This window comes from Vicia villosa, unplaced genomic scaffold, assembly GCF_029867415.1.
Source record: "Vicia villosa cultivar HV-30 ecotype Madison, WI unplaced genomic scaffold, Vvil1.0 ctg.000421F_1_1_1, whole genome shotgun sequence".
In the NCBI taxonomy this organism is placed as follows: Eukaryota; Viridiplantae; Streptophyta; class Magnoliopsida; order Fabales; family Fabaceae; genus Vicia; species Vicia villosa.
This window is the reverse complement of record NW_026705197.1, coordinates 225,970-370,148: the sequence shown is the minus strand read 5'-3', so window position 1 is coordinate 370,148 and position 144,179 is coordinate 225,970. Positions and strand designations below refer to the sequence as shown.

General features: G+C 34.5%; 5 protein-coding genes and 3 long non-coding RNA genes across 9 annotated transcripts; 1 reads left to right on the top strand and 7 right to left on the bottom strand.

The window, feature by feature from the left end:
- Window positions 1-2,458: 2,458 nt before the first annotated feature.
- LOC131628020 (protein LATERAL ORGAN BOUNDARIES-like) lies at window positions 2,459-4,519 on the bottom strand. Its single transcript, XM_058898886.1, has 2 exons — window positions 4,319-4,519; window positions 2,459-3,207 (listed from the first exon to the last, which is right to left on the bottom strand). The coding sequence occupies exon 2, from the start codon at window positions 3,186-3,188 to the stop codon at window positions 2,655-2,657; it is 534 nt and encodes a 177-aa protein (XP_058754869.1). The 5' UTR covers window positions 3,189-3,207; window positions 4,319-4,519; the 3' UTR covers window positions 2,459-2,654.
- A 26,259-nt stretch (window positions 4,520-30,778) lies between these two features.
- LOC131628019 (uncharacterized) lies at window positions 30,779-32,062 on the bottom strand. Its single transcript, XM_058898885.1, has one exon. The coding sequence runs from the start codon at window positions 31,984-31,986 to the stop codon at window positions 31,015-31,017; it is 972 nt and encodes a 323-aa protein (XP_058754868.1). The 5' UTR covers window positions 31,987-32,062; the 3' UTR covers window positions 30,779-31,014.
- A 23,957-nt stretch (window positions 32,063-56,019) lies between these two features.
- Window positions 56,020-60,439, bottom strand: LOC131628028 (uncharacterized). Its single transcript, XM_058898894.1, has 3 exons — window positions 60,115-60,439; window positions 56,417-56,542; window positions 56,020-56,285 (listed from the first exon to the last, which is right to left on the bottom strand). Exons 1-3 carry the CDS (start codon window positions 60,199-60,201, stop codon window positions 56,241-56,243), a joined length of 258 nt encoding a protein of 85 aa, XP_058754877.1. The 5' UTR covers window positions 60,202-60,439; the 3' UTR covers window positions 56,020-56,240.
- On the bottom strand, window positions 57,218-59,624 carry LOC131628029 (uncharacterized). Of its 2 annotated transcripts, XR_009291661.1 has the most exons (4): window positions 58,747-59,624; window positions 58,134-58,219; window positions 57,809-57,998; window positions 57,218-57,425 (listed from the first exon to the last, which is right to left on the bottom strand). It is a non-coding gene; the product is annotated as an uncharacterized LOC131628029 (long non-coding RNA). The 2 variants fall into 2 exon arrangements; XR_009291660.1 differs by having other exon boundaries at window positions 57,809-58,219.
- A 26,560-nt stretch (window positions 60,440-86,999) lies between the features above and the next one.
- On the bottom strand, window positions 87,000-87,607 carry LOC131628018 (uncharacterized). Its single transcript, XR_009291655.1, has 3 exons — window positions 87,485-87,607; window positions 87,266-87,315; window positions 87,000-87,185 (listed from the first exon to the last, which is right to left on the bottom strand). It is a non-coding gene; the product is annotated as an uncharacterized LOC131628018 (long non-coding RNA).
- A 1,602-nt stretch (window positions 87,608-89,209) lies between these two features.
- LOC131628025 (uncharacterized) lies at window positions 89,210-90,430 on the top strand. Its single transcript, XM_058898891.1, has 3 exons — window positions 89,210-89,273; window positions 89,431-90,074; window positions 90,272-90,430. Exons 1-3 carry the CDS (start codon window positions 89,210-89,212, stop codon window positions 90,428-90,430), a joined length of 867 nt encoding a protein of 288 aa, XP_058754874.1.
- Window positions 90,431-90,548: 118 nt separating this feature from the next.
- LOC131628024 (protein MAIN-LIKE 1-like) lies at window positions 90,549-92,339 on the bottom strand. The gene is made up of 3 exons (XM_058898890.1): window positions 92,184-92,339; window positions 91,429-92,106; window positions 90,549-91,317 (listed from the first exon to the last, which is right to left on the bottom strand). Exons 1-3 carry the CDS (start codon window positions 92,337-92,339, stop codon window positions 90,598-90,600), a joined length of 1,554 nt encoding a protein of 517 aa, XP_058754873.1. The 3' UTR covers window positions 90,549-90,597.
- A 3,170-nt stretch (window positions 92,340-95,509) lies between these two features.
- LOC131628017 (uncharacterized) lies at window positions 95,510-96,471 on the bottom strand. Its single transcript, XR_009291654.1, has 3 exons — window positions 96,376-96,471; window positions 95,862-96,281; window positions 95,510-95,709 (listed from the first exon to the last, which is right to left on the bottom strand). It is a non-coding gene; the product is annotated as an uncharacterized LOC131628017 (long non-coding RNA).
- Window positions 96,472-144,179: the final 47,708 nt, after the last annotated feature.

Below are 144,179 nucleotides of genomic sequence, written 5' to 3'. Positions count from 1 at the left end.
CCTGCACAAAAAGTGAGAAAAAGTGAGAGAGGGGCGGGGCCGCGGATACAACAATTTTTAAACATGAAAATACAAAAATTTATATTAATGGTTGCACCCGCATAAAAGTATGATGGATTGGGACAATCATATTAGAGGGTGCGGCCCTAAATACTTGACACCGCATTCACGCATGTCGGATAACCCGATAAGGCTAATCTTATCTTATAGTGTTGATAAAATAAGGGTGATGAATTGGAGGAGTACATATGGACGTGACTCTATCAGCAAGGGATTGCTTGTGTAATTTATCCTCATACAAAACAATACCCATATTCTTTTGTGTGTACTGTTGGAAGAGATGGGTTCTGCCTTTTTATTACCGTGAACTCTGATTGTTGCATGTACAGTGTTTGTGCTTTGAGAAGTAGTAAAGTCTCTGACAAACAGAATAGACTTTCAACATTTTCTTCTACATACTTGTTCTGATATTATATTGCAAACACACATGAATACTATTTATGATTGAATAAAAAAGACAAATAAAAAATAAATATTATTGAGTGATTTTCAGACAGATCAATCAAATTTCATAATACTAAAGTGAAATGTGGGGGCCTGTCTCTTCTTTTGAAAGATGAAAGGTTTCAACTCACTGTTACTTTTCTCCAGGGAACTGATCATGGAAAGAAACCCTAACCCTATCCTTATTGTCACTCTGATTAAGAAATATTTTATAATACTGCAACTTGTATGGGATTCTGACTTTACCAGGGTTTGTTTAGAATTTCATCTGTTTACAGTTTTACTGCAAGCGTTTGTCCCAAATACCAAAAACTCAAAAGTCAATTCAATGAGTGTTGGTGGTTGAAGATAATAAGGTTTTTCAGATTCTAAAATAATTGATAGTATTTCACACACAATCATTAATTCTTGTATATGCATGCAAGCTGTGTTCTATGTAGTGCTACAGTCTTAAGAGAGAGGGTCATAGTCACACTATTTGCACTGTATTGGCTAAAGAATGAGTGTTGGTGGTTGAAGATAACAACAGTTTTGAAGGGAAAACTAGGGTACATAATGAAAACCCTAAGATTGAACAACTGTCTAATTTATGTGTTGATTGAGTTGAGGAATCCAACAAGGATACAAACTGTGGCTCACTATTTCAGATATTTTATTTTATGATTAAAGAAAATCTGTGGGGATGAAGATCAGCCTCAGTATTCTCATCACAAGATAATGTTAAACACATACAATCAACTTCCCACCTTTTCTCTGTACATTATAAAAACTATCACAAACATGAGTTCAAAAACACACTCCTTGATTTAACTTGTTAGTTATATTTTGGAGTGATTTTCTTTTTAGAATGAATCAAATATCTTATATGCGTGTAATTGTAGAAACTAATCCGAATTAACACTGACTTTTTTTTTTGGTTCATGCAACGATCTAAACATGATAATTGCTGAACTGCAGCTTAATATCTTTGTCTTTCTGTCGGTAACTATGACACTGTCAGTGACATTATTGAAGTCGTGAGGGAAAAACGGGTAATTAGGGATTGAAAAAACACATAAGATGAAAGTTGAGGGATGGTGATTGGTGGTGGTCCACATAAAAGAAGAAGAGGTAGGAATATGCAGGTTAGGTCTAAAGTAAACCTTAGGTTCAGGCTTTACAAGGAGTAAAGTAATGTAATATATTGTGTTTTTATTCTTAATCATAAACAATGACCGACAAATTTGTCAACTCACCAATCTGCTTTTCACATTGCACATGCATAGATTTTGCACTGAATGAATACACAATATGAGGTCTCTATTAGTAGCCATACATTAATTACTACTATTATGCATGCTCCTCATACCACCTTATTTAGTCTCTTGTTGAAGAGTACATTAGAGTATAAGAAACAACAATGCCTCAATGCTCTAAAATCATATTAATACATATTCTGTGTAGTCGATTTCTATGAATTGAGATACATATGAATATTATTTGCTTCTTATGTTTTTAGAGAGGTTCAAGAGTTTCTGTGTAAGTTAGTAATTGTTTAAGTGTATTAAAATAACGAGGAGTTCTATTTAATTACGGTTTAAAAATGACAATATTTTATGAGATATTATCTATCTACAGTTTAGCCTTTATAAATTTTAGGCCATGTACGATAGTCCATCTTCGAAGACGGTCATGTCTAATATTTTAGGCCATGTACGATAGTCCATCTTCGAAGACAGTCATGTCTAATTTAGATCATGTATGGTGGTAGTGTCCTTCTTGTCTGTCCTCAAAGAAAATCATGTCAAATTTTAGGCCATTTACTGTAATCCTCTTTACACGCCCTCAAAAAGAGTCTCAGTACTGTGAAGTAGGTTTAATGTTCACTCACCTGCTACTAATGCTAACAATTATCTTTTCCCTTAATACTAGCATTTGGCAAGAAAAAACAATACAATATATTGATATAGAAAAGAGAAGCCAACAAATAAACTTTATTAACCATACGGTAGATCTTCAATCACCTAGATAAAAGAGTCCAATAATTAAGGCTACATATTTATAGCCAGAGTCCAGAATAGATTCATATATAATATCATCACGCCATAAGAAAATTGCAAAACATATCTCAAAATGTATAAACCCTAGATGGGTTATATACTAAACTTAACTCACAAATGATTTCCTCCTCCTCCACCCTCACTCATGTCCTCTGATGAATTATCAGTCCAAGGAAGAGAATAAGGAAAAGAAGAATAAGTACTTCCACTAAACTGTCTTTGTGGCATTTGCTGAACTGACACCATGCCCGGTGGCACAGGAAGAGATGACGGCGGTGGAGGTGGAGGGATATCAGTAAGAGAATAGCGAAGAAGATCGGTGTTAGCAGCATCAAGCTCCTTTTGGAGCCTCTGAACTTGTCTTTGAAGAAAAGAGATAGCACCTACACAGCCATAAACTGGATCCCTCACTCGTGCTTCGGCTTCATAGGCAAGTGAGTTCACTGCATCCTCTCTTTGGTGTGGGAGGAGTTCGTTGAGAAGCTTTGTCACATTGCTAGCACCAAATATTTTGTGCACGTTTGCAAATTTTTGTGGCTCTTCTGGTGGAAAGTAAGGTGCAAAAATGCATCCTGGCATGCATTTTCTCCTCAAAAATTTGCAGGCGGCACAAGGTGAATTGTATGAGCTGGATGATGATGCCATTTTTCTTAACTTATATTCACTGCATGTTACAAATAATTAATGGCATGATTAACTGAGATGTTTAGAGTTCAGACATAGGATGAATTTGAATAATTATTTCTATATTCATAATTCATCCTTAATCTTTAACATACAAATATATACATGCAAAGAGAATATGCTAGCTGACTTAATTTGAGAAATATTTTGTACAAATATTTTTATCTTTTGTTTCTTATTTACTTTTCATCAAATGATAAAACTGTACAAGATCATGGCCCTCTTTGATGGTGGACAAGATGGATTATCACACAGGAATTAAAATTTATCACCATTAAATTGTAGCTAAATAAGGCCTTATAAAATATATGTATGTCACTGATAAAACTTAAATAAATAAGGTCTCAATTTAATTTGTCGGAGCTAAACCGCGATTAATCTACGCATGCGACTAATCTACGCAGATTCTCCGGAAAAGACCACTGTGTACAAGATGTGTTAGGTCAAAAAGTAACAGTTTTCCCTTATAATTTCAACAACAATGGCAAAATGGTCATTAGATTTTCTTTAATTATTAATATTATTTTTCTTTACTTTTTTAAAAACATTTCTGAAAAATATTGTTTCTTTCCTCTTTCCCTTTACCAATTTAGATTCATTTGCTAGAGAAAATCAACGAAAGAATTCCTAATTAGTCTCATCTTTCAAACATGAAAGTGCTTGCAAAGGTTTGATATGAATTTGTCTTCAATTATAAGTGTTTGTTTTCATCTTCATTAATTCCAAATTAGGAAACATATATATACAATACCCTACATATATATTTAACAACACTTTGCATTCCCTCTGAGTTGCATGATCAAAAGTACCAAGCTATAATAATTGCCTTCTGAAATTAAATCAGTTTGAGTCAGGGATCTGGCTAATTATAGTTCATTGACTACACCAAAAACTTAAAAAATGGAAAAGCCCTAAAAAGTGTTGTCAATTATCATCTAGAATAATTTATTTGAAAGAAACAAAAACAGAAAAAGAACTATGCATGCATAAGGAAAAGGAAAATAAAAGAAAAAGAAGGAAGACACATGAACATGAATTTACCTGTTTATGATACAGGTTTCTTTGAACAAAATAAACTAAAAGGAAAGTACCTTTTATCCTTCAGAACTCCTTTTTTTTCTCTCCAAGAGAGAAAGTAGTCTAAGCTAAGAGAAGAAACCCTAATTGAAAGAGAGGAAATTAAGATGAGTGAGTGATAGTGAGAGGCATAGAGAGATAGAGATGTGAAAGGTGATATAAGTTAGTGGAAAAAGGTGATAGCTAGTAGAAGGGAAAACAGAAACAACATTGAGTGGATGGAGAAGGAAAGGATGCAAAAGACAAAGGTAATAAATGGAGGTATATAGACTAGAGAGAATAACCTATGATGTTGTTGTTTATAGACTAATAATAATATCAACAATGTGAGGATGTCTTGAATTCTCAATCTTTCTCTAACTATGTACTCAATCAGATTAACCTTACTTTTTCTTAATCGGTTTTGTTAAGCAGGAAATCATGCTCTATAGCTCGTTAGTTAATAATTAGGATTAACTATGGAATTTTGTTGTTGATCTTAGTTTTCTTAGCTATAAGACTACCACTAATAAGGATGGTTGATTTTGCTGTTCAAAATCTTGTAGTCTTTTCTGCCAATAGAAAAATCTTTTAATCATCCAATTTCGTTATTCTAATAATTACATATGAACTGTTAGTCTCACACCGATTATTGATGACGATTTCAAAAACACTGAGAGAATCTACACAAGTCTATTTTTTAATTTTAAACCTATGAAGGAATGATAAATTTAATCCAAACTAATCTTCTAAAGAGATAAGGAGATAAGACTTGCATAACTTTCTTGATAAATATATATTTTTTTCATTTTAATGTTAATTTTGTACGTAACAATAATTTTAAAGGAAACATGGAATTTTTTAGAGCAATTTTGTTTACTAACAAGGCAATTTACTCTTTTATTTAAAGAAAATTTGTCATTTTGAAATTTTCTTAAGGACTAAAGGATTACACCTAGAGTTAATTGAATATAAATTCACTATTTTTTTAATAACAAAATCGAAATTACATATTAATAAAACAAAAAATTACAAAAAGAACAAAAGAAAATAGCAGCAACAATATGCAAGAGTGGCAAACGCGTCAAAAGGACAAAACAAAATACGAAATATTGTTTTGTAGAGAAAGCTTATCGGTTAATCACCGAATATCTAGGATTATTAGCTTGACGTGGAAGTGGATACATGGATTCCCTACCTTACATCTTATTACTATTCTTATTATTACTAACTCTTTTAAGTAAGCATCCATTTGTCTTAAACGAACTTGTTTAAAAAAAATTCATTTGTTTGTGATGAAGATTATACCCACATGCGTCTGAGAGATGTTTTCCGCTTTGGGTATTGGTTTTGAGCAATCAAGGGTAAGTATTTGTTTTTATCGGTATCCACAGGGGCAAGTGCGATATCAATGTCTTTTCAATAGTTACTATGATTTTAAGTAGAAGTTTGCAAGACGTTTGAAAGTTTAAAGTTACAAAATATAAATTGATAAATGATAGATAAAGTTTCAGAGATATGAGAACTTGTTATGATTGAATTTCATCCACATAGAATATGTAATTTACCTATCAATTAAATGCAATCTAAACATTCATTAATATCATCACGTATCGCTCACAACCGAGTTTATGTCTAAACTTCTGATAAGGTTTCAACCTTATTGTGTTTAATTGACGATCTCTTAGCCTATTAAACAATACACACTACTAACAATAAGACATTTGGTTAAGGGATTTTACATCAGGTTTCAAGATATATGATATGAAAAATATTTGTCAAATGATTTTACATCAGATTTCATAACAATTTGAAGTGAAAAATATTTGATTTAGGGATTTTACATCAAACATTTATTTCCACTGATGTGAAAAATAACACGGTGGCAGTTTGGTAAGTAAAATGAAATTTTGTTATAACGGATTTTACATCGAGTTTGGATTTGTACCGATGTGAAAAGTCCACTGATGAAAAATATTACAAGGTGGCAGTTTCGTAAATAACATGAAGTTTTGTTATAACGGATTTCACAACGGGCTTGGATTTGCACCCGATGTGAAACTTGGGCCTTTACATCAGGCCTATTATCAACCGATGTGAAATGTATTCATTTTCACTAAAATTCTAATCTGCCTTACAAACATAAAAAAATCATTTTGTTTTGTTACCTCGCCTACAATAACACTAAAACCCTATGTTCTTTATTTTTCACTGAATCCTCGATGTTCTTCACCAATCTCCCTCTACGGTTTCATTTCCTCGCCGATTTTGCATCAATCTCCCTCCGTCGACCGCCGTTCGCTTGCCCTGTTTGATCTCCCTCCGACGAACCTAGCCGCGATGACAACCTCCATTTGTTCTCCCTCTGACGAATCCTCCTCGTCGTGACCATCACCACCACTCACGCTAGAACATCCCAACCGCCGAGGTAGGTTCGCTCATACTTTTGTTGTTTGTTTCGATTTATTTTCATTCGATTTATTATTCTTTTAAATCAGGTTGGTATCTTCATAACAACAAGTGGCTCTATTCAATCTATTATGCTTTTGATATAAAAATAAAACAAAACAGAACAGAACATTTAGAGTAAGGATCATCCACATTTTTTATGGTCTTTGACAGGTGTGGTCTAAGTTTCGTTAATTTATCTTATTATTCCAGCTATTTTACATAATTTGTTGGGCCTATGATTTCACCATGGATCTTTTTTAAACTTAACAAAATAGCACTAGTTTGATTAAAGTTCCATTAAATTTTTAAATGTTCCAGTAGTATACAAAGAAACTATGTGGTCACTAGTAACTATTTAATTATATATAACGATAGATGATTGACCAAGACTAACTAACAATACACCAAATTTTGATAAGGATGTAAATAAGAGAGGGCCTAATCTACAAAGAAAGCAAGGAATTTAGTAACATATGAAGAAGATTATATTAATTGATATATACGACGTGAATTACTATTATGCAGTGGTGAACTCATGCTTAGTTATCTCATATTACATGCTTAGTGGAAACATAGATATGGATCGTAGTTAATTTGTTATTAACTTTATATGCATTAATTTCAGAACATAGTTATGGATCGTAGTTGGATGAGAGCTAATCGATTAAGTGCTGAGTACGGACATGGAGTGATGGAATTTCTATAGTTTGCTGAAAGTAATGCTAAAAAAAACTTCCTCCTCCTAAAAGTAATGCTGAAAAAAGTCTTCATGTGCTTTTTCTATGTCCATGAGTTCGTTGTGCAAATCAAGAACCAAAACTTAATGAGAAATAAATCAAGGATCATCTAATTTGTGAAGGGATTTGTCAAAGTTATACACAATGGATATGGCACGGTGAAGTAGTAGCAAAGTCAAATGTGTCCCAAAGAGATAATGTTAGTGTAGAAATGGATGATCGTCTCGAAGACATGATGCTTGATATTAGACAAGATTTGTTTAAGAGGACACATGCGTATGTTACTTTATGCAATGACAAGGATAAACCTTTGTACCCGGGATGCACAAATTTTACACGTTTGTCAGCTGTGTTAAAATTGTTTAATTTGAAGGCAAATAATGGGTAGACTAACAAAAGTTTTATTAAATTGCTTGAATTGTTGATATAAATGTTTACATAATGCCAAATCGTTATTACGAGGCCAAGAAATTATTGTGTTCGATGGGTTTGGAGTATAAAAAGATACATGCATGCCCTGATTATTGCATATTATACATAAAAGAGTATGTAAACTGTAATCATTGTTCGAAGTGCATGGCGTCACACTATAAAAATAAAGATGGTGATTCTATCTAGTGATGATGAGGAGGTCAAAAATGGTCCTCCCGAAAAAGTGGTATGGTACCTACCAATAATTTCAAGGTTCAAGAGATTATTCGCTAATGCAAATGACGCAAAGAATCTTAGATGGCATAGAGAAGAAAGAAAATGTGATGGACAAATTCGCCATGTAGCCGATTCTTTGCAATGGAAGAAAATAGATTCTTTGTTTTCAAATTTTGGCAAAGAGTCGAGAAACCTTAGACTTGGACTGGCTACTGATGGAATGAATCAGTTTGGTAATCTAAGTACTAACCATAGTTCTTGGCCTATTCTCCTGGTGATTTACAACCTATCTCCTAGGTTGTGCATGAAGCATAAACATATTATGTTATCGATGATGATTTCGAGACCAAAACAACCAGGAAATTACATAGACGTTTATCTAAGTCCACTGATTGATGATTTAAGAGTGTTGTGGGAGGAAGGGGTGGATGTTCTTGATCTGTATTCTGGTGAACATTTAAACATGTGTGCCATGTTATTTTGCACCATCAACAATTTTCCAACATATGGAAATTTGTCTGGGTATAAAGTTAAAGGGCATAAAGCGTGTTCAATATGTGAAAAAGACATGTGTTACCATCAGCTTGAAAAAGGAAAGAAGACTGTTTATCTCGGGCATCGAAAGTTTCTAAATTGTTATCATCCAAAGCCCTTAACTGGAGAGGAAGTTTATCAACGACAATAGGGCATTAATGTTGTCTTTGGAAATTACCGAAAGCAATCTACTATGAAAAATATATGGAAAATGAGGTATGTTTTCTTCGATCTTCTATATTGATCTAGTCTTGATGTAAGACATTGTATTAATGTGATGCACGTGGAGAAAAATGTATGTGATAGTAATTGGAACACTTCTCAACATTCAAGGCAGGACAAAATATGGTATTTATGCTCGTCTAGATTTCAGTTTGATGGGTATACGAGAAGAGTTAACTCCATAACATACATGTAACAAGATATATTTGCCTCATGCATGCCACACTTTGTCTAAAAAAGAAAAAAAAAGTTTTTGTGAGTGTTTACAAAGTATCAAAGTGCCACATGGTTACTCATCAAATGTCAAGAGGCTTGTATCAGTAAAAGATCTCAAATTAATTAGCTTAAAATCTCATAACTGTCATGTCTTAATGCAACATCTACTACCAGTGGCTATTCATGGGATATTGCCTAACAGTGTTAAGAAGACTATAACTAGGTTGTGCTTATTTTTCAATGCAATTTGTTGTAAAGCCATTGATCCATTAAAGTTATATGATTTGGAAAATCAGGCTGCAAATATCTTGTGCCAATTAGAGATGTATTTTTCTCCCTCATGTTTTGACATTATAGTTCACTTGATTGTTCATCTAGTAAGGGAGATTAGATTATGTGGTCCAATTTATTTACGGTGGATGTATCCAATAAAGCGATACACGAAGATCATAAAAGGGTATACAAAAATCCCACAACGCCCTGAAGCATCTATTATTGAGAGGTACATTGCAGAAGAAGCTATTGAGTTTTGTTCAAACTATTTGTCAGAAGTGGATAGTGTAGGGCTTCCCAAGTCTCGTAATGATGGAAGATGTGACAGTGTGGGTACACAAGGTTTGAAGGTCAAGAGCATGGAATTGAGGTGGTTTTTCAAGCGCATTTGTATATATTGAATAACACGGATGAAGTTCAACCTTACTTATCTGCTCACAAATTATCATAAAGGAAAAGTACCCCAAGATGACTGAAAGAAGGTTTTTAAAAGAGCATAATAAGAGTTTCTCTGAGTGGTTTAAAGAAAAAATTGCTAATAATGATAGTGCTTCTAATACAATTAAGTGGTTGTCCTATGAGCCTAAATGTAACATGATAACTTGGAGTGGATATGTGTCATACCCCAATTTTTGACCCTAAGATCATACATTGGTTGCATCTTAATCATCAATCAAGAGCACCATTTTGAAACTCTATTTTTGATATTGTGATTATCTCTGAGGGGAATCATCAAAGCGCTTCTAGCTTTTAATTTGTTTTATACTAACCAAAATCCAAAAATATGTATTTTGTCTCTTTTTTATTTATATTTTACAGGTAAAAGATCGGGCAAAAAATTAAAACAGTTCAAGAAAATAGATTTTTGAAAATTTCACTATGGAAATCGATTTACCCATATAGGAAATCGATTTCCCTAGACGAAATTTTTAAAAAAAAAAAAAAGAGGGAAGCATGACATCATTTTGGCACCAAACACATTTTCCTTGATTATTCTTTACCATTTACCAATATTCCACCTCACCACAAATTAATTTCCTTCATTAACCTCATTTTAACCCCACTTTATCAAGTTAAACACAAGTTAATTACCAATTGAACAATTACCAAATTGCTCACACCTCTCCCTCCAATTCTATAAATAGAGGCCTTCACCTCTTCATTTTACAAGCTTGAATAGCCAAATAAACTCTTGCAATTTCTCTCCTCATCCCTACCAAATTCACTCAAAGCTCTCTTTCTTTCATAAAGTTAGTGAGTTACATCTTGAACCTCACTAACTTTGAGTTAAACCATCGTCCATCTCTCTTTTTCTTCAATTGTTGCTAGACCAAGACTTGTGTTGGTGTGTTCTTGAAGTGGATCCAAGTTTGTGCAAGATTTGGTAAAATTCTATATCCTTTTCCATAATCAAAGATGTGATCTATTATTGTTTGTGTGTGATGCACCTTTGGTGCTATATTGGTCCCTTTTGGTGAAGAATTGATGGAAAATTCGTGCACATTGATGTATGAGATCATAAGGTGTTTGTGTTTTTGCTTAAACAAGGTTTTATGCTTCGTAATGCTGTTTTTTCGAAAACTGCGCGCATGAAATTGATTTCCTACAAAGGGAAATCGATTTCCACTCTGTTTTTTGTGCCAGATGTGAAAACTGCCCTCGGGAAATCGATCTCCTGCTGAGGTAAATCAATTTCCACACTCAGGAAATTGATTTCCTATAGAGGTAAATCTATTTCTTGGCAGCTTTTTTGTTTTTTTTTGCTTTTTTAAGCTTGTTTTGCCATTCTTCTTCCTCTACTTCATTAATATCATTGGATCTAGGATGTTGATAGGCTTGAAAAGGCTAAATCCATAATATTAGATGAATGATATTAATGATAGTGTGAGTGATTTTATTTTATGCATTTTTATTCTTCTTCTCCTTCTTTTTCTTTTGATTGATGAAAGTCTTAATACCTTGAGAATTCTTATGGATTCTTAGTAAAGACTAGATCGCTACCTATTTTCTTTTCGTTCGGTATTGCATTCGGAGAGTGATCTATATATCGCTTCTCTCGCATGCATTAGCACATAAAGTTTTGACCGGCCTCGTTGTAGGGTGATTTCTACATAAATCACTTGGCGATCTGCTTAACATAGCGCAATATTTCGTGTCCCGAATAAAAAAGGATCAAACATGGAAGAGAATTGTATGCGGTTGATTTAAGACTTATGGAAGTTTATCGTGTAGTCGCTATGATTTTATCAAGCTTCTGATAAATTTCCATTGAATTTAAATCCGAGAACATCTTTCACTCACCATCGATCTTTATTACTAACTTTGATAACATACTTGACAAGTTTCAAGATGGTTATCTTTAACATCTAACAATTGACTTTAATTTCCGCACTTTATTATATTGCTCTTTATTTCTCGCTTTATGCTTTATTTTATCATTTCATCATGTTTATGTTTCCGCCATTTTCTCTTTGTCCATTTGGACATTTATATTCCGCTATTTTCTCTTTGTCCATTTGGACGTATTGTTTATGTTTCCGCTATTTTCCTTTTGTCCACTAGGACCATACTCTATTTTTGTGCTAAAACACTAATAAATAATGAAAATCTAAAAAACACATAAGGCCCTATGGACTATTGGTTACTATCCCGAGCATTTTGGAAGACCTGGACTTTTGGACTTAGTACCTCTGGATCCTACTATTCTGTTATTACTCTGTCGTTATTATGTCTATCTGGCATTGGATTGTTGTCTCTTTGTGTGCAGGTATTTCCTCGAAAGCCCTTGATGGTTAATTCCAAGGCGTCGTGATAAGGATTTTACCCGAAAACAGCTGTTACTCTGTCCGATTTTCGTCAAAATTTTAATGTGCTTAATGCAAAGTGGTGCTAAAGATAATAAGTTCATCTGGATTCCCAAGTGGTAATGTGTTGGCTTAATGTTGATAGTCCAAAGGATGGGAAATCTACCTTGACTCTTAGTGTCAAGTGTTGGCTTCTTTTCGGTTAGATCGTTCTTTCTTTAGCTTTTATTTTATGCACTAGGATAGCCTCTTCATCTCCTCCCCTTCTTAGATTTTCAAAATCTTCTCCCTTTTTCAAAATCTTCTCATGTTTTCAACCTTTTTAAAACCTTTTTTTCTTTAAAAATATCTTTTGCCTTTAGTGGCTTTCTTTCAAAAAACGTTTAGACACGATTAATTGTTGTAGTGAGTTGCGATACCCCACGATTTTGAGATTGATTGATATAATGGAACCTTTTCCACGTGAGAGAGTGATCAGTGGTTTTTACACGTTTATTTACCGTTGATTTTAGTCGTCTTTGCTTTATATTGTCAAGTGCTTTACTTCATTCTTCTACATTTTATGCTATGGTTGTGTATTTTACTGTTTGCAGGCTCAAAGGAATAAATCGAGACAAATCAATGCGAAAAAGTACAAAAAGGAGAGTTTCGAAGGAAGTGAAAAATCAAGCTACATGAGGTCTGACACGACCACCTGTGTCACCTAAAACTGGCCGTATTAGGATGAAGCGTGGCCAAGAAAATGCAAAAGAGATGAAATTCACGGGGCTGACACGGCTCGTGTTAGCAAGTGTGAGATCTAGAAATTTTCAGCATGTTTCTTATCGTGACAGGCGTGTAGTATTTTGATCATAACTGGAGCTTCGTAACTCGGAATGACGCGGTTCCGGTGGCAAAATTTCGCTAACGAAAAGGGCTACAACTTTCATGAAGAACGCAAATCCAAATTCTGAAGTTAAGGACCAACACGGCCCGTGTTACCTAACACGGCCACCCGTGTTAGCAGTGCTGAGTGTGATTTTGAAAAATTAAGTCCAGGAGGCCAACACGGCCACCCGTGTTGCCTGACACGGCCAGTGTTGGCTAAAACGCTGATTTTGCTGATTTTTGTGATTTTTTATTAAGTGTTGACCCAAGGGGCATTTTGGGTACTTCCAACCAACCTAAGTGAGTTTGCACTATTTAGAAGAGTTTTAACGATGAATTAGAGGACTCTTTTGGCCAGGAGAAGACACGATTGAAGATTGGAGAAAACAAGGGTTTGGGAGAGAAGAAGGTTTTCATGAACGGAAGCGATTGAAGATCAACTATCATCTCAATTCTTGTAACGTCTCTATTTTATATTTTGTTTTCTTTGAACGATATGAGTAGCTAATCCCCAATGCTAGGGGGTGTCCCTGATTGGATCATGTAAGACTTTGAATTCTTGATTTCCTCAATTGCATGTTTTATTATTCAATTTGATTATACAATATTTTTATGCTTTCTTTGTCGGACAAACAAGGATTGATTTACGGTTAACAATTTGCTGGACCGCGGTTGTTAAGGTTTTTGTACGATTAGACTATAGTAGATATCACCTAGGACTAGGGATACCCTATAGTTACCGGTTAACTCTTGATAACATAAAGGCTTGATTTCATCATAATTCTCTAAGGACTTAGGATTTAGGATGAATGTTCAAAGGTTTTCCCGCTAAGGAATTAGGGGAAAATATCCTAAAGGGCTAGTAATTGAATAGTATGAACTTGTTGAGGAGATCTAAATCCAAGGTTATTACAGGAACAATCACACACTTTACTCTAGCATAATACTCATATTTGTCAAAAAGCCAATTTACTTTTCTGCTTATTTTAATTATTGTTTAGTCACAATTTGTAAACACAACCCCAACATTAATTTTTGTTTAATTGAACTACAATTTGAACTCGATATTACTACGCAGTCCTTGAGATCGACATTCAGGGAATTTCCCTATTATTACTACAGAGGCAAAATAGTACACTTGCTATTTTACCGATCAGAGAGCTAGTGGCATACTCGTTGATTTTCATCCGAGTTGGAGCCCTTCTTTCATTTGTGATGCAAAGAATCCATTTGTTCTCATGATCAAGATCAATGGCTGAGTATTTTTCCTCCAACGATGATAAAGTGTTTATTCCTTTTAAAAAAACCGTTTTCCCTTTTAAGCGGAACTACATTAGCTCTGACTTCTCCATTGCACCAAGGAGGTATGTAGGCACAAGGCTTAATGTCTTGCCGAGCTTATTTTAAAAATCAAATAAACCTTTTTTAGCACACACGACACATATTTTCAAAAAGGTTCCTGTGGAGTACCACAGATATGAGGGGTGCTTAAAACCTTCCCCTTGTATAATCAACACACGTACCTAAGATCTCTTTTTGTTTTAAAAACAAACTTTGGGTTTTTTTCGTTCTTTTCCCTTTTCCTTTGGAAACAATAAAGTGCAGTGGCGACTTTCACTGAAATATTGAGTCGAGTCAATCTAATGGCTTCGTTCTCAGATTTTCCCCGCTATAATATGATATTAATAAAAATTCATTTTATACAAAGTTAAAAGATGATCGTAGTACCACGTAAAATAGTAGGGTTATGATTGTGGCCGAGTCCCTGCTCTTCTCTAGTTCTAAAGATAACAACTCGGTTATGGCATCTTCACCCTACTTTCGGGTGATTGAAGAGATTTTGGAGGTTGATTATGCTGTGTTTAAAGTTCCTGTATTTAAATGCAAATGGATTGATATCAACAGTGGTGTAAGAATTGATGAATTAGGATTTACACTTGTTGATCATTGCAAGTTAGCTTATGCGAACGAACCTTTCATCATGGCATCTCAAGTAAAACAAGTGTTTTATGTCACAGATCCTTATAATAAAAGGTGGTCAGTGGTTATACAAGGAAAGGTGCACGGTAGTAATGGAAATCAAGATGCGAATCTTGATATTTCTGAAACTCTTTCTTTCTCAATAAATGTGCAAACCTTCATTGAAGAAAATGAAGAGGATGATGTGCATGATATTCACATAGATCATGAAGAAGGGATATGGGATAACTGGTAAAGTTTTTTATAAGTTAATTCAACATTACTTTGATTTCTAATTGTTTTTATTTTGTTCTTAATTTGATGTCTAATTGTTTTTATTTTGTGCTTAATTTGATTTCTAATTATTTTTATTTTGTGTAAACACATACATGGTTGATTCAACCGACAACCCTTTTTCATCCAGTAACCCTAATAAAAGAAAAGTTAGAGGTCCCACTGTGATGACACAAATTGACAAAGTTTATCAAACAAGTGAAAAGATAAAGGTCGAGTTTGATCCAAGAACCTATGATTGTATTGGTGTTGGTAAAAATGCTTCAACTTTTACGAGTTATGTAACATCTCTTGCTCGAAAGAGATGTAGTATTTTGAAAGATGAGTGGAAATACTTACCTAAGGACATAAAAGATGCTATTTGAGTTGATGTTACTAACAACATATGCCATATACTAACACCAAATTCTTTATGTATATATGTAGGCTTATTTCACTATTCTAGAATGTGATGTTCCAAAGAAGGATCCATTGAAGAATGAATGGATTAAATATGCGGGAGAGTGATGAAGACGTTTTAAGATACAATTCACAAAAGAATATATTAGAAAGCCCAAAGAAGGTCGCCCTCCTACATATGCCAGGTATAATTATATTAAAGAAGAAATATGGAAAGAGTTTCTTAAGTCTCAAGATACCCCTGAATTTAAGGTTAGTTGGAGTTATATTTTTTTCCTAACATTTTTATTATGTTTAGTGATTAATAACTTTTTGAGTTTATAGTAGGAAAAAAGTCAAAAGGATAGGGAAAATGTGGTTAGGAATGTATACCCACGCATATTATCTCGTGGAGGGTGTCGCTTGCTTGAGGAGAAAATGAAAAGTGAAAGGATATTATCAAGAGATGACTCCATATTAGATGATAATGATAGTCCATCTCCATCGTCGCGCCATAACATATGGAAGAGAGCACGACAAAAGAAAGGGGGAGAATACACATTAAAGTCTACACAAGCTGTTGCTCAGAAAATAGTAAGTAAATTTTGGAAAATACTTCAAGTATCATTATATTTGTGATTGATAAAAAATATTGAAATTAGTTGTGGCTTTTGCATTTTGTAGGATTCTCAACTTGAAGAAGCTGAAAAAGGGTGCCTTTGTTTCAGATGGACGTAACGATGTCTTAATATCAGCCATTGAAACATCTAAGCATGGCGGTCGTGTTCGTGGTATTGGAAAACACCATAAACAAAACACTTTCTTTTGAAGGTCATCTTCACGTCAGCGACAAGATATAGATGTAAAAGAATAATTTGCACAATTTTCATCTAAATTGGAAGCAAAACTTCGAGCTAATTTTGATCAAAAGTTGGTTGAAGAGCGTAAGGTGTTGCAACAATATTTAATGGAGACACTTAGGTCTATGGGTTTCTCGCAAATCACAGAAAATAATAAATGCATTGAAAAAATGGAAGTTGTCGATGGAAGCGGAAAAGGAAGTTGTTCAACTGCAAAAGCAAGCACAAAAGACATGGAAGTTGACGATGTTCGATTGTTACTCATGGTTCTGAAAATGGGTGATACACATTTGGAAATAGAATTAAGTCATTTGTGAGTGTCATTAATTTTTATATGTCAGCTAAGTGTATCAGAGAGTTGTTTTTGAGTTTTCATTGGCTTGACGTGTTTACTCTACAAGTTTGGTGCATGCAAGTACATTTTATTTTTTTATTACTGTCAATATCTATTAATATGTTATATCTCTCATCACTTTGATTCTAATGTTTATTTTAAAATTATTCAAGTATATTTATCGTGTATGTATTGATAGTTCCACATCAGAAGTATATGGATTTATGTAGCTATGTGTATGTATGTTGATAATGTGCCGAAATCTCAAGAAGATGTTAATAAATACATACAAGATAAGTTATGTGAAGAAAACAGAGTGTGTCACTTACTACCATTTATTCATGGGTAATTTTGTATGAAATTTTGTTTTCTATTTTGTAATTTTGATAACATAGATATTTTATGTGACTTTTGTGTTTCCACACATATGCACGTACATAGATCATTGGCAATTAATAATCATTTGTCTAAGAGACAATATTGTGGTTGTCTTTTGCTCACTTCATCGGGAAATTAATCAAACCATATGTGACTTTTTGTTATAATATATTATATATCATATACAAAAGTAATTTCATATTTTATGTGGCTTTATATGGATATTTTTCCTGAATTAGTGCTTTTGGGGTTCATCAAATGACAACTGGAAATATAAAAAAAAGGCTACATGGCTTCATCCCAATATAAGTGTGGTGTAAATTCTAATTCTATATTTAATTTATGATAAGTATTCACTAATTATGTCATTCATTTGTAGACAAGGCGACAATATAACTCTATAGATTGTAGATACTATGTGATGAAAAATATGTTGGATATTGTCTCTGCAAATATAACCGAGTCCTGGATGCAGGTAATAAAAATAATTTTACTTTGTTATTTACTTTGATTTTCACAACTTCATGTGTTCTTTACTTTGTGTTTTGCAACTTAATGTGTTCTTTACTTTGCGTTTTGCAACTGGATGCAAGTAATAAAAATATGTGTTCTTTACTTTGCGTTTTGCAACTGGATGCAAGTAATAAAAATACGTGTTCTTTACTTTGCGTTTTGCAACTTAATGTGAATTTTCAAAGAATAACTTTATATTGTTATTTACGTATTATAGGTATTTGATGACCACACAGAATTAACACAAGATGATTTGTATGATTTGCGACTCCGTTGGACAACATGTTTCTTTGAGTTATATAAAAATTAAATTTTATATGGTGACTTATATATATATATATATATATATATATATATATATATATATATATATATGATTTGAGTTTCTTGACTTTGGTGTTGTCTGCTGATGTTAATTGGTGTTATTATTTATTGTCAATAAATGTGAGTTTGGTGTTATCTACTTAAGCTACATCTTCTTGTGGATTGCATGTTGGTAATTCAAGTGTGGGAAATGACTTATAAATGATAGGATATTTTTATACGTTTTCACTGGTTTTGTTGTTGTAGTAGTCCACCGTATAAACATACTTATAATTTTGTACACTTTTCCTAGATTAGTACTTTTGCAAATCAACTATTAATTTTGAATAATATGTGCATCCTTCCTATTTGGTGCAATGAAATTAACCGGTTGGTTGGAAAAATATGAAAAATTAGATACCAAATAGCGACTTAAATATGGTCTGTGTGACGTTGGAAAAATATGAAAAATCAGGTACCAAAAAAATACAGGGATTCCACCTCGATTTCGCTAAAATAATAGTCTAACTTTTAAAGAAAGATAACATACATCTTACATCGGACGCGCCTTGAACCCGATGTAAAAACCTACATTTTACACCAGGCCAGAAAGGCAACGGATGTTAAATGTTGCATTAATTTTTGAAAAAATAAAGTTAAACCCATATTTCAAATCAGACGTAACAGTCATCTAATGTGGTAAGAGTATTTTTCACATCGGACTATTGCCCGATGTAAAATGTCTCTGATTTACTACATCGCTTGTCTTTACATTGGATCCAGATCTGATGTAAAATGTGTTTTTCGCCCGATGTAAAAGTCTTTCCTGCACTCGTGACGGTAGCATTAAGAATCAATACTTTTGTGAATGTTAAACTTAATCTATGTCTAGAATTTAGAATCTAACAGATGTTCATCTTAGATCAAGATTCGAACCATATTTCTCAATATCAACTCAAATCTATAAAGTTAAATAGTGAAACAAAGATAATACCGATATCCATTAGTAAATAGATTGCATATAACACCATGATTAATTAAAATACATATTGTTACGGTAAACTACATTCAATCGCAACAAGAAAGGGTTTTAGTTACTCATGGTAGCTTAATACAAAAGAGAAGAATGAAGATTGTTAGTTCCATGGTTTTTGTAATTGGCATAATTTTGCTAAAACATGGTTCTTAACTGATGTTGAGCAAGATGTTGAAACATCCTGTCCTACTGTCATAGCAGGTTTAGCTGTTATGTGTTTTGACAGATGTTATGTCAGATGTTGTGACATCCTACACTAGAACATCGTGACAGTTCAGACTGATTTTTATCATTGAAAGATTTGAATGAAAAATATGAGAATTTGGAATATTCAGTTACTCATTACAGACGCATGCAATCAAGAATGTTTAGGACAAATGCAAATTGGTCTCGGATTTTAGAAAAAGAATCTTTGAGATTTCTTTTAGAAAACTAAGATTTGATTTGATTTGATTTGTTCCTATTACGTGTGAAGATCTTGCAGTTGTTTTGAGAAAGGAGGAGATTGGATTTATTTTAAAGTCCAAGCCCATACTGCAAGAGTCTATAAAAAGGAACTTGGGATACCTAATTTTGCAAGCAATCACATAAGGGAAACCGTGGGTGTATTAAGAGTTGTTGTTTTGGGAGTCTCTCAAGTTCTTCGTGTATTCTATTCTTTGTGTCACTCATGTATCTTCTAATACATTGAGGTGGACGTGTGTTCTCACTCTTGAAGCTTTTAAGCAAGAGAGTTGAGTATTGTTCTTAGTTAAGGTGCTTGACTAAGTATTTTTTTGGAAAGTGTAATCTTTTTATTGAGTTTCCTTGGTCACAGGGTGTGTAACTGTTGTTTATCAATGTGGTAATTGGAGGTGAGATGTCGATTTCTCATATCTAGATGTTGATTTTTAGGTAGAAGTTGCACTGGATAGGGATTGGGAGAGAAGTTGTAAATTGGGACTATTTAAGATTCAAACTAGTACTGCGAATAGTCGATTTCCTTCCTGGCTTGGTAGCCCCCAAATTAGGTGTTGTTGCACTGAACTAGGTTAACAATTATTGTGTTATTTATCCTTCTGCATGCAGTTTTTAGTTTAATAATTGTGTTGTAAGTCAGCAGATGTTATAACATATGTCTTGACATTGTGTGTTGTTAGGACATATGTTGTGTGAGTGCCAGAATTTCAATTGGCACCAGAGCAGACACCCTGTTCTGTTTATAGGGTGAGCTCCAGGGAGAATATTTTATGGTACTATGGATAGAGAATGATGATACAACAACAGACCACCTATGTTGGATGGATCTAATTATGATTGGTGGAAAGTCAAAATAGTGGTTTTTCTAAAATCCGTGGACAACAAAGCTTCGAAGACTGTTTTAAAAGGATGGAAGTGTAACACCCTTCTAAACCCCCGCAGAAATATATAATAAAGATCAGAGTAAATACACAGCAAGGATGCTACAATTAATAAAAGAAATAGAATACCAAGTCGTTTGTCATGCTTTATTAGGAATAATCCAAAAATATCAAAATACATGTTCAACACAGCGGAAACTCATTCAACAATGTTATAAAACATTTCCGATAAAATCAACGGTACATTATACAATAATGGCAAAATAGTGTATCACAAGTAAACTCTAAGACTATCGTCCCCCAGTGTTACAAGATCAGAGCATGATCGACACGACCCAACATAACCGGATAAACTCTATGAGTCATCCTCACTGATTGCTTAGGCCGCTACTTCAATCTGAAATCATTAAAGTAAGGGTGAGACTACATCATAATTAAATATCATGTGAAAATTTTACATAATCACTAAATATTATATTTAATTAAAAGTAGTGTGATCCATTTAGATGTTATGTAACATTATATTAATTCTAATTTCCGCAACAGTAAGAAGTAATTGGTTGACATAGCAGTATGTATTAGTTTGGTAACAGTAACAATAGCCAAGTAGTATTTAACTTCTATGTCCATTATAAGCTCTCTCATATATGCTCCTTGAATCTAGTAACTATGTGTTACCACCACTACCTTATCATAATTACTATAATCATGAGAGTGAGACACATTTTGCTACAGTGTACACCAGAAGTCAAGAACCCCTACGTTCGAATCTTCTTAACACCATATAAATTATTCTATTCCTAAAATTCATTCTTCTATGCATATAATTTCATCATTATAAACTCTTATAATCATAATCCTTTGCTATATAGACAAAACACTAACATGTCAAAATCTAAAATTGAAGAATCAAAATCCCTAAATCATGGTAATCTACCCATTGACCCAATCATACTAACCCATAATAATAAGGATTCTCCCCCTTACCTCTTCAATGTGCTTCAAACCCTAGCTTTTGCCCCTTGTTGTTCTTCCCCTTTCTTCCTCTTCCTCTTCTCCAAAATGAGCCAAAGTTATGATACCTCTACTCTTCCCAAACCCTTACTATATTATTCATATTGGGCTTAACTCATATAATTCCACTTCTTTACAAATTAGGCCCAATTGATAAAATAGAGTAGTTCAAATAAATAATTATGTTCCAACAAATAATATTATTACCCTTAATATTATTTTCCGATTAATCCAATTAAATCCGACTTTGTCTCAAATAAATAAAAAATCCAACAATAATATTATTTCTAATATTATTTCTCTACATATTCCACTTTATTAATTCTTCGATTAACCGAATAAATTCCAACTTCACTTAATAATCCGAACACGTTTCTCAATAACACCGACGATCCAATTAATTATCAAACTTCGTTCAAATTAAGTAAATAAATTCTTATTTAATTTAATTAGTCAAATAATAAAATTCGGGCTGTTACAGGAAGCATCTTATTAACAAAGATAAAGAAGAAACCGCATTGAGTTTCATTATATAGCCTAATTTGGAGATGCATCTCCAAAAATGTTCAAAATTAAAAAAAAATAAAAAATTTTCGGAGATGCATCTCTGAAAAAATCTCTAAAAAACAAAATGTGAGACATTCGGATACACATCTCTAAATTTTGGAGATAAAAAAGAAATTGTTCGAAATATCCCTGAAAAAATACATGGGTGGAAAGAGAAATTCCTTTTCCTCAATAAAAGCAGAACCGATGGTTAGTAATATCCTAAACCAAAAAACCCTTATGAAAGCTACTCTAACCCATAATGGACAGTGAGACAACCAAATTAGAGAAAAACATAAATTAAGATAATATGGTTATTGAGTAACTGGACTTTATTAACACTTCTAGAACAATCTATGAGCAGCGTGCTAAATTTGTTCGGAAAATCCTGTCCCATGTTCCTGTATAGCCATCTAATTTTGATCCTTTTAATGTGTTGCAATATTATAAGTTCAGAGGAATTATGAAATGAAATTTCATATGATACGACATGTCATTGCTGCTCTTTACTTTTCATACATTCCTAGGAGATATTAGATCAACATAAACAAGGTTTGTGTATCAACACGTTATCTTTACATGATCAGAAGCAATAAGATTCCTCTTTTTCTCCAAAATACTATTGATTAGATCTTCACTATACAAACGTAAGGACAGTGAAACAGTAAATATATTTATCAGTCACCCATCAATAGTACATTTATGAGTGATCCAATGCAAGCTTGCATAGTGTGCATGAGTGGCTTTGCGAGTGAAGTGAATAATTAAAGAAGGTTTTAATGATTAGGGGGGTTACGGTTATTTATTGTGAAGAATAATAAGAGCTGGTACTAGATTTTTGAGTAGATATGCCAACCAAAACGTGTAGGGTTTATCATAGCTAGGTTCATAAGTTTTCACTTCAAGAAGATTCTGATTCCCATATGTGTCGCATTCTTCAGCTAAGCCAACAATTCCAGCTGCATCGGTTCAATCATAATCTACAATCAATATGAGGAACAATTGCTAAGAAATTGGAAAAATAAAAAATTAATGGAATAACCACTAAATTTATGTATGCTACTTTACTAGTTTTGGTCGAAGCATTTCATGAACTCTTTCTTTTAAATTTGTACTTGTTAAAAGTATAATATGTGATAATCCCTTGTGTTGTAGGATTGTCATAAACTTTTAAGATTGTTTTGGTGTTTAAGAAAGCTCACGTAGTAAAGATGATAGAAACTTTGTATACTAGTGTTTTTCAAGTGAAATACAATGTCCCTTCTCAACCTTAGTAATAAGGTATTTATAAGAATCCTTTTAGCCTGGCTCTTAGATTCAAAGACAGTAATATATCCACTCTCAAGAGTGTGTAATATGGACAGTTAATACACACTCTCAAGAGCATGGAATGTGGGCAGTCAACTCCCCTATTATTTAGGAGAACGTGGTTTCCTCTTTTTAACTTCTTCTTCCGCACCGTTATAGATAGGAAACCATCACCCAATGTTTGCGGATGACCGTGAAAATGAGTGCCATAACTAAGTAATGGGGCGCTCGTTCCAATAAATGGGTGACTAGAAAGCTAACATGGGCATCATATTACGTCGCATTTTCGTAGAGAGCTTCCTATGCTGCCTCTTGTTGGTCTTTTACAAATATACTAATACACAATGCCTCAGGTACAAGGGCTTGGAATAGATAATATTATTTAGCCTAATCGCCTCTTCTCATTTGGACAAGTCTCTCAAGTGTACTTCGGGTGAGTCTTTCGGGCATATCTAAGGTGAGTCCCTCAGATGCACCTATGGAAAATCCCTCAAGCATATATTTGAGGTGAGTGCCTTAAGTGTACCTAGGGTGAATCCCTCAAACGTAACCAAGGCTAGTTTTCCAAGCGTGGCCTAGGGTAGACTTCCAGGTGTCAATGAAATGACTTCCATGTGTCAATGAGGGAAATCCCCAAATGTCAGTTAAGATGGAAAGCACACACAACATTAAATGTGATCATTGATAATTTAGCCTCGGGATGCCAAATTGATCTTAGACTCTCATACATTTTAGAAATATTGAGAACCTTTAGATAACCTTGGGAGAGACCCTTGATGACCTATAGCCTTTAAACCTCTATATAAGGGGTTCAACTCTAACCCTTCTACTTTTTCACACATTTTAGTCTCCAAATTCTTTGAAAGTTTCCTTGAAATCCCTCAAGAGCCCTCTAGTCTTCTCAAGCTCATTTCTTCTATTTTTTCCCGTTTATGGTGATAATTAGGAGAGAATAATAACTTGGTTGAGCCTTTAACTCACAATGAATGTATAGCCATGTGGAATAACTACTATAGAAACACAAATATCTTGATGGGACGGTGGACTGCAAATTAATAAAGTTATGCATGCTCGGTAGTTATGAGAGTTCTTAGCTCTGAAAGCGATGGTAGATGTGGTAGCGAGAATGACTCATTTTCCCCTTATGTTTTCTTAGAAAATAAGAAGCTAATGGTTGCCTCTGATCCTGAGTGCAAGGATATCAAGGATTTTGAATTCCATTACATAATTTAGGAAATGATAGACTCCTTTTGACAACATGTCAACCTTTCCTCTTCATGTGATGAGGATGAAGTACCTGAAGGCCGGTGGATGGGGATCTATTTGGTTATAGGAGTGTTCTTCTCCTTCAATGGCACCAAGACGAGCGTTATAGGGGGTTGGGCCACCTTAAGGGCCTATTATGGAAGAGCTATATTCAAACCTTATTCCAATCATTTTCAAAATTGGAAAGAGAAGTTCGTGAGGGTTAGAGGGCGAGATGACACCTCTATGGTCACTACTGAGACGGATGACACCTCAGGCTTTCCTCTAGCCTGGATAGACAATCTAGGGGCAATCAATGGGTATGAATTTAACTACCTCACATTTGATGAGTGAAGTTTCCTCTGCCTACTAGTGTTTACCAATTTATGTTTTGTTGCTTATCAATTTAGATTTTGATTTATTTTATCGTATTTGAGTCTCCTCGTATAGTTGAGCATTTTATGATTGAGTTCTACATTTGTTTTATGCATTCATAAATCAAATTGTTTGATTAAAGTTTTAGCAATATGCTTCTAGTCAAATAGTCGAAGGTTTGAATCAAGAAGAACATATGAGAATGGTTTAAGTCATGTCAAGTTCTGATTCATAATAGCACTTCCCTTTGATGAAAAATTGAAAATATTGAAGCGTGATTTGAATCACAAGATGTCATGACTTGAATCAAATTCAGAGGAAAAATCAGAATTTTGATTGCGTGAATCTTATTCGAATCACACAACTTTCCAACTCGAATCAAACACATTTCTAAAAAAAATAGGATTTTACATCTATGACTTGATTTGAATCACATCAATCCATGACTCGGATCAGAGAGGTTTGATTAAGTCATAGATATGTGATTCTTATTTGAATCATAGATCTTATTGACTCGAATCACATTATTCAAATCATAAAAAAGTTTGATTCGAATCATGTGATTAGTTTTTCTTGGTTTTTGGGTTTTGATTCAAATCATTCACTTTCTTAACTCAACTCATACTTCTTGCCTGATCAAATTAAATAGCATTTTCACTCATATTTATGCTAGATCTACAATACATATGTAAATCATTTTTAAAATCTCTTTCTCAATGTTCATAACATATAAATCCAATTTATGAAATATAAATTAGAATTTGAAACTATAATAATTGTAGCTTCCTTAACTGTTCTTAAGTTTTAAAGATAGTGTGAGATATTTTAATCAATTTTAAGTCTGATGTGGCTAAGAGAATACATCTTTTAATCATCTTAAAGTTAAGGGAATATAAGTTGTATAATCCTTTGTGACCAAGAAATTTGAAGGTGCTATACTTAAAGAAGTGTTCTCAAGCACCATAATAAATTTATTCCACTTCAAAGTGACACATAATTCATCTTTGGAATTGTTCGAGTTTACAATTAAAAACCATATCTTAACAAGCTTTGAAATTTCAAGAAGGAAATTTAGATTCTATTCATGGATAATGAACTAATTCTCTATTATGGTTATTCATTTTAATGACGAAGTTCAAAGATTAGAAAATTTCTTTACCCACCTCCCTATGGAGTCACTCCCAGCGAAAACCCCAGTTTATCCCTGCTTTGGAAATGAATTTCCGAAGTATTTTTTTTTAAAAATTTTCTTAGACTTCGGAAGTTCATCTCCGAAAACACCAAATGGGGGGTGTTTTCGGAGATGCACTTCCGAAAACACCGTTTTTCAGATTTTGGGGGGTTTCGGAAATGAACTTCCGAATTATGCAGAAACTGTGTTTTTTTATGTTTTTGGAAACAGCCTCGTATTTTTAATTAAAGGAAGACGACAAATAAAATAAGCGATATATAAACAGAAAATACTAATATACTAATATGATAAAAATAGTAATATATACAAACCGATCTGATCCAAATCCAAATAATAATAGTGTACGAAAGATACAATCCGAAAACAAAAAAAAAAACAAAAACCCGACCACTACTGGGTATGTCTAACCCTCTCTCCCTGGGACCTCCTCTGCCGCCTGTATGCCGCCGCACGGCCCGCATCAGTGACGATCATCTCCATCACGGCGACTGCCTCTGGACCGCCTTGATGAACGACACCTCGATCCAACGCGTCCCGCCCAAGCATCTTTATCCGCTGGCAGATCGGCAGGAGATCAATACCGTGGTCATCCTTGGCCTGCTGGTTCTCCAGGATCTCCTCGTGTGCTGGCCTAGGAGCGCCGGGAGCGTCGGGTGTCAGCAGAGGATGTGACACCCGGTAGAATCATGTGACGTACCCCTCCACACTGTGCCAGTCCTGGGTGATCCGAATGCGATGATACTCTTCCGGTACCACATGATGCTCCCAATCCTCAAATATGGCAGTGAGCTGCACTCTGGTCACTATGTCGGGAGCAGCCTCAAAAGGTGACCTTGGTATCATCTGCACAAATCCGAACTGCCGCATGCACCGCTCAGGGAGATACCGGACCATGATGCTGGTCCCGCATGCCAACCAGCCAGAATATAAAGATATGCCGTCAAAGGGGACAACCTGAGTGTAGTCGCTGAATGGCCTCCAGGTGACGTCATCGTGCATCGTGCGGTTCAGGTACCCACGGTATGGTCCCACCGCATTGTTCCTCCTTTAGAGAACGTATCTGGCGGCCCTGGGCATGGCGTCAACATATTGAGGATCAATGTGAAAGTCGTGGATCCGGGAGAAGTAAGAGATGGTCCAGCTCTGAAACACAAAAACGATAATGTAATGTACCGTAAGTAAATACGAAACATAAATAAATACGAAACATAAGTAAATACGAAACACAAATACGAAACATAAACAAATACGGAACAATTAAAATGAAACGTACCGTGAGTAGTGTGCAGGATCCGGTCAACTGCCTCGTCCTCCAGTTGAAGGCCTCATTCAGCTTCTAGTATAGCTATGCCAGAGTAGCTGCCCCCCAGTTCCACTGGTGAATGGTGGTCAAGTCCATGAAGTAGCGGAGGTAGGTCACGTCGACGTACCTCGCACTCTTGTCCACAAAGATCGCAGCGCCTACCACATGCATGCACCAGCACCGAAGAACGCAGCCACGGTGATAATGTGTAAATAGGTCGTCACCCGCATCCTCGGCATCGGCCGCCGCATCCAGGTGGTGCTCGAAATAGAGGCTCAGTGTGGTGAAACGGATATGAGGCCCAAATGTCGTGATGCACTCGTAGTCAGCAGCTTCGGGCTCCATACCCAAATAGAGCGCCATCCATTCACTGGCTTCGATCCTCTGGATCCGGGAGTGGGTCAACAGCGCCCCCCTGATCGGCAGATGGAGAAGACACTACACATCATGCAAGGTGATCGTCATCTCCCCAACCGGAAAGTGGAAAGAAGACGTCTCCTTGTGCCACCGCTCCACAAAGGCCCCCTGCATGCCGTGGCTGATGGTGGAATACCCCGTCATGCAGAGCCCACTAAGCCCTGAACCTCTCACAGCGTTAAACCACTCGGCAGTCGGTTTAAACAGACTGAAAACCTTTCGGGCGTGGTTTACCATTTTCAACGGCTCTCTCTCCTGTTACAAAAAAACAAATAAAAAAGTATGTTAAATAGACCGGTTAAATAGACCGGTTAATAAAATATTGAATAAACGTCTAAATAATAAACGGTTAAATAATGTAGTCGGGCAAATTATAAAAAATATCTCTCCCTCCCAGATACGCCGAGCGACGTGATCGCGGTAGGTAAGCAGCACTGAAGTGTCACTGGGCCCTCCCGGGAAGCCCTCCTCCTGCTCATCCTCCTCCCCGAGTGGAGGGTCAACATCCGGTACCTCCTCCGCCTCGTGGTATGGCACTGCCACCTCCTCCTCCTCCTCCTCTCGCTGGCGGGAAGAAGATACCCAAGTCAGACGACTCCTCGATCCAAATGTAGAGGTACCCTCGTCCATCTCCACGGGAACTCGCACACGTCGTCCCCGGCCCTGCCCCCGTCCCTGTGTCGACGCCAGCTGCGCCACCGCCCGCTCGCGTCTAGCCGACGCAATCTGGGTCTCTCTACCCTGTGTGATGCGTGCTAGGTTGTCTGACATGTTCCTGAAAACAATTGAAGTCGATTAATATGCGAGACAACATAAAGAACTAAAAAAATTGCACTTTTGATACAATTCGGAAGTTCATTTCCGAAACTGGGAATGGAGGTGTTTTCGGAAATGAACTTCCGAAACACCCCTGCGCAGAAGTTTTCTGCAACTTCCATGGCAGACCCCAAAATCCTAAACCAAAACTACTTTTATGCCTACTAAACAACCTAATATCAGTACCAACCTATCTTAATGTGATTTTTTCAATTTCTAAACACCCTAATAGAGTAATGAATAATGGATCTAAAAATTGAAAAAAATGATAAACTTATCAATTAGTGTTTGAGATTATTTAGGTTGAGATTGGAAGAAGACTTTGGCAATCTCTTTGACTTCACACTTGCTTGTTGCAGAAATTTTGATAGAGGATGAGTTTGGAAGAAGATTAGGGTAAATGAATGGGGGAGGGGAGCTGTTTTGCTTAATCTGCAAAATGCGCAGTATTTCGGAAATGAACTTCCGAAATGCTGTTTTCGGAAATGAACTTCCTAAATAAGACAATTTTTTCAAAAAAAAAAGGCGCTTTCGGAGATGCATCTCCGAAAAGACCTTTTTCTTGCATTTCGGAAACGCATTTCCGAAGTCAGGGGTAGTTTGGGTTTTTCACCAGAGGTGACCTAGAAGGTTGGGAGGTGGCCAAAGAATTTTCCAAAGATTATTGCTTCTTGAATATTGTATGATTCGTGGGAACTTTTAGAATGTCATTATTCAAATATGCTACAAATAGTGTATATTTTAACGAATATTTAAGTTTTTTTTGGGTTAAATACAGTTTTAGTCCTCCTATTACATTATTCTTAACGTTTTAGTTCTTCTTAAAAAAATTCAGTCTTTTAATCCCTCATTTAAACAATTTTTTGGTTCTTTTTAAGTCCCACTCCAGTTTTGGGGATGTGGCACATGTGAATGTTGAGTTGGCTCAGAATCTCTTGTGCCACATCATTTAAAATATTTAATTAATTTTAAAAATGTTTTTTTAAAATTGTATAATATATAAAATCATTTTAAAAACATCTCAAAATTTTAAGCGTATATAAAATCATCATCCCCTTTCTTCATGAACCCTAATTGAAACTTTAGTAGCAAGTGAAACAATGGTGAACTAAGAAATTCTCATGTTCAGCATCATCTCCACTTTCTGGAGGTGTGTGTAGTTGATCAGAATCACAAACTTCTTCGTTCACCACTATTTCACTTGCTACCAAAGTTGCAATTAGGGTTCACGAAAGAAAGGGAAGGATGATAAATGTTGTATTGATATTCTACATTTATTTTGAGACATGAAAAAGTGCAAATAAGACACTTTTTATGAGACGGAGTGAGTAGTATTTTTGAAGTAAAAGATAAAAATTTAATAAAAGCATTATAATGTTTTCCGCTCCGTTCAATTCCCAAACAATAAAATGGGACGTTAATTCCACTCCATCGTAAAATATCCAAATAATAATATAAAGTTTATATTTCGCTCCACTCCATTCCGCTCCATTCTATTCCGCCCAATTTCATTAGTTTTGAATTATCCTAACAGACCCTAAGATATAATTCGATTATGGTACAAAGGCTGGAGTTCGACTATGTCTTGTTAAATTTCAATCTGTTAAATGTGTAGTTAGATAATCTCAAGTGTTTGAATGAAGTACCAAAAAAAAAAAGATAATGCTAACTTGTGCACCAAGGACACAAATTAAAAACTAATTGAAGAAAGAATATTTTAAAACTTGTGTATTGATTTTAACGAAAATATAAAATTAATTTTTTATTGTATTTTTCAAAACAAAATTTCTAAAAATAAATTTTTTAACTTGTGTCTTCAGAACACAACTTAGCATTACCCAACCAAAAAAAATCAGATTATGTCAACTATAACACTAAAAAGGAGGTTGTCTAGAGATCCTCTTTTTGATAAAAAAAAAAAAAGTATCTTTTAATGAGTACTCACCACGAAAATGGGAGCCATGTAAACAAAATATATTTATTATTTTCGAAATGAAATTTAGTTATAAGAAGTGCTGTCCGATGAATATACTTGATCTACCATTGTGAAAAGTAGTTATCCCACAACTTTATCATTAAGTTCTACTAAACTCTATACAATTCAACAATTTATAACGTTTATATATTTACATGTATTTTTGAAACACTTTTATTAGTTGAATAATAATTTAATTGCATGTTAATATTACAACTAACTATCATGCATAAACTACCTATCAATCAATAAAATAAAATTACAAACACAAAAATGGGATTTAACTGTGTCCTTGAAAGCAATAAAAAATGAGGGACCAAAGCCTAAACTTCACATAGGAATAAACACAAACAGATGGTGAGCAAAAGTTCTGTTTCACCTCAAACAAGTGAACTAACCAGAATACTGCTTCCATAAACCAGTGTAACATCTCAACGAAGACGGAAGCTTACTCTTCCATGCATCAATATCAGGAAAATCTCCAGTAAGAGCAAGAGAGCTATCTTCTCCACGGTTTCCAAGCCTAAGAACAAAAAGCTTCTCTCCAAAAACCATTCTCATAGCTCTCAAAGTTTCTTCCATCACAACATTCCCATCTCTAACCTTATCCTCAGCCTCCACACAACTCCCTCCAACATTCACCATAATCCTCCCACCTTCCCTCAAACTCCTCCTCAGCTTCTCCCATGTAGCAGCCTCCTGAAGCTCCGGTATCACACTCCCCTTCGAGAACAAATCCACCAAAATCCCAGAAAATCCACCTTCCAAACCCGCCATCAACGCATTTCCAACGTAAACAAAAAGTCTCTGTTTGTTTTCCCTCTCAATTTTGGAAAGATTGAAATACTCTCTTGCAACTTCGATAACCGAGGGATCGAGTTCCCATCCGTGAATGATTGTGTCTGGGTAAAGGTCAAGGAGGATGCGAGCAGTGGAACCAGCGCCGAAGCCGAGTACGGCGATGGGTCCATTAGGTATGATTGGAGGGATTGTGGCGAAGACGTCGAAGTAGGTGTTGGTTAGGGGTTTGAAGAGGAAGGAAATGCTGTGGATGTTTCCGGGGTTGTCGAGAAGGAGAAGTCGGGAGCCGCGGAATGGGTGGTCGGCTTTTCTGGAAACTTCTAGAACGCGGATGTAGTTGTGTCTGGATTTGAATTTTGCTAGGGTTTTTATGTCTTCGGTTGGGATTCCGTCGTCTTGAGTTTTGGGTTTCAGAGAGGAATTGGATTGTTGTTGGCATTTTAGTTTGAGAGGGAAGTTGATTCTTGTTGTCTTGGGTTTGGATTGAAGAGGATGGTAACAGGTTTGTGTTGTAATTGAACTGTGAAGTTGGGTTTGAGGGGAGGAAGATAGGACCATCCACATTCTTATTTTCTGGCACCACAAGGATAGGAGGGATCAGATATGAATCTATAAGTTGGGAAGTAGTGTAATGTCGATTTTTATCTTTCATATTAACTAGAGCAATGGGCCGACCCTCATATTAACTAAGGGGTATTCGCATTACGGTTCAAGAGGTTTTTAGACAAAAGTCATTCGAATTGCAAGAGAAAAAGTGTGCGGTTCTGTTTGGTTTGAATGATTTTTATAAATAAAATTAAATCGAACCAAATTAAACTAATACGATTTATATTGATTTAGTTGGTTCGGTTTTTTAAAAAAAATAATACTGAATCATACATACACATATAGCTGACAACATAATTTTGTATTTAGTCATTTATGTGTTATCAAATTAAAACAAAATTTACTATAACTGGACAACAACTTTTTATTTAATATACAAGAATAAGATTAGAGAAAAGTAAAATAAAGAACATGAAATTGTGACATAAAACAATATAAAAATCGTTATAATGAAATGGAAAAAACATATGTGATTAAAGATTTGAAAAGATGAAAAAGAAATAACAAAAGAGATGAGTGATTAGAGAAGAAGATGTGCATTAAAAACATAATCGTAAGGCTAAAGCATAACATGTTTGAGTTTGAATTGGAAGTGATTTAAGTGAAGTTTGGATTGTAACATAATGCAGTTTGGTTCGCTTTGTAAAATACAAACTGCAAACCGAACCAAACCGCGTGCTTTTGTTAAATAATGAACCAAACACATCTGAACCAAATAATTTTTTTTTCCGTTTAGATTTGATTTGGTTGGATTTGCGGTTTTCTATTGGGCCGGTTCGATTTTGAACACCTCTAATCAAGCCGACCCTTGATTTCTATATTTTAGCAAGGATCGGGCCGCAAAAAACTTTAAAATAATCACTAGAAAATTTTATCTTATACTCCTACATTTATTCTCATATCCCTACATTTTTTTGAAATACCAACTTTACCGTTTTTAACTTATTTATTATCTTACGTTTTACTAATTAGGTGAAACTTTCGGGAAAAAACTGCATCGCTACATTTGTGAACCGGAAGACATAACTAAAAAACTTCGGGTACATATTATTTATGAACTATACAACTTAACAAATGATTTCCGGTGTGTTATTTTATAAATTCACGGAGGACTTACAAAAAGAGTTATAGAACGTAATTTAAAATATTCTTTTTCGAAACACTTGACACAACAATTTCGGTTTGCACTTTGTTGTCTACCAGAACTCTTTATGTTAAGTCTTTTGGTCTGGGTTTTTTGATGCTCCTGAACACTTATATCAAGTCTTTTGATTTTAACTTTCATAAAATATGCAACAAGAAGAGGTGATAAGGTGTATTAAAGAGGATGGAATTAGAAATAAAGTGAATATTATCATCACTCGTTCAGATACCGAAATAAGCAATAGAGAGAGAAAAACAGCAAGTCATATTTGGTTGTGATAAATGTTGAAAGTATTTTGGGTAAATATTTTCTAATATATCGTATCCACAGACACTGAGTCAATAGTACTGTTGTTCAATAGTCAAATTATGATTGTGGTGTCGTTTTCTTTACCTCCCCGTTTCACTTGGGAGGACGGCACGCTAGACCCTTCACGCGAAATTTGGAAGGAGAATGCGCCCGTGGTGGGATGAATTTTGTTTCAGTTCTTCCTACGATATCACACGAACTTTCTTATTGTCCTACGAGTAGGAAAGGGAAAAAAAGATCTCAACTAAACCCTAAGAGTTTGCTAAGTGTGGGGATTTCACCTAGACTAGAAATTCTGGAGTCCGGGGGGTCGGTTATACATAGGGAAGTGTTTAAACACCCTACATATCTGTAGTACTCTACAGGAACCTTCTCTGTGTCATTGTGATTGTGTTTATTGCTAATGATTGGGAAAGTTTCTCCTTTGTATTAGGAGAAGGAATTGAATTGATTTGAAAAGACAGACAGACAGACAAACTGACTATTTTTGGTATTTTATTAGCTCGCTGAGATTCCTTGTGAACCTCATGCCTACATATCCCTAGTGGAAGTCAGAGCTTAATGTAGTTCGGGGAACTAACTAGGGAAACTAATTGTTTTTGAGTGCCTTGCTTGAAGCTCAAGGTTGAAGCTTGAATTAAATCTCTATTTACAGTAAAGAGACATGAAATTATCTTTACAGAGAGGTATTCGTACTATTCTACCACAAACATTGTAAAGGAGTGACAGAATAACTGAATTCATTTCTTTCAAGAGGGGGACCTTACTTGTGTGTGTGCAAGTATGCCAGTCAGATGCCTCTTAAATGAAAGAAAGATGCTCATCCAAATTAGGGAAAGTTACCACATGTCTGGGTTTTACTGCCAGCTCATGCCTTTCAAAATCCTAAATGGGAGACTTGATTGAAATTGAAATTGAAATTGAAATGTTGAAATGTTTGTTTGTTTGAATGTGGTAGAGTAGTAAAAATATCTCTCTATAGAGATAAGCTATGTCTATCTACTGTATAAAAGATTTGACTTTAGCTGGCTTGTATGAGGCCCAAGCTTGAGGCTTTTTGATTGATTTATTAATTTATTGTTTATTGACTCTGGGAGATGACTCCACTGGGGATTAATTACAGGGTATTTTTGTGTTCTGTACAAAGCCCAGAATTGAGGCTGACTCTATTTGGAGAGTGTTTATTTTGATGGATTTTTATTTGGTGTTCTGTACAAAGCCCAGAATTGAGGCTGACTCTAGCTAGGGAAAACATTACTTTCTGCCTTGTACAAAGCCCAAGGTTGTGGCTGACTCTTAAATAAACTGAGTATGGATGACTCTATGGGGAAAAGATCCTAGGTGTTAGGAATCTTTGACACATGAAAATATGGTTTAATCTGCCTTGTACAAAGCCCAAGGTTGTGGCTACTGAATGATGAAGAACTCACTGGGGAGACTCTATTATCTGCCTTGTACAATGCCCAAGGTTGAGGCTGACTCTTGACAGGGGAGTTTTATTGTTTGGTGCCTTGTATGAAGCCCAAGGTTGAGGCTAACTGTTTTTGTTGGTTTTGACTCTACTGAGGAGATTTTATTTATTAAAAGACTGTTTTTCTTTGGAAGCTAAACCTTTCCAGGGATTTTGACTCAGCTGGTGAATTTGTCTGTTAAAAGATTGATTTTATCATGTTTTTGGAGGCTGACCCTTTCCAGGGGTTTTTGACTCTTTTGGGGAAATTATCTCCTAAGAGAATGAATCTTTGGTTTTGAAAGACTGATGTTGTTGAAATGAAAGAATGATGTTGGAGGCTAACCCTTTCCAGGGGTTTTTATTGAAATGACAGATTGATTTTGGAGGCTAACCCTTTCCAGGGGTTTTTATTGAAATGAAGGAATGTGTGGAGGCTAACCCTTTCCAGGGGTTTTCATTGAAATGATAGATTGATTTTGGAGGCTAACCCTTTCCAGGGATTTTTATTGAAATGACAGATTGATTTTGGAGGCTAACCCTTTCCAGGGATTTTTATTGAAATGAAGGAATGTGTGGAGGCTAACCCTTTCCAGGGGTTTTTATTGAAATGATAGATTGATTTTGGAGGCTAACCCTTTCCAGGGATTTTTATTGAAATGAATGGCAGAAAGATTATCTAGTGGAGACTTCTTGTTTAAAGCCCAAGATGAAGGCTGACTCATGCTGAGGAGAAATAAAACATGGATCCTAGACTCTGCTAAGGAAAATTGATGAAGATAAGGGTGACAGAGACTGTCCATGTCTCTCATTCCAAAAATGTACTCAATGTGAAAATTGAGACAAACTTAGCTTGTTAAAAGTCTGGTTTAAAATGGAAGAAACTCACCAGGGTAGGCTAAAAGGTGACTAAAGACCTGTTCCTATGTTTATAAGAAACCTGATGGGTCCTTGTATACAAGCTCAAGAGGAAGCTGGAAATGCTTTTAAGAAGCCTGTGGGTCCTTGTACAAAGCCCAAGAGGAGGCTAATCGAGGGTCCTTGTTATAGCACAAGAGAAAGCTATGTAGTTTTGAACTTATTTTGGCTCTAAGCAAATGGGTAAGAGGTTTCACCGGGAATAATTCCTCTTTGGGTGGATGTGTCCTATTTTTTTGGATTCTAAGGTTTTTGCCAAGATGTTTCACCGGGAATAATTCATCTTGGGTGTTTGAACTACAGATCTTTAATTAGGAAAGAGCCTTCACCGGGAAGACATTCTCAATCCTAGGCCATATTCCTATAATATATATATATATATATATATATATATATATATATATATATAGTTTAACTGTCCTAGGGTTTGTACTCAAACGTAGTTCTAAACTAATATATATGCACAGTTTATATTTGACAGTAATTTAAATAAAGACTGTAAATTGAAAGCTTGTAAAGCCTAACCTGGATGGAGTGGAGGCCATTGAAGAAGTATGTACAGAGCCTCAACAGTATTTTTGTTGTTTTGTTGATAACAGTTGAATATTTATTATAAACAGTTAATGGTTTTTGAAAACAGAAGAAGTGAAGATGGACAAAGGTCACATAGGTATCTGAAGTATTTAACCGGGAATAATGCCCTTCAAATACCAGAAGAATGTTTTGAAAACAGAAAGAAGATTTTGAAAATACAGTTTTGAAAACAAGCTAAGAAGAGAAGGTGTTTGGGACTTACACTCTATTAGAGGCTCAGTACTTTACAGTACTGGTTATGACAGTAATTCTGAAAAATGATTTGAAATGATATAAGGTTTTGTTGTTTGAAAACCTTAATCATTTGATTTAATCAGAGATTGAAAACAGTTTTGAGAATTGACAAAAGTCAACTTAATTAAGGTAAAGATAAAGATCTTTACTTAATTAAGACCTAAACAATTAGGGTTTTATCATAAAATTATTCACAAAAATAATTAGGTTAAAACAAAATGAAAATATATATTTAAAGTATTTAAGAAAACACTTAAAACATACTATTTTAAACCTAGAAAATATATGAGATAAATAATATTTTTTATGATTTTTTTTATTATTCACAAAATAGATATATTAAATGACAAGTGTGTGAAAAATGAAGTAAAAATGGATTTATTTGATAGGTTAAATAATTGTGTGAAGTTGTGAAGAAAATAGGTGTGAAAAGTGGTAAAAAATTAGGAATGTCTCCACCAAGGTTTGAACTCACGTTCTTATGGTCACTCACTCAAAACAATACCACTGGGCCAAACGCCAGTTGGTGACTACAATACGCGCGCGTTTGGTTTTGTTTCAAAACGAGTTAGAAAAATCTAAAAAAATAAAAGGATCAAAAAGTCTGGGGCGAGGGGGATTCAAACCCCAGACTTGAGGCACGAGGAGACTAAGAGTGCATGTGAGGCCACTAGGGCAAGTTTATTCATTCGTTTAGGAAACGCCTACCATTCAAAATAAAATAAACTAAAACCTAGGAAATTTGAAAAATGGCGCCACCATCTTCATCTTCAACCTCAAGCTTTTGAATTTCTGGAAATCGTATCTCTCTCAATTCTCAACCAAATCCAAAGATGTAAAGATGGATTTTGCTCGTTTTTGGACGAGGATCATGATAGTATCCTTCAATTTCATTTATTCTAAGTGTAACATAAAATTCGCAAGCATGAACACTAAGAACCCTAAAACTGAAATTAAACATGAAATGCTATATATGCATGTTTTGATGCAATTGATTGAGGGCTAATGATCTATGAAGGTGCAGAAACCAACTGGTAACTTCATTTTAAATTTATCATGCGTGAATCATAGAGTTTGAAGCTTTTGGAACTTACCTGAAAAATGAAGATTTGGCTCTGATCAAAGTGTGTTGCAGAGTTGTTGCAACGATCCAGATAGCTTCAGTGATCCTCCTGGAAGGTGTTGAGATGCTTAGCTTGGACTGAAAGTACCCAGGACCTCTTGCTCGACCCCAACTGCAACAGCTCCAAGTGAGAGGTGAAGATGATGATTCCCCACGCACAGAAGTGTTTCAGAGGTCTGGATCACCTCTAAATGACTCCCCTAATGTGTTTGAATACTTAATTCCAAAGGAAGAGCTCTGGTTTGAAGAATCCGAGTCTTCTTGCCAAAGAACCTTTGAAAACCTTAAGTATGAAGAAAGAAGAGAGAAAGCAAGAATTCTGTTGCTTTGGTGTGCTTTTCCACTGAGGTATGCTCTCCTATTTATAGGCAAATGGTTCAGTATAGTTGCAGAGGAGTGAGCTTGCTTAGTGAGGTTGATTTGGTTTTCTTGGCCATGAAGGAAGTTTGCAAATATCTCTTATGCAATGATGAGAATTTTGATTCCATTTGATCAATCCCCTAGCCTTCTATTTTGCTTGATCTTAGGGGACAATTCTGAGACAGAAATGAGCTCTAATTGGTTGGTGAGAAGATTCCTTGGGTGATTCATCAATTTGCCATAAATTCACAAATGTAATCATTACATAATCACATGTTCTTGTTTTTAGAATCTTCTTCAATTCTCATGGCATGGTGAAAATGAATGCATGGCATGTTTTCAGATGTGTTATGGGTCGTGTAGCATCCATAATTGAGTTCATGTGCACAAAATTTCAAAGTTCAAAAATGATGCATGACCTATAATTTCACTTCATGAGGCCAACTTTGAACAAGCATAACTCCTAGCTCAAAATGAATTTGGAGAAGGTTGAACACAATTTGGAAAGCCCTAAACATCTAATTCAAATCATTAGTTTGGAGTTTCTTCAGAATCCTTTGGAAAATTTGTGAAAAATGAGGCCAAAGTTGGAAGAAAACTAGGTTAAAACACTTAGAAAATTTTCTAAGTGTTTATGACCTAAAACTCCAAAATTTCCAAAACTCTTAAATGATTGATCTTTTGAAAAAAGTTTCATTGTGAGATGTTGTTTTATTTTGCAAGATCTACAACTTTCATGTTGGAAGTTTTTTGAGTTGTGTAGGTGAAATTTTGAGTTCCCACAATGCCCTCAAAAACCCTAATTCCCGACTTTTTGCTCCTTGGTGAATCTCTTTGAATTTCTTTGGTCAAATGACTTTAATATCCATATATTGATGATATTGATCCTTGAAAGTCATGGTTTGACCAAAAATCTTAAAAGTCAAAGGTGAACCCATACAGTTGACTTTTTCCTGATAAAGTGAAAATTTGGACTTTTGTGTAGAATCAAGATCTTCTCCTCAAATGAGTGATGTAAATGGATTATATTGAGGCAGTAGAGGTTCTTGAATCATGTCTTGAGTTTTGAATCCATGCCCTAAACAAAAGTCAACTATCCTGGTGAATTAGGTCAAAAACCCTAATTGTCGACCAAATGAAAATGATGACTGTAGACTTTGAATTGAGGTGTGATGTCCAGTGAATCTTATCATATGAAATATTTGAAGATGATTGATGTCTTTGAATGATCCCCTAGGGCTTTTTAGGGTTTCCCAAAGGTGATCCCTGATTTTAGTCCTTGATAGGCTAAAAAACCCTAGTCTGGTGACCTGAGTAAACCTGTACTCAGATGACTGGGTGTCTAATCAATCATAGGTGAAATAATGAAGCTCTTGAGTCTTATGATTATATTAGAGACTAATCCTTCTATTGATTGGTCATTTGCCTGAGTTTTCTTGTTTTTGAACATCCTCGATTGAATGCCAGATGGAGGGATGACTGCTCTGGGTACTTGTTTTGACCTGATGAAAATCCTAAAGATATGTCATCTCAGGGGGGTCAAAAATTAGGGTATGACAATGATGAGTAGTAAAAAGTATTGGTTTTGATTGTTTAATCCAAAAGTGCATATAAGAGAATAGGAATTAAATGACTAAAAGCTTAAAGAATGAGTAACAATGGTGATGAATATGTTGAGTTCTAGGGTTCATCAACCTATTCATATGCAATGATCAATTAATCCACAAGTGAACCATTATATAAGTTATTATCTTCATTCATCCTCAAAATAGATATTATGTCTAAGATCAATTTATAACCACCTATATCGGTATGATATTCGATCTCTCAGAATAACTATAAAGATAAAGGGAATTAAACACGATGATTTATGAAAACTTCTTCAAAATCTCATCTCCGAGGATTAATCAACAAGTTAATATAAGAACCTAGGGCAAAAGTTGTTAGAACAAGATTTGTTCTTATCAATTATCTTAGTTTTGATGATAACAATAATATGAATTTTGCTTAAGATAATATGGTACTCTAATCCAATGCAATTTCCCTTTCAGGAAATATATAAAGAGTACGCATAATTCAGCGCTCAGAAGTTGTATCTCAAATGGTTCAGCATGCAACATCAGAACATGGTCTGGCAAGACATCAGAAGATGGTCGAAGCAGAATCAGAACATGGGTCTATGGAAGCATCAGAAGAACATGAGATCAGAAGCACTGAAGATCAGAAGATGGTATCACGCTCAGAAGCACTTCAAGGTCAGAAGATCAGAAGATGCTATGCACCAAGCTGTTTTGACTCTGATGATATTCAAACGTCGTATTCACAAACATCAGATCAGAAGGAAGTACAGGTGGCAGACTACGCTGACTGACAAAAGGAACGTTAAAAGCTACTAAAGGCTACGTCAGTAGACACAGCGTGAACAAGGCTCGAGGTAGTTGACAAAAGCGTATAACATTAAGTGCAATGCTGTACGGAACACGCAAAGCATTAAATGCATTCAACGGTCATCTTCTCAACGCCTATAAATATGAAGTTCTGATGAGAAGCAAGGTTAACGATTCTGCACCAAAACAACTTACATCAAACTTGCTGAAACGCTGTTCAAATCTAAACTCAGAATCTTCATCAACTCACTACATTGCTGTTGTAATATTTTAGTGAGATTAAGCTTAAACGTTAAGAGAAATATCACAGTTGTGATTATCGCTTTTAAGAAGCATTTGTAAACTCTTGAATAGATTACATTAAGTTGTAAGGAACTAGAGTGATCGTGTGATCAGTATACTCTAGGAAGTCTTAGCAGTTGGCTGAGCAGTTTGTAACTAGAGTGATCGTGTTGATCAGAATACTCTAGGGAAGTCTTAGGAGTGAACTAAGCCTAGAGTGATCGTGTTGATCAGTAGACTCTAGAAAAGTCTTAGAGGGTATCTAAGCAGTTGTTCCTGGAGTGATCAGTGTGTGATCAGAAGACTCTGGAAGACTTAGTTGCGGACTAAGTGGAAAACCATTGTAATCCGTGCGATTAGTGGATTAAATCCTCAGGTTGAGGTAAATCATCTCTGCGGGGGTGGACTGGAGTAGCTTCGTTAACAGCGAACCAGGATAAAAATAATTGTGCAATTTATTTTTATCGTCCAAGATTTAAAGTCACACTTATTCAATCCCCCCCTTTCTAAGTGTTTTTCTATCCTTCAATTGGCATCAGAGCGCCGGTTCTAAGGTGCAAGCACTTAACCGTGTTTAGAAAAGATTCAGGAAGAGAAAAACGCTTCATTTAAAAGATGGTTGATGAAAGTGAAAAGTCTACATCTACACCTGCATCTACATCTGGCTCTGCTGAGCAATACAACGGTAACAATGGTTATACTAGACCGCCGGTATTTGATGGTGAAAACTTTGAATACTGGAAAGATAAACTGGAAAGTTACTTTCTGGGTCTAGATGGTGATCTATGGGATCTTCTAATGGATGGTTACAAACATCCAGTAAATGCCAGTGGCGTGAAGCTGTCAAGGCAAGAAATGAATGATGATCAAAAGAAGCTTTTCAGGAATCATCATAAATGTAGAACTGTTTTGCTGAATGCTATCTCTCATGCTGAGTATGAGAAGATATCTAACAGGGAAACGGCCTATGACATATATGAGTCCTTGAAAATGACTCATGAAGGAAATGCTCAAGTCAAGGAGACTAAAGCTCTAGCCTTAATCCAGAAGTATGAAGCCTTCAAGATGGAGGATGATGAAGACATTGAAAAGATGTTTTCAAGATTTCAAACTCTTACTGCTGGATTGAGAGTTCTTGACAAGGGATACACCAAGGCTGATCACGTAAAGAAGATCATCAGAAGCTTACCCAGAAGATGGGGTCCTATGGTGACTGCATTCAAGATTGCAAAGAATCTGAATGAAGTTTCTCTGGAAGAGCTTATCAGCGCCTTGAGAAGTCATGAAATAGAGCTGGACGCAAATGAGCCTCAAAAGAAAGGTAAGTCTATTGCATTAAAATCAAATATCAAGAAATGCACTAACGCTTTTCAGGCCAGAGAAGAAGATCCTGAAGAATCAGAATCTGAAGAAGAAGATGAACTGTCCCTGATCTCCAGAAGGCTAAATCAACTCTGGAAGACCAAGCAAAGGAAGTTCAGAGGCTTCAGAAGTTCAAGGAAATTTGAACGTGGAGAATCTTCTGATGAAAGAAGATTTGACAAGAAGAAGGTCATGTGCTATGAATGCAATGAGCCTGGACACTACAAGAATGAATGTCCAAATCTTCAGAAGGAAAGTCCCAAGAAAAAGTTTCATAAGAAGAAAGGTCTTATGGCAACCTGGGATGAGTCAGAAGATGATTCAGAAGATGAGCAGGCCAACTGTGCGCTGATGGCGACAGAAGATGACGGATCAGAATCTACATCAGAATCAGATTCTGAAGAGGTATTTTCTGAACTTACTAGAGATGAGTTAGTTTCCGGTCTAACTGAACTTCTGGAACTCAAGTCTCAGATTAGTCTCAAATACAAAAAGCTGAAAAAGCAATTTGAATTTGAAACAAAGAAGCTTGAGTTGGAGAATTCTGAATTAAAAGAAAAACTTTTAAAATTATCCAATAATGTTGGATCTCCTTCTTATTCAGAAAAATCCACTCCTAGTCTAAACCATATTCTGAAAGAATATGATTTAAGTTTCAGGAAGTTCTTATCTAGAAGTATTGGCAGAAGTCAGCTAGCTTCTATGATATATGCCGTATCTGGAAACAAAAGAGTTGGCATTGGTTTTGAGGGTGAAACCCCATACAAACTTGAACCTGTTGATGAAATGAAAATTACATACAAGCCATTGTATGATCAGTTCAAGTATGGCCACTCTCATGATATTAGGCACACTTCACATGCTCAAAGCTTTCACATAACACACACCAAGAAGCATGTGACACAACCTAGGAAATATCATAAAACTCACATTAAGAATTATCATGCTGTTCCTCCTATTGCTTACAATGTTAAACCCAAGTTCAATCAGAACTTGAGGAGAACTAACAAGAAAGGACCCAAGAAAATGTGGGTACCAAAGAAAAAGACTATTTCTTTTGCAGATTCTCTTGGTGACAAAGAAGATAAAAGTCAACATGACATGTCTCCTGGACTCAAGTTGGTCTCAACACTTGAAGGGAAGAAAGATTGTCTTCCAAGTTCTGGTTCTTAATTCTGTTGAAGAAACTATGCTTGTAGGAGATCAGAAAAGAAAGTTGTTAGTCTTGGAACCATCTATTTTGTTTGTGTCTATAGCAATGATGTAAAATGCTACAGAATAGACATCATTGAAACATTGATTGTGGACAAATCAATAAACATCTGTTTTGATGATAAACTTGTTTCTGATAAAACAAAGAGCTTAAGAATTTCTGCAGATACAGTTTTGTCTTATCAGAAGCTGCAGAACAAAGAAGTGAACCTCCAGAAGCTGTGTATATCAGAAGTAATGAATCAGAAGATCATTCAGATTTATATCAGCACACTTCAGAAGAAGTGTTTTCAGAAGAGAAAGTTGATCAGGTCAGAAGCAGTGATCTAAATCTGAAGGCGTAAAATCTCTCTGATATTTACAGCTGTCATCTATTATCTGATGATGAACACGTGTCTGTACGGTTTGTACAAAGCGTGCAGTTGAAAAGACGCCGACCTAGGTAACTGTATTAAATCATTTCATTTACTGTGTTCTCTCTCCTAATGTCATTTCTCATTAAATGCATAATGATTTCTTTTTAAATCTTTTAAATAACCCGCTTCATCTTCATTCCCTCTTTTTCTCTCTTTCTCTCTCTTTTGTGCATTCACTTCGTTGCATCTCTCTTCAAACCCTAGTTCTTGATTTGATCTCAAAGCATTATCATAATGAATCCATCTTCTCGTTCATCAATCTCTAAAGATAGAATCACTTCCACACAGAACCGTTTAAGAAAAAATGATGCTCCATTGAAAACATGCTTAATACCCACGAAAGAACTGGAAGTTCTATGTGAATCGGCTGTGGACGTCAACAACCTTAAAGCAAATGGCTTTCAGTGTGATGCAAGAATCTTTGAGCAAGGATGGTCTAAATATCTTGATAGATTGGTTGGTCCAATTTATCCTGAACTTGTAAAGGAATTTTGGGTACATGCAACAGTTACCCCAACTGCCATCATTTCATTCGTGCTAGGGCATGAAGTGACTATCACTGAGAAACTCATCAGAAAGCTGTACAATCTTGATGATGAAGAAGGTTGGTCTGAGTTTCAACCCCATACAGTTGACTGGATTTTAGTTGAAAAACAAATCTCTATGGTTGTTGGAACTGATTCTCATTTTACGGGCAACTTAAAGCCTTTTTATAAAGTATGGGCTGAGATTATTCTGGGTTTTCTTCACCATAGAAAAAAGATGCGCTGCTCCTCCTACATCAGTCCGACTCACAAGTATACTCTTTTCTGCATTGGCAAAAAGATAGAGATCAACATCTCTCATATTCTATTTGAGAATCTGAAAACCTCTATCTTTGAGTCAAGAGAAGATGAAAGGGCGAAGTACCCTCATATTCCAAGAACAACCATTCCTTTCGGAAGGATGATTTCAGACATTCTGATTGAAAGCAAAGTGGTGGACTCCATCAGAAATCGTAATGCCTCGCATTTTCTTGGAGTAACTCAAGGTCCCATCTTCAATGGTGTTGATCTGTTCGGACTGGAAGTCATTAAGAATGTACCTGTTATGTGCACAAGCTTTCCTGACATTCTGTCAAGAAGAACTGCTGTTGAAGGATTCATATCTTTGTATCATAAAGAACTTGATCAAGTTGTCAAGTTTTACTTGGAAGATTGTGTGAGGAAGCAATCAGACGTTGATCCTGCTTGGATCCGTGGCAGAGTACTTCCATCCAAAGATGATATTCTGAAGAAGGATAAAAAGGAACGTCAGGCAAGGCTAAAAAGAAAGGCACAAGAAGATGAGGCTGAGAGAGCCAAGAAGTTGAGGGTCACCTATGATCCTGACAAGGTGGACTCTAAAGAACGAAGAGATAAAAGGATCAGAGATTCCTTTCGCAGAACCAGATCTTCTTCTTCTTCTGTACAAATCTCCAGAAAGGTCTTTACTCCACCTCCTTCTGTCCCTAAACCATCTTTCCAATCACCTCCATCTGAACCAAAAGTAAACTTCACCCTACCAAGTCCTTCTCCATCATCTTTCTCCTCTCCCATACTAAACCCCACACCTTTAAGTATTCTTCCCCCAACTCCTTCTCATAAATCTCTCTCACCAATTCCCTTTACAAACACTCCATCCTCGTCTCAATCCATCATTTCTGATATTCCATCCTCATCAATCATTCTCTCAGATATCCCCTCTTCCTCATCCACTGTTCCTCCAACTTCTATATCTCATCCCTTACCTATCGAAAATTCCGAACCTTACTGTCTTCTCTATCCTGACTACAAATTCACCTTCAATCCGCCTGAACCTGAACCCTATACCTACCTGGAACTTTTCAGACTTGAGGTGATTAGCAGTCTAGACCTTCTGAAGGATGCATTCCTAAATGGTCTGGATGATGTTTCTACAAGAAATCTCTGGAGAAGATTTCGCAAGGATTTTCAAGTAGAAGCAATAGCAGTACAGAAAAGACTAGTGGCTGCTGCCCCTGGTTACCCTGGTTACCTTCTGGAGGGAGATAATGGTATATACTACCATCCTCTCAGAAATTGTGTTGCTGCTGAGGAGAAGCCCTTTGTGGATGAATTGAAAGTATTAAGACTGGCTGCTGAAATGGAAGCAAATCCATGCAGGGATATGGTTATCTTTACTCCTGACTATCCTGTTCTGCTCGGAGATTTCAAGACTCTCTTTGACTATCTGAGGGAAAACCCGTCTGAGAAAGATCCAAACTTGGTCATTCCAGAAGTTGTTGACCCACCAGAAGTTGAAGGTCCCTCTGCTCCCAGGAATTTAGCTGCCATTCTTCAGGCACTAGAGAATGGAGACTCTGAAATTCCTGCTGCAGAGTATGGAGATGCTTCTATGCAAGAAGCAGATGCTGAAGATCATGTTGCCAAAACTGTTCCTGTTAAGGAAATCCCAGCAAATGATACTTCTATGGAAGCTGCAGATCAACATGCCTTTCCTGTAGTTGAAAGCCGTGAAGCTTCTTCTGATGAACCTTCTCGTCTTGCAAGGACTCTAGAAGCAATTCAGAGGAGACAGGATGAGCAAAGCTCACTCAATGACAAGTATGATGCTTTCATTGAAAGGCAAGAAGGACACAACAACGATGTTAAAGAGATGCTGGCCAAGATCTTGTCAAGACTAGGGCCATCTTAGATTGAGTCTGTGTTGTTTCTTTCTTCTCGTTGCATCTGTCTTTGTGCATCTGATCTTTCCTCTCTTCATGTACTTCTGAACCTGCTGTTTGAAACTTCAATGAAATCAACTTCTTTCTCCGTGTATTTCATTTTATTTGTCGTTTTATGCATCTGAATTTTTTTTTTTTTTTTTAAATATTCTTTTTGATGTTATGACAAAAAGGGGGAGAAGATAAATGATAAATGATTTGATTAATCTATCAGTTGCTGGGTAAAGGCTCCCACACAGTCACTAACAAGAACTGCAAGTTCTATATGGTTTGCGTGTGAACTGCAAGTTCTACATGGTTTAAGTGTTTTGCAGGTACAGAGAAGTGAAGTGAATCTTCAGAAGCAAACACAAGAAGCAAAACCATGGAAACTGAAGCAAGCTGAGTGCTGTCAAGCTTCAGAGATCAGAAGCAAGAAAGAAGAATGAATCAGAAGCACTGATAATAGAATTTGAATATCATTGTCTATCCTGTTCTGACAAAATTCTATTTGCTCTGATACATATAATGTTATGGCTCTGATACATTATTTGCTCTGATACATTATTTCAGCCTATATGGCTCTGATACATATAATGTGTTCAAACATACATTTTATGTTCTAACTCGTTCATGCTGACTTTTGTCGTTTAGTTTTTGTTCTGTAACATTTCAGGATGTAGAGATGCTCTGATGATGCTCTGGTACATTCAACAATGTTCTGATACAAATCTAGCATGAAGTGATGTTGGTAGACATTCAAAGTTCTGAAGCTATCCGAGGGAAGCAGAAATCAGAAGATGTGAATGTTCTAAAAGATCCAGAAAATTCAAGTTCTGAAGCTGTCCTGAATGGAAGCAGAAGTCAGAAGCTGTGAATGTTCTGAAGATCAAAGAAATTCAAGTTCTGAAGTTGTCCTGAATGGAAGCAGAAATCAGAAGCTGTGAGTGTTCTAAGGATCTAAAGAAATTCAAGTTCTGAAGCTGTCCAATGGAAGCAGAAGTCAGAAGCTATGAATTCTCTGAAGGCAGAAGCTTATATGATCGTCTCTACCGAAATAATCAGGGAAGTCTTTTATCAAAGTTCTTCGAGTATTTATTTCAGGGGGAGATTATTTATCTCAGGGGGAGATTGTTAATCTCAGGGGGAGACATATTCATATGCTTATGCTATAGCTGTGTAATTTGTCTTTTGCCGTCTACTCTTTCTGATCGCAAATTCATATCATTTATATATGTTTTTGTCATCATCAAAAAGGGGGAGATTGTTAGAACAAGATTTGTTCTTATCAATTATCTTAGTTTTGATGATAACAATAATATGAATTTTGCTTAAGATAATATGGTACTCTAATCCAATGCAATTTCCCTTTCAGGAAATATATAAAGAGTACGCATAATTCAGCGCTCAGAAGTTGTATCTCAAATGGTTCAGCATGCAACATCAGAACATGGTCTGGCAAGACATCAGAAGATGGTCGAAGCAGAATCAGAACATGGGTCTATGGAAGCATCAGAAGAACATGAGATCAGAAGCACTGAAGATCAGAAGATGGTATCACGCTCAGAAGCACTTCAAGGTCAGAAGATCAGAAGATGCTATGCACCAAGCTGTTTTGACTCTGATGATATTCAAACGTCGTATTCACAAACATCATATCAGAAGGAAGTACAGGTGGCAGACTACGCTGACTGACAAAAGGAACGTTAAAAGCTACTAAAGGCTACGTCAGTAGACACAGCGTGAACAAGGCTCGAGGTAGTTGACAAAAGCGTATAACATTAAGTGCAATGCTGTACGGAACACGCAAAGCATTAAATGCATTCAACGGTCATCTTCTCAACGCCTATAAATATGAAGTTCTGATGAGAAGCAAGGTTAACGATTCTGCACCAAAACAACTTACATCAAACTTGCTGAAACGCTGTTCAAATCTAAACTCAGAATCTTCATCAACTCACTACATTGCTGTTGTAATATTTTAGTGAGATTAAGCTTAAACGTTAAGAGAAATATCACAGTTGTGATTATCGCTTTTAAGAAGCATTTGTAAACTCTTGAATAGATTACATTAAGTTGTAAGGAACTAGAGTGATCATGTGATCAGTATACTCTAGGAAGTCTTAGCAGTTGGCTGAGCAGTTTGTAACTAGAGTGATCGTGTTGATCAGAATACTCTAGGGAAGTCTTAGGAGTGAACTAAGCCTAGAGTGATCGTGTTGATCAGTAGACTCTAGAAAAGTCTTAGAGGGTATCTAAGCAGTTGTTCCTGGAGTGATCAGTGTGTGATCAGAAGACTCTGGAAGACTTAGTTGCGGACTAAGTGGAAAACCATTGTAATCCGTGCGATTAGTGGATTAAATCCTCAGGTTGAGGTAAATCATCTCTGCGGGGGTGGACTGGAGTAGCTTCGTTAACAGCGAACCAGGATAAAAATAATTGTGCAATTTATTTTTATCGTCCAAGATTTAAAGTCACACTTATTCAATCCCCCCCTTTCTAAGTGTTTTTCTATCCTTCAAAAGTATGAACCATATCTCTCGATTGATAGTTCAACGATGATATAAAATAAAAGCAAGGTTCTTTATTGATAATAAAACTTAAACAATTATTCACAGGAATTAATCAAAGCAATTGCATCTTCATAGGTTAACTACTACCTTAAACTCAACACAATGAGATTTAGCTCTCCCTAGCCATGAAGAACACACAAAACTTCATAGAGGGATTCATCTTCATCAAGAGAATGTCTTCAATTGATGTTGAATTCTCCGTCGAATGCTGTTTTCTGCTCTTGAATAGGAATGCTTTCTGAATTTCGCTCACCAAAGATATATCACTTATGAGGACTAGGGCTTCTATTTATAACAATCTTTCTTTTTAACGAAGCAACCACGGCGCGGCACTGATTGGCGAGGTGCGAAACAAAGTCAGAAGGTTTGGTGCGTCTCGCCCCTTATTGCTGCGGCTCGGCCTTTGCTTCATCCCACTTCTTTGTGATTTCTCTTTTCCAGAGTCCTTACGCCTTCGTGTTTCTTCGTCCTTACTTTTCAACCTTAATACCTGCACAAATAACACCCAAAGTGATACAATTTTCTCTACAATTAGCATCGAACCTCTAGAGTTCAATTCTAACCATAAAATCCTTAAAACTCATAAGATATGTTCAACTTCAGATCAAAAGGTAGTTGTTTTAACACATGAAATTAATTACTACTAATTCACTCCTAACAAACTCTCCCCAACTTAGAGTTTTGTTTGTCCCTAAACAAAATTACTTACCTCAGTGATTACAACAATACAAACCAACAATCATGCAACAAGTATTTCAAAAAGTTTTTCAAATGGCTCAATTCAGTGATCAAATCAGATAATCTTCTTCTTCCTACAAACTCAGAATATACACATGAAACTGAGTCTGAAAGGAAATTACCTCCAGAAGTTCAAAACACTACACAACCGTAGTTGAATCAGCACTAACCACTCTCATCAAAAGGTATGATGAATAAAAGAGAGGTTAAACACTCATCCAAACAATTAAATCAACAAATATCCATATCATACGTTCACCGTATTGTTAGCATCAAGTCCTGTGGAATCTGAGAATCAGAAGGTCTTTATAGGGTTGTAATGTGACTTAGATTCAAAGAAAAGAAGATATTCAAGGGTTGTTCCTATTCTAGGGAAACATCCGAATCATAATTCATTCCTTTTTCTCTATACCATTAGCTTTCTCACCCGTTCATCTTTTCATTCGTAGCTCGATGTTTCTTTTCTTTTCTTTTATTTTCAACAACTTTGGTTCAACGTTGTCTTTCTTTTGTTCTTTTTTTTTGTTTTCTTTATTCTCAAGCTACGAATTTCTTTTGTTCTTTGCAAACCACCACCTGTACTTACTATTCTTTTGATTACGAATCTCCCCAACTTGGAGATCAACCTGTATTTAGATTCTATGAATGCTCCCCTACTTTTTATCAAGGTAAAAAAAGAAACCCCTTAACCAAAAGTTTATGGTTGATGGTCCAAAACAAAACTTTTTATTGAGATCAAGGACTCACGAGGTGCTTTTCTCGGTGCATTTTATGATCTTTCTCTTGATCTCAGTCTCAAAGAATGGTTAGAAAAGGATCACACTCTCACACAAAAAGAATAAGTTTTAAGATGGAATAGGCTCAAAGAAACTCTCAGATTTAAACAAGTGCCTAAGTCATTTCCACATATTTCCACAAAACGATGCGACAACTGGTTTAGCAAAATACAAACATGTCAAAGTAATTGATGGTCTCCTGCATATAGTAAAAATTGGGAAGCTTTCCTCACAATGGTTAAGGCTAAGCCGATCCAACAAAAATTATATACCATAAACAACTTCTATTAGTATTTACTAACAACCTACGTTTCATGTGTAACACTCCATTTATTTTCATAATTTAATTAAATTAATTTAATTGAATTATGGGGAATTATTTGGAATTATGGGATATTACAAGGAATTAAGCAATTGGGCTTGAGTTGTGGTTAGCAAAGAGGGGGTGCATTGGTAGGCCCTATTACTAATTAAAATAATCTTATTTTATTTTTAATAAAATAGAAGGAGTTATGAATAGAGAAGGTTACAGCATTTTGGAAAAAAAAGTCTGAACGTGAAAAGAGAAGAGGAGCGGAGAAGTGCGAAGAGGAAGAGCGAAGAATCAACCTTCAGGTAAGGGGGGACTCTTCCGTTTATCTTCTATTATGGGATTATAGGTAGTACGATAGAATTGATCTTGTTAATCGTACCAATTGAGTTATGCTTAAGTTGTAGAAATGTTAGGTTTTGGGAGAATTGATTGGTAATAATTGTGTTGATCATGTATGGTGTTAATTAGATGATTTAAATGTATTATGATGTGTTATAATATGTGTTTGTTTCACTGTATGCGAAATCTGGTTGAAATGGGATTGGTTTGGTAATGACTTGGTGAAGGAAGGGAAAAATCGCAGGCTGTTTTCTGCGATTCGGAGTATCTCCAGTTGGCGCCGCGTCCAGGAGTTGGCACCACGAACTGCTTGGCAGAAAGCCAGGAAGTTGGGTTTTGTTCAGTACGCGCCGCGAACCTTCGTTTGCACCGCGAAGGCATAGTTCCTATTCGTTCCGCGCCGCGAACCTTCGTTTGCGCCGCAAAGGCGTAGTTCCTATTCGTTATGCGCCGTGAACTGTGTGTGGCGCCGCGTGCTATTGGCTGTTGGCAACAGGCCGTTGTGAAAATTTTTAAGGAGGTGTAACTTTTAAACCGTAAGCCGGATTTTGGAGCCGTTTCGAGTATAGTGAAGCTAATCAAATAATTTATATAATAAAATGGTGTTTTGAGTTGTGACTCGAATTATTTTTAAAACACCCAATTTTATTTGGTTGTGGTGGTTTATGCTTATAGGTACACTAATGAATGTTTTACCTGTATGATGTTGTGGTTGTAATCGGTGTTGTTATACATGTATTGTTGGTATAAAATTTGTGTTTTACCATGGTTGAGGAATATCATGATTGTGTGTGGCTATTTATTATGGTAATTGATGATTATGACATTTGGTCGATTTATGTGGGTGATGAGCATGTTATGGTTGATGCATGCATTCATAATCATTATGTGGCTGGTCCTTGACGATGGTGGATCAGTGGTAGCTAACTCCCATTGTGTGGAATTAGTGAGTGGGTGTTACCGTATCCTTGAAGATGGTTGGTCGGTGAGTTTGGTTATCCCAGATTTTGGTACCACATGCATGTAGTTGCATTGCATTAGGCTGTTTGTGCTATTATAACATGAATGGAAGATTGTCCAATGTTATAATATGTATTGATTGGTTGTTTGCTTACTGATTGTATGGTTTGAATCTGATCGTAACTGTGATTGGGTGAATGGCATGTGAAATGATATTTTATTATCTATATCTTATAACATTAGTTAAATGTGAATGAGACTCACCCTTACTATTGTTATTTTTCAGATTAAGGAGTAGCTCTTGTACTTGGCGAGGATTAGCTCGTCAAGTAGTTCGTTAGAGTCAGTTGGGTCTGTGTCATGCTCTGGTCGTGTAACACTGGGGACGTTGTTTAGAGTTATTTGTTGAACTCTTTTTATTTCAATATTTTATTATGGTGGTGTTTTAATTCTATGACTTTGGATGTTGCATTATTCAGATGTTAAATATATTTCCGCTGTGTTAACATGACGATCTGAATGATATTTGGGTTTAACGTTCCTTTTTATGGCATGACATGAGTATTATTTTGATTATATGGAATTTGTAATGCCCTATTCATGTTTACTTTGATTTCTGTTTAAATAATTATGCGGGGTATTAGAAGGGTGTTACAATAGTGGTATCAGAGCATAATCGGTTGTTTGAGTCAGAGTCTTAGTGTCGGTTAATCCCTCGTATGCGATTAGTGTAAGATTGAAAATGTCGATACTTCTTGTTCTAATAAATATTGTTTTATACTTAGCAGAACAATGGCCGGAAGAGGAGGAAGAAACGACGACGCGATTGCTGAGGCTCTGGGTATGATTGCTGGTGTGTTGGGAGGGAATGCCAATGGGGTTGGAATTGGGGCTGACAGGCAGCTGAACAATTTTCAGAGGAACAACCCTCCGTTGTTCAAAGGCACTCACGATCCCGAAGGCGCCCAGAAGTGGCTAAAGGAAATTGAAAGGATCTTCCGGGTGATTGATTGTGACGAAAATATGAAGGTGAGATATGGTACTCACATGCTGTCTGAAGAAGCTGATGATTGTTGGATGGCTAGTAGGGACGAACTGCAAGCTGCAGGTGTTGCAATTACTTGGGCTGTGTTCAAGAGAGAGTTCTTGCGGAGGTACTTTCCTGAGGATGTTAGAGGAAGGAAGGAGGTTGAATTTCTAGAGCTGACGCAAGGTAACATGACTGTGCCAGAGTATGCGTCCAAGTTTGTTGAGTTGGCGAAGTATTATGTCCACTACAACAATGATGAGGCTAGCGAGTTCTCGAAGTGTTTTAAGTTTGAGAATGGTCTTCGTGACGATATTTAACAGGGTGTTAGATATCAGCGGATTCGCTGGTTTGTTAATTTGGTTAATTGCAGCCGAATCTTTGAAGAGGACAATATTAAGCTGAAGTCGTCGCACTCTCGCGAGTTAGTCGACAAGAAAGGGAAGAAGCATATGGATCGTGGTAAGCCATATGGTAGAGGTGACCAGAAAGCTGGAGGTTGGAAGAAGCCTAGTGGGGGAGACTCTAGTGCCCCTATCAAGTGCTTTAAGTGTGGAGAACCTGGATATCGCATTCACGAGTGCAAAAGTGAAGAAAAGAAGTGCTATAGGTGTGGAAAGGCAGGTCACATTGCTATTGAGTGCAAAGGGAACACTGTAATTTGTTTCAACTGCGGAGAAGAGGGCCATATTAGTCCTAAGTGTCCTAAGCCGAGGAAGAATCAAGCTGGTGGTAAGGTGTTCGCCTTATCTGGTTCCGAGACTACTCCAGAAGATCGGTTAATTAAAGGTACGTGTTTTATTCATGGCACTCCTTTAATTGCAATTATAGATACTGGGGCTACTCACTCGTTTATTTCGTTGGATTGTGCTAAACGGCTGAACTTGGAAATATCTGATATTAATGGAAGTATGATCATTGACACTCCTGCGTCGGGTTCAGTGACTACTTCGTTTGCTTGTTTGAACTGTCCAATTGATATTTTTGGTAGAGAATTCGGAATGGATTTAGTGTGCCTTCCGTTGGAGCAACTCGATGTTATTTTGGTAATGAATTGGTTACAATTCAATCGGGTTCATATCAATTGTTTCTCGAAGACGGTTATTTTTCCTGAAGATGAAAGTGTAGAAGGTTTGGCGATGACCGCTAGGCAGATAAAAGAAGCAGTTAAGGACGGGGCTGTCGTGTTTATGTTGATTGCATCCATGGAAGTGAAAGGGAAGGTAGTGAGAAGTGAATTACCAATAGTATGCGACTTTCCCGAAGTCTTTCCAGAAGATGTTAGAGAGTTGCCACCTGAGAGAGAAGTGGAATTTGCTATTGAGTTAATTCCTGGGACTAATCTTGTGTCGATGGCACCGTATCGTATGTCGGCATCTGAATTGACTGAATTGAAGAGTCAATTGGAAGATTTACTTGAGAAGGTATTTATTCGTCCTAGTGTTTCACCGTGGGGTGCACCGGTATTACTAGTAAAGAAGAAAGAAGTCTCGATGAGGTTATGTGTGGATTATAGACAGTTGATTAAAGTTACTACCAAAAATCGGTATCCGTTGCCGAGGATCGATGATCTAATGGATCAACTGGTTGGGGCGTGCGTGTTCAGTAAGATTGACTTGAGGTCGGGATATCATCAGATTCGGGTGAAGACTGACGATATTCAGAAGATTGCATTTGGAACGAGGTATGGTCATTACGAATACACTATGATGCCGTTTGGAGTTACGAATGCACCTGGTGTTTTTATGGAATATATGAATAGGATTTTTCATCCCTATCTCGACCAGTTCGTAGTAGTATTTATCGATGATATTTTAATATATTCTAAGAATGAAGAAGAGCATGCAGATCATCTTAGAGTGATATTGAACTATTGAAGGAAAAGAAACTTTATGCGAAACTGTAAATGTGTGAGTTCTGGTTAAATGAAGTAAGCTTTCTTGGGCATGTAATTTCTAAGGATGGTATTGCCGTTGACCCAACGAAAGTAGAAGCAGTGTCTCAGTGGGAAGCTCCAAAGTCAGTTTCCGAAATCTATAGTTTCCTTGGTCTTGCGGGTTACTATAGAAAGTTCATTGAAATTTTTTCAAAGTTAGCGTTGTCGTTAACTAAGTTGACTAGGAAAGGTCAAGCGTCACTACAAAAAAAAAGGTCTCCTGCCACGCCCAAGAAACCGAGGTTATATGCAAAATAACCGTGGCGTAACGCTGAGGCCACGGTTTGACCACGAAAATCCAACTGTGGAGTATGCGGCCGTGGCCTAAAGTAAAGTCCACGGTTTTTTGGTATAGACCACGCCTTTTTGACAACCGTGGCTTTTTTAGGCCACGGTTTAGGTAGCTTGATTAAGGCTGCGGTTTGTATTTGCCATGACTGCAAAACTGTGGCTATATGGTAAAGCCACGGTTTCAATTTAACGTTTAACATACAGTTTTGGTTCAAGATCTAGCCACGGTTTGGTTATGACCACAGATTTAAAACCGTTGTTATATGTTATGCATTCTAAACCATTTATCTTGCCACGGTTTATTTCTGTATCATTACATAAATATGTCATTATATATATATATATATATATATATATATATATATATATATACACACACACACACACGATTGCTTCCTCAAATAATACTATAAGTCATAAATATGATTTGCATCAAAGAAAAAAAGTCCATTTAAGGAAATAAATTATGTAGATATGTAGAAAACAATCGTACCTAATCTTCTTTTTTCTTCTAATAATAAAGTATATTTGTATAAACCTTTTTCTTTTTGTCTCTTTTAAGGAAATTATTAAAACAAATACATGACCGAAAACTGGTGTTTTTCTAATTTGAATCCTAACTAAAAAGAACAAAGATTCCATGTGAAAAGAGAATCACACTTGAATTCAAAGGTTAGATTAATGCACAAAAATCCCTCATAAGCTCCGAAGATGGTAAACAGCACCTGAACAAAAATATTGATTTTCTGATCTCAAAACTCTTTCTACTCTTCCTCGTCATCGTCTTCTTCAAGAGCCTCTTTTAGCCACTACATACAAGATCAAACAAATGGCTTAAACAAGAAAGTAATGCATCTCATGGGATAGTTATGAAGAAGCAAGTAACACAAAATTAGTATTGTAAGTGTGTAAAAATAGATGAAAGATAACAAATACTCACTTGATTTAGTTTTTGGGTTTGGTTAACGAATACTTTATCCGACTCATCCGCATATTTTTTCTCATCTCCCCAGCTCAAAATAGCATCTTCTTCTACAATATCTTCATTATACAGGTAGTGCAAAATCTGAAAGCATTTAAAAAGTCAAAACAAAAGGAAAAGAAAGTCCAATGTAGTGTGAGAATATGACACTACAGGAAAAAAGGTCTCCTGCCACACCCAAGAAACCGAGGCTATATGCAAAATAACCGTGGCGTAACGCTGAGGCCACGGTTTGGCCACGGAAATCCAACTGTGGAGTATGCGGCCGTGGCCTAAAGTAAAGTCCACGGTTTTTTGGTATACACCACGCCTTTTTGACAACCGTGGCTTCTTTAGGCCACGGTTTATGTAGCTTGATTAAGGCCGCGGTTTGTATTTGTCATGATTTCAAAACTGTGGCTATATAGTAAAGCCACAGTTTCAATTTAACGTTTAACATACAATTTTGGTTCAAGATATAGCTACGGTTTGATTATGACCACAGATTTAAAACCGTTGCTATATTTTGTACATTCTAAACCATTAATCTTGCCACGGTTTATTTCTGCGTCATTACACAAAGATGTCATTATATATATTAAAATATTATTGTCCAACCCACTTTTAGTGATGTGTATGCAAATAAATATAACTTTACATTGTAAAATCAAATTTTGTCACTATATAAGCAAACTTACACACTAGTTATTTAGATTATACTTGAAAAAGACATTATTTATCGTCCAAAAAATATAAAATAAACAAAGAATTACAGTAATAGAATATAAAATAAAAGCTTTTTATGCAACTAAGCTTGGGTTGTTTGAACTATTTCTTCACATATTTTCATATCACAGTAATTAACACCTCTAAAAAATTCTAAAGTTGCTGAAGATAGTCCAGTAAGAAGCAATGCTTGGAGCAGAGCAGTATCCAATATTGAAGCCATCTCTCGAGCTCCATAACTAACTGATACATTACCACGCCCCTGACACCAATAATTTCAAAATTATAACTTCAATAACAACTAAATAAAAAACTATCATTATTATTGAACTATTTTGGTAACTCAAAAAGAAAGGACATCATGTGTCCAGCAGCTTCATCAACCACCATTCATCCTGCCTGTATGTTCTACAAAAACAAAAATCGATAGTGTGTAGACATGCGAATGTGTGCGCCGGTGTTTATTTGTCAATAAACCTCTACAACAGTTACAGTGTAAACTTCTAGCAGCTAGATACGACACCTACCTCGTAGACCATGACGAGATAAATACGTTACCATGACGAGATAAATACATTACCATGGCAGGAGATATGTATCAGAGAAACAACTTGTAATTAGACATTAAAAAGTGAAGTCAAGTACCCAAGCATTTGCTCATTAAAGCTGAAAGTGAATGCTGCAAGGAGCTATTCAATGAAAAGTCAAATGAGATCCAGGCAGCCTCTTACTTTATTGAAAGCTTAAACTTCAGCTTCGCAGCTTGTGAAGTTTGAACCTAAGAACTCTTAGAACATAGCCCTGAGCTAGCTTCATTGTACGCCTTGTATCAAACCTGTCAAACAAAACAAACAGCTTGCAACAAATGAAATCAAAAAGCCCACAAGTGATGCAATAACTTTGAAAAGTCCAGAACATGCTTTTTATCTTAAGATGATGAGCCAAATAAATGAGAAAATGAGAAGCTAACCCCTTTGACAATTTGTAGTTGTATAATTCTACTGCTTCATTCTATTTTACTACAATTTTTCTTTCTATTCCTCCAGCTGCTGTTCTCTATAAAAAGAATGATTTTAGTGACAATTAATTAGTTGAAAATAATGATCCACATGAGAACAAAAATTATACGAAGGAGACCTTCGCCAGAATTCTGTGTAACTCATATTTTGTGTAACTCAGGCTGAATTTCTTGATTTGAAGAATAGTTTGGTGCAGAAGGAAAGGATTCAACGGTAGTTGAACACTGAGAAGGAAATTATTTTATAGGCGATAAACATGAAATGAGAAACAGAAAAAGCCACTTGAATGTTTATATATTTCAATTTATAAGTTGCATGGCACTGTGCTATTAACCCCTTATCCAACATCACTAATCGAGGAAGTTAGATTAATCAGCATCTTGGAAAACATTCTAAGGAGCAGAATTTGCAACAAGTACACTAGTTAATGCAATTCTCTTGTAAAGATCTGTGTTACCAATTCACATCATTAAAACACTATAATCTGATACACCAAGAATGATGATAATAAAGAACAATAATGCGGATACTTCGTATATACGTAAAGAGTAAGCAATATCTCACCTTGTTTCATAGAACTTCTCTGCAGCATGGGACCATCAGGGAGAAGCTTACATATTCATAAAACTGAAACTGAACAAAAACAAAAAAAAAAACCATCACATTTACTGTTCAGTACCAAAGGAATACCATCAAAAAAACATTTGAAAAGCCCAATAGAGAATTTCAGAACAGGCTTGTAAATAGAAGAAAACCAAATTCCCTGCATATAAAAGCAATCACTGCAAAATTCCCAAAAGAAACTATTGTTCATCATCTTCAAACCTAGCCGCAAAACCAACAATCAGAACCCTAAATCATCTTTTTCTCAAAATAATCAAAACCTTCAGAAAATTGAATCGGAGATAGTGTAAAAGAGACAAAGAAAGACAGATCTGTAGATTCAAAAACACATAACAGAATCAGAAAGATCTCACCAGATGTTAAAACCGTGAGTTTCTATTCAGCTTCACCACCGCAACATTCATCCTCAACAACCATCAATGTTCATCTCGAATCAAACACGAAACCGAATGCAACGGGCTCCGAACAAGATCGGCTTCAGCACCAACAACATATGAACAATAACTCAGAGATCGAAAAAGGAAGTTGAATCGGAGAGATTTTGATCGGAGAAGCTCGTTGGACTTTGATGAACCACCACCGTCGCATCTGAGAAAGAGAAGAATGAGGGGTTGGCCACCGTTCGTTTGAAGAAGGAGGGAGTATGTCGTCGCCGCCTCGAATTGATCGGTGGGAATGGAGGGGAATAGAGGAGGAAGCCACTGTTCATTTTGAAGGAGGAAGAAAGAACTATGTTCTGTGTTCATCGCGAGCAGAAGAGGCAGAGAGCATTTCTTTAGGGTTTCATAGATAAAGTGTAAACAACAAAGAATTTATTGAATTTATGTTTTTAATTTTTTTTAATTTAATAAAATTATAAAAAGAAAATAATTAACGAGAGGGAAACTAAAAAAATAGAGGGAAGTTTTAGCGGGCATATTTTTTTGAGTTTGGGCTATAGTTTGAAGTGAAAAGTATAATGTCGCGGTTTTTATTTGCGGCTTAAAATATCTACGGTTTCTTAAGCGTGGAAAAATGAAGAAAAAGCCACACTTTCATACTCCGGATTCAATATTTTAAAACATATTTCTACGATTTTAAAACCATGGCAAAAGCGTGTATTTGACCACAGTTCCAGAGCTGTGGAAAAATTTAGCGTGGCCGTAGGCCAAATTTCTAGTAGTGTGAAAATATTGCTACTCCAATCATTTTTCGAAGAACGTACGTACAATATTCATCTACTTCATTTCATACTTCAATGACCTTTCTGACAAGCATACCAACTGAATGAATACAATCAATAACCTAACCAGTAAAAGATAAGCATACCTTTGTGAACAACGGAGCAAACTCCTTGGCAGATTCCAAACACATTTCTTCAAACTTTAGAATCACTTCAATCTGGAGCAAAAACATGGAACAAATGAATTTAATGATTTAATCAGTTTGAGAACAAGGCAACAATACCCGACAACTTTAGCCAGCATACAACAAAAAACAGCTGAACTATGGGGCATGTCTACAGCATACTTCATCATTGCATAAAATAAAGCTCCAGCATAATCAACAGTTATCTTATTGTATGACAACCTCCAAAATTTTATCTTCATTAATAGGCGCCACTGAATGCCTCCACTCTTCCTCATGCCCTCCTTCACATTTTGGCCAAACATAACCAACCCCACCAAAACCTAGCTGATCAATAAAAGAAAGTAAAATAAGAAACAATGAATTTTCTATAAAATGAAATGTTTATCAATCAAATCTTAGTATAACAAAACACAACATCTTTATCATAGGATGCATCACTATGACCATTTGCATGGGCCAGCTGAAAATAGGGATCACATAACAAAATCCACAGAACTGAATTACATCAAGCACAGAGTGAAATGGAAGCTAGAGGCACTTCTATCTCATGTAGCTATATATATATATATATATATATATATATATATATATATATATATATATATATATATATATATATATATATATTTTAGATGCACAGATATAGGGTATTGTAAAAAGTTTGTTACTTAGGAATTCCAAAAACTTAAAACGGTTATGTGTAGATGAACAAATATATACAGTACCAGGTTAAAATAAGGCAAAGCACAGATAGTTGCTTGTTTGAGGAAGCTTTCTCAAATTGTTGTTGAGAACAAACACAACTACAGCCACCTATCAAGTTGGCTATAACATGAGATAGTCCCAAAAGCACTGCAGCACCCAACCCCAGCATGAAAGCTTCATGACTTGGCTCTCTACACTCAAATATCCACACCTTCAAATGCTTAACCTGTTTTGTTCAAAATAATAATAACTACTCACATTGCAGTTTAGCATAGATTACTTCAAAGTGCACATAAAAAATAGTTGGCCTCAAGCACACATACCTTGTTTTGTGCTGTTTCAGCTTCGAAGCCAAGAATCCCAGCTGCTACATCCATCATAACCGGTGAGATCACTAACTGGTGTTTAAGAAAACTATAAATCACAAGTGTTAGCAGATATTTGTTAGATTGAAAACAGTTAACAGAGCAAGAAAGAACTCATCAACTTACTAACATCTACTAACAAACTCATCAACTTACTAACATCTAGTAACAAACTCATCAACTTACTAACATAATTGGGCTGACTTACCATCATCCTGTTGAGTTTGTGACTGTGAGAAGTCTTTTACTTTATAAACCTCAGTGGCATTGAGGATGGGTGGAAGGGTTGGATTCTTTGTCTTATCAAGGGTAACAGAGATAGAACAGAATCACAGCCTATGACATGACAAACAAAATGTCCATGCATCCTTAGCCAGTTCATTCTTCTGCTAACACCTAGATTTCCTCATCTACACTCTCCGTGTATGAGGCTTAGTATTCTGGATCAAGGATCTAACAAAACCACATTATTTTATTTGAAAGAAACACCGTTACACTCATTCAAAATGTGAAGGATCATAACTACTACATAAATAAGTTTTGCAACAATGCATACCTGTGCTAAAGGTGAAACTCGGGGACTGATCCCTCCTTCGCGTTCAATTTGTACTACAGTACAAGCTATTCTGAGTTCCCTAATTGCAGCACAAATGTTATAAAATGCTCCATGCATATATTGGTATTCTAAACAAATCTCTAAAAATATAATAATAATCACCTTAATGTTTCTCCTCCGAGGATAGCCGCTAAAAACAGGCCATCTGGCTTCAATGCCAACATAGACTGCCAAACATAAAATATCGCACCAAGACTTACTTACTACATCAACTGAAGCTTCGGGTGGGCCTCTAAAGTAAATGAGAATTATAGAGCTATCTGTATATAAGAATAACAATACGAGATATATGAACTCACATTTGTTCTTTGCAAGAAAACAACAATTTCCTGTAAAAGCACATGACTATTTTTGACATGGTTGGACATGAATATCGTCTGTATATACACAACCTTTTTTCAAAGGCGTCGGTGCTATAGAGATATATATTTGTAATGTTTTGACAATGGATAGTTAAATGAAGTTCTTCAAGAAAACACCAAACATGGCATCCACTATTTATAATCACACATCATGCAGTACCTTATCATCCTCATAAACAACAGTAAAAGGAATCTCTTTGTTGATGATCTTGTCAAATCTGCATCACAAAAATATAATAACATTCAGCATAATAATGATAAGCATTTCAAAGATTTCAAAAAAACTAAAATATCTTCTTCTACATCCAACACAATGAGGTAAATCCTTGGATTCTAGATAAAGGTATTCAATCTTGGCCACAACATAACAGATCTTCATCACCATTCTCTGAATCTTTAAACCGCAGAAACTTCATCACTCTCTATTTTCTGCAAATTCTTCGATGCTTTTACACAGAACCAAAACTCAGAGCGTAGCTTTTACACAAGAATTGAAGAAAAACCCTAAATTTAGAACCTATAGCTATTCACAAACATTCCAGCGCAGCTTTTTGACAAAAATTTCTAGAAAACCCTAAAATCTATCCATGTTCATTCATAGTCTTTGCAGACCCAGAGAATAAACCCTAAAACGAAAAGAAAGAAGAAGAGCTCACCTGAAAAGCTTTCCACCGCCGCTCATCACCGTCACTTCAGCCGATTGAAGGTTGTTGTTGCTCGATTCGCTCTTCACATCGCGAAATCCTTGATTTTTTGGAGATTCTTCGTTATGATTTCCACTCGACCCCTTTCAGATTCGCCTCCTTCCAGCCATTTCCTGCAATAATCGCACTCGGGTTAGAAAGGAGAAGGGAGAGAGGATTTCAAAAATGTAAACGAATTGGAGAATGAACCTAGGTGCGGCAGCGTCGCCGTCGTCTTCTTCATGACCGTTGTGGAGATTCATCATCTCTGCGTTGGTTTTTGTGTTTATAGCCGCAGCGACTGCCGTCGGAGGCATGGCGACGCGATGGCTGAAGGGTTTTTTTGTTTGAAACTGAAGGAGAAGGTAAGAGAGGGAAGGAAGCGATGATATGAGAGTTAAAGAAGAGAGAAACTAAAACGTATTAGGAATTGCTTTCTCAATTTTATTTTATTTCTTTTTAATAAAAGTTAATTAGAAAAGAAAATATTAAAAAAGAGGGAAACTGAAAAATAAAAGGGGGAAAGTTTGGCGGGCTATAAAATTGTTGGCTTCAGCCATAGTTTGAAGTAAAACTTATAAGCCGCGGTTATTAACCGTGGTATAAACATGGTAATTTAAGAAAAGGCCACCGTTTCACAATCTGGGTTTAATATTTCAAAACATATTTCTACGGTTTGAAAACTCCGGCCAAAGCTTATATGTAGCCACAGTTTTTGAGTTGTGGAAGAATTTAGCGTGGCCGTAGACCATATTTCTTGTAGTGCGTTCATCTGGGATTCGAAATGTGAAGAAGGATTCCAAGAGCTGAAGAGGAGTCTGACTAGTGCACCGATCTTGATTTTTCCGAACCCGACGGAATCTTTTGTTGTGTATTGTGATGCTTCATTGATGGGATTAGGAGGTGTGCTAATGCTGAATCAACAGGTAGTCGCTTATGCGTCGAAACAACTCAAAGTGCACGAGAAGAATTATCCGACTCACGACTTAGAGTTGGCAGCAGTTATATTTGTGTTGAAGCTATGGAGGCATTATCTATATGGTTCAAGGTTTGAAGTATTTAGTGATCACAAGAGTCTGAAGTATCTCTTTGATCAAAAAGAGCTAAATATGAGACAAAGAAGATGGTTAGAATTTCTCAAGGATTATGATTTTGAACTGAATTATCATTCGGGTAAAGCAAATGTTGTTGCCGATGCATTGAGTAGGAAGTCCCTGCATATGTCTATGCTTATGGTGAGAGAATTGGATTTAATTGAGCAATTCCGAGGTGCTTGTGTATTGGAAAAAGGTAGTGCATGGGATAGTTATTTGTCGTTGATTGAATTTACCTACAACAATAGTTTTCATTCGAGCATTGGTATGGCTCCATTTGAAGCTTTGTATGGTAGAAGATGTAGAACACCTTTGTGTTGGTATGAATCGGGTGAGAGTACGGTGATTGGACCAGAAATTGTACAAGAGACCACGGAGAAGATTAAATTGATTCAAGAGAAGATGAAGGCTTCTCAGAGTCGCCAGAAAAGATACCATGATAAAAGGCGAAGAACACTTGAATTTCAAGAAGGAGATCATGTGTTCTTGAGGGTGACTCCTACGACAGGTGTTGGTAGAGCTCTGAAATCAAGGAAGTTGACTCCGTGTTTCATTGGTCCGTATCAGATTACAGAAAGGATTGGAGAGGTAGCTTATCGTATTGCGTTGCCACCAACGCTTGCGAATTTGCATGATGTATTCCACGTGTCGCAGTTGAGGAAATACATTGCGGATCCATCTCATGTAATCCAGGTAGATGATGTACAGGTGAAGGATAACATGACAGTGGAAGCTTTGCCTATGAGGATTGAAGATCAAAGGCTGAAACAATTGCGTGGCAAAGAGATAGCACTGGTCAAAGTAGCTTGGGGAGGACCAGCAGATGGGAATGTGACTTGGGAACTGGAAAGTCAGATGAAGGATTCCTATCCAGAGTTATTTGCCTAAGGTATGTTTTCGAGGACGAAAACAATTTTAGTGGGGGAGAGTTGTAACACTCCATTTATTTTCATAATTTAATTTAATTAATTTAATTGAATTATGGGGAATTATTTATAATTATGGGAGATTATGAGGAATTAAGCAATTGGGCTTGAGTTGTGGTTAGTAAAGAGGGGGTACATTAGTAGGCCCTATTACTAATTAAAATAATCTTATTTTATTTTTAATAAAATAGAAGGAGTTATGGAATAGAGAAGGTTACAGCATTTTGGAAAAAAGAGCCTGAACGTGAAAAGAGAAGAGGAACGGAGAAGTGCGAAGAGGAAGAGCGAAGAATCAACCTTCAGGTAAGGGGGGACTCTTCTGTTAATCTTCTATTATGGGATTATAGGTAGTACGATAGAATTGATCTTGTTAATCGTACCAATTGAGTTATGCTTAGGTTGTTGAAATGTTAGGTTTTGGGAGAATTGATTGGTAATAATTGTGTTGATCATGTATGATGTTAATTAGATGATTTAAATGTATTATGATGTGTTATAGTATGTGTTTGTTTCACTGTATGCGAAATCTGGTTGGAATGGGATTGGTTTGGTAATGACTTGGTGAAGGAAGGGCAAAATCGAAGGCTGTTTTCTGCGATTCGGAGTTTTGGAAATCGCCAGTTGGCGCCGCGGATTGCTTGGCAGAAAGCCAGGAAGTTGGGTTGTGTTCAGTACGCGCCGCGAACCTTCGTTTGCGCCGCGAAGGCGTAGTTCCTATTCATTCCGCGCCGCGAACCTTTGTTTGCGCCGCGAAGGCATAGTTCCTATTCGTTCCGCGCCGTGAACTGTGTGTGGCGCCGCGTGCTGTTGGCTGTTGGCGACAGGTCGTTGTGAAAAGTTTTAAAGAGGTGTAACTTTTAAACCATAAGCCGGATTTTGGAGCCGTTTCGAGTATAGTGAAGCTAATCAAATAATTTATATAATAAAATGGTGTTTTGAGTTGTGACTCGAATTATTTTTAAAACACCCTATTTTATTTGGTTGTGGTGGTTTATGCTTATAGGTACACTAATGAATGTTTTACCTATATGATGTTGTGGTTGTAATCGGTGTTGTTATACATGTATTGTTGGTATAAAATATGTGTTTTACTATGGTTGAGGAATATCATGATTGTGTGTGGCTATTTATTATGGTAATTGATGATTATGACATTTGGTCGATTTATGTGGGTGATGAGCATGTTATGGTTGATGCATGCATTCATAATCATTATGTGGCTGGTCCTTGACGATGGTGGATCAGTGGTAGTTAACTCCCATTGTGTGGAATTAGTGAGTGGGTGTTACCGTATCCTTACCGATGGTGGGTCGGTGAGTTGGGTTATCCCTGATTTTGGTACCACATGCATGTAGTTGCATTGCATTAGGTTGTTTGTGCTATAATAACATGAATGGAAGGTTGTCCAATGTTATAATATGTGTTGATTGGTTGTTTGCTTACTGATTGTATGGTTTGAATCTGATCGTAACTGTGATTGGGTGAATGGCATGTGAAATGATATTTTATTATCTATATCTTATAACATTAGTTAAATGTGAATGAGACTCACCCTTACTATTGTTATTTTTCAGGTTGAGGAGTAGCTCTTGTACTTGGTGAGGATTAACTCGTCAAGTAGTTCGTTAGAGTCAGTTGGGTCTGTGTCATGCTCTGGTCGTGTAACACTGGGGACGTTGTTTAGAGTTATTTGTTGAACTCTTTTTATTTCAGTATTTTATTATGGTGGTGTTTTAAGTCTATGACTTTGGATGTTGCATTATTTTGATGTTAAATATATTTCTGCTGTGTTAACATGACGATCTGAATGATATTTGGGTTTAACGTTCCTTTTTATGGCATGACATGAGTATTATTTTGATTATATGGAAGTTGTAATGCCCTATTCATGTTTACTCTGATTTCTGTTTAAATAATTATGCGGGGTATTAGAAGGGTGTTACATCATGCACACACTAAGATTTTGAGTTCGAAAGTTCCTACTTGCCTTGTCACTTTTATTGAAAAAGAAAGGGGGAAATTAATTTTTCAAAAAAATATTCCACTCACTACCACTTTCATGCATGTTGCTCCATTGTTGGTATTCTTATTGTCTTGCTTGAGCTTTTCATTATGCTGTGGAACTACTCATTCTAAACTGGGGGTAAAATAATAAAAAGACACATTCATTCAAACAAAAAAGAAGTACTGAGCTGAGTCATGGTGACATAAATGCCACCTAAGATCCATGACAATAAACATAAAAATATTAAACAACAGGAAATAACATATCATTAGTCAACAAAAGCATCACTAGCATCATTCGTCCTCCACAATCACCACATGGGATCCTCATCATCGTCATCCTCCTCCTGTACCTGCTCATTCTGCTCCGGCTGCTCAACGCCACTAGTGGCTCCACCCCCACAGGATAAGGATCGGACTCCGGCCATCCACAGTAAGTGAAATAACTCTCCCGAGTGGGAAAGGTACGCTCCTCAGGGGCACAAATGGAGTTCATGTACTGCTGCTGCATCGCATCATGCAAGAAAATATGAGATCTCTGATTGGCCTCCCACATGGATACGTAATAGTGATGGGCTACCAGCGGGTCGAAAGCGGGGGAAGGACCTGCAAGAGGGTCCGGCTTGAGAGCTAGTGGTTGTAGCTTGCTGATCTTTCTCAAAAGGGTTTTTACAAAATCCGTCAATATAAGTATCATCAATGGTAGTGTGAATCACTAGGTGTCCCTTATCAGAACAATCCACTCCCTCAGCATGGCATAACCCCATAATCAGACCTGGGAACGGTAATACACATTTATCATTGATTCCATGCTCAGTGTCACTCAGAGCTGCTCTCCTCAACTCTTGTGAAACAATGAGAGCTACATCCACGGAGTGTCGGGACATGATGACTCTCATCAGTAATGCTGCATCAAATGGAATGGTGGTAACATGTGCCTGAGGTCGGATGTTATAACTCTGGATTGACAGCACAACTCTAGCATCGATGTTCAGATCTTTCCTGTGATAATGCAGTGGAGCTCCATTCTTTCCAAGTATCGGTCCTCTTCTGCTGGCACAAATCTTCCTCGTAACATCATCCATCTTGTACGATGTTTCCAACAAATGCTTTCTATAGTAGCACTTTTCACCTTGTGGTAATTGCAGTGGGTTACCCAAGAACTCACTGATAGCCTGTCGGTCGAACCGGATGGTGTAACCCCTAACAAATGTCTCATAATTGTAGGCTACAGATTCTGGGGTGAGCTTGATAGCGTTTGCATAGAACTCCCTCACTATGTCCATATTGATTTCCTGATAAGGCTCAAACAAGCGGTCCCACTTCCGGTGTTCAAAATAACCCCATAGTGTATCGTAAGGGCCATCATCTTTTGGGACAATAGTATAACTAATATATGAGAACACTACAACCGAGTTTTCTCAATCAACCTATTGCATACCGAATTCCTAACTTATCAATCAAAACACTATAGCGCACGATGGTGGATTCACGCTACCAAGCAGTTCAATCACTGGTGGGGACATTAAATTAGCATTGTACACTAATATTAACAATCCCCAACTCAGCAACTAACATTAACAATGTACACTAATATTTGAGTTCAGAGCTGGCCCAAGAGCGAGAGAGGCTAATAAAACAAGTTATGGGCGAGTGTGTCTTTTTGACAGCATTTGTGTCAATTTTGTTTTATAAATACCAATGTGTTTTAGCTTTAGATCTTTTTCCAACAGGTGTGGCTTTTTTTTATATTTTTCAGAGTTAATAGCAAATGATTGTTTTTATGTGCCTCACCCATAGGCCAATCCTTAGTTTTAGTAGTGAAAATGGGCTAACCTGGAGTCAGTTTGAGAATATGACAAAATCCTGACTAATGATGACATAACATCAAACATGGAGTGAATGGCAGTATATGTCAACAATGCAAATACAAGCCAGTGACCCCTTTGTAATTTTGGTGTTGCTTTCTAATGATGTGTATTATTAACCAATCAATAAAACCAGTCAAGATGAAATGGAAATTGTCACACGAGAATTCAAAATTCTTACCAAGAAAGAAAATATATGGACCAGGCTTGATTTCTCCCGGAGTTAAAGGCTCAAATTAGCAGCGATTCACCTGAAAGAAGAAAAACAAGAAACAGAAATATGTCATCTATATTTGACACATCAGTCATACGTGGAAGTTCACTCATGAATGAAATTGTTTGACTGAAAGCAGAATCTATAAATATGGCTTGTCTAAATGACAACGAATGAGGACATTAAATTTTTATAATAATTATGTAAGTGATATTAGAATAGATCATTCAGTATTGTATGAAAAAGATAATATACTACGAGTGTTTTTTTGTTATGAAGCTTATGATCCTGAATCGTCTTTTCTTGACTTTTGTGGAAGCAAATAACCAACTTCATTGTTGACATGTCATGGCAATATTTTAGCAATGGCATTATTAAAACTAATAAGATTCTGGCAGTTTACTTTGTCATCATTTAACTTATTCATCTTATCTGTATGATGCTATCTGTCTATTACTGCCTAGTAAAAAGATTCATGTAAGTTCATTTTATTAGTTTTTTTCCATCCTATTTTGGATTCTATAAGTGAATCTTTGTTTCTTACAAAGTTGTTCTGGTCATTCATTGTTGTTCAGCTTGGAAAGATGAGACAAAGGCATTTAAATTAACACATTCAATTTGTGGAGCATCAATAAATCGAGTAAATGGACGGTTTGTCCCGTTACACAGGTTTGACCGTGTATAACATTTGAAATGTGAATTGTCATACCCCAACATTTTCCCTCTTATATTTAATCAGAGACTCCTCAATTGCCTAAAAGCACTCAGGGTTTTTATCAGACAAAGCTTCTTCTAATCAAAGGGTCCTCAAGTTAGGGTTTTGGGTTTTCTCAGGAGAAAAGATGTATCAAGGGTTCCAATGGATTTCATATGGCTCATTATGTTTTGAGGTATCTCCATGTCAAAAGGCAAGCTTCAACTTCCAAGGATTGCTCATATAAATGCTCAGATGACCCACAGTCGACTATGGTGACCTAAAAGTCAACTATAGTCAAAATACAATCGGACTTCAAGACTTTTGGTCAACATCAAGTATTTGAGGTTATATCCATCATTTGATCAAAGGTTGATCATGGTCCATTAATAAAAACTCAGAAATGAACAAATTCAAAAGGTTCAAATTAGGGGTTTTTTATAGGAAAAGTCAACTCAACTTTGACTGGTCATAACTTTCACATGGAGTATAAAAAATTCCTCACTCAAAGCCTATTTTGAAGGAAATTTGATTCTCTACAACTTTGTCTCTCACAAGCCAAGGCCAGAAGCGCGCCATTTGAGAGATATGGTACAAAATATTATAGGTCCTTTTCAAAGGTCAACCGAAAGCAGTTTTCTGTCAAAGGGCATATCATCAAGATAAAATCTCCAAATCAAAAATATGTTCCAAAGTGGCTTGTAAAGGACATCTTGAGGTTTCTAAAAAGTCATAGAACCCTTTCATATCTTAAAAATTGAGAGAGATATGCCTTGTCAAAATTGGACAAATTTTGGATGAAAAATGTGAAACGGATATGGTTCAAATGGATTTTCTTCCAAATGGGCTTGACTTTTTATGATTCAAACTTGCTTATGAGGCCACCAAGAATACCCAAACTCAATCCCACGGCCATTTGATTTTTATTTATTATAATTTTAGTGAATTTTTATTCATTTTAAACATAATTTAAATCAAAATAATTAAAGGAAATATGGGAGATTTGATATGGTTTTAATTTCCAATCAAATCTAACTATCCAAATGCCATATTTTTGGTCCAAATTCGTGCACAAGCTTCAAGGGCAAGAAAGGAGCATTTTTGGAAAGATTTGATAAAAGTTTCAATCAAATATCTTCACATCAATGAGCAATATTTTGGGATGGATTGGAGAGTGTTTTCTGCAAAATAATTGACCTAATTCAATGGTATATAAACCAACAACAATTGCAGACGCAGGGGGGACTAAAATTGGAGGCATAAAGGCAAAACTGAGTTCATAAAAAGTGAAGAAAAATCAAGTTTTGTTTGGAGCGTCGGAGGTTGATTTAAGGCGTTTTAAGCATCCCAATCAATTCCTTGGTGTTTCTGGAAGCTAACCCAATCATCACCTTCAACTCAGCCCACACAGAAGCGAAATTATATGCTCACAAAAGAGCAAAAAATTTCTTGAACTCGATTCGATGCCTATACGTATTCTGCACTTGAGTTAATTATATATTTGTGTTTGTACTGATGTTGTGATTCTATCTGGGTACTTTAATTTGAGTTTCACTACAGGCTGAGAGTTCCACCATTATGTTGGGAAATAACCTCCATAATTTCCCTCCTCCGTGAACTCAAAATTAGGCACTAGCGGAAACGTGAAAAATATAAGCGAAATGACACAAGAATTTTAGCGTGGAAAACCTTCTCAATGTGAGAAAGGAAAAACCACGGGACCCTTAGGCCTCTTAAAACTTCCACTATAATGATAATGGGAATACAACAACTTCACCCTTAGGTGGAACTCTCTATAATGTATCTCTCAATTTGTAAGAAACACTCTCACAAATTGGCTCACTATTTCTCTCACAAGAAAACTCTCTAAGAAACAATTTTCTCTCTTGAGAAAAAAAACTCTATTTCTCTTGCTTCTTGTTTCTCTTGTGGTTGTGTGAATTGAATGCTTGCTCTTGGTCCTATTTATAGGAGAAGCAAGGCAAAGACCCCTTACATGCATAAAGACACTTGTCTTTTGTCTTCCATGCACCATAACAAGTGTACTTTACAATACGTGCACCACAGCAAGTGTATTTTGCAAGACATGCACCATAACAAGTGTATACCATAAGCATTGCTAGATGTCATCACATGCAACCTTCCATTTTGTCAAATGTGAGTTTGCTATGTGGAAATGGCTGGACCCCACATTTCTCCCCCTCCAGCCATGGGGGAATGTCCTTGATTAGTTTGGGGTTGCTGCCAATCTAGCAACATGTTTGCAAAACTCTATCTTCTCTTTTGGTAGAGGTTTTGTCATCATGTCTGCCCCATTATCATTAGTATGAACTTTCTCTACTTTCAATAGTTTACTCTCCAACACGTCACGAATCCAGTGATACCTCACATCAATGTGTTTTGACCTTGAGTGATATGTTGAGTTCTTGCTAAGATGAATTGCACTCTGACTATCGCAATAGAGAACATAACTTTCTTGATTCTGGCCTAATTCTTGCATGAACTTCTTCATCCACAGGATTTCCTTACACCCTTCAGTGATTGCAATGTATTCAGCTTCTGTGGTACTCAAAGCAATACACTTTTGTAATCGTGATTGCCATGAGACAGCTCCCCCTGCAAAAGTAATCAAATATCCAGAAGTAGATTTTCTTGAATCTACATCTCCTGCCATATCTGCATCTACATGCCCAATGAGTAATTGTTTTTCATTGCCAAAGCACAAACACTGTTTGGCAGTTCCTCTTAGATACCTCAATATCCATTTCACAGCATTCCAATGCTCCTTTCCTGGATTCGACAGGAATCTACTCACAACTCCTACAGCATAAGCAATGTCTGGTCTTGTACAAACCATTGAATACATAAGGCTACCCACAGCTGAAGAATAGGGTACCTTGCTCATTTCTTCTTTTTCTTCTTCATTGCTTGGACATTGTGTCTTACTGAGTTTTAGATGAGCAGGTAGTGGTACATGCACAGGTTTAGCATTATACATGTTAAACCTCTCAAGGACTTTCTTGATATAATCTTCTTGTGACATCCACAACATTCTTTTGGGCCGATCTCAAATGATCTTCATTCCCAGAATCTTCTTAACTACGCCCAAATCTTTCATGGCAAAAGATTTGCTCAATTCCTTCTTTAGAGAAGCTATCTTTGTCTTGTCTTTTCCAACAATGAGCATATCATCAACATACAACAAAAGTATGATGGGTTCACCATTATCATATTTCTTCACAAACACACAATGATCTGCGGATGTCTTTTCAAATTTATGTCGGGTCATGAAAAGTTCAAACTTTTTGTACCATTGCCTTGGAGCTTGCTTCAACCCATATAAACTTTTCTTCAAGCGACACACAAGGTGTTCTTTGCCTGGTTCCGCAAATCCTTCGGGTTGCTCCATGTATATTTCTTCCTCTAAGTCTCCATGTAAGAATGCTGTTTTAACATCAAGTTGCTCTATCTCCAAGTCTAGCGTTGCAGCTAGACCAAGAACTGCTCTTATGGATGTCATCTTTACTACTGGTGAGAATATGTCTTCAAAGTCTATGCCTTTCTTCTGATGGCATCCCTTCACGACAGTTATTGCTTTGTATCTAGGGTTTGGGTTGTTCTCTTCAGACTTGAGTTTGAACACCCACTTAATTTTCAGAGCCCTTCTTCCTTTTGGTAATTTCACCAAGTCGTACGTTTGGTTCTCCTTTAGTGATTGTAATTCTTCTTGCATGGCTTGCATCCATTTGTCCCTGTCATCCGTCTCAATGGCTTCCATGAAGCTTTGGGGTTCTCTTTCATCAGTGAGAGTGACATACTCATCTGGGGAATATCTTGTTGATTGTTTTTCTTACTCGCACGGGTCTTCTCACTTGGTGTTCTTGGTCTCTTTGATCAGTATCTATCATTTGCTCTTCCTGTATTTCCTGGTCTTGTTCTATTTGTTCAGGTTCCTCCATATGATGGGATTGTTCTTCCTGATCAGGTTCAATATCTCGTTGAGGAATCTCTCCCCCTGAGTTTTGTACCACTATGGTCTTTGGCTTCTTAGATTGAACATCATGGATTGTTTGATCTTCATAACATACCACATCTCTGCTTCGAACAATCTTCTTGTTTGCAGGATCCCATAATCTGAAGCCTAGTTCATATCTTGGTGAACCAAGATATATACACTCCTTCGTCTTAGCATCGAGTTTTGCTCTTTCATCTTTCGGGATATGGACAAATGCTCTACATCCAAATACTCTTCATTGATTGTAGGAGGCTTTCTTTCCATGCCACACTTCATCCGGTATCTCTCCATTTAACGGTCTTGAAGGAGACAAGTTTATCAAATCAACTGCAGTTCTCACTGCTTCACCCCAAAATGATTTTGGAAGTTTTGCATGAGAAAGCATGCTTCTTACTTTTTCTCCAATCGTTCTATTCATCCTTTCAGCTACTCCATTCATTTGGGGAGTCTTCGGAGGTGTCTTCTCATGTCTTATTCCATGAGCTTTACAATATTCTTCAAACGGACCTAGGTATTCACCTCCATTATCACTTCTTAAGCATTTCAACTTTCTTCCAGATGCTCGTTCTGCAGAGGCGTGAAACTCCTTGAAAGCTTGTAGAACTTGATCTTTCCTCTTCAATGGATACACCCACACCTTTCTGGAGTGATCGTCAATGAAGGTAACAAAGTATTGTGCGCCACCAAGAGACCTTTCAGATGTGGAGCAAACATCTGAGTGAACAAGACCTAGGATTTTCTTCCGTCTTCTTACATCATCTGATCTTTGAAAAGATACTCTGTGTTGTTTTCCTACTAGACAGTCTTCACAGGATTCAAGTGGTTGTCCCTTGATATTTGAAAGGTGATCTTTAGCAAGAATCTCTAAACCTTTCTCGCTCATGTGGCCAAGTCTTTTGTGCCACAATTCTTTGGTTGCATCTTGAGAAACATTAGTCTCTCCCTTGTTTATCTTTCCTTGCATAATGTACAGGGAGCCTTCCTTTTTGCCACGAGCAATTGTCATGCTCCCTTTGCTAAGTTTCCATCTACCACCACCGAACTGATTTATCATCCCCAAATCATCCAACTTTCCTACTGAGATAAGATTTAGACGCATTTCTGGTACATGTCTTACTTCCTTCAACACGAGCTTATTGTCATTTTCTGTGATTATAGTCACTTCACCAATACCAACAATCTTGCTTGTGACATGGTTTCCCATCTTCACCGTACCAAAATCTCCTCTTTGGTATGATGAGAATAGTTCTTCGTGAGGTGTAACGTGGAAAGATGCTCCTGTGTCAATTATCCAAGTGCAATCATCGAATGCAACATTTAGATAATTGTCATCTCCGATAAGGAAGAGATTATCGTCATTCGAGACTACTGCGGTTGTCGTTCCATCTTCCTTATTCTTCTTTGGGTTTATCGAATCTGGATGGACTGTTCCAGCATGTTGATCTCTCTTCAAGAATCTACACTCAGGTCTTCTATGGCCAGGTTTGCCACAATAATAACAACTTAGTCTTGTGCGAGACTTGGATTTAGCTTGTGATCTCCCACGACCTCCTCTTTCACGATTCTTACCCCTTCCTCTATTATCAATAATGTTGGCTTCAAACTGGTTGTTGAATCCTCTTTCCCTCCGTCTTGACTCTTCATTTAGCAAGGAATCTGTAACAGAATCCATGACAAGTTTTCCGTCTGGAGCAGAGTTACTAAGAGCAACGACTAGAGTATCCCAACTCTCAGGTAGAGAACTTAGGAGTAGAAGAGTTTGTAACTCATCATCTATCTTCATGTCAGCTTTTGTCAGTTGATTCACAATACCTTTGAAGGTATTCAAATGTTCGATCATGTTTTGGCCATCTGAGTACTCCAATTTCACCAGTCGTCTAACAAGGTGAGCTTTGTTTCTCGGCGTCTTCTTTTGAATCAAGGACTCAAGTTTAGTCCATAACTCATACGCATTGGTATAAGTTGATACATGCTCGAATAGACTTCTATCTATGTATTTTCTAATCATGGCAACTGCCTTCCGATTTTGGAGCTCCCACTCTTTATCTTTCTTCTCCGTTGGCTTATCCTTTTCAGAAATTGGCTCGTGCAAATCTTTGCAATATAGGTGGTCTTCCATCATCGGCTTCCAATAAGTATAATTATCAGCCGTCAGCTTGAACATATCTCCATCATGACTGATAGAACCCTCCATTTTGAGAACACGGGAAAGTAGTTTCTTCAACTAGGAAATTTTGTAAATAATATTGTACACTGGAAAAGTCACCGTAGTTTGTGAATAGTGCAACTAGGAAGTTCCCAGGAAAGAGAGGTGGGTCAATATTGACACGCTTAAATACCAAGTCTTTCCTTAGCCAGAACTTACAAAGACACACTTTCGCAATACTACAATTTAGTTCCAACAATAAAAAAATCTTTTCTGATGTGGAAGATCAAACAATGTTGCAACCACAGAGCATATTAAGAATTTATTATAGGTACAACACCGTAGTTACCCAGAGCTCACACAGAGCTCTGATACCACTGTTGGGAAATAACCTCCATAATTTCCCTCCTCCGTGAACTCAAAATTAGGCACTAGCGGAAACGTGAAAAATATAAGCGAAATGACACAAGAATTTTAGCGTGGAAAACCTTCTCAATGTGAGAAAGGAAAAACCACGGGACCCTTAGGCCTCTTAAAACTTCCACTATAATGATAATGGGAATACAACAACTTCACCCTTAGGTGGAACTCTCTATAATGTATCTCTCAATTTGTAAGAAACACTCTCACAAATTGGCTCACTATTTCTCTCACAAGAAAACTCTCTAAGAAACAATTTTCTCTCTTGAGAAAAAAAACTCTATTTCTCTTGCTTCTTGTTTCTCTTGTGGTTGTGTGAATTGAATGCTTGCTCTTGGTCCTATTTATAGGAGAAGCAAGGCAAAGACCCCTTACATGCATAAAGACACTTGTCTTTTGTCTTCCATGCACCATAACAAGTGTACTTTACAATACGTGCACCACAACAAGTGTATTTTGCAAGACATGCACCATAACAAGTGTATACCATAAGCATTGCTAGATGTCATCACATGCAACCTTCCATTTTGTCAAATGTGAGTTTGCTATGTGGAAATGGCTGGACCCCACACATTATTAGGGCTCAAAGCTCCAAATTGGGGTTCTTCAAAATAAGTAAAATTGGACCAAGCTAAAGCCATTACCGTGTTCATAACACAATTTGCAATCGAACCATGTGATATTTTTTTCATTTATTTTCCGTGGTGTACGAGTGGGAATTCTGCAGGATTGAAGAAAAAAGCCCCGGCGAAGACGAAGAAGAACAGTACCACGCGCGCTTCACTTTTTGAATTTTGGTTCAGTCGCTTTATTTATATATATTAGGGTTTGAGATTATGGTTTTAACATCAAATCAACACAGCACGGAGGGCAAGGGAACTCACTAGCAAGCAAAGTGGCATAGGTTCGATTCTCGCTGGCCACGTTATTTTTATCAAGTTGTCTTCCTACGTATCCAGCGTGGCTATCACGTGTACGACTACTCTACACCATCAATCCCCGCCATCAGACCTCATCAGGATGGATCCAACGCTTCACAGCGTACAACTCCACCATGCTCACTCAAGGATCACTCACACAGGATTATAACCAGGTTTTTTTACAATTTTTATTTTGTTTATTCATTTGTTTTATTTATTTATTATTTAGATTAAATGATAGCTATTTACATTTGATTTAATTTTCTTATTCAATTAGAATTAGGATTAGAATAAATTAGGATTAGGATTAGGATTATTTTCCCGATTGTTCGACTATTCCGATTTAATTAATTTAATTAATTTTAATTATTAAAAAAATCACAAAAAAAACCCTAGAAAGGTTGTCAGCGTATTAGGGTTTGTCCGATCCCACTGCCCATTTGGCAAAACATTAACCCTTAATTAATTTTCTCCTCGATTCGACTATATCTATTAGTCGCATTGGCGAGAAATAAATTTAAAATAAATAATTTATTATTAATTCTAATTAAATTAATTCTTGGTTGATTCTCTCCTCGATCCGACTAAACCTTTTGGTCTCATTGACGAGAGATAAAATAATAAACGCAATAGTGAAATTCATTATCATGTAATAATCAAACCTATTGATTATGAGAGATAATGATAAAACTGATAATTTAATTATACAAAATTAAAATATACTTTATTTGGTGCTCGTGACGACCGAATCTATTGGTCAGAATGGCCAGCAATACATTATCTAATTCGTTAATTATAATGATCAAGTCTATTGATCATCGCAACTAACGGTGACATATTAAATCAGGGTTGTACGCCCAAATCTTAAAACACTCATTCAAACTACGAATTTTTATCACTTCGATTAGACAACTCAAAATGCCTTTCAAATCACAAATTCAAAACTACGATAAGGCAATTCAAAAAGCCTTCAAACCATATCATATCAAATTCAAAGGCGTACAACCCTGTGCCCGAACTATGTTGACTCTGATTCTCCATAAGGAGATACGTAGGCACTTGGTAACAAGGCGAGTCCCCTTCCCCAAAACCTCAATTCGTTCAAATATCGTTTTGCCCTTTTCATTTCATTAGCTATTAACTTAATTAGTTTTTTTGCCATAAACCTCACAACGCTCTTAAGCTACAAATCTTGAATGCAAACCTTAGGAAAGGGTTAAGGGTGCCTAACACCTTCCCTTAACCTGATTATAATAATCTTACCCTGAATATTTACACTGCGTAGGGTTTCCTATTCGCCCTTCAGAATAGGTGGCGACTCTAAGAAGTTAATTTTAGGGCATGTTGCTACAGGAATAGAAAAGAAAACAATGTAATTTTCAAACTCACATGCATATCAATTTGAAAAATATTACCCGCACTTTTCACATAGATCGAAAAATTCACCGGATCAAAGTAGCCAAATTTTACGTCACCGGATTGACGTAGAGGTAGACACAACATAATCGTATAGCACCTCGACTCCATTTTCAACTTCAACACCACAAGTTTAACAACAACAAAATCAATATAAACCTTAACAATTAAATTAATAAAAAAATAACACATGTCATATCAATTACCTCTGTAACAGCAACATCAACCAAGAAATAAGAGAATCCCATTTCCTTCTTATAACTGTGAGTGTGTGCACATAATTTTGTTAGTTCAAATCATAAATTTGTAAAAATTTTCACTAAGTAATTGTGGGGTCCTCATACAAACTACATTTGACATATTTAGGCCTTTTATTAAAACCAACAGAGGTCATTAAACAGATAAAAAGTCAAATACATCAAGAAAGACAACTAGGCCAAGAAGAAACTTCTTAATCATAACAAAGCTTGCCAAGAGACCATATGATTACTCATCATAGTTTTCATGCTCAAAAAGTAGCCGTAATTTTATTTGTAGTAACAAACCAAACATTCTCAACAAATAATATATATATTTGCAAACATGTTACGACAATTATAAACGAGTTATACTCAAAATGAACATAAGTAAACTCATTGTGGCATTTCAACAAACACCTTGTTCACAAAAATCACCTAAGTTTATAATCAATTTAACTTAAAATCAGCAAAAACCCTACCAATTGAATTAACTAACTGAGCTCGATAATAGATATAGAAAACAAAAACGTCAAACCGAAACTAAGAAAATCAAAAGATGAATTTACTTGAGTTGAAAGGGGAAAAAGGTACAAGCTAGGGTTCGGAGATTCGTTCTGTGGTTGCGATTGTGAGAGTTCAGATCATTGTGAATAAGATTGGTCCTGGTGGAACGGGTGAAGGCTTCGTCAACTCCAAACGTGACTGATGCTCGACCGATTTTGCAATTTCTCTGTTACGAAGGCTTTGTTCGAGAAAACTCCAAACGTTTGTTAGGTTAGGGTTGAGTTGAAGTATTTGAGAAATCGTTTCAACTTGAAGCATTTGAGAAATTAGTTTTAGTATTGTTTAACTTGAATCACCATTAGCTTAATGGTTAATATTCACACTAAGTTATAATATGATTTTGGTTTAAATTCTTGTTTATAATATTTTTACCATATTTTTGGATTATTTATCAATATAATTATTTAAATTTTAATTTTTTAAAAATAAATATAATAATCATAGCGTTTCTTGTAACTATTTTTGTATATATATTCAAGGAAATTCCACCACCATATAGTACTACACACAATTATTTTTCCTGAAATTTTCAAACAACACCCACAATTTATTAAATTTAACCCATATTATGAAAGTAATAACAAAATTATTATCTTGATTTTATAATATTTTTTAGTTTTTTATATATGGATTTTCTATTTTTTACTTTTACTCTTTTTCTTCAATTTTTTAACTTTTAAAAAGTTTTGCAACAATTACATATATGTATTAAATAAAATTTATATGCACATAATTAACCTATAAACAGTTCAATTATAATTATAAATCGTTCTACAAATTCATCATTGTTTACGCACTTATCACAATTTAAGGTTTTGCTATAGCTAGTGGTATATTATTTGGTTCAGATAGTAGTTTTTATTCCTACTCTAGAAATTTTATGAAATTTTTATATTCAATTTTTCTATACCTTTTTAAATTTTATTTTTCAGAATTTTCATACTATTTTAAAAAATCATCATTTATTAAATTAAAAAAATTACTATTATTTTTAGAAACCCTTTAAATCTATTAAATTTTTTTGAAAAAAAAATATTTTATTTTAAAAGAAAAATATTTTACATTATTTTTTAGGTAACATTTAAGGTGAGGGTGCAACTAAATCCCTCACCGGTGAACCAACGAAAATACACAGTCAGATTTATCTAACAACTTATATTTATTAAAATAAAATGAAAACCATTATCATATTTCCACATACAATCTCATTCATACCTCTCTTCCATTTCTGTAACCGTCTCTTGATCAACAATTAAGTTTCTATAGAATCAAATTTTCATTATAATTAAGCAATATGAATAACTCTGCAATCATACATCTAGAGTTTTTATAATTATAAGCCTAAAAATACTATCCAAATTTTGAGAATCCAAAACTATTCTTTTTCCACTATGACTTTTTCTTTTTCTGTGTGCTAATCATAAAACTTCCTTAAATATTTTATTCTAGATAAGGAAGAAACTTGTGTGTTTTCATCAGATGCCATCAAAAGACACCAATCTAAATATAAGAGTATTACTCACAATTTATATGCATATTTAATTGTGGAACTCCACCATTATCATGGAACCACATAAACGTACACTTGACAATTAGTAGGAAAATACTAACCGATAAATTGTGGGTAGAATTGCGTGAAAATATTTTAAATGTTTTCATTTTATTTAAAACAAATCTGAGCCATTTAATAAATCTGATGGTGTATTTTTGTTGGTTCACCGGTGAGGGATTTAATTGAACCCTCATCTTAGACATAACCTATTTTTTAATTTTAAAATTATTAAAATATAACACAAAACATTTCCTGCGCAATTATCTGTGGATTATGTAATGTAGTTAATTCGAAATAGAATTCCGCAGCAAAATCCGCAGAAAATGTTTCCTGCAGATTTTGTAACATAGTTATGTTTCTTAAACGAAATGTATATTCGGCAAAAAAATCCGCAGGTATTTATGCGGAATTTTCTTCAAATTCGTGATTCGCAGGAGACATTATTTTATTTAATAAAGTTGTAGGAAAATCCGCAGGTATACCTGCGGAATGTTTTCCGCAGGAATCTCCGCAAGTAAACTGTCTATTTTTATTAGTGTATGGAGGATTTGGTGTTGAAGGCGTTGGATAGAAGTCGTGTAGTGGAGCCTAAAAAGACTCCAAAAAAGAGAGTTAGAAAACCAACAAATGGAAGAGAAGATCAATTGAATAATGCTAAAGCTGAGAGACAAATAAGTGAGAAAATTAATCATAAATTTTGTGCTCCTTGTGAAGTTGTTCCTAATATTTCAATGATGGATAAAGCTTCTTATTTGGGTGATGCTATATCTTACATAACCGAACTAAAAAACAAAGCTTTAGAAAAAGAAATCTACTAATAAAGTAGGATTAGAAAAACAACTCGTTGAAACTAAGAGTGAGTTTCTCAAAGTCAATGAAAATTCATCTCATCCACCACCTCCACAACACCAACAGCTACCCGCCTTAATCGATCTGGATATCTATGTTAAGGTTATAGATTACAATGAAATTATATATATTCAATGCAGCAAGAAAATTCGCGCTACAACGAGTTAAGTTTATATTTTGTGTGCGTGCGCACAAAAAAGTGAATAAGTAATTTCAAAATTAATATTTACCGCTTTAGATACAAAATAATTATTTTTATTTTCAAATATTGCATATTTTATATTGATTATTTTATTAAAGTCTGAACTTTAATTATTTAGGATTATATTAGTTTAATACTAGAATTAAACTACATGTTTCAAAAAAATCAATACTATATATACGAATAAATATCACATCTTTCATTGTTTAAAATATTTATATCAAAATTAAAATTAAACAATTTTTTTGTATATTCATTCGTGTGCACGTTAAAAAAGCGGAAAAACGGAGAACGAAGCTCGTCTAGTAGCTACCTCAAGCTTGTCGCCTTTGAGTGGGAGAGAATGAGACCTGGACAAAAATATGGTTTATAAATGTTGCATGTATATCATTGGCAAACGGTGTTTTGGAGCATGGATATATACAAATGATTGACCAAAACAATAATCCAATAAATTATGAAGATGCTTTTCGATTGCAATAATACCTTTGAGTTTAGATCTTTTACGCAGACTGGTAATTCTACTTCAATAGCTCATTAAGAAATGAATCTTTCATAATGGAATGTCTTTGACTCCAAGTATGTATTTCACTCTTAAATGGAATTTGGAATTCTCAAGTGCTACTTGTAACATCCGATTTTTCTATTTATTTATTTATTTATTTATTTATATAGCTATTTTATTATTAGTATAATTATTTAATTATCCTTTGGTGTAATAATTATTTAATTGTGTGTTATTATGCTAATTAGGTTAATTTAACTATTAGTAGAATAACGAGATAATAGCTATGTGGCCTAATAATTGAGAATATAAATAATAAGGATTGAATGTTACTAAGCCCATCTAATTAGAGAAAAATAGTGAGATGATTGGGGTTTAGCCTCATAACACATTCATTTGGTAAAGAGAAAGAGAGAGCTCAAGGGAAGAGAAAGAGGAGAAAAGGGGAGAAAAGGGGAGAAAGTGAAGGAAGCCATAGAATAGAAGGATTTGACCTAAGGTAAGGGGGAGAATCCTAATTATTGTGGGTATGGTATAATATGCTATGGGTAGTAGTATGCTTAGGTTTTTATCTCTCAACTTCTCATAATTCATATGTTATGGTTTGTGCAAATCTATGAGATTTTATGGACTAACCATGTTTTATATTGTTATGATGATAACCCATGAATAAAAACATGATTAGGAACCTTACTTATGTGATTAATTACTGTTGGATGAGATTTTGTTAGTTAAAACCGAATTTGGAAAGTGTTGTAAAAATTGGTTTTTTCCAAATAACGCAGTGGGCGCGTCACGCGGTGGAGGGCGCTTAGCGCGCTCTTTAAGATAGCGCAAACCATTTTATAGAACCGAGCGCACGTAATGCGGGGGTCTAGGCGCATAGCACGGCCTGACATGAAATTTTGTGATTTTTTATTCTTTGACTTGGGATCTTGTATGCTTATGATTTAAGATGGATTTCCATGTGTTTTAATAATTTAATCAATAATGTTTTGATAGGTTTTGAATCGAAAATAAACTTATACATGAAACTTGTGGTTTTGTTATGTATAATGTGAATTTGTGAATTAGGGGGATAACATGAATTGGCTCGTGTGCTATATGTTATATGTGATCATTACATGCTATGTGAATGCTAGTTTAATGATAAATGTGTGTTGTGCAACATTTTGGTGGATAATTCAAATTGTGCGAATTATTGTGATATGCTTGGATAATTAAGGTTGTGTGGAAATCTTAATTGTATATATTGAGAGTCTTGTTGCACATGCATTCATGGGGAGTTGGAACTCCGGTTGGTTTTGATCCTTGTGTGGAAATAGAGGCAGGGCTTTGTTTCATTTTGGATTCGGAAGCGGTGAACTATATGTTCATATTTTGAGGGCTTTGGTCTTATGCGGATCAGAAGCGTGGCTCTGGTTCTTGAGTATAGAATCGGGAGCGATGAGCTTGCTACTCACATGGTACCACATGCATGAGTCGCATTAATTGCATTTTGAGTCACATTGTTTGCTATGTGATTGTTTGAATTGATGTGTGCATATTTGATGATTGGAAATTCGTGTTAGATGTAATATTTATGGAACTCATTTAAATAATGAAGAGTGATGGATGATTATACTATCATATGCTATCTCCACTGTCGTATTATATATTCATAATGATTTGAATTCTCACCATTCTGTTTGAATGATGTTCAATGCGACATCACGCAGGTTTCAACGAGTAGCATGCTTGAACGAGGATTTAGCCTAGGAGCTTATCGATTATCTCATTTTGATTTAGGTAGTGAATGAATGCTTTGATCATGTAACACTGGGGGATATATGAACTTATGTTTTGGATGTTTGGATTAATGTTATCTTTATTTTATTCGACATGGTATTTTGTATATATTATGTTGATGGCTATGTTGCCTATTGTTGGATTCATATGACATTTAGTGAGATGATAATGTTATTATGATTTTTTGATAGATGATTATAGTATAGGATATAATCATTGAAATGTTTGAGAATTTATTATCCCGTTGCGATGTGCATATTGATGAAACATGAAGTTTTCAAATTGTGTTATAGATATGATCAGGTGCACGTTTGATGTTTTGCTTTGGTTTTCATTGTTATGGAAATGACATGTGACGCCCTTTTGTATATGCATGCTATATTACTCTGTGAATGTACGCAATTATTTGGGATTAGAAAATGGGTATTACAGTACTGGTGGTGGTGATACGGACCATTCGGATCTAGAGGCTTTATTTATGAAGGCATTTGATAACATTATGTGGTGGAGCCAGAAAAGATATTGAATAAGAGAGGAAGAAAATCGACAAATGGAATAGAAAAACCATTGAATAATGCTAAAGTTGAGAGACAAAGTATAGAGAAATTGTATCAGAAATTGTGTGTTCTTCCTGAAGTTGTTCCTAATTTTTCAAAGATGGATAACTCTTCACTTTAGGGTGATGTTATATCATACATTACTAAACTGAAAACAAAGCTTCAGAAAATGGAATCAGATATAGTTGGATTAGAAAAACAACTTGATGAAATGAAGTGTCAGTTTCAGAAAGTCAATGAAAATCATCTCATCCACCACTTCAACAACACCAACAAAAACTATCCTTAATCGATTTGGATATTTTAGATTTTGATGCAAATATATGTATCCAGTTCAATAAGAAAATAAATGTAAATAAAGTTTATAATTTTTTGCGTGTGCGCACAAAAAATGATAAAGTCATTTTAAAACTATCATTTATCGCTTTAGATACAAAATATTTATTTTTATTTTCATACATTGCATATTTTTAATTGAGTAATTTAGTAACGTCTACTTTAGTTATTGTTATAGACATCTATTTATGATTATATTAGTTTAATAATAGAATTAAACTACATATTTTATAAAAAAAATACTCTATATATGAATAAATATCACATCTTTATCACTGTTTAATATATTTATATTAAAATTAAGCAAAAAATATATTGTATGTATACTCACTCGTGTGCACACTAAAAAAAGCGGACAATGAACAAGGCTTATCTAGTAGCTACTACAAGCTCGCCGCCTTAAAGGGAGAGAGTGAGACAGACACATGAATATGATTTACAAATGATGGTGTGTATACCATTGGCAAACGGTGTTTTGGAGCTTGGATCTACCGAAATGATTGACAAAATAATAATTCAAGGGTTAATACCCATTTTGCCCCCTGCCATATGGGGTGTAGTTGAGAAACCCGCTGCCAAAAAAAAAGTTTCAAGAAGTGGTAAAATTTCAAAAGTTCGATTTTGAACCTTTTTCACGCCACCTCATTAAAAACTCTGATGTGGCAATTGTTTTTTATTGTTAATTTTAATGCCACATGTATTTTATAGTATAAGAAAACATGTTAAAAATTTGTTGGAGGTTGGAGTTGAACCCACTCCCTGCCACTTCAAGGTGGCACGCTTGGCCACTGGGCTGGAAGTTCCAAATTGTAATATATTTGCATTTAATTATTGTTATAGTATCCAACTAATTATTTGCATTTAATTAATAATTATATACAACTAATTATATACTATTTACTGTAACTTTTTTAATATATATTTTATATACTATTCACTATAGATTTTTTAATACTGTGTTTTATATACTATATTTTATATACTATATTTTACTGTAGCTTCTTTAATATATATATATATATATATATATATATATATATATATATATATATATATATATATATATATATATATATATATATATATATATATATACTATTGGAATTGTAAATAAAAATGCACTATGTTATTAATAACATTTAAAGTATTTATTGAACAAAACCAACCACTTAGCTTAGTGGTTAGGCGCTTGGACTTTTTTCGCAGGGGGTTTTTCAACTACACCCCATATGGCCGGGGGCAAAATGGGTATTAACCCATAATTCAATAAAAAATATGAAGATGCTTTTTGATTGCAATAATAGCTTCGAGTTTGGATGTTTTGCGCGGCCAGGTAAGTATGTTGCAATAGCTCATTTCTTGTATTAGTGGTGGTGATACGGAGCATTTTGACCTGGAGACTTTGTTGGTGAAGACGTTGGATAACACTTGTATGGTGGATTCAGAAAAGACTCCGAAGAAGAGAGGAAGAAAACCAAAATATGGAATAGAAAACCCATTGAATAATGCTAAAGCTGAGATACAAAGTAAAGAGAATCTCACTACTAGAAATACTCTGTTTTCCTGCGGATTTGAGCATAATTTCCGCAGAAAACAGATTTCCTGCGGATTTTTCTGCGGTTAAAGGTCCCCAGCTAAAACCTTCATGGGTAATATATTCGGCAGGAAATACCGCAGGTAAGTCCGCAGGAAATATCCGCAGGTAAATCTGCAGTAAATTCTGCTGGTAAGTCTGCAGGTAAATCCACAGGAACGATAAATCCGAAGGTAAATCCGCAGGTAATGTATTTCTAAATTTGCAACATTCACCACAAGGTCAACAGCCGAAACATTAGGTGTAGGCACGCGGAGGGCGATTCTGTTGAGCTTTCCCTTGAGCTGTGGCAACACTAGAGATACAACCTTGGCTGCTCCTATGCTGGTGGGAACAATGTTCAGTGCTGCAGCCCTAGCTCTTCTCAAGTCCCTGTGTGAAGCATCCAGAAGCCTCTGCATAAACACAACTCTTAGACTCCATTTCGCATATATAGTTTTCAATTCCAACAAACATGTTATAGTTGATAATGTACCTGGTCTCCTGTGTAGGAGTGTGTAGTTGTCATGGTTCCCTTAACAATTCCTGAAAATATAGACCAAAGTTAACTAACCGGCTTTGGCCCATGAAAATCAAATGTTGCGCTAACGTAATTATCATTGTTGTACATTATATGAATAATCAATCAAAACACAACACTATCTCAATCTCAACATTCGCGACAAAGTCAACAACTTAAACATTAAAGACTTACCTTATGATGTCGGCTACTTCATGGCCGTAGTTTTGTTCATTCACTCCAACAACATAAGTTGGAATATCAGCACCCTTTACAGGAGCAGTGATGATAACTTTCTTGGCACCTGCTTGGATGTGTTTTGCCGCACCAGGACCGTCCACAAACACTCCTGTTCCCTGAACAAAAATGCATTCGTTCATATTAAAAGACCTATCATTAATAAACAATTTCACCAAATTTTAACTCGACTCGATAACTTACCTCAATAACAATGTCAATTCCGAGTTCGGCCCATGGAAGCTTAAGAGGATCCCTGCTAGAGACAGCCTTGATGGGTTTACCATCAACTGTAATAGTCTCGTTATTCAGTATTTCCACATCTGCTTTAAAAGTTCCAAGCATAGAATCATATTTCAACAAATGTGAAGCCTGTGAAACAAGAGAAACTCATGAATTCGTAGTAACAAAACAAACTCAGTCAATCAAATCGTAGAGGACAAGACATTTTTATGGTGTGCTCTTGATTGCGTTGATAACTTACGTGGAGTAGAGTTCACACGACCTTGTATAAATGATGTGTTTAGTTTGTTTGCAGCTCATAACACAAAACAATGAATTATTAACAATATATACATAATCAAAATCAAAACAAGTGTTACCAAGTTGTATTTTCCTATAACAAATTAACTCATCATCATTTATTTATGACAAATGTTGGTGTTACATTGTTCGATATGAAGCCCAGTACAAATTAACTCATCATCATTATATTTATATTTCTTAACATACACAAATTAACTCATCATCATTTCTTATTATAAATGTTCACATCAAGCCCTGTACAATCTAATTAAGTCAAGAAATTTTAGAAGAGCTAAACAATAATATTTCATAAGGATCCATAAAAATTGAAAATCCTGAATAGCATTATGTCATACCCCAAAATTTACCCGATCAGATCTACGTCGCTTAACCCATCAAGAATCAAAATTAAGAGCCATAGGGTTTGACATTTCTATTGTCAAACTCGCTCTCTTATAAATCAGGTTGAGTTAACACAAGGGCGCAAGTAACAGAGGTTTAGGACCCGAACGTTGGTCCTGACTATTACAAGAGTTTTATCAGTGTTTGGGGGCATTATGGGTTTTATTAACATTTGTTTCGATTATTGTTATTATTTTTTTTGATATTAACATTATTAGAATTATTATTAGGTAGTATTAGGATTAGTTTTAGGTTTTAATTAATTAAGTTTACTATTTTTAAATAGGTTTTAGTAATTTAATTAGCGTTAATATTATTATTTAGGTTAGAATAGTATTAATATTATTATTATTATTAATTGTTATTATATTAGTATTAGTATTAGTGTTAATTAGGTTATTATTATTTGTTAGGAGGGGTTTTTATTAGACTAATTATTGGGCTCATTGTTTTGTTATTGGGCTGAAGAAAAAAGAAAAGAATTAAATTGGCCAAGATGTTGTCCATGTTTGAGGCAAGAAAATTATACCCTGTACCCCTACGTTTATCCCAATACCCCGACAATTTTTTAAAAATTCCAATTTTATCCTTTTTTTACTTTTAATTTTTAATTTTTGATTTTTTTTTTTCATTGTTACTGTTTGTACGGACGGTAAGAGGAGAAAGGGAGATTGGTACCTCGTCAGAACCGGATAACCAGACATGAAGTCTTCCGGTTTGTTTTTTTAAAACCTTCATCAACCGGATATCCCAGGGATGGGTATTCCGGTTTGTTTTATTTCAATTTTCCCAACCGGATATCCCATGTATGGGTATTCCGGTTTGTTACATTTTAAGTTTTCCCAACCGGATATACCCTTTGTGGGTATTCCGGTTCTTGTTTTTTTTAATTTTTTCCTTTTTTTTTAAATTACTTTAATTTTAACTTTTTATTTTTTTTAATTATATATTAAGTTAAATTAATTATATATATTTAGGTGTGGATCCTCCTTTGAAGAAATGCGATGTAGCTCAAACATGTGTGGATACAACTGATGTTTTTGTAACTGGTCAAAAATTTGCTACAAGAGAAGAGGCGATCAGTTGGATTAAGGACGTTGGAATCAGGAATAAAGTAACAGTTATAATAGCTCGTTCAGATATAAAAACAGGCAAGCGAGGAAGAAGTGATAAATTAATATTTGGTTGTGATAGAGGTGGAAAATACAAAAAAACAGATAGCGAAACCCAAAGTGCTAGTAAGAGATGTGGTTGTCCTTTCAAAATTAGGTCAACACCGTCGAAAGATGGTTCTGGATGGAAGATAGATGTAAAATGCGGAGTACACAACCACGGCTTACCTGATAGATTTGAAGGTCATGCTTTCGTAAGTCGACTAAATACAGATGATAAGCAACATATTGTTGATTTGTCAAAACGCCATGTTCCACCAAGACACATATTATTGTCATTGCAAGAGCGTGACCCGGAGAATGTCACTCGGATCACGCAAATATACAAACATAAGAGTAAGATACAAAAAGACATAAGGGGTCCTAGAACAGAAATGCAACAATTGCTCAAGTTGGTTGAAGAATCAGGTTATGTTTACTGGAGTAGGAAAAAGGATGAGTCAGAAGTTGTGAGAGATATTTTTTGGGCACATCCAGATTCAGTGAAGTTGTTGAATATGTTTCCTATTGTATTGATTATGGACTGCACATACAAGACAAACAAGTACAGGCAACCGTTGTTTGAAATAGTTGGTATGACATCAACTAAATTAACATTTGCTGTTGCATTTGCCTATATGGAATCTGATATTTATTTTATGTGCAGGTAAACATGAATGAAGGATTCCCGTTGCCACCTGTCACAACTGATTGGACGAAATATCGCACAAAAGATGCAACTTCTTGGATGGTAGGATTTGCCGGGCGGTTACAACATTGGCAACGGCTAATGCCTATACTACCAAAACATGTCAGCTTAGATTGATTTTATGATATTACAACATTAGTACTATTGGATTTTAATATGTTGCCAAATGGATTATAAATAATTAATCTCAAACTACAAGTCTTATAATAACACATACGTCTACAAGTCTCATAACAATACATAAGTCTCAAACTAAAACATAAATATAAACATAAAATGTGACATCAATCAGACTCATGGTCATAAGTAATTGGACCTTCCCTAGGTAATGGTCCGCCCTGTGCAAGTCTGAGTGCTCTAAATATCTCCAGAAACTGTTCGTCTTCAGGAACAGCCTGATGACGCTGTAAGTAATGATGAAGCTCATGAGATATATATGATAATCTCGGGTCTGACGGTCCTTCGTCATAGACAGGCACTGGTACCTCCATCGGCTGATCACCTCTTGGTGCTCTCAATATAGGATGTGACACCGTATAATACCACGCCAAATAATCATCGTCTGTCTCATATGGTATGGTGGCAAACGCAGCTGGGGGATCATCGTGGGATCGGGTCACCTGCAACACACTCTGCCTATATGTAGCCCACTCAACATCCACATCAAGTGTGTCTACATTAGGAGGAGCAGTCGGTATGTACTGTCTGTATCCAAACTGACGCAAGCATCTGTCAGGTAAATATAGAACTACAGTACCAAACCACTTCAAACCACCCCGATACAAACAGATATCATCAAAAGGACGGTGCACCCGATGATCCTCAAAAGGGCGCCAGGCAATATCGTGAGGAGTCAACTGATCTAACATAGCTCGGATGTCAGCCACTTTTTGCGTCCCCTGCCTATATTCCCATTTCATCGCCCTAGCCATCGGACTATCAATGCCAAATAACCCAGAAGTACCTCTCTTTCCAACAGTTGGAAAGTACTCATGAATCCAACACTGAAACAAAAGTAAAAGTTACTATTATAAATTAAACTAAATTATAATAAACTAAATTAAACTAAAATATTAGATATTAAGTATAATTAAATAATAAGTAAAATTTTAAACCTGAAGAAGAGAGGCATAACCGCCAAGCTGCTTGCATGAATAAAATGAGGCATCCCCTAAGTATCTATACAGAGTAACCAGTGCAGCTGCCCCCCAGCAATAGTTTCCACAATTATCCAAATCTCTCAAAAGTGGAAGATATTTTGCCTCGACAAGAGTAAACGTCTTGTCGGCAAGAATGGTACAACCTAATAGCAACATCATGTATGCTCTCATAGCGCCTGTAAAGTTATTCGCAGCTCTTTGTTGCTCAAAAACTTGCTTCAACCAATCTAATTTATAGTAAGGACCCCTTACAGCAGAAGCCTCCTCAGTTGCATCACTCAGTGAAACACCAAACAACTCAACAGCTAGATGGATGGCATCATAATCGGTGACAACAACATCGGGGTCAACCAGCTGGCCCCTAATCGGTACATGAAGAAGACAAGAAACATCGTCTAGCGTGATGGTCATCTCGCCGAACGGCATATGAAATGAAGATGTTTCAGGATGCCATCTCTCAACAAAAGCAGATAATAGATGCGTATCTACCCTCGACAAACTAGTATGCTGCAAAGATGAAAGGCCAGATGCAACTAACCAATTTTCCATCTGCCTTGGGAGCATTGCCGGAACCCATCCTATTAATTTGCTGCCATGCGCAGCAACCTTTAAGGTCGGCTTTGGTCGTCTCTCCTGAAAATAATTTGTAATATATGTTAATATATAAGTACATGTAATTTAAAAAAACATTTAAGAAAATATTTACGTACCTCGCCCAACCATAAATGATATGCAATGTGCCTCTGATATCTAACCAATAATGATGTATCCGTAGGTCCTCCGGGAAATGCCGGATGCTGCGGATCAACCTCAGGAGCAGCTCCCTCGCCATCAGCCTCTCGACGTTGTCGTCCTCTTTGACGCATTCCGTCGATCGCGCCTCCTCTTCTTCGAACCACTAAAAAACAAAAAATAAAATAGTTAACAATTAAATAAAATGATATTAAAAAAAAACAAAAAAAAAAACAAAAAAGAAAAACAAAAAAAAAAACAAAAAAAAAACTATGAACCGGATACCCAAAGACTGGGTTATCCGGCTAAGGCCCATAAGAAACGGAAATCCCCTTGTTGGGTTATCCGGCTATGTGCAAATGAACCGGAAACCCCATCAATGGGTTATCCGGCTATGTAAAATAGAAAACAAACAAAACCGGAAATCCCATAGCTGGGTTATCCGGTTGAGATATTTTAAAAAAAAAACTTACTTCTCTAAGTCTGATGAACCGGAAATCTGGAGGCTGGGTTATCCGGTTTTTGGGCTAAAAAATTCCCTCTTACTGCAGCGTGAAAATTAGTGAAAATGAGTAAAAAAAGTGAAAATTTTGGTAATTTTCACTATTTATACAGGGGTAATTTTGTCCGAAATTTTTTTTGGTAGGGGTATTGGGATAAAAGCAGGGGTACAAGGTATAATTTTCTTGAGGCAAAAGGGATGAGAATTGCAGACTCCACAATATCACTCCAAAAAGGAAATAAATCTCAATCACTCTTTATGAGGATTCAATCAAGAATTGACTTTAAAGAAAACCTAAATGGTCTCAATATATAAGAGGATGATTCCTAATGCCGAGGGGGAATTTTCGGGCCGCTGCAGAACCAAGGGAGAGTTCAAAAAAAATTGTAAAACCAGTGCCATCAGTAGCGTGACTGCGACCTTCCTTGGACCAAGGCCGATAGTTGCAGACACACAGAATGCCCGAAATCAACCTCTTGTTCGCTCACGTTTGGTTCCTCTGCCTTACGCTCGGTTACGCTCATGGAGGCATCATAAACAGGGTTTGGTTATGTAGTTGTGTTTAGATTGATGATAAGATCGTTTCTGCACCTTTAATTCAATTCTTGTCGCGATTTGAACAATGCACCATTGATAGGGTTTATGTTCTTGATTTTAGGGAAATTGTTTAGAGTCAATTTTAGGTTGAATTAAGAGGTTTAATGAATTCGGGATGTGTCATATATTCAATCTGAGCTTTTAGTTGTGATTTATGGTGTTTGTATATGAAATTTGAAAGTTGCAGATCATTGGCCACAGGGACAAAAGCGTTGCCATATCTCTGTGTTCATCGAAGAAGAAGAACAGTGCGGCATGCTCTTTGTTTTTTTTGAATTTTTATGGCACTGTTTTTCATACTTATAGCTTTGGCGTGTCTTTATGTCAACATGAGCAAGTGGAGCAGTTGGCTGAGCGCGTGATGGATTAGAGGGCAAACCCCAGATCGATTCCCAGCGGCGCGCGTTGCTTTTTTTTTAATTTCCATATAATGCTGTAATTCCTATAATAATGTATGAACGTGGGTTATTAACAGAATCAATGAGTGGCGCACTTGGCAAGATGCATTGGCTGGTGAGGAAGAGAACCGGGGTTCAAAACCCACACGCGACCTTGTATTTTTAATAATTTGCATGTTTCAGTTTCTTACAGATCCAGTAGTCCTCTCCGGCGCGCGCCTATCATACCCCCCCCACGCATCAGCCAGTCGATCTTCTTCAGATCTGATCCAACGCCCAGGAAGATGAGGTGCATACCATAGGCACTCACGAACATGCTGCACAGGATCGTGGCCCAAGTTTTTTCATATATTTTTACTTTCTAGTTTTATTATTTAGGTTAAATGTAAATTATGTTTAATTTATTTAATTTAATTTAGGATTTGAATAATATAATCAGGGTTAAAATTAGGATTAGGATTATTGAGGTTCATCCCGATTATTCGATTTTGTCGATTATTCGACTTAATTAATTTAATTACTTATTAACTATTAAATTATAAAAACCCTAGGAAAGTTTATCCAAGGCGTTAGGGTTTGCCCAATCCCATTACCGTTTGGCAAAACAATAATTCTTACTAATTCTCTCCTCGATCCGACTAAAGCTATTAGTCGCAGTAGACGAGAGATAAAGATAATAAAAACAATAAACTCTAACTTCCCCTTTAACGGGTAAATGGCGGATGAATATCTATTTCATCCCGCCTTCGAATTAGTCGACTCTCTATATCGTACTGATCAAATATCTGAATAAAGCAATAAAATAATTTAATTAATCCTTTATTTAAATTCTCTCCTCGACCCGACTAAATCTATTAGTCGCATTAGACGAGAGATAAAAATATACATAAAATTCAAAACACATTTAATTTGCTGCCCGCGATGATCAATCTATGGATCTGAGTAACCATCAATGCCCCTTAATCCGTTAGCTATACTGACCAAATCTATTGGTCATCGCATCTAACGGTGCCATATCAAATCAGGGTTGTACGCCCAAACACTTAAAACATTCAAAACACACTAAACCACGACACTACTACGATAGGCCACTCAAAAAGCCTTCAAAACAATTTCAAACCACAGATTCTAATTCAAAGGCGTACAACCCTGTGCCCGAACTACGTAGACTCTGATCCTCCATAAGGAGGTATGTAGGCACGTGGCAACAAGGCGAGTCCCCTCCCCCATAAATCTCATTTTTTCCCGATTTTATTTCTTTAATCACAAACCTTTAATCTTGATAATCTGCCTTTTCCCCTATTAACTATCTGTTACCTTTCTTTATGTTAGCCATAAACTTAGCCTTATAATGCAAACCTTAGGAAAGGGTTGAGGGTGCCTAACACCTTCCCTCGACCTGATTATAATAACTTACCCTGAATCTTTATACTGCGTAGGGTTTCCTATTCGCCCTTCAGAATAGGTGGCGACTCTAAAATATTAATTTTTAGGGCAGGTTGCTACACATTAGTCTCTTCAAGACTGAATTAACCAACACAAATAGAGTAATGCAATTGGCTACTTAATTTTTGGGCTCTATTATATAAATCTAGTAAAAGAAAATTTCATTAATTTCAAGAAACAAGTTGACCAAAGCCTACAATCCATGAGTTTAGACACTAAACTAGTGAATCACTCTTAAGCGTAAGTGCTTATTCCACCCAAACAACAACCGAGCCTTATTACACTAAGTGGGGTCGGCTACATGGATCAAGTTCTACCATAGTGTTCTATCCAATACAATGTTTTTATCCAATGAGTTAATCTCAAGATGTTTCTTAATAATTTTTCTTATTCCAACCAAACATAAGTATAAAACATGCACATCAAAAAGGTTACCATATGTAAAACTTAGAACTCACGGTGTGATCCTTGCTTCCCCCATGGGACAGCGAACTCCGGGCCTGACTTCTGGAACATTCCGACATGCTCTAAGAAGATCCAGACCTGCAGCCCTGTGTATAGCTGAAACCAGCATAAATAGCCATCACTCAAGATCATTTTCACTACCACACTAACTATAAAGCACCATCTACTACATTTTAAGAAACTAGTTAGCGTATTAACACAAACTAAACTCAAAATTTAAATTACGTATAGAAATTAAAGTGATTTACCTCCATCAGCACCACCACCTCCAAGCATTCTCTCATTTGCAGGATTCACCTGCGCGTGTTCATATACGTACAAGCCCAGCAGCTCCAATAATGCCAATGGACTCACCAAATAACAAAGCTGCAAGTACATCCACTGTCAAAGTTTGTGAATCAATAATAAACTGCCATATATCCAAGCTAGATAGTAAAAAATGGCAACAATTCATGCTCTCACTGCAATCTAAAATCCAAATCAACATAAACCGAAGTCAAATCAAATTTCCCTGTAATCCAATTATCAATGTGACACGCATACAACACTTTATAAACTAACTTCACTCGTTTCGACATATAACTCAGCCGTTCAATTGACTAAGTCTTCTGCAAGCATACACTGCCCAAACCAGCTGAAGTCTTCTGCAACCCTTCGGCGAGAAATCCCTGTTTCATTACAAAAGAAACAAACCAATCAATCAATAAATCAACAATTACGTAATTGAAAATGAGTAAACAAACATTGAGTGATAAAAGAAACCTGAAAGCAAGCAGCATCGCTACCATGGCAGTGCCCCAGAAGAAGAAAGGCCATATTAAAACAGCACCTTCCCATAACCCTTCCGCTAGAAAAAACATCTTTGTTAAGAGTCCCACATCGGACAATATATGGCCTGAACATGTCCTTATAAGTGGGGGCAATCCTCACCCTACAAGCCGGTTTTGTAGGGTTGAGTTAGGCCCAACCACACTTCTTAACATGGTATCAGAGCCTGGTTTAAGATCCGGTGGACCACCTTCTATGGTTTCCGCTATCGGGCCACCCACCATTTATTTCCACGCTCCAGTTGTCTAGTCCTGGGCGTGAGGGGGTGTGTTAAGAGTCCCACATCGGACAATATATGGCCTGAACATGTCCTTATAAGTGGGGGCAATCCTCACCCTACAAGCCGGTTATGTAGGGTTGAGTTAGGCCCAACCACACTTCTTAACAATCTTCGCCGATGCAGGAGCAGTCGACGGAGTGGGCTCGCGATGGAGGATAGACTGAGATTCAGTGCGACTTTCTTGTGGCTGAAAACCCCAGGGCGATTCACGACGGCGAGAAGAGAGAAAGAGAGGTTCAGATTGAAACACAGTTAGATTTTCCTTTATCTATTCTCTATGTTAATATTTTTTAATTTGTAACATTAATAAGAAAAGGCAAAAATGATAAAATAAAGAGGTTGTCCGTGTATATTTTTTTTTCTAAAATAAAGTAGACTATAAAAAAATTAATTAATTAATTAATATATTAATATTGAATAATTAACCATTAAAATTTTATTAACTTTTCTATATAAACTATAAGAATATATATAAATATACATAATTTTTATTCATACATACATTAATTTATTTATAATTAATAAATATTTTTACACTAAATTATAGTAAAAAATATTAATTTACAAATAATAATTATCTTTATAAAAAAAAATTCAAATGAGAAGCTTTAAAACCAAAAAATATTTCAAGGGTGTAAAGATGAAGAAGACGATGGTGCTCGTGCTCCGACGAGGTTGTGGCAACAGAACACCAGCGGAGTTGAACGGGCTACCACTAAGGTTTAACAAGGAATTGATATACTATTAGGCTTTTTAGATTTTTCAATCTTGTTTGAAGTTGAGTCATGAGCTACTACTATGTTACAGGAAAATAACTCTTGTTTAAGATATAATCTTGGTAAACTATAGATAAATTTTGTTTCAATAAAATAACAATTGAATTTAGTGTCTTAGTTGTAGATACTTGATACAATAAATGTCAAAATTAGGATTCGATTCTAAGCCCCGCTCTAAACCACATAAAAAAAATTTCAACTTTTTATATCTTTTTTAATTTTAATCTTTATCATATTTTTTTCTAATATTTTGTAGTTTTTTAATTTTATTTTTTTTTAAATTTTCATACCTATTATTAAAAATTAAGATTGAAATTAAAATAAAAAGTTAACTAAAATACATCATAAAAATAATTACTAACATATAAAAAATAAAGATTAAAATTAAACTAAATAAAAAACACTATAAAAATAATTAATAAAATAGAAAAAATAATGATTAACTTTTTTTACAAATTTAAACAAAAATTACTATTATTTTAAGAAAATATTTAAATATGTACAATTTGCAGCAAAATCCGCAGGAAATTTTCCTGTGGAATTACCTGCGATTTTATAATATACTTTAGTTTTATTACAACAGAAATCCGCATGCACTTTACTGCGGAATTACCTGCGGATTTGTATAGGTATCCGTAGGAAAATTCTTGCAAAATTACCTGCGGATGTTGTATTTTAGTTAGATATTTTGATGAAAATATGTTTTCCGCTGCAAAATCCGCAGGTAGTCTGTGGAATTTTCTGCCAATTCGTGATCTGCAGGAAGTTTTATTTTATTTAATAAAGTCCTAGGAAAATCCGCAGGTATACCTGCGGAATATGTTCCGCAGCAAAATCCGCAGGTAAATCGAGTATTTCTAGTAGGGAGACTAAGAAGAGAGAAACTTAATAAGAAATTTTGGGCTTTTTGCGAAGTTGTTCCTAATGTTTCAAAGATAGATAAAACTTCACTTTCGAGTGATTCTATATCTTACATTACTAAACTGAAAACAAAGCTTCAAAAAATAGAATCATCTAAAGTTAGATTAGAAAAACAACTGGGTGAAATGAAGTGCGAGCTTCAGAAAGTCAATGAAAATTCATTTCATCCACCATCTCTAGTCCACAACCCAAAAATAACCAACCTTAATCGATTTGGAGATCAACGTCAAGATTACAACTTGCGGTTCAATTATTGTATCCATTGCAATAAGAAATAAGAAATTAAATGTAAGTAAAGTTTATGGTTTTGTGCATCTGCACACAAAAAATGATTAAATAATATTAAAGGATTTAATAGGTATCTTTAGAATTAAGAAAATCTCAAAATTCCACAGAAATAAAATTTGTAAGGACTTTATATAAAATAACATTTCCCACATTTACAAGTCAATTTTATAAAAATCATAGAGGTGAAACTAGACTACAATATCACATGCATATCAATTCATACCACCTTTCGTATATATGTATATTAAGTTCGATAATATTGATCACAAAGAGGTGTATTGGGCCGGATTAATGAGTTATAAATCCTACTCATATAACAATTAGTATACTAACAACTTACAACAACAACAAATAAAATTATGAAATCAATCACAAATTGTTAGAAATAAGTATATGTAATCACAAATATAATTTATTAAAAAGAAGACATAAATCTTCGTTGACACATGAACACTTTATATGTCATATAATTTATCTGTGTTATTTCATTTATATTATTTGGGTTTTCCTCTTAAAATTACTTTTTTTTTTTCTTTTTCTATGCATGCATTTTGTATGTCACCATTCATTTTATTTCTAAGCATGTATTTCGTATTGAACACATATTATAGTTATGTTTATGTTTGATAATTTACACAAATACTATACTAATTTCATTATATAAGAATCAATTTTTTTACCCTCAAACTACTTGCATGCCTTTAACTTTAAATTATTCACTTTTAAAACTTGATCTCTCATTTTATTTTGTAGTTTCACATTATTTTTCAAAAGCATTTATAATAAAATTGATAATATGGAACTTACGCCTCTAGTATTTAATAATACATAATCAACAATTATGTTTTCCTCTCTTTTTCTTTTCATCTTCATATTCGATTTGATTTCCTATTTTTACAAACACATGTGAATGTAATTGATGCATACAAATTCTGAGTTATTTTAAAATAAAAGTAATTCTTCTAAATTAGTTAACCGTCAACTTATGAATTATATTTGATCGAATGAAATAGATTTCAACTTTAATTTTCTAAAAAGAACTATGTTTTATGAGTCATTTCCTATTTTTTAGTGATTCTAATACTGTTATTTTGTTATTTTTATTTATTTATTTTAACAATAGCTTTAGTTATTATTTTAATTAATTTGTACATTTTATGTGAAGTAAAAAACAATTTCTCCTATGTATCGTTGAATCAAAATAAATAGCGAAAGATATTTCTATTTTATTTTGTACTCTTTCTTCTAATAATATATAATTTTTTTTTACATAATATAATAGTTAAACAAATAAAAATAAAGATAATATTAAAATAAATTATGTTGTATCAAAATAAATCAAGAGTCATTTAAATTAATAATACTAAGCCAAACTAATAGTCATTTAAATCAACAGTCATATTATAATTGCTTAATTATATAGTAAGGTCTCTAACTAAGAGCTTGTTAGGCCTAATATTAGGCAAACATGAGTTTTTGAAAGCTCTGGTTATATAAAGCAGTTTTTGATTTTAAATAACTATAATATAATAAGGAGATTATATATAAACCATTTAATATTATTTTATAAATAATTTTATCAATATAATTTTACTCTCTTTTTCCAAGAATTAATGCACTCCCCTTGACTTCAGAGGGCCTTCTCTAATGAGGGAAAAGCCTTATGAATTTATTTTAATAATTTAATATTTAAATATTTTGAAAAATTATTTAATGACATTTTTTATGAAATTTTATTTTAATAAAATGACACACACATATATATAATTTTCAGATTATTTGATAATCAAATATAGTAATAATTTATAAATAATAGTTACATTTTCTATCTACTGAAATAACTAACAAAGGGATGAAATAATCATGAGGACTTAATACACAACTTCAAAGAAAAAATATATTCATAGAGCAATTAAATTTTTTTTTATAAATCTCTTAACTTTAACTTTAGAATAAAAGCAGCTTCTGAACTTAAAAAAAAAATTATTTAAAAACAACTTCTAAACTTAAAAAATAAATAAATTATAATGAGATATGACATAACCAAAAAAACATACATATCTCAATTGACAATTCATAATATTCATGGATTTCAACTTTAAATAACTTAGGCTTTAAATAAATTTTATTTCTATCTTTATTTATTGATTCTACCAGATGGTTCTAAATAAATTTTATTTCTATTTTTATTTATTGATCTTACCGGATCAGAATAGATAGTCTTTGACCTTCTTTCCCTAGAGTTTAGGGGAGTTCATCAAATTCTATGGTAGTGATTTTGATCACGTCCTCAGCAATATAAATATTGAATCTGGAGTGCAACTGTAAGATAAAGATTGGACCTGGAGCACAACTTGTTCCTCTTAATCTGATATATTTGAACTCTTAATCAGATATATTTGACGTATTACAGGTAAACATTGTTTATAAGAAATTTTATAAATATTTTCAAACTTTGTTTCCCCCTTAATTATATAAATGTATGTTTTTTAAATTCTATTGCCTACGTAATCATAAATTTATATTAATTAGAATTTGCTACATTGATCAGATCAAATGAGTAGTTAGCCAATAATAATCAAATAAAAAGTAAATCATACCTGATTCTCTAACGGTAGGAAATAGTAATTAAAATTCACCCCAAATTCTTTTCTTACTTGCAATTGTTCAGTAGTCCTAAAATAATAGGGACACTATCAAATAGGGATGGTAACGGTCAGGTGCAGGTTTCTCACTACTCAAACCCGCACCCAAAATCATCATCCGAATCAAAGACTATTTGGGTGGAAAAATACATAAAATACATTTTTCCTATAATTTTTTTATAACTTTTTGGATTTCGGGCGCGAGTTTCACATTATCGAAACTCGTATCCGAAATATCGGGTGGCACCCGAACCCGAGTTCAGTCAACTCAGATTTTCAGTCGTTGATTCAGATTCGGATGGGCCCCGCGGATTTGGGGGTCTGCTTGCCAACCCTCCTATAAAAACAACAATGTTAATTTTAGACACTTTAATTTGTTTTCAGAATTTGGTTATCCCAGGAAAATGAAACAAACCTATATCCCTATATTATAGTAACGATTCTTTTTACTAGAAGAATTAATTTAAAAAAATTTAGGACCAGGTACTTTCAAAAAGGTCGTATCATTAAGCCACATGATTATCAAATCATAAGAAACATGTAAATGTTGCTTATATTCCATTGTGAATTCACCATGTCACTGTAACTATTAGAAGGAAAAAACAGTATGAAATCAAAAACCAAGTGTAAGTTGCCATCAAAACATGAAGGAAAAAGACAGTATGCAATCAAAAACCAAGTATAAGTTACCATCAAAATATGAAATATTCGTAATTATTGGGTGGCAGAATATCCACATGAGTTATCTATCGAAAAGCTATAAATACCCAAACATATTGTTAAGAGGAACCTAAAATAATACACAACAATAGTATTCCAGGATATAAAGGTATATTAGTGAGTACTGGCCATATTTGGCATGTTTGCGAACTATGGAAATTAAGAGCAGAGTGTATTTTAGTTGGAGAAGAGAGCTTTTTACATGGAAATATGATATTCTTCATTGCCTAATTGAGGAAATCGGGTCAGTATCACTTAGGACAGGGAAAATCGACAGCATAGTATGGCTGGCAATAACATTGAATTGTTATTCTGTAAAATCAGCATACCCTATATTATCATAATGTAGCAGCTTGAGTAATAAGCCATTATTTGATAAGGTGTGGAATAAAGTGTTCCGTAGCAGCTGTTTTTGTTTGACAAATTATACAAAACAGAATTCCATCAAAAGAAAACTTAAGGAAAAGAGGCATCATAAGCATCGATGCAGCTTTATGTGAAGGCAGATGCGATTCGATCGAGTCTACATGTCATCTCTTTCTATGTGGCTAGGGGTGTCTACTGTAAGTCTGTAACTCACAATCACATGCCTGTCAACTTTATTTCTTTCTCTGGAGTTTTGCAGGGTAGGAAGAAACAGAAGCTTGGTTTATGCACTGTCTGGTCTTCGGGAGTATTGTGCATTTGGAAGGCCAGAAATGCGGGAAGTTTTCAAAACAAATCAATGTAAGTCAATCTGAGGAAATTAAGCTGCTATCCTGGATCTGGTTGAGAGTAAAATCTAGAGGTTTTTTATTCTCAATTGCTAAATGGCTATCGTCCCCTCTAGAATGTCTTGAATCTGTCTCCTAACTCATCCAATTCGATTAGGCGATACCGTCTAAATCAGTGGCAGTTTGTTTCTTCCCTCAATTGTGTTTTTGATGCAGGTTGGTGTCTCTCCAGTTTCAGAGTCAAGAGGCGTTGATTCTTCAGCAAGGGTATAGTCTGTGTTGTTGAAGGCGGTTCAACTTTGGTTTTTGTGTTTGGTGGCAATCGAGGTGGGGATATCAGTCTATCCTCTCAAGGGCCTGCTAGTGACTCCAGGGGGAGATTGTGGTCAAAAGATCTATTGGTGGCTAGTTTTCGGGGTTGTGAGGATAATCTGGTGTGGGGGTAATCCTGCTGCAATTTTTATAGCAGTATCTTTACCTGTTTTTGGCTTTGGTGTATCATCAAATGCAAGGTTGGAATCTTCGAAACCAAGTTTGCTGTGGCATTCAGATTGCGAGATCTTTGAGTTCGTAATTGGTTCAACCTTGCATTTGATTGTCTCGCGATCTGAATGCCACATCATCAATCGTGGAAGCAACATCAATAAAGGGCCTCCTAGTTTCTACTCATACCAGCCATGGGGAAACATGTAATCTATATCTATATTTAATGTTATCAACTATCCATATGCAAAGTTCAGGGGATGGAATAGGTAATTGGTTGTTGGCTCAGTACATTATCTCTATATATCTAAGCATAGGTACCGAAACTCCATGCAACTAATTGGTGGCTCATTTATCCCATTTTCACTGCTAGTTGTTGGAGTCAGCTCAACATTCACTCAAGCTAATAGTTTAATCTCGCTTTGCGAAAGAGGGGGTAGCATTTTGGTTTTTATTTTTCTGTTGATTCTCGTAGGTTGTACCGATATACTCCTCTGTTGTTTTGGTACTTGAATGTGTCTTAGTAACTTTGCAGTGTCAATTTGATGAATTTATCTATTGATCTGTTGTTTTTTAGTTCTGGCGGTTGTTGGCTGAAATGTCTTGGAAGCTGCTAATGTATTTTGGTGTTTTAAGTCTGTTGATTATTGCAACATGATGATGTACACTTTTATGTGACATTTCTTGTGCCATTCTTTTTAATAATATTGCTTTGTTTGCCTTTTCAAAAAAAATAGCATAGGGTATTAAAAAAATTATGATTATTTGTTTTTGCAATTTTATTTTCTCCTTTCCCTCAAAATAACATGGTATCCTCATCTCTAAGCTTTTGCACCATTATGTTTATGGCCTAACATCCTTACTAACCTTCCGTGAATCTCAATTCTTCATCTATCCTTTTATTATTAAAAAAAATTCATAAATCATTGAAACAAAATAGAAAAAGAGTCAGTGAACTAAAATCACAAATAATTGATACAAAATGATCAAAAATCAATGAAATAAACCACTTGAAGATTTTAGGGTTTTGGGAAAGCAATTAGAAATTTCTCCCTCAAAGCAAAGGCAAAATGAAATCGTGGAGCGGCAGTTATGAAAGATTGGTGAAGTTGCACCATGGATCCTCTCCTTCCCTCCTTTTCTCTCCTTCATCAAAATCAAGTGTATTAAGAAAAATGATAAAAAAAAGAAGAGAGAGAAAATATTAGAGAGAGACAGAGAGATAAGTGTAAAGGAGATAGTTGAAGAAAATAAATTGAAGAAGAGGATGAAAGTCCGGTGAAGTTGTAAATCAATTGATTTTGGAGTGAAAATGTTGTAGCCATATGTGTTTTTGTTAGAGATTCTGAAAAGTTCCTGCCTCTTATTTAAGATTTATTTTTGATAAGTACGCCACTTTTGTTAATTAATTAAAATAAACTTTTAATAAAAAATAACATACATATCCATTAAATCCTTCAATTAAAGAGATTTAGATAGACCCCTACAAAATAAATGCTTCAAATTAACATATTATTGTTTGCACCAGTGATTATATTTGAAATTGTATTTTTTAAATTAAAATAAGTTTATCTACAAGTCAACAAATAATAATAATAAACACAAGAAATATTTGAATAACTTATAAATTAATAATGATAAATAATAAAAATATGTTACATTGAAGTAAGGTGTATCTATGATCTAATCTCTGGGAACTTGGTCACTCATCTTAAAAATAAATATTACGGATGAGTTGTTAATGCAAAAATATTTACTAAAATATTAGGCTGAAAGTCAATATTATTTTCAAGGGTGAGAATTGTTCCCTAGACTTCAAAATGCCTTAGCTTCTGTTTCTTCTCCAAAAATTTTAATCTTAAACGCTTGCATGGCTTCCCATAAAATTAGGGATTATAATGGTTGTTTAGGTTTTGTTGGGAGTTTGTAGTAAAGGGAGAGGAGAGTTTTGAAAAAAGAAAAAGAAGAATGAAGTGAAAAGAATTAAATAATGGAAAAAACTTACTAACAAATTTTTATGTGTAGTTTATCCTACTTGTCAATAAAAATATGATAAATGTAAGAGAAAATTGCAATTGTGTAAGAAAAAATTATACATTTGTCATATTTTCATTAGAAAATAGTACAAACTACAACTAAAAAATTGTATATAAGTATTCTCCTTAAAGAATTTAGGTGGAGGATGTTTTGGAAAGTTTAATTTTATTCATATTACAAAATCACTGAGTTTGAGGCAATCGAAAATTGTATGGAATAGGAGTTTTGAGAGTTATGCACTACAACATTTTTGTCTAACAAAAATGCAAAAAATTGTTGCCATATCTTACAAAATTATTGTCTAAATTTACGAGAAAGATTTTCAAGTCGTGACAAACTGAGGCGTTGCATTAGGCTTTAGCAATGGTTTTTGTACCAAACGGTGGCCCTAGTAGATGACATTGTTTTAGGTTTCTTTAGAGAATGATTTTTAGAGTTCTCTACGACAATATTTTTCTTAATCTTAAAACCATTGCAATTATAATAATTTAGAAAACAATTTTTTAGGGAATATTACAACGGTTTGTCAGTGTTGCTCATTTAAAACCGCTTTGGTAGACTCATATTTACATGAACTCTTCAGTGACCACAACAACAGTATCACAATTATATCAACAATTTTCACTTTTGCAGAAAATGAATTTTTTAAATATGAATATTAATAAAATATGGTGTATATCAATTTATTTTACTAACCTTTTAAATAATAATTATTAGACTTACAATATGATAATTTGATTATTGTAGTGGCATATTTGTGAAAGTCCTAAATAAGGGCGGCACAAGGGTGGCAAAATTTGATTTTATCACTTTATTTATAATATATTTATTGTGAAGCGTTTATTTAATGGTAAGGGTGTAAACCTTCTCGTTAAGGAGTGTGTTTGTGTTACATGAGGTCTGGGTTCGAATATTCCTTAGACCTTTTTTTTTTTTTTTTTTTGGATTTTTATGGTTAGACTTGTGATATGTGAAGCATAGGGCATGGGTTCAAAACCCTTTGCTACAAAACTAATTTTAATCACTAGTTTTATTCATTTTATTTTACAACTTTGATTATTTATTTAACCTAGCAAAATTAATTATTTTAAATTTATTTTTTGTACACTCCTTATTTATCCTATATACTTTTGAAATATATTTTAAAATCCAAAAAAAATATATTTATTTAATTACTATTTAATTAAATCAAAACTAGTACTTTTATAACTTTTAAAAGGTCTTTTCTCAAATATTTTTCAAATAATTTCTTCATCAAAAGACTTAATTGAACATGTGAGATTCCACTAGAGTTGAATTTAGCCTCTTATAATAATGATAATATGATCCCAATTAATTTTCACCTAGGGTTTAGTTGTTTCTAAGTGAATAAAATTTTATTTCTATACTAAAAAACCCTAATCTTTGACCCATGATTTTTCCCCTTGATTTTGATGCAACACCTTGTTAATATTTACTTGTTCATTATTGTCATGATCACACTTTGATATACGTGATTATACTTTAATAAAATCAACCACATCTTAAAACTTTAAAACTTGTGTGATTAAATGTTTATTGTTGAAAGTATATTGGAGTACTTTTAGTTTATCGTTTCCACAGGGATTGGTGCGATATTATCGCTGTTCTATAGTTTATATTTTCTTGAGTTAAAGTTACTTTAGGTTTGGTTTGGTAAAAAATCATTCACAAGTTTAGTAGCAAGGATTAAAATACGGAAAGTTCTAAGTTTATAGAAAAGTATCAAGACTTGATTTAATCGACCTAATATTGTATGTCTTCCTACGAACATGCGTATGAATTTGTTATCAATCAATACTTCACATATCGCTTGTCTATACCATTCGTTTATGCAACGTTATAGCAAGATTTACCGTATTGTTCAACCAACAATTTCTCAATCGATTGAACAATACAAATAACATTTATAAACCAATACAAAGTGATTATCAACCATTAATTCTACGTCTAGACTTAATGTTTGATAGAGTTAGATCAAGATTGAAATATTGTATTTCACAAACATTTAAACCTTAGGAATTCAAGAGTAAACAAACTAGATCATCTATATTGATTAATAACTTGTTCATACACAATATTCACAAGAAAAACATACAAAAGGTAAGGAAGATTACATCAAAGCCTTGATATCGAAATGGTTTAGCTATCTATAGATATGGTAGCTTGCACAGGAAGGAAGGAAGATTAGCAAGCATCGACGATGATTTCTCGATGATCAATGCTCTGATTCTTCGATTCTATGTTGCTACATTGGTATTAGGATTCCTTGGCTCTCAAAATGGTGTAACTCACAAAAATTTTGTTCTGTTCCTTAAATAGAAAAACACAAATTCGCAGACCGCGCTAAGCGCCATAAAGCCCGCTTAGCGCACTACCAAAAATGTTAAACCGCCCAAAATCGCGCTAAGCACGCCGTGACCCAGTCTAAGCGCGGAAGTTACTGGAACTACTTCTCTCTTTTCTTCAAAAGCGTGCTTAGCGCGCTAAGATCGTGCTTAATGGGGTAGTAAAAATCAGAATCCCTTGCTTTTATCTTAAAATATCTTCTAAGCATTTTCCACGGATCAAGATTCCATCTATAAAGCAAACCTACAATTTTAGTACAAACAATGAGCAGATAAGAACTATTCGAAGATAAAATAAATATACGATTATCTATACAAAATCAAAATGAAATAACTAATACTTTACAATTAAAGACTCGAAAGTTACCAAAAATTACACTAAATATTAACACATTTTGGTAACTAACATTTATAAGAACCAAAATGTTTGTCTTATACCATGTTTATACTTGACACCTAATGAGGCTTTATCCATCCTTGTTTGATTGATCATACCTTTTTTATTTACTTGTGTATATATTTGATTGATCCATATACTTGTATTATATACTTTTTAAAAATGCTTCTACCATTTATATATATTGTTTATTAACCCCACATGCATGAGATATTTATCTATATACACTCATCCATTTGATCATATACACCATACTCATACATACATGATATGATTGGTATTGAGGTATGTTATCTCTCATTCAATAACCCTTATACCTGAGTTTTATTTGTATACATTGATATCTTTACTTAACTCACTTTTATTGTAACCATGATACACATACCATGTCTCACTCAACACTTGAGATGCTTACTCTTAATGATTGCTTGAGATATATGATTCCTCATTATTGCTTAAAATTTAAAGTATTGAGATAATATTGACTAAATTTGTCAAGGTACTCACCCTCTTTCCCTTCTCTTTTACTCTGTATTGTTAAAGCTTAGCACCTCCACTATTTTAAACTTGGTTTTGTATGGTTAAGCTCAACCACCACTCTTGTAACTTATCCTTGCCTTGTATTATTAAAGCTTGACTCCTTGTTAACAACTTGCTTTGTATTGTTAAAATTTAGCATTTAAAAAAACAGTTGTGTGTTATTAATGCTCAATACCCAAAAAGATTTTTGCCACTTTGGCTCTTTATTTTCCTTTTAAGGAGAACTACAAATGCTCTGACTTCCCAATTTCACTAAATGGGTATGTAGGCACAAGATGTGATGTCTTATCGAGCACATAATAAAATTCTTTTCTGACCATCCCACTATTTTTTCACAAAACAAAAACAATAATCAATAATATATATTTTCATAGAGGTTCCTGTAATGTACTACAGATGTGAGGGGTGTTAATACCTTCCCCTTGCATAACCAACCCTCAAACCTAAGATCTCTGTTTATTTTATTAGTTTTGATTTTAAAACTTCTTTGGATTTTACTTCATTCTTTTCCCATTTCCTTTGGAAAAAATAAAGCGCGGTGACGACTTTCACTAAAATACAAGCTGGGTCAATCCAATGGTCTCGGTCTTATTTTTTCACCGCTACAATAATATTAAAAATATATTGTATGAACCAATATGATATTCTACGAATATTTGTTACATACAACATATTTTTAATATTCTGGTTAAACAATGTAACCATTTTTGGAAAAAAAATTATTTTACTCTAACCCTTCGATTTAAAACAAAATTGAGGGGTTAAAGTATTTTTTATTTTAAAAAGGTTACATTGTTTACCCAGGATATCAAAAATACATTATATGCAATAAATCTTCACAGAATATTAAGGTCGTTTACCGAGAATATAAAAAATGGAGCATGTTCAGGTCTCATACAAGGTGGTAGAGATCTGTCTTGAATGTCAGACATACATTCACCAAGATTGAATGTTAATGCTATGATTATCACTACTTTTGTTAGCGTATACAATTTTCATGCTTGGAATGCATCCAAATTCTAATCAGGTGTTTGTTCCAAAAATTGAAAAATGTTATTTCAGCACTTGCAATCCATCATTAAAGACTTTTAGGAATAAATCATAATTATTCAAAACCTTAAACAACAACAACAACACCATTATTTGAGATGGATTGCAAAAGCTAAAAAAAATTGTTCAACGTAGAAGATCATTTTTTTCAGTTTTGCAACCCATCCTACAAAATGATGTCTCAACAATGGGGCGGGTACAAATAAGATAGTATTAGGGTAAAAGGTGCTCTGTGAGTGCTTTATAGTAAAATCTGATAATTTTATCCCTCGGGGTATAAAAAAACAAAGGGTTAAATCATTTACTTTATAGTTGTAAAAAAGTAAAAACATAAAGTGCATTAGCTGGGATTCGAAACATGTCCTAAATGGTATATCACCTTGGTGTTTATAAAAACTAATGTAACAAGTTGTTTATATATATATATATATATATATATATATATATATATATATATATATATATATATATATATATATATATATATATAACTTCGGTTTTTTCTGGATGTCGTGAAAGCTTTGTCATGAAAAGCGTTATTTGTTGTAGTGCGAGGTTTGAAGTTGGATGACCCTCCTCGAAGGCGATTATGATTGTTGCCAAAAGATACAAGGGCATAAGTGTCACCCGGTGTCGGAGCAACAATGGATGGAGGGGAAACCGGACCAAACGCATAAGGTGTGGCCAAGCACAACAATTGTTCACTAACTGCATCATAGTTAGGAACAGTGGTACCTGATAAAATATGGTTGCAAACAGACTCAAATTCTAGTGGTAGTAATTTAAGTGCCATGACCATGAAAAATTTATTCTATTGTTCTACATGAGTTATTGCATCTTTTCCATAAGACAAGAGGGTCGTGTAACTTGCTTTTAATGCATCAAGTTTACTAACATAAACTTGCATATCCATATTTTCCAACTTCAGTGTGTCGAGTTTGAGGATGACACTATATAGGTAATGGACATCGTTGGAGAAGACTTTATTAGCCTTATTCCAAACCTCATAGCAAGTGGAGAAGGCTTGGTATTGCGCTTGGAGGTTAGATGCTGTGAAAAACCATAACACAATGCACAAAGAGGCATTTGTTTTCTTCCATTTAGTGAGTTTGGTGACTGGAACATCAAACAATTTTGTGGATAGGTGATCTTCATATCCCTAACCATGAAACCACATATCTACGGCAAGAGACAATTTGGTGAGTTTTTCACATGGAATAAGTGAAACTTTCGTGAACGAGGTAGAATCGGCATCACCCATGGCATAAAGACAAAAATAGGGACTGTTTGAACTGGAGCACTAATTTCCTAGAGTCGAAATGAAAAAACGAGATCGAATCTGTTAGTGGAGGAGGGAGTCGAGTGGGGCGGCCAGAAAAACGGTCGGATCGGTTGGCATACGGGTGGCCATGCGTGGGTTTGGTGATGGCGCAAGAAGCCCCGCACGTAGGAACGCTGGCGGTGCGTAGGGGCACATGTGGCTTCGTCTGGCGATGATTGAAAGTGCGACGGCCGGATCAAAGGGCCGCGAGTCGGATGGTGGCGTCAGCTTTTTGTAACGTCGCCGGAAGGTAGTCGGAACAGTGACGACAATGGAGGCAAGGTGGTTACTAGAGAATTTGGAGAAGTGTGAAGAAACTCGGAGTGATAACACGACTTGCAAAAAAAAATCTCATCTGAAGAAAACGGGTCAATCGGATAAAGTATGGCGAAGAATTTCCTCTTAATAGACATATGTAATCGAACATTAACACTAACCAGAAATATAATATAATTTATTAAAACAACAACCTATTTCTCACTTTTACAAATCAGTTATATAAATATGAGTGAGGTCAAATATATCATGCATATTCATTCATGCCACCCTTCGTTTATGTGTGTATCAAGTTCGATAATATTGAGCGCAAGGAGGTGTATTGGGCCGAGTTAATGAGTTATCACTACGCCAAAAATGACTTTTGGCAGCACCCCTAAGACAGCGCTTTGTCTGAAAAGCGCTGCCATAAGTAAGAATTAAAAAACACGGAAATTGGCTACATGAAAAGCGCTGTGTAAAGTTGACCTATGAAAGCGCTTTTAGAAAGCGCTGGTAAATACCACCCTTTAGAGAGCGCTTTTAAGAAAGCGCTGGTAAAGGCCTCGCTTAAGAAAGCGCTTCTTAAAAGCGCTGGTAAAGACCCCCCTTTAGAGAGCGCTTTTAAGAAAGCGCTGGTAAAGGACAAGCTTAAGAAAGCGCTTCTTAAAAGCGCTGGTAAAGGCCATATTAACAAAGCGCTTTTACAAAAATGTTGGCTTAGGTAATTAATTTCTAAAAAACAAAATTCCTAAAATAATTAGAAAGGGCTTATACAAACAACAATCAAAATTCCTAAAAAATTGCAGTACCTTCTTCTCAAACTCTCCTTCTCGTTAAACTTCTTCTCAAAAATCTTTCAGCTTCTTCTCAAAAATTCATTTACCCAAAAATCGTTCAGCTTTAATTAGTTCTCTGCTTATGTTATTCAACTCCAGGCTTGTTCTCGTCGTCTTCTTCTCATCGTCTTCTCTCGTCGTTTCCTGCTCAACAAAGAAACCAAAAGCAGCTTGTTCAACTCTGGGCTTTTGTTCAAGAAGCGATTAATCGAGAGACACATACAGGTAAAGGTTCTTTCTCTTTGTATGGATTTAGTAGCTTAGGTTCAGAGGTTGTGAGTCAGTCAGGTATGGATTTAGTAGCTTAGGTTCAGAGGTTGTTAAATTTGGTTTAGGGTTAGTTGCAGTAGAATCAGTGAGTTAATTATGTTAACTCACTGAGTTAAATTAGTTTGAAAGTTCAGATTCTGTTTAAGCTAGTTATGAAAGTTCAGATTCCCATTACAACCATCAACAATAACCTCGAATTGACAACAGCAACTACCTGTAGCAAAGTGAAGTATGTGAGGTTAGGTTAGAAGACACAAATTGACTTAGTGTTTTGGTGATAATGAGATTGATTTGAGTTTGATAGATTTTTATGAAACAAAAATTGTAGCTGAAGTGAGTACATGGAATGTCATTTTTTATTACTGGTGTTTAAGATGCTGCAATTGTGGTTGTTTTGTTAGTGATTTTTTATCAGTTTGTCAATCTAGAACGACATGATTATTGTTCCCTATGTAATAATTGATTATAGGATAACATTAGTGTTTATATATAAATGCAGCTTCCTCTCCTTTCTCCGCAAGAACGACGTGAAGATTTCCGGCCACCACGAAGCATGCTCACAGTTTCCTCTGTTTGCGAAGATAGTTGTGTCTTCCTCCTTGCTCCAAGTTTGTTCCTGTTATTTGAATTCCCTCTATATAGGTTAGTTGTAATTATTTCTAAATAAATAAGTGATTTTTAAAATCAAGTATTTATCCTGTTTATGACATGGTTATCTTATAGAAGGCAGTTGATCTTATAAAGAAGAAGCATACTGAAATAATTTGACACGAATATGTGGTTATGACTTGATTAAAACCCACGACCTCTAATTAGATTGGAAGAAATTGGAGAGAAATGATGAAAAATAAGGGCTTTCATCGATATAGCGATAATATGTAGTTAATAAGACATGTGTATCATCCCCCCACAAGTGTACGTTCTCCCTGATGAGTTTTTGTCTTTCGCTCAATGGCTTCGAGATTAGTGTCATGAATCACTTGATGATATCCCCTTTCTTTTGCATCCAATGAGCATAGCATTTAAAGGTTTTTCAATATTAGTGTGAATACAAAGGGGTAGATCGACCTTAGCGCTCTTATTCCACTTATTTAAGACTCAAAACAACACAACTAATTATGTGTGCAATCATGGTATTATTTCAATGAGGTATAATTATCTTTCTTAGAATTATAGTTATTATAATTATCATAACACCTCCCAATAACCCTATGTTCCTACTAGTCCTAATTGATCTCTTAAGTATTCAAAATCTTTAAATTTTCAAGGCTTGAGTGAGCCATCTGCAAATTTCTCATTTATAGGACAATACATGACCTCTACAATTCCTTTTAGTACCTTCTCTCTCATAAATGGGTTCTAATTTCAACGTGCTTTCTTTTTTTTCATGTGACATTGGATTCTTTTCCAAGTTTATTGAAGATTCGTTGTTAATCATTAGCTTCATTAGTCTTAATAATTCACATCGACATTCCTTCGATAGTAAGTTAAGGCAAAGTGATTAACATAAGGTAAATGAGTTGCTATAGATTCTACCTCACAAGAGGATAATGTGGTGATTGGTTGCTTGTTTGAACACCATGAGATGGAAGCCTTATTGTACAAGAACACATAACTATATGTGCTTCTCGTATCCATTATGTCTCTACACCAATAAGAGTAACTATATTCAATAAACTATGGTCTTATTGCATTCCCACTTGCTAGAAACAGTATGCCTAACTTCATGGTTCTCTTTAGATACCGAAAAATCCTCTTTGGAGCTACTAGTTCTGATATCTTAGACATGATAGTGAATCTGCTCACTTTATTTATCGCATAACCTATATTTGTCATGTTATTGCATAAGCATATTAGATAGAAAACTATTTATTTGTACAAATTGGCCTCTACCTTTTCTTTATTTACATAATTATCCAGCTTATCATTGATTTTTGAAGGATTCATGACTTCCTTGCAACCAATCATCTCAAACCTTTCCAACAATTCCTTCTCAGAATTATGTTGCCGCATGATCATTCCCTCTTTAATATTCACAAATTACATGCCATGGAAATATGACAATCTTCCTAAATCTCTCGTTTCAAATTCTTTCTTCATATGATCTTTTACCTTTTCTAGTTCAAGTAGATGACTTCCAGTGATATACAGATCATCCACATATAGGAAAAAATTATTTAATACTTGTGAAAAAAGTTATATATTAATATTAGGAATAAGTTTATTAGTAGTTTTTATGATTATTAGAATTAGATAATATTAACATTTTAATCATTATTATTATTATACTTATTATTAGTTGTTCCTTACTATCGGATGTTATTTTTAGTAATAACCTTATAATTTACGTTATTTTAAACCAAAATCATCATAAATCACTTCCTTCCTAGAGTGATGACTAACTTAGTAATAGTTTTTTATTAGATATTATTATTAGTAATAACCTTACTTACGTTATTTTGAACCAAAATCATCGTAAATCACTTCCTTCCTAGAGTGATGACTAACTTTAGTAATTGTCCTAGATTGAGATACTTCATGAGTGTTTAAAGATATTAAAACCAAATAGGTTAATTAACAGTTTACCTTGTAAAAAGATTTTTCTTATAATAGTGATGCTTAATCGATTATAATGCTTTTTCAATCGATTATACATATAAATTTATTTTTGTTTGATTGAAAATTAAAAGGAAAGTTAGTATTTCAAATTTCTTTCAATAGATTTTGTCTTGGTGGTTACTAATTTTGTAAATTTGCTATAGGGGTAACTTATGTAGAGTGAAAGTTTGATCGTTTCCCGGTCTAGTTGGACGTTTGGCGTTTTCTTGAGTTCGGTAACATCTGAGGTAAATTTCTTTCTCAAATTACTGGTATTATGATGAATTTGTCTGAAATTGTGTGATTATATATGTTGCATTTTATTGCTCCGGATTCATTTCGTTTATACTTTGCGTTTTGACTGAAACGTATTATACTGGCATTATGATGTGTTATAATATGATCACATGCACCTACTTTTTGTAACCACTTGATTTTAATATTTTGTTTAATGGTAAACTACAAACATAAGCGAAGCTCCTTGATACCTCATTAGTTTTATGTGTTTAGAGAGTTAATATAGGATACAAAGTTCCAAGATAATAAGTTGCTCTTCTATTTTTCATGCACTATCAATTTCTTGGCTTATGATTTCTAACAAAAACTATAGTCATGTTATCTACTTTCAAAGAAGAAATGATAGAGGCTCAAGAGCTTTGATCATTATTCCGACATGTGGAATATTCTTGATGTCAATTTCGTTAATCGTTAAGTGATGAACTTACTAACTTTGTGAATTCTCTATAGGGGTTACTTGTGAAGAGTGAAAGTTTGATCGTTTTTGTTTAGCTTAATTAAGACATGGATAAGACATGGATGAATTCAAACCGATTGTCGAAAGAGTATGAGAAAGGGGTATGAGAATTCGTTAAGTTTGCGGTTGCGCACGCCAAAGACCTGCGTGTCCTTGCTTGGGTTGCTGTTATGTGGGTAAGGTTGACGGGAATCAGTTGGCATCGCATTTACTATGGTTTGGAATTGATAGAAGTTATACAGTTTGGAATTTGCATGGTGAGAAAAGTAACGGGAATGTTGAGTCGAGGTGTAATACGAAGTATGCTTCAAACGACGATTTCACAGACACATACGATTATGATCGAGTCGAAGAGATTGCAGAAGCGCTTGAAGAAGATCTTAAGGATTGTCCCAAAATGTTAGAGAGGTTGGTAAGAGATGCAGAGAAACCGTTGTATGATGGTTGTTCAAAATTCACAAGATTGTCTGCGGTGTTAAAGTTGTACAAGTTAAAGGCGGACAATGGATGGTCGGATAAAATTTTCAGAAAGTTATTAGCCCTTATGAAAGATATGCTACCAGAGGATAATTTTCTTCCTAATCGAACGTATGAAGCCAAAAAGATGTTGTCCTCTATTGACATGAGCTATGATAAGATACATGCATGTCCAAACGATTGCGTTTTGTTTCGAAACGAGTATGCAGCGTTGAATGAGTGTTCTAAATGCGGTGCCCCTCGATATAAGAAAAAGTTGTCTCCGGCCAAAGTCTTATGGTATTTTCCTATAATTCCGATATTTAGACGCATGTATCGTAGTGAAACCGATTCAAGACACTTGACTTAGCATGCAAATGAAAGAAATATTGATGGAAAGTTGCGACATCCGGCAGACTCACCACAGTGGATGAAAGTTGATAGTGATTATCCTGAATTTGGAAAAGAAGTAAGAAACATTTGCTTGTCATTGTCTACTAATGGAATGAACCCGCATGGTATTCAAAGTATCTCGCATAGCCCCTGGCCTGTGATTCTTATGATTTATAACCTACCTCCGTGGCTATGTATGAAGTGTAAGTACATTATGTTATCTATGTTAATTTCTGGGCCTAAACAACCAGGGAATGACATATACGTATACTTGGCACCCTTAATCGAAGATTTAAAGTTTTTGTGAGAGAACGGTGTGGAGGTTTACGATGGGTATAGGAAAGAAAGTTTCAACTTGAGGGCGATGTTGTTTGGAACAATTAATGATTTTCCAGCATACGGAAATCTATCAGGGTACAACATTAAAGATCAAAAAGCGTGTCCTGTTTGTGAAGATGAAACCGATACAACACGATTGGATCTTTTTCAGAAGAATGTCTTTGTCGGATATCGTAGATTCTTAAATTCTAATCATCACTACCGTGGGTGGAGAAAAGAATTCAATGGAAAGGACGAACAACGTACAACCCCACCTTTTTTGACAGGTGATCAAATTTTTGAAAAGGTGAAAGATGTGAGAACTTATTTTGGTAAGCCTTTTGCACATTTACTTGTCAAGGGTGGGTGGAAGAAGAAGTCAATTTTTTTTTGAACTTCCATATTGGAAGTTGCTATACGTAAGAAATTTCCTCGTTGTTATGCATATTGAAAAAAATGTATTTGACAGCGTTATAGGTACGTTACTCAATATACAAGGAAACTCTAAGGATGACCTTAACATAAGGAAGGACATGGTAAACATGGGAATGAGAACTGAATTGGGACCCGTGACGAAAGGAAGACGAACATATCTGCCACCTGCTGTTTACACTCTATCTAGAAAGGAGAAGAAAACATTGTGTAAGTTCCTCAGTGAAGTTAAAGTTCCAGAAGGCTACTTATCAGATATTAGAAGACTTGTGTCTATGAAAGACCTCAAGTTAAAGATTTTGAAGACGCATGATTGTTATGTTATAATGGAACATTTTTTTACCAATATGTATACGTTCTATTCTGCCAGAAAAAGTAAGAAGCGCAATAACTAAACTGTGTTTTTTCTTTAGGTCAATTTGCAATAAGGTGATCGATCCCGCGATCTTACCAACATTGCAAAAAGAGATAGTTGTTACTTTATGTGATCTTGAAATGTATTTTCCTCCCTCGTTTTTTGACATAATGGTTCATCTAGTCGTTCATCTTGTGAAAGAGACACAATTGTGCGAACCAGCTTATATGAGATGGATGTACCCTGCTGAAAGTTATATGAAAATATTAAAAGGGTACGTGAAAAACAGAAGTCGACCGGAGGGTTGTATTGCCGAACGATACATTATTGAAGAAGCGGTTGAGTTTTGTACTGATTTTCTGTCAACTGTTCAATCAATTGGACTCCCCAAATCTCATATTGCTGAAAAAAAGAAGGAAAAAGGCTAATTGGAAATAAAGTTGTGACAATATTAATGGTCGAGCGGGATCAAGCGCATTTGTATGTAATGCACAATGAGATTGAGGTTGAGCCGTATGTTGAAATGCACAAGGTTGTTCTTCGAGATTTAAATCCAAATAGAAATGAGAATTGGATAGTACGAGAGCATAATCGAATTTTCATACCGTGGTTTAGGGAACATATTTATTCAAAGTATCGTTCAGATCCTGCTTCAGTAACAGAAAGGTTGAGATGTTTAGCATATGGTCCAAGTATAATTGTGTTTTCTTATAGTGCATATGCAATTAATGGATACACATTTTATACCAAAGAACAGGATGATAAAAGTACTATGCAAAATAGTGGTGTTACCTTGGTAGCTGAAGCAATGCACATATCAAGTGCGAATGACTTAAATCCGAAATTTGCAAATTTGTCATATTTTGGGGTTATCGAGCGTATTTTTGTGTTTGATTACGCGAAGTTTCAGATTCCTATATTTGGTTGCAAGTGGGTTGAAAATAATAATGGCATACGAATGGATAAGTCAGGATTTTTGCAAGTGGATCTCAATAGGGTGGGGTACAAAAATGAGCCTTTCATTCTAGCCTCTCAAGCTAAGCAAGTGTTCTATGTAAATGATCCGACAAGTACGAAATGGTCTATAGTGCTTTTATCTAACAAAATAGTTGATGAAAACATTGGAGATCAAGGTGATATTGGTGTTGGCATTGAATCTTGTACAAGAAACGATCAAAATGAGAATGAATCTTATACTAGAAATGATCATAATGAGGGTATTTGGATCAATCCAACCATCTTCGTTGTTAAGAGACGCGTAGAACACAATCCTACCAAGAAAAGAAAGAGACGTTAGTGAAAAAGGTAATAGTATACATATTCCGACTAATGTGCTTTATTCAATTTGTGCCGATTGTTATATATTCAATTTGTATAGTTTTTTCAATTTGTATTCCAATTGTTACAATACTTATTCAATTTTGGTGCATATTTTCGTTTTGTACATAACTTTTGAACCATGTTTCAGTTTGTCGACTTCTTTACATGTAACTATACTATTTTGACGATTCCGGAGCTGCTCGTGCACTTATCTTTACATTTCGGGATTGTTTTTTATCGGTTTTGCTTCTTCCTGTAATTAAAATTCGGGCTTAGGGTCTGAATTTCGGAAAACCGGCTTCATTTTTGAGTCCGTGAGGACATTTGACCATAGCCATGTAAATTTCGTTCAATTCCGACAACTTTCTTTTTTTGACACTTATTCTGATTTCACCGATTTCGATTCCGATTTACTTGTACATGCACTGTTTGACTTCCATTTGACTTGTATAGATTGTTAACTTATTAATAGTGTAATAATGTGCTTTAGTTTGTTTGATACAGGTTCAATGGCTAGTAATCAAGAAAACTCACAAGATAGAGATGCTTCAGATACAAATCCTCCACCTGATACATCATCAAAAGAAATTGCACGAGGCATCACCATTATGAAGGGAATCGTTCGAGATAGAGACAAATGATTAATATATAATTTGGAATGGAATTCTGATAACCAAGCAATTAGTTATAATTCTGCAAAGTTGACAAGCTATATTGGTACACTTGTTCGTTTGCATATTCCAATCTCCGTACCTAAATGGAATCTGAAAAGCAAAGCATTGGACGAGAAAAAAATATGATTTGGGACGAGCTTAAGGTATCATATATGGTTTTTATTATCTTGACAATAATTTGTTTAAATTACTTATACTAACACACTCTATGCGTATGTTTTGTCGCAGAGGTCTTTTAACATACCAGATGAGCGTAAACGTTACATACTTGGTTTGGCCGGAAAAAGATATAGAGGGTGGAAATATTTTTTAACAAACACCTATCTTAAGGATAAAGATGGAAACTTTCTTGAAGAGGCACCGGGACGGCCAAAAAAATATGAGCTTTTCATTAATGATGAAGATTGGGATGGGTTTTTAGAGCAAAGAGATGAAGCTTTTCGGAAAAGGAGTGCCACAAATAGTGCGAGAGTATCAAAACCCGCGTATCCATACAAAAAAAGGTGTTTGGGTTATGCACGCTTTGAGGAAAAAATTGTAAGTAAATAGAAATGCGTTTTAATTAATTGTCTAAATGTGTTTTAATTGACGATTTTATCATTTGTGTCAATGCATAGTTAGAGGAGACGAAAAGTGAGGAAACCTCACTTCCAGTACATGTGTTGTGGAAGGAAGCTCGTGTGGGCAAGAATCGAGTTGTCGATCCCGATGCTCAAAAAGTTTATGCTGAGTGTGTAAGTATAACACTGTTTCTTTAATTAAATCAAATGTTTTTTAAAATATAATTGATTTTTTATCTCCACTAATAGTTATTGAAATGTAAATGAATTACAAGAGACCATGTCGCAATCGGTATCCACCGGTGAGGACTAGGATAATAGGAGCTTACTAAGTAGAGCACTAGATGTTCCTGAGTACCCCGGTCGGGTGAGGGGTAAAGGTCATGGTGTGACTCCAACCTCTTTCTACAAACATTCTAGGAGAAGAAATCCTACCAATGAACAAGTGTTGCAAAAATTGCAGGAATTACAAGCACAAGTCTCTGAATTGCAAAGAGATAAAGAGATGTATATGAGAGAAAAGTGCAATACTTCATCGGTGAAAGAAACTAGTGATAAAGCTAGTATCAACTGTCAAAGAAAATTTCCCGAGGTAATTATAAATTATTTTTTCTTACAATTGTTCTATTTTATTAATGATAATGACTCTATACTTATTATTGGTTTAGGGCATTTCATCTTGCCAACTATACCTATCGACACCGAATTATCGCCTAGTTGGCAAGGGAAAAGTGCACAACACTTTGGGAGATTTACTTCACCATAGACCGCTGCCGGATTGACACCTGAAAGTATCAGTTGATGTTGTATTAGATCGTGATGCGGTGTTACCGGTACCTGACATGGTCTTAGAGACAACATTGCTGCGAGATGCAATAGGGTCATTTGTTGCATGGCCCTCGGAGCTCATTATCATTGGTGATGAGGTATGTTGAAAACCATTATGAATCATTTAGTTTTCGAATGTCAATTCTGAACCGTTACGTTAATTATTTTTTACATTTTAATTTTAGACTGCTCCTACAAAATCCGCAATTAAGGGTAAATGGATTTTGCAGGAGGACGGATCTGTTGCATCACTAAAAGAGGTACATTTAAAGTGTTAATATATAATCTGAATCTAAAACTGCATGATTTTATAATTTACCTGAGTTATATGACTTTTAGGCATCTGCTCGGGGGTTACAACAAGTGACGCAGCAAGTTCGTAGCGTACCACCCAAGGAAAAGGGTCCTCCGAAGCCAGGGGCAAAAAAAGGTGGTGCTTTTGTGCCTCGATACCGGATGACGCTCGAAACAATTGTTGATATGTCAGATTTGACGGATGGTGCTTTCCGTGAAATTAATATGGATGAAGTTATCTTTGGTATTGAATTCCTGTCAAATATTGCACTAGATGACATGCATGAGATTTTTTCGCATGACCAACTATGCGTCGTTAATATTCACTCGTACATCCGATAATATTCACTCATCTGATGTATTATTTAATTAGTTGAACAATTTATTTACACATTTCAATGAAAATAATCTAATGTTTATTATAATTTTATTTAAGGTTGTTGTATGACAAAATGTTGCGCGGGACTGCATTGTCAAACAGATTCCGTTTCGTGTCTTCCGCCCATTGCAGCGGACAGACAATTGCTACGGAAACGGAATCAGTTAGACAACTCTTAGTCGATAGATTCATGTCCACCGACAATACAGAAAGTCTATTTCTTTTGGCGTATAATACCCGACCAGTAGGGTTAGTTTCTCATTCTTGGTTCATCTAATCTTTGTTTCTTTTGCGTAGCAAAATTTTCATATAAACTTTTGTTTTAATTTATAGAGCACATTGGTTGTTGCTTGCTATCAATCCTATAAGAGAAGTGGTATATATTCTGAATTCGGTAGATGGTGAGTGGAGCAATTATCCGGCTATGAAGTAAATGATTGATACGTAAGTGGGATCGTTCTAAATATTTGTGTATATTTATATATTTAATTATTTGCGAGATTGATTTAAATATATGATTTTATATTTTTGTTAGATCAATACAAGTGTTCCAAAGTCAAAGAGACGCACATGTATCCCGGACTAAATCAAACAACATAACTTGGATCAAAGTGCAGGTACATTAATTTTCACAATTTTGCTTATAATAGTTATGCTACTTGATAAAACAAGACAACTATAAAATTTTATTTGTTTCTCTATGTAGTGTCCGCAACAGCGAAACAGTTCAGATTACTGATACTTTATTTTGAGGTTTATGAAAGAAATCATTCAAACAAATCAATTAGAGATTCCAATCACGGTATGGATTTATAACTTAAGATAATTTCTTATAATTTATTACATTTAACTAAATCATTCATATTATTTTTTTGTTATGTAGTACTTTGATGACTTCTATGCTGCTTCTTACACGAGACTTAAGTTGGAAGAAATCAAAGAGGAATTGTGTCAATTTTATATTCAGCAACTATTCATATAGGTATGAATACATTATTGTGTGAACAGTTTTATGAATACATTATTTTGATAATGACTTTGTGTTTGAGTTTCTTTGGTGGATATTGGTTCATTTTGCTTAATATTAGTTGACGTTGATGACGTTGTTATATGAATCAAGTTTGTTTTTGTTGTTAAATGGTGCTGATAGTTTGATTTGAGACTGAATTGATGACACATTACATTGGTAGATTGAGTTGTAAATCACATGAAATTGTTGCTAATAATATTGTTGATGTTACTGAATGACAATTTGTTTTCTTGGAAAATTTGAAGTATAGATGTTGGAGCCTTTAATTGACCGTGTTGTTATGTTCATACTTTGCAAGACTAGGACCGTGCGCTCGTCGGATTTTTTACATTTCAGGCTTATATTCAGATTTAGTTATTGTTATCTGATTTAGTTTGTTTGACATGAGTTAGTTACATGTGAATTGAACTATAATGATGTATATGTTAGACGCTAGGCTTTAGGTTCTAGAAGGGGGTGAATAGAACCTCAGTATATTTTCGGATTTCTTTTAAAAAACAATTGCGAAAGCGTTATTTGGATCGTTTCACGTCTATTCCGAACGGCTACTAGAAGTATTGTATATGATTTTAAACCACGAAATAGTTAAGATATAGTAATGAAAATATCGCTTAGAGAACCAATCAGTTAATCTAATGAAAATCGTTTAACTACTTGCTTGATTAACTATGTTTGCAATGACTCGATATTAGTTGAAGCAATAAATCGAACACTTCGTAATAATGTCCAAATTGATAATGATTCAATGTGTGGTGGCTTGTGATGTTTGTGCAGAATCTTATCACACAAGTTTAACACTTGAACCTTTGATCAATTTGCAATTATAACCAGAATTAAGCGAAACGTAAACGAAAAGATAAAAGCGATAAGCACACGATATTTGTTCAGGAAGTTCGTCGATCGTCCTCGCTACGACTACGTCTGCCCCCAATTCCAAACAGGAATTGGGTAATATATCATTTAGTTTGAAAACAGTTTGTACAAAGAAGAGTCAAAGAGATAACGATAAACCAAATATGCTGTTATAGGGGGCTACGAGAGCGCTTTTCTGGAAAAAGCGCTGCTATAGGGGGATACCAGAGCGCTTTTCTGAAAAAAGCGCTGCTATAGGAGGGACTACGAGAGCGCTTTTGGATTTTCAAAAGCGCTGTCGTCACCTACGACAACGCTGGCTTTGGCAGCGCTTTTAAGCGTTCTTAAAGCCAAAAAAAAAACACTTTTAAAGCTCTTTCCCATTGTAGTGTATAAGTCCTACTAATATAAAGTCAGTGCTACTAACATAAAATCAATCACAAATTATTAAAAATAAGCATGTGTAATCGAATATAATATAATTTATAAAACGACAACAATCTTCGTTGGCACATCAAATCTTTATAAGTCATATAACCTTATTTGTGTTATTCGATTTATATCCTTTGGATTCACGTCTTTAAATCACAGTTGTTTCTTCTTTCTTTTTTATATGCATGCATTTTGTATGTCATCTTTCATTTTATTTCTAAGCATTTATTTCGTATTCAACACATATTATAATTATGTTTGATAAGTTACACAAACAATATACTTATTTCATTATATAAGAATCGGTTTTTTTATCCTCAAACTACTTGTATGACTTTAAGTTAAAATTATTCATTTTTAAAGCATGATACCTCATTTTATTTTGTAGTTTCACTTATTTTTCAAAAGCATTTATAATATCTTGCATCTCTACTATGCTTAATAATTCACAATCAACAATCATGTTTTCCTCTCTTCTTCTTTTCTGTTTTTTTTTTTCATCTTCATATTTCAATTTGATTTCTTGTTTTTACACACACCTTTGGATGTAATTGATGCATATAACTCTCTGAATTGTTTTAAATAAAAGTATAACACTATTGATTTCTCTAAATTAACTAATTCTCAACCTATAAAATATATTTGATTGAATGAAATGGACTTCAACTTTAATTTCCTAAAAAATAACTATGTTTTAGGAGTCATTTCCAATCTTTTGTAACCCTAATACTCATGTTTTCTTATTTTAATTTATTTATTTTTACAAAAAGCTTTAGCTATTATTTTAATTATTTTTTACATTTTGTGTGAGTAAAAAACTGTTTCTCTTTTGTGTCTTTGGGTCAAAAGAAATTGCGAAAGATATTTCTATTTTATATTGTACTCCTTTATTCTAATATATAAAGTATTTTCACAAATTATAATAGTGGAACAAATAAAAATAAAATAATACTAAAATAAATTATGTCATAAAAAAATAAATTAACAGTCATTTAAACTGTTCATACATCAAAATAAATTATAAGAAACATTTAGCAAAGAAATTATGGCAAGAATATGTTCGAGTTCCAAAGACATAATTAAGAAAAGAATGCCTAAGTACTTTAAACTTAATAGTAAAGTCTTTAACTAAGACCTTGTTAGTCCTAATATAGGACAAACATGAGTTTTTAAAATCTCTTGTTCTTTTTATTTTAAATAATAATAATAATATATTAAAAAACTTATATATTAAGCATATAATGTTATTTTATAAATATTTCTTATAGTTTCATTACAAGAAAATTGATTTTCCGTGACACTTAAAAGTTGTCACTAAAAGTCAATAATCTGTAGCTAAATGTCTGCAAAACTTTTAGTGACACCCTCCTTTGGCGTCAACTTTAAGGGGGTGTGGTGTGACGCTAATTTGGATGTCACTGTAACTTTTAGCTACAGACAAAATTTTATCTACAGCTATAGACTGTCACTATATGTTATCCTAGTATTATAATTAGTAAAACTTATACCTACGACTTTTTAGGTGTCACTAAAACTTATATAAATTTTCATTTTTTTAAAATAAAAATATTATTTTTGCTACCACTAAAACTTTGATAAACAAAAATTTTATTAAATGAAAATATAATAAATTTATAATTTTACATTGACAAATATTATATTACTAATATTAAAATTGAATGATTGATTATAAATATTTTAAAATATATTAAGAACCGTGGCATAGTTAAATCACTAAAATGAAAAAATTATCCCATTTTACATTAAATTCAAATATTTCAACGTAGAAAGTTTCATTCAATATACTTAAATCACATATATTTGTATTTTAATATTCTCGTATCTTCACTTTCATGTAAACATCAGTATGACAAAGGGAGGTGAAGAGTATCTTGAGATGAACTTCACCGGATTGTGGTCAATAGGTGACACGAAATCAAACCTCTTCGGTTATAGCTCGTAAAACCTCGTTAACTTGTGGATCTTCAGAAAATCGCACTTGAAGAATATAAATTAAATTTCCAAGCAAATTCTCTAATGTTGCAACTCTATTATCAGCATTGGAGCTAAAACTGGCATGTCGGGGAAGCTTGCCAGAACAACGCACCCGTCCTCTCTTTTCAGACCCTTTAAGAAATTCACACATACTACAAAATTAAGAAACGTGATAAATCAATCTCAGAAATGGTCTATTGAACTATTTCACAATATAACATGAATTTTCTTCTAAATATAATGACGATTCATACCAGAACATTAACTTTGTTAATAGTAATAAATGAATATTCAGGTTAATTTTACGTATCCTTGTACAAAAAAGTCAAAACAAAATACTACGAATTCAAGTAACATTAGCGTTTCATCTAATCCAACTCCTACCTTAATATAATATAACATAAAGTCCAATCATTCTTATTATTAATAGTAAAATGCTAACATGTAAGATCTTATCAGGTATCCTCTGAATATAATTCACGTCTTCATACCCACCTTCCCTCCTAACACTTCCAAATTAGTAACACAATTCATTCATTCATTAAATAAACAAATAAATAAATCCTCTCTTTATTTCACCAACTCCTCCTATATCCATTTTATTCATTATTTCACAAATTCTTTGTTTTTTTTTTTTTATATTTTTCAGTTGAAGAATTGAAGCCACGAGGAAAAGTGGGAAAGAACAAAAACAAAACATGATGGTGAGAATAATAACAAAACCGATATTACTAGGAAGAGCCAAAGACATGTACGTAAGAAGCATAACAAAGTGCGGTAACAACCTCAACTACACCAACCCAATAGATTCTACTGGAAGGTTCGAGAATTTACCAAGAAGTTACAGCGCGGTAACTACCAGATCTGGTGATGCTGAAATAGCTACTTCTTTTGCATCAGCTGCAATAGCAGCTTCAAAACAGCTACTTCTTTTGCACCAGCTGCAATAGCAGCTTCAAAACCCTACAAAAAGTAACCAATCAATCAACATTCTGAATAAAAACCTTTCGTTTTATGGTTAGTCGAGATATACGTACCTTTAGATTCAGAGTCAGAACCGACAATCCGACGCCTCTCAGGCGACGAACTTCTTGCATTACTTCCTTTGCATCGGCCAACTAGAGAAGGCGGAGAAATAAAAGACAGAAAATCAGACAGAAAGGATTCTTGAAAAACATCAGTATACGATACATAATGTATAGTCATTGTACCTGTGGAACCCATTTGGGCGATACGAAACTCGTTGCCTCGATAACAGATAATCCAGAAGAAGCTAGTTTATGAATCAATTCGATCTTTACAGATGTAGGTACATGTTCTTTTCATTTTGTAGCTCCCCTACTTGGATTTTCATGTTAAGTTTAAGTGTATTCTGAACTGCACCTTTGTAGTTAAATAACATGTTAACTTAGAATTAGCAAAACATTGAAGATAGAAAGTATGCTTTCTAAAAGTCCAAGAGAAGAACTCCTTCAGCTGAACATCTAGACCGTTGGTAGCAGATACACCAGAAGTTCCCTTTCCTTTCTTGACCTTTGTTACAGTACTTAAATTGATCTCAATCAAAGACTCTCCAGCAATGGCAGCATATGCATCACGCGGATCTGAATATCTTGCGGCCTACACCATTAAAGGAGGCTCCAAGTGAATTCTATAAGATCTCACAATCAAAATAAACTCAACCAATTACAACCACTCATGGATCCGGCAAGCAAAAATTCTGATACACATTGAAGCAATTTTTCATGTATACCATAACTTAATGTACAATAAAATTGTAAAATATATTGATGTGGTGATTAAGAAAAGAGAGGGAAACTCCACGTTTACTATGGCTAATAACCTATTTGAGAGCTTAGGATTAAAATAGTTGGACCAAATTTGCGTCAACAGTTGGATTAAAATAGTATATAAAACTCATCAATTTAGCTTTAAAGTATTAAAAAAAACATCAACTTAGTACCTAACATCTTAATAGTAAGCTATAATAGTAAGGCCCAATTTAGTCCCTAACACCAATATTACACGTCGATACTATATTTACACGTCGATATCAGTAATAATTTTAAAAAATGAAAAATTTAACATAATCACATGATACCGTGTCAGATACCGACACCTACACTGTCACTATGGTTTAACCTAATAAAAATTTCTACTAAAGTTTATGGGAAAGATGTTTGTATGTGGACATGCACTAGCAGTGGAAACTTCAATGTTTCTAGTGCCTTTGATATAAATTCAATGCCAACACATATTCTAATATTTGGAACATGATCTGGAGGCTTAGGACACTTGAAAGGATTATAACGTTTATTTGGATGTTGCAACATGACAGTCTTATAACCAATCAGAGATAGTAGTACATTCTAAAAACTCAAAATCCTAAAGAACTTAACCAAGTTCTTTTATTGCTTGTCTTTTAATTTGTTGAGATTAATATAAGGTACTACCAACTCAAACAATTCTAATAGAAGATAAAATCATCATTGATGATAAACAGTATTGGAATCCAACAACAATCAAATTGAATAGAAAAAGCAACTAAACCATTGCAAGATAAGGGAAAACTTGATTAACTATCAGCACTAAACAATGTGTTCCTAATCATGTAATAAGAATAAACATTAATAGTAGCAAGTTTTTTACCAAAGTTACTTTGACCCCAATCTTTATAGAGAGTTATTAAAGGCCTGTAATTCCTAAGATCATGCTTATTAACTGCAAAAGCTAATTCATCAACACGACAAAAACTCAAACGAGGTATTTTCATGAGAGTAACAACCAGAGGTCCAAAAGGTCCAAGCTCCACAGCATTTCTGCATCTAATCCCATACTCTTTTTCAAGCTTAACCAAATTATGATTGATACCAATACCCACAAAAGTAAAATCCAGAAGCCGAAGAAAATTAAGCAGAGATGTAGGAATTGAATCCAAATGACATAGCTGAATAATAAGACATGACTTTTAGAATACTCTCACTATGGTTTAACCTAATAAAAATTTCTAATCATTTTTCTCATCTTTCACAAATCATCAAACAACAACAACCACTACAATGTCAATGATGAAGAAAATAAAAACCATCGAAATCGTAAATTGATTTCAGGATACATAAATTAACTACACAATAAATTGAAAACAATCGTGAATACATATAGTTATGGTTTCCAATGATTTCAATTACGATAACACAATTGAACAATTATGATTCGGTGCAATTTGAGAGGGCGAGAGAAAACCTTAGAAAGAAAGAGTCGAATTGTGTGGCGGCGATTGAACAGAGTTGATGGTGGCGGCGGTTGAACAGAGTTGACGGTGGCGGCGATTAAACATAGAGTTCACGGTGGCGGCGATTGAACAGAGAGTTGACGGTGGATTCTACGATTTCAGATTTACATCGCTTTCACCAGCAAGTTGCAAGCTGAAATTGAAATGAAAATGACAATACTACCCTGTTTGTCCTAATTAGTATAAAAACATATATTTTATAATTAGTAATTAATAAAGGTGAGTTTTGACAATGAAAAAAAAAACCTTAAGTTTTACGTTTTTTTAATGAAAATAATAATTTTATAATTTATAAAAAATTATTATTTATTTATAATATAAAATTATTTAAAAATTTAATAAAGTAAAATAGAGTCGTAGGTAAAAGTAATATCGGTGTAGGTAAAAGTAATGTATAAAATTATTCAAAAAATTAATAAAATAAGATATATTTGTAGGTAAAAGTAATATGACTGTAGGTAAAAGTAACATGTAGTGACAAAAATTAAGCGTCATTAAATCTGGTGTCACAATAGGTCAGTTTTCTTGTAGTGTTTCTTTTACTGCCTCTATTCTTAGCAACATTATTTTGTTATTATGTTACTTTTTATTGGTATATTTAATATTTCATTATACTAATATCTCTTTTTTTTTTTTACAAAATTTCAAACACCGCTGCAATATATGCTGCTTTATATGTATATTTAACTATGTATTGGTTTCAACCGACCATCTATGTATTATTAATATAATTTTATGAATTTATTTTAATAATTAAAAAGTAATTGAATGTGATAATTTTTATGATATATATATATATATATATATATATATATATATATTTGTTTTTTTTTTCCTCTTTGTAAATTTTCACAATATTTGATAGTCAAAATTAATAATAATTTATAAATAATACTTACATTTCGTATCCATTTATATAAATGTAATAAAGGAATTACATTATCATGAAGACTTAGTACACAATTCCCCTGGCTGCCTGGGCGAGGGATATTTTGCAAGGTGACATCCATGTGGAGTTTGTAAAACTTACAAATTATAATTAAAACTCAGAGAAGAATCGAACCCATCGCCTCTTTGTTAAGTATATTGCATGTTTCCACTAGGCTAGTCAATCTGTTATGTTTTATAATGAAACTAAAGTGTATAACTATATGTTTTAACGTTAACATTTAAAAATAATATATGCTGTAAGTTAACAATATATACTATAAGTTTTATATATATGTTTTAATGTTAATAATATTTTTAATAAATAATATATATTTTAACGTTAACATTTTATAAATTAATACATAATTTTTGTAATAACAATATTTATATACTGTATATTCCCCAACTGTACAAGTTGATTACAATTTTTTTTTAAAATTATTAATATATATTAATTACAATATTATTATAAGTTTTATATAAGTTAATAAAACTATATTAAGGTATATATACTTAATATATTCCCCAACTGTACATATTAATACATTTTATAAATTATTAAGTTAATAATATATACTATAAGTTTTATATAAGTTAATACTGTATATAAACTATATTAAGGTATATATACTTAATATATTTCCCAACTGTACATATTAATTACAATTTTTTTTATAAATTATTAATATATATATATATATATATATATATATATATATATATATATAACTTTTATATAAAATACATTTATATTAAAACTGTATATATAAAACTGAGCAATAATTAATAAATCCCTAACAAATATTAACGTTTTATTTTTTTATAAAATATATTAACTTCTCAAATTTCTAAATTTCTAAATTTCTAAAAAAATTAGTTATACTAACTTTTTATAATTTACATTAATTAAAAATTAGTTAATTTATATTAGTTATATTAGTTATATAAAATAAATAAAAACGTTATAATTTAAAGGTTAGTTATATTAAAATTAGTTATAATTTAAACGCTATAATTTAAAGGTTAATTATAATATATTAGTTATATAAAATTAGTTATATTAACTTTTTATAATTTATATTAGTTATACTAACTTTTTATATTAGTTATTACATTTAAAAAAATTAATTAAAAAATTAAATAAAAACGTTAAATAAAAAACTCTAAAGGTTAAATAAAAATGTTAAATAAATAAGTTAAATAAAAACAAACAAAATTATAAAAATGTACGGTTTTTTTAAAAAAATATTCATATGTACAGTTTTTTTTTAAAAATTATTCATTTTATATATACAGTTTTAATATAAATATATTTTATATAAAAGTATATATATATATATATATTAATAGTTTATAAAAAATTTAGTAATTAATATTATTCAGTTAAAAGATTAATAAGAAAAGTAAGTAAAAAACGTTTAGTTACAACGAAAAAGTGTAGCTCAGTTGGTTGTGGTATTGATCATTAGCATACTGGTAGCAGGTTCGATTCTTGGTTGAGGATTTCAAGTGCCCAGTCAACCAGAAGGGATAGGGGGTTCTGAAACATTAGTAATTGCACTCAATATGCAATATGCTATAGGTAATTTAATATTTCTAAACTTTTTTTTTTTGGTAATGAATATTTCAAAACTCATTACATACCCAAAAATAATCTTAATTATAGCCACAATAATTGTGTTCAATACTCAGTTGTTTCTTAAAATAAATTGTATCTATAAGTCAATAAATAAAAATAATGAACACAAGAAATACTTCAACAACTTATAAATTAATAATTATAAATAACACAAATATGTTACATACAAGTAATTTCATAAGAGGTTCATCTATTATCTAATCTTTAGAAACTTAGTCACTCATCTTAAGAATAAATATTACCGATGAGTTGTTACCTCAAAATATTTACTAAAAAATTAGGTTGAAAGTCAATCTTGCTTTCAAGGGTGAGAATTGCACCATAGACATCAAAATGTCTTAGCTTCTGTTTTTTTTCCAAAGTTTTGAACCCTAATTTAATACCTCTGTTTCTAATACTAAAAGAGTTAGCATACCAATGGTGTGTTAGTGAGACTAACTAATGAGTTAGTATGTCAAATGTCTTAATTAGTTAAGAGTCGCATATTAGAAATCCTTCTAAGTGCCAAAGGTAAAATGGTTAAAAGTGCAAGACATGTATATAAGACTAAGGAATGGGAATTTTTTCTCATTTTCCATTTCACTTCTCTCACTTGGCTTGGAAAAATCAGAATTTAGAGAAAGCATTGGAAAAATCAGAATTTAGAGAGAGCATGGAGAGGGAGAGAAGTTGGGCCTTGGAGGGAGAAGGAGAGGAAGTTCATCTTTTTCATCAATCTCAAGTACTTGTAGTGGATTCTTGAAGAATGAAGAGTAATAGCAAGAATGAAGAGCTTAGTCATCATTCCTTCCACCTTCTATTATTCTCAATTCATAATGTGCATTTTAAAAGTGACTCCCAGTTAGTCTTCCTTAGGTAGGAACTTGGGAATGATTAGATGGGAGTTTAAGGGTTAAGACTCGTGAAAGTTTGCAACGTGATCATGCATGGGAATGATTAGATGGGGGTTTAAGGGTTAAGACTCGTGAGAGTTTTCTATGTGATCATGCATGCGTAAAAGTTCAACTCGTAAAACTTTAAAAATTGAGATTTTGGGTAAATAGGATAATTAGGCAAGAAAAGGTGTTAGACACGATTTGTCTCTCTTGTATTCAAGGGGACTCATTTAGTCTTTAGATCTTATTTATAAGGGGACTCATTTAGTCTTTAGATCTTATTTGTAAGGTTGAAAAAGGTTTAAGAAAAATAGCCAAAAAATAACGGAATTGCACCAAGCAATATTCAAACCCTTGATCTTTTATTTAAAAGTCTTACTTCTTTACCAATTGTTCTATGTTATTTATTTGAAATAAAAAGTCAATTAAAAGTCTATGAAGCATCAGAAAATATTTTCTATTTATTAAAATATAAATAATTTAAAAATAAATTATTATTATATTTTTAATAGAAACAAATAATTACAAAATCCAAAATATTGGAAATAAATCAAGGAATTTTATAAGAAGATTTCTTCACCCACCTCCTAACCTTCTTGGCCACCTCTGGTGAATTTACCACAATACCCCTATTTTCGGAAGTTCATTTCCGAAAAGGTACTTTTTTATGAAAAAAAAGGTGTTTTCGGAAATGTATCTCCGAAAAAGTGTTTTTTTTAATATAAAATATTGATTTCGGAGATGCATCTCCGAAATAAAGTTATTTTTCAGAAAATGTGGTGTTTTCGGAAGTTCATCTCCGAATTCACCCCCCTTGGAGGAATTCGGAAATGCACTTCCGAAAAAAGGTCTGGACAGAAGAAAAATAACAAACAAGAACGATTCGCTTTATTTAATCGGATGAAGACGATGGAGGAGACGCTGCAACAGGTTAGAAAGTCCTGATCCTCTAGAAATCCATACCACATTGTAACTTACCAACATAATAAACAACAACAAAAAACTTATGAGCAAACTATACTTACATCATAGTGGTGTAGATCCTTATCAGCCACTCGCAACTGAAAATGATTAGCACGAACTTGAATTTTCCTTCCCAATTGACTGTAACCAGGTCGGTTAGGGAACCTAACCGCCTTCTGAGATGACGGAGCCGACTCTAGAGTAGCCTTCTGTTTAACTTCGGCAGTCAGGCTCTCGATGGAGATCAGAGCCGAACTCAAGGAAGCAACTGGCGCTGCGACAGATGGAACAAACGGCGCTGAAACAGATGGACGAACAACCGGAGCTGCAACAACAGACGGAGGAGAGGTAATCGGGGCCGGAGCATATGACGGAGGAGGTGGATGTCCGGAGGAAGAAGAACCGGAGGTATGTCCACCGCGAGAGCCACGGCCACCACCACCACGGCCTGATCCTGCAGCATTGACGGATGATTGTTGAGAATGTGCAGGAGATGGTTGACTCCGGCGATTTTCGGGATGATTTCCTCCACCGCGACGAGACATTGTGATGAAAGCAGTAACAAGAGATAGAAAACGTTAAAGCAAAGAAGAAGACTTAGGATCGAAAATGATTTGGGATATTTTGAAAGAAAAATGGGTGAGAAGCTTTTAAATAGGAAAGTGTTTAGAAGTTAACCGTCTGAGAGTGGTGGAGAGAAGGAAAAGGGAACTTCGAAATTTCAAAAGGTTTTTTTATTCTTTTAATAAAAATACGTACTACGTACTGTAAGTAACAAAATGGAATTAGCGCGTGGCTGTGGAGCTTCCCAATTTTTGTTACGTAGGCTTTTAAGTAGGAAAGTGTTACCATATTTCTTAGAAGGTAACCGTCTGAGAGTGGTGGGGGGGAAGAAAAGGCACTTCGAAATTTCAAATCAGGTTGATTACAATTTTTGTCCTGTAATGGTTTTCTTACCTGATTGTAAAAAATAAATGAATTTTGATGCATTTCGGAAATGCATTTCCGAAATCTAAAAAAATCTAAAAAAAAAAACCTTGGAGATGAATCTCCGAAGCAGGGGTAAGTTGGGAATTTCGCTGGGGGTGACCCCCATAGGGAGGTGGGTAAAGAAAAAATCTTTTATAAAACCCATGTTTAAAAATAAATTTTGAATTTCGAAATGGGGCCTCATATTTTATGAATAATAAGCTCAATTAAATACACATTTTTATTTAATGTATACCCCCATTTAATTAATGAAACCTAATGACCTCACATCTTATGGATGCTAAACCTAAAAGATTAACTTGAAGTATACATGCATTTTATAATCTTGATCACACTTACATACAGACGTATTTTAAATGACGTGCCAATGAAAATAAATAAGGAGAAACAAGTTTTAGTGAGTCAAATTTAGGATATCATAATATGTTATGAATATGTGGTGTGTATAGTGCTCATGTGGGGTTTTGTAATAACATGATAGTGGTATGATTATTTAACTTGTATGTGTTGATTTTTATGTGCTTTGGTTCCTCAAATATGGTAGTACATGGTAAGAATGGATATGTTATGGATTGGAGTGCTAAATATGATGTTAGAATGCTAATTTTCGTGAAAGTTTGTCATTCTTGCTTAGCAAAATTTGACTCACTTACACTATGTTTGGATTTGTGGAAAGACATGATGAAGGAAAGAAAATGAGCAGACAGATCCATTTTCTACCGTTTGGAAGCACTGCAAAAAGGAAAGGAAGGAAAGATTTAGCTGGGACCCACACAAAAAATCTTTCCGCCCAAGATTGAGTGGAAACAAGAATCTTTGGCTAATTTTTTTTGAAAAGACAAAAAGAACCTTAATTAATAATATATTATATATATGTTACCACAAAAATAAATATTATAGCAGCATATCATTTTTAAAACAGCGACATATTTATAGATTTAAGCCAAATATTCATATACTGCATTAAGATTAAAATGTAGTTGATTAATCAGGTTTTTTTTTCAAGTAAAGAAAAAATTAAATTAACATATTCTTGTGTTTTTTAAAATTAAATTATCATTTACCTCTATTTTTTATAAAAAAAAAATATCGGACTTTATTTGAAAATAACAATTTTCAATTTTGTTTGAATAATATTTAAAAAGATTCACTTAAAATTTAATTAAATTTATTAAGTAAATCAACTATCTACCCAATACTATAATGTTGCCCAAACTTACTAATCTACCCTTCCATCATAAAAATTTTACACTAACAAAAGGCTATCTAAGTAATTAACAAATTAAAAATTGATCTTTGCCATTTGTGTGATTCTCATTGGACAAACTCAAATACTTTTGTACTTCCATTTAACTTTTTACCATTTTTCGTTTCCCTCCAATCAATATTATACCCACTCCTCTGCAGAACTTCTTTTCATAGTTAATTGTACGATTCCCATTGGTAAGATTGAAAATTTTACTTCTCCCTTCATTCTCTCTCTTGCAGACAACAGGACCTTTCCTTTCTCTATCGTTCTCTCGCCCCTCCAAACACCACACCCCCCAAACCCTAGATCGTTGTCTCTCTATCTTTTCAGAGACCCATAGCAAACTGCAGAAACCTATGTCAAGATCGAAGACAGGTCTTGGATTCCATCAATTCTTCTTCTCTGATTCTATTTTGAAGCTTCATTTTCGTAGACAGGTCTTGGATTTGCACTGAAAGATTGTATCTTTTTTCCCAAATGAATCCTTTGTTCATGGTTCAAACAGGTCTAAAATCACATTTCTTGTATGGTAGATCAAACGGGTCTTCTTCTTTTTTCATTTTTCGGGTGTTTGTTGTTGGTTTTGTAGTTAAAGTTTCTAAAGTTTTTTGATTTATGTTCACGTTTCCTACATTGTACGTCAAATGATTAATGTTTATTTTTGTTTTAGATTACTTTAGCTCTGATTTTTGTTATGCTTTTATGCTTCAACAACAGATCTGGTAAGCCGACGATGGTGGTGTCCTACAACGATGTTTTATGCGCAGATCCATTAACGATATCAAAAAAAAAAAAAAATACTATTTTAGGGTTGTGTAATGAGTAAGTATGCCTTTCTGAATTGATTTTCTTTGCACATTCAAATCATGTTTTTTTTTAATATGTAATGTGTCCTTTGAACATGTTAAATACTGAGAGATGTCATATCCATAGTTATCGACTCATGTGTTTGATTAGATACCGATGAATATTGAGAGATGTCATAACCGTTATTTTACCCACTAATTCCTTTTCTTGATGAATAATCTATGATGTTTGCAATCTCTATCTAGATATGGACCAGTACACTCCAACAAACAATTCTGACAGCAAGCCCTATTGGCGAAATTCCTAAGGTTGGGATCATCCTTAAGTCAAGAGATATGGATTAATAAAAGTTACACATTAATGGTCTTCCAGCACTTATCTTTTATATATGTTAGATACTACGGCGTGCACTTGATGAGATAGATGCAGAATGTGTGATGGAATGATATAAATAACTTGAGTTTTAATGATATTTCAGGTTAAACCTTGTAATCATTGAAGTTGAGCGGCATGGAGCTCCTGTTGTGGTATCTCACTAGGTATTGCATATATGATGTTAAAGTAAACTTTGCATTTGTGTATCTTTTGTTGGTTTTAATTTAATAGATTTTTTACCAATACTCCTTTCATTACAGGAAGTTTTGAGGGAATTAGGCATGTTTATTCTTACTATAATATGGTGTTGATGCAAAAGCCTGGTTGAGTTTTTGGCAAATATTAATTATTTTACCTTTCACTAGAATTTGAATTCCCTTTCTTTTAATTGTTCAACTCATTTAACCTTTGACAAATACTTAAGTGACAGGTTTAGCTTATTTTCGTTTTAGAATATTTTTGTGAGATTCACCATATAATTTGTCAAACATTTTAATGAATCAGTATTTAACATAAGATATTTAGTATGAGGTTTTACTGGTGCCACTTCATACTATAATAGAGATAGAACTAGGAGTTACATGTGCCATTTTAATGAATCAGTTGACTTGAGTAAGAGAAGAAAAGATGAAAAGGCACGGGAAGGCCAAATAGATGCGAAAATAATGTCATGTTGCTCATGTTGCTAGGGACTAAATGTTACTGATCAAGTTGCTCATTTTTTACATTTTTATTCATGAGCTGTTAAAGAACACTCAACTATAAGTTTAAGTTGTAAAGAAAGAGCTCTTATATATTGATTTATGTTTCTCCTAGCATGTTCTTTTGTGTTGTTAATTGATGCATTGTCCAGTCTATTGTTGAGTTGCTATTATCCTGGCAGTACTGGTTTTAGCAACAACTAACTATCTTAGCATGTTTAGAGTTCAACCCTTATTATGTAGATGAAGCAACCATATCATAACCGTATGTGTTGTTAATTTCAAAATATATTTTAGGTTCTCTTGTCCAACAATGCCTTTCTTTTTCCATTAAATTGATTAACTGATTTGGTATTGTTTCTGCTTCTGATTCAAAGTTTAGATTTAGAAAACAATGGAATCGCTGCCGCCGAAAACAATGGAACCGAAGAAGGTGAATATTGGTTTACTTTTGTTTTCCGTGTTTCATCTTCAACTGCAACTTCATGTGAAACATGTTCCCTCTCGTCTCTTTTTTCTGTTTTGACTCTGCATCAGAAAATCAAACCCTACTTGTTGAAATTTCTTCCAATGATATAAACCTGCAAAGCATATGGAAGGAAGCAGAACCGTTTGCTGTACGTCAATTTCTTCTATTATTTTTGAATTATCATCACAGTAATGCTCATGGGTCCTATTTCCACTGTCAAGGACTTTATTTTATTGTAAATTGTTTTTCTTTTCGCTTATTTATGGTTTCTTTTGTACTTAATAATTTATCAATTTTATACAGGACCTTATAGGACCATATTGGTCTCTCAGCTGCTTTAGGGCCTCTTTTGGGAACTCTTATTCTACTTAATAGGTTATTGTTTCTTCAAGAGCAAAGTAATGTATTGGAAGCCCACCTGTTACTAATATTTGACCCAAATATATCTCCCAAAAATGTGGATATAATTGCAAAGAAGATTGACAAAGATTTAAGATCCTCCTGATTAAGGTAACTAATATGTCAGCATGCATCATCTATGTGTATCATCAAATCTCGCAAACAATATAAAGTATCAATATTCTCAATATTCTTAGGTGAAGAAGGTAGATTTGCATGGAACAAGCTGCCAATGTTGCAGCCATGATTCAATACTCCACTTTCTTGTGAGTTCAGTTGATTCTTAAGGACATCTCGGGTGAAGGTCAAATTCGCAAGAACTGCTTTCAAGGAAAAGAAAATTTCACTTTGTGCGTAAGATATGGTTTGGGTGACATTGTGCTATTTGGCAATAGTAACAAGATGGAATTAAGTTCTCATCCAGGCCTTGAAGATATCTTTCTTGATAACCGGGTCAATAATCTCATGCAGTGCTTTTATCCAAATACTGGATGAGAGACTAACTTGCTCTAATTTTTAGTTTTCTTTAGAGAGAATGTCACACACTCATCTATGTATTTGGCTAAAACATTACTTTGTTGTACCTTTGATTCCATTCATTTGTATTCTTGGTTTTATATATTTTTTTCATTTTACTACTTCAAAGGTGTTTTGAAATCATATATAAATGTCTATATCTTTCATGGTTAAACATCTAGATCTTTGTATATGTCATTTCTGGTTTAGACTTTGTAATTAAGTATCATAAATTAAGATTATATTTTGTCCTGTAGTACAAGTATATTTCCCATCTATATTTAATCTAATATTAAATATTAAGTAATTCAATTCAAATTCATTTGTATCTAAATAATTTTATATCATATCAATTGCTATAATATATTTTTTAATTTTAATAACATTAAAAATTATTTATCTCACGGGTCACTATCAAAACAATATTTATTTTAATTTAAGAGACAAAATTTTTATTTTTAAATATTAATTTTTTCTTCATCTCACAATTATATATTTTTCTTTATTGTGTATAATTATTTAATATAATTAAATTTATATAATTACTGTTCATTTAAAAAAAAAAGTAAATCACTTCAAGTTTTATATTTACATCTAAAATTTTACATTTGTATTTAAGTGTTATGACATTAAGACTCATTTATTTGTTATCACATTAACAAATATTTTATTGTTATTTTTTTATTTCATGATTATTATTTAAAAATTCTAAATTATTATATTTTCTTTAGTTATTTATACGATATAATAATTCAATTACCCGTGCAGGAGCACGGGTCTCTTACTAGTAACTATTATAAAAAAAATTAAGGTTAATTTTGTCATTATGTAGCTTTCTTTCCTTTCACTTTCTCTTATAACAAACAACTAAATAATCATTCCACTTTCCACTCTCTTTCTCTTCCTATACTTTCTTTCCTTTCATTTTCTATCCTTTCACTTTCTCTTATGATCCAAACATACCATTAGAGAAACCTGTAGATGCGAACAAAATTGTGTTGCCATTGAAATAAGCATCCTGAGTTCCATAGCTCAAAATGAGATGTTGTTGAATATGTTAAAAAACTATTTCAATGCTCTATCTTATTATGAATAAATATCATATTTGTATGACAGTTTGTGATATGTGATAAATATCAACCTGTCGAAAAAATTCACATATTCACTAATCTTACCGGTAAATTGTTTAGGTTCCACCGATTTTCGCCAAATTAATTGCAACTACAGTTCTATAATCTTATCGGATAATCTACTAACCGATTTATAAATGGTCGTAATTTTAAAGCATGGGTCAAATCATCCACTATTAAAATATAAAAATTTTGAGTCATTCTTTTCTATCAATTCATTTAAAAAAAACATTTATCAAAATTATAATACATTATATTTATAACTAAATTATACTTTTTGAAAAGAAATAAAAACTTAAAACTTGAAGGTCTAAAATTTTAGGTTTGGCTGCCTAGCCCTTAAACCGTTCCGGATATGTAGTATTTTTCTTTTTATTTTGATCAAATAACATTTTGGTGAGTTTGGTTTAAGGATCATTTACAGATTCTTAACAATTTTTTTTCTTAAAGGAAAATAATGGTAAAGTTCGATTTTTGATCTAAACATATAACTTTATTAAAGAAAATTTCTTTACCCACCTCCCTATGGGTGGTCACCTCCTGCAAAAAACCAAAACTACCCCTGCTTCGGAAGTTCATTTCCGAAAGCGTGTTTTTTTAAAAAAATTGACTTACTTCGGAAGTTCATTTCCGAAACAATTATTTCGGAAGTTCACTTCCGAAATACTGCGATTTCTGCAGATTTATCAAAACACTCCCCCTCCCCCAATCATTTATCCTAAATCAAAACAAAAAGTGGCAGAGGCGAAAATTTGTGCAAACAGAATTCCAAAGCTGCATCAAGGCTCCAATCACACTGCTAAACAACATTCAAAAGCCCTCAATCCTAACACTTTGTAAGTTTTGAAATTTTTAGATCTATTATTCAAATGCATGTTATTTAGGGTTTTAATTGCATAAATGACATATGGCTAGGTTGTTAGTAGTATTTAGGTTGTTTAGAAGCATTTTGATTTGGTTTGAAGGTTGATTTAGGGGTCTGCCATGGAAGTTGCAGGAAATATATCAGAAGTTCAAATTTTTTTGTTTTTTATTTTGTCTCGCATATTAATCGATTTCAATTGTTTACAGGAACATGTCTTCTAGAGAGGGCGCTAAGGGAAGAAAGGATTCTTCAAAGAAAGAGGTGAAAGAGGTGAAGGAGGTGAAGGAGGTGAAGGAGAAGAAGAAGGTTTTGACCGGCTCTACTTCTCGTTCCCAGGGGGCCCGGGGCCCGGATGCTCAAGCTCAGTCTTCAGGCGTGAGAGTCGTTATCAACGCTGATGGTTCTGAGACTGAGTGGGATGAGGATTGGTATAATTATCTTCATTCGGAGGAGTTCGCTCGTCGGGAAGAATAACGTGTTTTTTTTTGTTTGATGTGTATTTTGTAACGCTCGTCGGGCAGAATAACATGTTTTTGTTTTGTTTTGTTCTGATTTCGGATTGTATCGCACAGTGTTTTTGTATTGGATTTATCATGTTAGTTTTTGGAAGTGGTAACCGGGATCGGAACATATGACGGAGGAGGTGGATGTTCGGAGGAAGAAGAACCGGAGGTACGTCCACCGCGAGACAAAGGAGCCAATCAATGTAAGCTATAGTTTATGATTATCATCTGGGGACGTCATTTCTAAAAAATCAAGATTAAAAATAATAAGATTTTTTTTCCAATTTTTTGTAATGACGTCCCCTGATGATAATGATAAATTATAGCTTACATTGATTGGCTCCTTTGTCTCGCGGTGGACGTACCTCCGGGTCTTCTTCCTCCGGACATCCACCTCCTCCGTCATATGTTTCGGCTCCGGTTACACCTCCTCCGTCATTTGTTACTTTCAGTTGTACGTATTTTTATTAAAATAATAAATAAACCTTTTGAAATTTGGAAGCCTTTTTTTCTCCCCACCACTCTCTCATCCCCACCTACCCGTGTTTAACAATATGTAACTTTAATTTTATGTAATATTATCGTTGTAATTTTCACCCGATTAAATAAAGCGAATTGTTCATTTTCTTCTGTCCAGACCTATTTTCGGAAGTGCATTTCCGAATTCCTCCAAGGGGGGTGCGCTCGGAGATGAACTTCCGAAACACCACATTTTCTGAAAAGTGACTTTATTTCGGAGATGCATCTCCGAAATCAATATTTTATATTAAAAAAACACGTTTTCGGAAGTTCATTTCCGAAAACACCTTTTTTCTAAAAAAAAAGTACCGTTTCGGAAATGAACTTCCGAAACAAGGGGTATTGTGGTAAATTCACCAGGGGTAGGTAAGAAGGTTAGGAGGTGGGTGAAGAAAAAACCTTATTAAATGATTATAACATGCATAAAATATTTATTTATGTAAAGTACGTTTTACACACTTTTGCCTACATATAATACATAAAGTCATATGGGACCGCTGATATATATTTTTTAAATGATAGGTACTCAATTTTAATAAATACAAATAAATTTAGAGTAATTTTTTCTCCTAAAAAAGCCTCTAAAAAGGACATTTTGACATTGACAACAATATTTTCTAATTAATTCTATGACAAGTGTCATGGCCAATTTTGAAAGGAAAAAAATGTTTCATTCCTTGCTAAGATTCATGTATAGCGACAAAAATCTTCTTTATAAGATATTCAAGCTTTAAATTAATATTTTAAATTCATTAAAATGAATTATCAACAACTTGTATTAATTATAAACTAAACTAACCAATTAAACACATGAACAAAATAACAAATTGAGTTGGTCAGTATTGTCATACATGATCTATTATTGCTTCAAGAAGAACTTATAATAATTTCCCATGAATGGCCAAACTTGTTGAGGAAAGATGTTGTAATGAAAATTGTAGAAAATGGTAAAGTAGGAAAAAAAATTATACATTGGGACCAAAGATGAAGCGTGGATTGACATTGTGAAGCTTACTGTTTTTATTGGACTCTTAAATTATTGGCAACCATTTGAGTCCTGGGTCCATATACCATTGTCGGCTGATTAAATAGTATTATTATAGATGTTTAATTTACATAAACTTAAAACAGCTATGGCCAACAGCCATGGAGAAATAAAAAACTATAAAAAACAAATTTTTATTATATAAAAATTAGATGCAGAATATAAACAAAGTCAAAGAAAATCATTAATTGTTTTGTGCTAAGTCCAAAACAACAAACAAAATTCAACCAATGCTAATGGAGTCACTAAACAAGACTTGGAGCCTAAAATTCGAACACTCTAAAAAAATTGTATGCCCTTTCGATGAGACTTCAAACCGTGTTTAACCTAGGTGTTTGTACACATGTTGGCTTTCCTATGACTTTTTGCAACTTAGACCCCTGTGAATGCAGCCATGACATTCTTGATGTTGCGAAGTAAATGCATATCCTTTAACTTGTTTACCTTTTCTCGTAAAATGTTGTAGCCACCTTCTGATTATCAACCTGGATTTCAATCCACTTATAACCTTTCTTGAGAGCTAGCTTAAGACCTTCCAGTGCACCCTAAAGTTCAGCAGTTAGGTCACTACATTTACCAATACTCTTGGGAAAACCACTCAACCAAACACCTTCATTGTTCCTAGCCAATCCTCCACATCCAGCGGCGTTGTTCTTTGCTACCGCTCCATCAGTATTAATGCAAATCCAATCCTTATCGGGTTTCACCCACTTCGTGTCTATGTTGATAGCTTATATACTAATGGCCTTCTTCTGCAGCACCATGCTTTGGTTGTAGCACCTAATTGATTCCTTTATATCCTCAACTAAGCTATACAGAGCAATAAAGTTTGGCACAAAAGTATTTTGATTATGCCAATAGCGGAGCTGGTGACACGTCATCGCCCACAAACTGTACCAA

Coding starts and splice junctions, on each gene's coding strand:
- LOC131628020 (XM_058898886.1), bottom strand. CDS start 3,188: ATGGCATCATCATCCAGCTCATACAATTCACCTTGTGCCGCCTGCAAA.
- LOC131628019 (XM_058898885.1), bottom strand. CDS start 31,986: ATGTGGATGGTCCTATCTTCCTCCCCTCAAACCCAACTTCACAGTTCA.
- LOC131628028 (XM_058898894.1), bottom strand. CDS start 60,201: ATGTTTTTGCTCCAGATTGAAGTGATTCTAAAGTTTGAAGAAATGTGT. Junction 56,543..60,114: donor TTGCTCCGTTGTTCACAAAG/GTATGCTTATCT, acceptor AAATGCTTTCAG/ATTTTGCACTACCTGTATAA. Junction 56,286..56,416: donor AAACCCAAAAACTAAATCAA/GTGAGTATTTGT, acceptor TCTTGTATGTAG/TGGCTAAAAGAGGCTCTTGA.
- LOC131628025 (XM_058898891.1), top strand. CDS start 89,210: ATGGGTATTCCGGTTTGTTTTATTTCAATTTTCCCAACCGGATATCCC. Junction 89,274..89,430: donor TCCCATGTATGGGTATTCCG/GTTTGTTACATT, acceptor ATATATATTTAG/GTGTGGATCCTCCTTTGAAG. Junction 90,075..90,271: donor AAAAGGATGAGTCAGAAGTT/GTGAGAGATATT, acceptor TTTTATGTGCAG/GTAAACATGAATGAAGGATT.
- LOC131628024 (XM_058898890.1), bottom strand. CDS start 92,339: ATGCGTCAAAGAGGACGACAACGTCGAGAGGCTGATGGCGAGGGAGCT. Junction 92,107..92,183: donor ATCATTTATGGTTGGGCGAG/GTACGTAAATAT, acceptor AATTATTTTCAG/GAGAGACGACCAAAGCCGAC. Junction 91,318..91,428: donor GTTATGCCTCTCTTCTTCAG/GTTTAAAATTTT, acceptor CTTTTGTTTCAG/TGTTGGATTCATGAGTACTT.